This window comes from Streptopelia decaocto (genome assembly GCF_964273445.1).
Source record: "Streptopelia decaocto genome assembly, chromosome: 1".
Taxonomy (NCBI): domain Eukaryota; kingdom Metazoa; phylum Chordata; class Aves; order Columbiformes; family Columbidae; genus Streptopelia; species Streptopelia decaocto.
Window position 1 is genome coordinate 72,942,632 of NC_138663.1, and position 119,135 is coordinate 73,061,766.

General features: G+C 37.6%; 3 protein-coding genes across 7 annotated transcripts; 1 reads left to right on the forward strand and 2 right to left on the reverse strand.

Moving 5' to 3' along the window:
• Nucleotides 1–35,586: 35,586 nt before the first annotated feature.
• Nucleotides 35,587–54,053, reverse strand: RIBC2 (RIB43A domain with coiled-coils 2). The gene is made up of 7 exons (XM_082061395.1): nucleotides 53,855–54,053; nucleotides 50,207–50,288; nucleotides 48,302–48,646; nucleotides 47,004–47,122; nucleotides 40,895–41,122; nucleotides 39,157–39,323; nucleotides 35,587–38,186 (listed from the first exon to the last, which is right to left on the reverse strand). The coding sequence occupies exons 1-7, from the start codon at nucleotides 53,969–53,971 to the stop codon at nucleotides 38,105–38,107; spliced, it is 1,140 nt and encodes a 379-aa protein (XP_081917521.1). The 5' UTR covers nucleotides 53,972–54,053; the 3' UTR covers nucleotides 35,587–38,104.
• Nucleotides 54,054–54,364: 311 nt separating this feature from the next.
• On the forward strand, nucleotides 54,365–91,176 carry SMC1B (structural maintenance of chromosomes 1B; the record flags this gene model as incomplete). The annotated part of the gene is made up of 25 exons (XM_082076254.1): nucleotides 54,365–54,473; nucleotides 56,208–56,396; nucleotides 56,945–57,057; nucleotides 58,174–58,377; nucleotides 58,759–58,997; nucleotides 59,472–59,730; nucleotides 60,675–60,815; nucleotides 63,001–63,083; nucleotides 64,054–64,261; nucleotides 67,125–67,310; nucleotides 69,655–69,834; nucleotides 70,762–70,908; nucleotides 71,521–71,658; nucleotides 72,161–72,277; nucleotides 73,969–74,075; nucleotides 75,713–75,854; nucleotides 77,292–77,437; nucleotides 78,374–78,527; nucleotides 79,984–80,082; nucleotides 80,993–81,149; nucleotides 81,889–82,043; nucleotides 85,383–85,534; nucleotides 85,781–85,850; nucleotides 89,359–89,469; nucleotides 89,739–91,176. The coding sequence occupies 25 exons, from the start codon at nucleotides 54,365–54,367 to the stop codon at nucleotides 89,847–89,849; spliced, it is 3,717 nt and encodes a 1,238-aa protein (XP_081932380.1). The 3' UTR covers nucleotides 89,850–91,176.
• Nucleotides 91,177–91,265: 89 nt separating this feature from the next.
• On the reverse strand, nucleotides 91,266–105,383 carry FAM118A (family with sequence similarity 118 member A). 5 transcript variants are annotated; one of them, XM_082076255.1, is made up of 9 exons: nucleotides 105,298–105,376; nucleotides 102,239–102,302; nucleotides 101,341–101,396; nucleotides 99,907–100,159; nucleotides 98,450–98,671; nucleotides 97,703–97,831; nucleotides 96,700–96,985; nucleotides 95,326–95,358; nucleotides 91,266–93,940 (listed from the first exon to the last, which is right to left on the reverse strand). In XM_082076255.1, the coding sequence occupies exons 2-9, from the start codon at nucleotides 102,248–102,250 to the stop codon at nucleotides 93,840–93,842; spliced, it is 1,092 nt and encodes a 363-aa protein (XP_081932381.1). In that variant the 5' UTR covers nucleotides 102,251–102,302; nucleotides 105,298–105,376; the 3' UTR covers nucleotides 91,266–93,839. The 5 variants fall into 5 exon arrangements, with proteins under 5 accessions (XP_081932381.1, XP_081932382.1, XP_081932385.1 ...); XM_082076256.1 differs by lacking the exon at nucleotides 105,298–105,376 and adding an exon at nucleotides 104,937–105,291; XM_082076259.1 differs by lacking the exons at nucleotides 102,239–102,302; nucleotides 105,298–105,376 and adding exons at nucleotides 104,513–104,610; nucleotides 104,937–105,291.
• Between the last annotated feature and the right edge of the window lie 13,752 nt (nucleotides 105,384–119,135).

Here is a 119,135-nt window from a genome sequence, read left to right on the forward strand (position 1 = left end):
ATGCTTTGATGATCCATGTAATTTCCCTTGTGGCATTGCTTGTAGAATTCAGGAATAACTCAATCTGACATTCATGGGGTATTTCCTGTCTCTCCTTCTAGAGACGCATCCTCCCAGTCTCTCAGATCTGCCTCTTCCCATAAATTTCCTTTCCCCTTCTAGACTCCCTCATGTCACTGCAGGCAGAGCTGGTCTTATGTGTGAATTGGCAAGGCATTTTCTAGGACCTGAGGCCTAGAAAGGCCAGGCTCAGTTAGGATAAGCTGGAGATAGCCATGTGAGTCATGCACACGTGGGCTGGAGGGGACAATGGCATCAGCTTTAGACTGCTTGGGGCCTCCACAAATCTAACAACAGCAGGGATCAGTCATTATTTTAGCTGCTTTCTCTCAGAGGGAGACTCTTAAATTTGTCAATCAGCATCTGTGCTGATGGTTATTTTCACTGTTCAAACAAAAATAAAATCTCATTATAAAGGGGGCGGAAAAGCCATCAATAAAGTAAACGGCTATTCTGGCAGAAGGCCATTTCCCATCCTGACATCCCTGATAAATATGAGCTCTGTCCCTGTCAAACAAAAACAATATCCAAACATGTGACCAAATGATCTTTGGCAAAGAGAAAATATGCAAATGAATATAAGATATTTCAGGTGTGCATAAATAAAATTTCAGATTCTGTTATATCTAATAGCTTAAAATCAGGAGCACACAGCTTTCTGTGTTTCCTCATGGTCATTTAAAATCTGCTTCATTCAGTGCTATTTCACTATTGGTTTACGATTTGCTGTATTATTTACAAATGTTTTTGTGTAAGTCTAGTAAAGAAAGAAGCCATCCTATCCATTAGCAAACAGTCCCAGCCTGCCAGAAAACTTCTATCTTACCAGTAGAAACTGCGATTTAAACTCAGTATAATGTAAGCAGACAGACAGTGGAAAGAGTATGAACACTGATAAAGCTCTACAACAAATTCACGTATACTAAGCTTCCTCCTTTTCCCTCAGCCTCATAGACAGCCTCTGTTTCTTCTCCTCAGTTTCTTTAACAGAGTTTCCCAAACTTTATTTACTCATGTACCACATCTTTTAGACTTTACAGCCTTGGGCTGTAATATCTTTCTCCCAGGAACTCAAGATCATCCTTGGTGGCCTGATTCTACAAACACATGTTAATAATATTATACACAGGGAGTGGGACTTGCATTTACGCAATGCTTACACAATTCTGAGCAGTGGCTTTGGGAGGGCATCTTAATACAAACTAATGTAAAACTTACTGTAGTGTAGCAAACTGTTCGGAAGAAAAATATTATTAACTTAACCATACTTTCTGACATGATTCTACAGAAATTGGCTGACATCTGGTGCACGCAAAGTTGGTGGATACTGGCTCTTAATTGGAAGGGTGGATGGATCAGAGTATCTTTGGACAGCTGCAAAAGGAAAAATAAAATGATTAGCCGTATTTAATGAATCTAATAGGTTAAGCTGATCCATGCTGTGTGTACCCAGTGGCTCCCAGGTCTCAGGGCAGATATTTTTGCTTGTATATATGATGTCGTTTGCCACAGCCCACGCAGATGAGGAGATTGGCTCAGAGTCTCTGGAGAAGAGCTGTAGTATAATTTAAGTTTTGCATTAAAATTGAGTTTTCTGTCTGTCAGGGACTACTCTGACACTCCTTTCTTATCTCCTGGTTGAGCTCTGGAAGCAGAGCTAGCAACAGAATTTAGGTTCCATCTGAGAAAATTCAAACCAACCAACCCTGTCTTACCCATTTTAATCCAGAAAACCCTTTCCTCCCACTCTTATTTCTTTGAACTGTGATCTCACAACTGTTCTTAGATCTAGTCATAGAGTTTGGGACTGAGTCCATGAGATATTCCTATGGGAGCGAAGACCAGTCACCAGTGCAATGTATGAAAAAGAGGACGTGACATACAGACAGCAGCAACTTACACCAAAGGGAGGTAGAAAACACATGCCCAGCTACCTTCCAAAAATCACCCCCTAGCCCCTGCAAGTTCTATCTATTTAGGAATTATTTATCTGGGAGAAATATGGCCTGCTAAACAGCCAGTTTGAGCAGACTTTAACAGAGGTTCTGTTTCCAGCTCTCCCTCTGGCTTATGAGATGTCTTTTGGCAAAATATTTTACCTCTCTGTGCCTGATTTTATCTATAAGAATAACCCCATTTGTAAAATGTTTTGACCTTATTACATTGAACAAGCTGCATGAGAGTTAGCTGTTATAAATGAGCAACCTGGAGCCATTAACTTCCCATGCATGCGGTATGAAGTAATTTAGGCCAATTTTAGCTTAACTTCTATTTCCTGTGTTTAAAAGCAGCAACCTGTATAGTTGTCCATATTAGAATAATGCTAATGTTCAGAGTAGCTCTCATATTCTTTTCTCTAAACTTAGTAATGTACAGACAGCCACATTTCCAGCTGAAGAGCAGATATGTACATTTGCTTTGGTAGTTATTCTGTAATTTGTACTTCACTTCTGAAATGTTCCACAAACATACAGGCCAGTCATTAGAAGGATCTAACTTGTGCATGCAAGCAATAGCTTCATTGCAAGTCAGAAAACAGGATTCTTTAAAGATTTTAGATCTCCCATTAAATAGGTATCTTTGGGAGTAATATAAATTGCGTCTTAAGTCTTATAAAGCAGATGGCTAGTGAGAAAAGCATTTACAGAATCATTAACGTGGATCCAGAAAAAGAAGTTTCTTTATTTGTAGCTTTCGCTTTTTCCCTCAGTTTACTTAATATACCGTGTTTAGTAGCTCTGCTAAAGACGAGTGAAATCTTGGCTCTATGGAAATCATTGGCAAAATTCCCACTGACTTGAGTGGGGCCAATACTGCTGTTAACTCTTCCCTACAAGGAAAACTCAGATTGCCCAAGAAACTGACCTCCCTCTGTTAAGACTGGGATGCAGACTGCTTACAAGTTGAACTGACCTTGTACCATTACTAAAGCTGTTATTCTTGAGAATTCGCCAAATCCTCAAAACAAAACTAGCATCATAAATTATCCCCAAACTTTTACCCTGAAGTAAAACAAACCCTCTCACTTCATAAGTGAAAGCGTCTATGCATACTTGTATCTTCCAATGGTGTCACTGACAGTTTTGCTTTCAGAGAAATTTTAAAAATCATTCTCAGTTTCAGAAAGAAACTCATATTTCTTAAATGAACACTGATGAAATGTTTTGCCCTCAGGTGCAACATTTCACTATAAATACATTAAAATACACAAAATTTGGTTAAATATTAGTATATTGGTTTCTATCTCCTGAAGCTATCAGAATTAAGGATTATTTAAATATATGTTTACAACAGACCTTTCATTACTATGCTTGGTGTGTTTCAGCTTGTGTGTTCCCATCAAAATGTAAAGATGATTTTGTGAATACAAAAAAAATGCACTTAAAGGATATACATGTACAAAGTATGGAGACACAAATAACACTTCCACACCTTCCATCAAACACTCTGCAATCTACTTCAGTAATCTACTGAAATTTCTACACTTATTTAGGTACAGTATGCCTTGCTCCTCAGATCTGTTCCACCTGCAGCAGCAATACCAAAAGCCAACCAACACTGTTTTGTTTGCTTCATTTGCTGAAGCCAGGAAATTAGTATCAACCATAACTTGACTTATACTGCATATTCTGCTACTTAGCTATATATTACATAAATGATTGGTTTGGCAGCATCATCTTTTTGTTATGATGCATTGTGTACAACAATTCTGCCCATTCCCTGACCACTACAAAAGGATTGAAAGCCACGTCCTGAGCTGTCACCAGATTACAAGAAATTGCATTCAACATGCAACAGAAAATGTATCAACACTGTCATAAAGCAACAAAATTCCTAAAAAACCAACCATGGAGAGTTCTCTATAATGATATATTGAAGATCTTCCATAATTAAAGTACTTTGCTAAACATACTGAATGAAGATACATATTAGTGGTCATTGAATGAATCTCTGTGTCCCCTTGATAAGTCTTTCTAGACACTTAGATGCATTTTTCTTTTGAACTCTGGGAAGTTTTGCAATAGATGTTAAAGTACTGTTGTTCTGTTCCTAGGTAAAAAAAAAAAAAAAAAAAAATGACTGCTTGCTCTGAACCAGCAAAGCTAAGAATAGCTTTAATTTTGCAAGTAACTGCCACTGAAGCAAATGGTAATATTTCTATTGGAGTGCTGTAAGACTTGTTCCCATGAGACGGTATGTAGTCTGATTTCAATATAGCAAAACATTTCATCATTTTTTAATAGTCTTAATAACTTCAGTGGGATTACTCACACACCTTAATTTATATATGTCCTTAAATTCTTTACTGAATTGGGTTCTATAAAGTGTCCTAAACAGAAAGGCTTACTCATGCTTTTCATTTTCCAAAGTACATGTTGGGAACTGTAGTCTTTCACTACTATTTATCAAGTGCTATTTAAAAGCCAGCATTTGCCAGACTCCATCATGGGTCAAAAGAATCTTTTTCACGTACACACTACTCATGTCTCCTATATTTTCTGACAGCTCACACAATTTGGGGTCATTTTGACTTCATTTGTTGTTACAGTGATCTATTTCCTTTTTTAGGAAAGCCAGCCTTACAAGAAATGTCTGTAAATTCTTTCCTGTTTTGCTATTTTGTTCCTAGTAACAAAATCTATGCTGGAGCTCCTGAAGTATTAACTGCTAGATTTCTACTGAACTCAGTGTTGGGGAAGAGGACATGAATAATAATGCCAGCATTGCTTTTATATGTCTAAAACTGACCTTAGATTTAAAAGTGGAACAGCCTGTTTCTGATAGTCTGAGTTTATTTCTTCTGTGAAGGAGGCAATGACCTCCTTTTTAAAGAGCTAGCTAGCTTGTCAAAGAACTTTACCTTCTTTATATCTCACAAAAGTGTATCCCATATTCACTTTAATCAGGAGTGAAGACACAATCATAGGGACTTTCAGTAGACTACAGGCAAATATACTGTCACATCACTGTGACTATTTTTCATTGCATTAGCTAAATGTAACCCATTTCAGGCACGGTTATATGTGGCAGAATCACTTCTTCATTTGATTACACAGACATTACCTGTGTACTGCTAGAGTATCTGGAACTGTGGCACCCCATTTGCAAGACAGACCCCTACATATTGCCTTGATATAAACAGTAATTAATAATAGTAATAACGGTATATGTACTTTCAATAAAAAAGGGGAAACCCTTTTTGATTATAGGCTAAAGAATTCCTTTCATCTGCTCTCTCTTCCTACATTCCGTGGCTCCTCCTTATACAATATGCTTAATATTTGCCTCAGACACCAGTCAGAATACTTGAGCCCTAAACCAACAAAGTTGCTAACAGCTTCTCATCAGATTGAGGGCTTTTGAGATGGAGGATTAACTAGAGATCTTTCCTGCTGGAAGGACAAATCTGCTCTTAAGAGCACAGCCAGGATGGACACAAGATTTAATTGCGTATGTGACTGTATACAGTCCTCACTGTTATGCCAGCAGGATAGCAAGATCAAAGAAGTACTTATAAGAAAGACTTTACAGTATGTTCACAGTATGTTTGGGATTGGAAGGGACCTCAAAAGATCATCTAGTCCAATCCCCCTGCTGGAGCAGGAACGCCTAGGTGAGGTCGCACAGGAACATGTCCAGGCGGGTTTTGAATGTCTCCAGAGAAGGAGACTCCACAACCTCCCTGGGCAGCCTGTTCCAGTGCTCTGTCACCCTCTCTGAGAAGAAGTTTCTTCTCAAATTTAAGTGGAACCTCTTGTGTTCCAGCTTGATCCCATTACCCCTTGTCCTATCATTGTTTGCCACTGAGAAGAGCCTGGCTCCATCCTCATGGCACTCACCCTTTATGTATTTGTAAACATTAATAAGGTCCCCCCTTAGTCACCTCTTCTCCAAACTAAAGAGACCCAGCTCCCTCAGCCTTTCTTCATAAGGGAGATGCTCCACTCCCTTAATCATCTTCGTTGCCCTACGCTGGACCCTCTCCAGCAGTTCCCTGTCCTTCTTGAACTGAGGGGCCCAGAACTGGACACAATATTCCAGATGTGGTCTCACCAGGGCGGAGTAGAGGGGAAGGAGGACCTCTCTCGATCTACTAACCACCCCCCTTCTAATACACCCCAGGATGCCACTGGCCTTCCTGGCCACAAGGGCACAGTGCTGGCTCAGGGTCATCCTGCTGTCCACCAGGACCCCCAGGTCCCTTTCCCCTACACTGCTCTCTAATATGTAATTTCCCAACCTATACTGGAACCTGGGGTTGTTCCTGCCCAGATGCAGGACTCTACACTTGCCCTTGTTAAATTTCATTAGGTTATTCCCTGCCCAACTCTCCAGCCTGTCCAGGTCACTCTCCAGCCTGTCCAGCCCTTATATTGCATTCAGCATGGGTTCTTTCATGCTTATTGTGAGTATTCACAGTATTTTCTAGATGTTTCCCTATGGTCTTATATGACACTTACATCCAGAAATATGATGAAAAGGGAACCTCAAAATACCTCTTCCTTAAACTTTTTTTTTAAAACTAATACAGGTCCTAGAGAAATCTTCTGTCATATCTATGAACAATCATCTATAAAGCTTTCATGCAGGAATATAGCCAAAGAATGACAAGTCATTTCTACTTTTCCTCCATCTCAGGCTGTTGTTTTAATTATTCTATAGTTAGTATTCTTTGTGGGGTTTTGTTGTTGTTGTTGCTGTTTGTGTGTTTGCCTTTTTCTTTTTCCTACTTTTTTTTTTCTTTCTTTACAGTCATTTTGATGATTGCTTTGGCTGTCATGGAACCACTGTATGCCATGGTTACTCTGCTCTTGTGATACGGTGATTAATAAAGTCACTTTAAAGTTCCTTTGTTCTGTTCAGAGCAATGCAGAAGGGGTTTGTTTACAAACTCTTTCTTATTAACACACACAGTTGAGCAATATATACAGCACCCTGCAGGAATTTTAAGTCAGACATTGTGACTGCAAAGGCCTTATATCGCTTGAGAACCAGAATATACACAGTGACTTCTGTCTGTGTCTGTCCCATGTGACACTGTTCAAGATTTATACTATTTTTTTTTTTTTAGAATATGAGAAAATGCTCAGCTAAAGTGAGTTTCTCTAGCTCAGACTTTTCTGTTTGGACTATTTTCGGCTTTGGCATTCCCATTTACCACCCAGGTTGTGTTTTATTTGGAGGCATTTTTGTGATGCTCCTCTCTTCAGATGATTCACATAAAAGTAAAAGGAATAGCTGTTTTCCATTGTACACAGGGCAGGGGAATGACATTTCCTTTGAAATGTGGGACTGGAGCTGTCACTATAGCACTCATAGTTACATTTATACAATGAATTGTTTAAGCACTTGTAGTTATCACAAGAACAGGATATGCATTTTCTGGGACACACACACAAAATTACTTAAATTTGCTTAAATCACCACCTTCTCTTTTGACACTAATACGTATGAAAAGCACCCATACTTATTTGTGAAACACCACAAAAGTGCTAAGTTTGAGCATGTATTTGTTTGTTTGTTTGTGTATTTATGTATATGTGCATGCATATTTATGCTGGCCTGGGTTTTGGATCAACACATCCCCAGTTCCAGCTGAAATGCATGAGAGGTTAATGTTCAGTGTCTCTCAAAATGAAAAATTCTTGTTTAAAAGACCATTTATACACTCCATCAAGTTAGATGTGTTTGCCTCAGGACTCCTGCACTACAGCAATAATTTCAGAGAAAGACTGAACAGATGATACATGGTCTACAAACTCATCCATAGCATGAAGAAAAACAGAAGTTATATAATAACCAAAAACACGAAGTATGAAAAAAAGAGATATATACATACATATATATATGTCATGATTCTCAACTGTGTAAATCCTCATGGCTCCATTCATTTCAACAAAACTGTGCCAATTTACAACAGAAGAGGATTTCCCAATCTTGGGGAAAAAAAGGAAGTGTAGTATCCTACATGTAGGATAGGAAGTTTACTAGTGTTTCTTCAGAGATATTCTAGTTCATCTCTTTATTCAAAGCAAACAAAAAAAAAGAGCCTTTTAAGAAATCCTAGCCAAAGTTTTGAAACTTCAGCTTGGAAAAATACCAACCACAGTAGAATCAGACCTTTAACACATCATGGTATAAAGCACTGCACTTAGCAGTAATACTTAAAAATATTCTGACACTGCTCATAAAATCATATATAGGACTTGGATTTAAAGTTCTTTCTGTTACTACATTTCCCATTTCCTTTTTTTGTTTTTGTTGTTGTTGGTTTTCTGTTCTGTTTTTTATTCCCCAGAGTCAAAACTTCTTAAAGCCTTTGCTTCAAATGAAAGAAAATCTGCTCCCAGATGTCACTAACTGGTAACAGGTTAGCAGAGGTTTAACAGAGATGCCTGAAGTTACAATTCATCATGTGGGATCTGACAACGGCCTGTTTCACTGGGCTCTTTCATTTAGTTTGTATGATAATAAGTTTTAACTAGTACCACGCAAAACACAGAAGATATATTTAAGTAGGAAAGTTGCATTAATACTGGTCTTTCTAAATGTTATTAGTGTTTACAATATACTATATGCCATGTAAACATCTCCTTTCTATCCATAGGTTTTGCATATGCAAAAATAAATCCATTAATCAAAGTATTTTGTTTCTCATACCAAGCAACCTGTTTCTTAACTTCTGACATTTAAAAAGTAAATTTAAACTGAAAGAGCCCAATGTCTTTTAGTAGATCATTAGTTAAAGAACATTTTACAATTAATTTTCTGTAATAAACAAGATACTTGTCGAGGGAAGGAGGAGTAGAGGGAATTGTGGTTAGTTATGATGTAGACTTGGTTTTGCTGCCGGAATCAACAAGAATTTTGCCTTTAATTTCAAGGGTAGAAGGATCAAGATAACTATGTTACAGTTGCACTAAACAAATCCACAGAAATACTTACTGCCCACAGAGTTAAAATAGGCCATACTTAATTTCAAATCTAGTCTTTAAAAAATAAAAATAATCAAGACAGTTTTGTACATTTACAGGCAAGCTTGGTCCAAAGACCACTGAAATCAACTAACAATTCATAGCACATTTGAACTAGTTGAAATTGCCTGATGCAGCTTACTATCTGCTAATTAATTAATTGAGCAAGATACTTACACTTCTGCTGAATTAAAAATCTTGGCCTAGTGTTTACAAGGCTTTTTTCCTACAATAAATTGTAACTGTAATTGAACATATAAGTTCTGGCCTGCTCCAAATTACAGTACTTTGTGAGCCTTATTATCCATTGTCTCATGTGTCATGTTATTCATTAATGTTGGTGCTAATTGTAACTAAGACAGAATAACAGTGGGGTTTTTCTCTTATTTTCTTTGCTTTGTCTCAAATGACTACATAAGCATCCAGGCAAGAGTTAGGTCCATTGAAGTCTATGGCAAAATTCTCCTTGACTTCATAGGAAATAGGATCCAATCTAAGTTAAGTGAAACATTTTATGTTGTAGAGATGACTTTAGCCATGCTCTCTCCTTCAAAGAAAATTAAAACTGGCAGGCAGTTGGTATGTACACATATACTAATCAGCCTTATATTTATTATTCTAGGGTTTCATTTATTAATGTGTAAATTCCTTTTACTCTTAATTTCTAAACTTGTGAATATTAAGATCTACATTTGAATACTGCAGTTGAGATACTCTGGTTCTAAAAAGAAAGGGTTAAGTAGTGAGAACTCATTTTCTTTTTCAAGAACACTTTTTTGTTGCTGGATCCACAGCTCATTATAATTATTCTGATACTCAGTGCTAAAGAGTCTGACTCCCTGTCCTGTTACACCAGTCTTTTCTCTGGCTAAACATACTGTGATGTATTTGTGAGAGACACTGGACACTGAGGTAGGTCCAAACCCCTTGGAAGCTTTGGCTCAGGGGAGGGGGAGATGGAACTTAAATGTAAATTTCAACAAAAATTGAGTTTTTCACTTGAAAGAAAATTGATGCAAATTTTTCACTTAGTGCAACTGGCAGCTGCACCTGAATTCTAACATGGAGCTGTCTTCCTGTTGATTTGAAAAGATTCTGTAGTTCTTCTGTTTTCTTTAGTGGGTTCATATAAAGTCTTCAAACAGAGGAGCTCAGAAAGCTTAACAATGTAAGTGAAATGGAGAAAAGCAAACTGCCACCTTCTTGCAACTATTGTGTGAAACAGGTAAGTAAGGCCACAAGTAAGTTTTCACCAATTTGTCTTACAGGGCATTTCAAGATCTTGAAGAAACTGTCCAAAACAATCTTTCTAGCTCAGAATGTCTTATCTTCAACATTTAGTGAGGCAACAAAATGGTATTCACCGCAAATAACGGCAGGAGGCGCAGTTTTGTCTTGTGGAAGGAAGAAAAGGAAGATGACAGGGATCACCGTATCTGCCTTACATTGCGTTACATGTCCATTCACCTCAATGGCAGACTGGAACAGAAGACTGAGACATTTTCAGTGCATGCAACAAGCTCACACGGAGACTTTAAGTGGATCCTCATGACACAAAGTGCTGAGGCAGGAACATCACTACAGAGTGATGGGGTTTTTTTCCTGTGAACTGGAGCTGGCAATCACTGACACATGCTACTCAGCTCCCATCAAATTGGAAATATATACAAGCAATGTGACTAAACACTGGAAAATACATGAAGTACAGCTGTTTGAAGAGAGAGCCAGGCATAACCAGAGGCTGATGTCTTCTAACTAGTAATGCAGGTATCCCAAGGGATAGCAGCAACTCATTGAAGTCCTTGCTCTGCTGCACTGGAATCTGGGGCCTTCCCTTCCAGCTCTGAGAGTCTATCAAGTCTGTAAGGGTCTAACAGGTCCACACTTGAGGCACTAGCAGACGTGGAACGTAATTTTATCATGGACCTTGGAGGGGTCAAAGTGAAAAATGGTAGTTGGAGGCAAAAGGTACAAATGCTGTTTCTGGTTTTATGACATCCATGGCATGCTCAAAGCATTCCTGGTGTTTATGAGTTGTACATTAAATTCATTATGGAAATTAAATACAAACACTGATATTACTAGGAGAATGAAACCAACAGCCTGACAGTGTTCAAGAAGAGACTGGACAAGGCCCTCAGACACATGGTGTGAACTGTGGGCTTGTCCTGTGCAGGGACAGGAGTTGGACTCAATGATCCTTGTGGGTCCCTTCCAACTTGGGCCATGATTCTATGATTATAGCATTTTTACAATTCGCCCAGTCTTCCAGAACTACTAAGAGAAGAAGAGACTGTAATACCTCGAAATAATTTAGAAGTAATTATTTTGTTTGTACCTACTGTGTCTCCTTTCTAAAGCTAGTTTAGCTTCTCAGTAAGGAACAGGAAAAATATATTTACTATGCTGATCAGAAGTATAATTTTCAAAGGACATTCATTTCATGTTAAAAGATGTCCACACAGGCACAGTCTCAAGTCTGTCCTGCGGGGCTAGAGAAAACAAGGCAATGCAACTTCTGCTGTAGACTAAAATTTTCATTGCTCCTAAACTAGACATTTGCAATCGCCTTAGAATCCAAATTTCAAACAGATTTGCCTACACTGGACCCCCTGATGTACTAATGACAATTTTTTAACAATCCAAGAGACAATATAGTGGAGTCTTTTTGGCAATTTGCCTGAATGTAAACACATATCATCTGTTGGCAACATAGAAATTGCTTGGTTATGATGTCAGAAGTGGCATAGATTCCTTTAAGAAACAAATCTCCTATGCAGCAAGGAATTTAAACAGAAATGTAACTTTATTTACCTGAACAATGCTCTTAATCAAACAAGAAGACTCCTGTTTAAGGTGACAAACTACATTAAGCATCTTCCCAAATGAAGCCTCAATACACAGGAACTGATGCACTGTCTTACAATTTAAGTAATATGTGAAAATATTAAAAATTCTAAATGCCATCAAGCAAACTGGCTAAGAGCATTGTTTAATAGAGCTAGACGAGAAGAGAAAAAATAAAATAACAAAATTGTGATCTACACTGTGTGTATTTTTAGACAAGTCTTGGATGCGCTGATGTTGGTAACAAAATTCTTAGTGAGTGTCCCCTCCTTCATTCAAAACTTTAAAAATACTCTTATTCCAAACAAAAAATTTTGAATTTTTGCACTTTGTTATTTACTAGAGATGCAGACCAAGGAACAGTCTGTTGTCTACTACCGATATCAGTTTATTGCACATTAATCTGACATTAAGAACTAAAGTGATATGCTAACCTTACAGAAGATTATGATTATTAAGGGCTAATGTACACTGCAAGCAACAACTAATACAAGCAAAAGCCTTAATGTAGTAAGAAAATTCCTAATTTTATCAGAAAACTTGTACTAGATTGCTAGTTATACTCCCTCTATATATATAAATGAATACCTTAATGTTCTAAGAAGTCAGTAGTCATTTACTTTAGGTATAATTTAAAGTCCCAGTGTGCTACTAAAGACCTACTTAGCTGTGAACTGAGTAGGCATGTTAATGATGGACAGTGTGGTAGCATCTGGATAGACAGTGAATTTTCACTGGATAGACAGTGAATAAATAGTGATTTCACTATTTATCCCTTCATTAGTAGTTTTATACCAATATAACGATATTATTTTCAAAATCCTAAACTTGCATAAATCTCATGAAGCTGAACAAAAAAGAGGATTAATTGCTCTAATAGCAATAAGCTGAAGTTAATAAAGTAAAATATACTCTTCTGACATCCCTGGAATTAATTAAAGAAAATGTTATGCATTTTAGCTGTGGTGGACTGAATGTTAATCTAATGCATATGCCTTGGGAATGTCCATTCATATATAAACTCTCAGATGAAACATTTGAAAGCATTAATATAATCTTGGACAGCAACATTCTTCTAGATCTTAAACTGTTTAGTTTGAGGCTTTAAGAAATATATGCACTGAGGAACCACACAAATTTTTGTTGACTCTTGGGTGAACAAAAAAACCCCCAGCTGATTCTTCAGGAAAAATATGTTCTAAAGGGTTACACATTCTCGAGTGTTACAGGAGCCTCAGTGAATCAGCAAATGCAGAGAGCACTATTCTGCTTGAATGAACAACAGAATACAGTTATAGAACAGTCATGTTTCCTGGAAAATCATTATATTTGGGGTTTTTTTTCCTCTGTTTAGGCTCTGTGGATGAATATTTAAAACAGAAACACGAGTTTCAACTCACCCTGTATTGAACGGACGTATGGCAACTTAATAGTCATAAAGAATAAGAGATGAACCCCTAATTAAAGTGCAAAAATCCACATAATTGTAACTGGAATCATAACTCTCTAATATTGCCTGTGTCATTTTTACGCCCCAGTTTTCAAGGACAACAAATACAATTAAATATCTAAGCCTGACTGCGATTCACTCAGATTTGGAAACCAGGCTCCCTTAAAGTTAAAATATCAGGTCTAAATTCTTCCCTAGGTATCTAAATAGCCTGATAACACAGAACACTGCATGCCCCAAAATGTCTGACTGAGTGACTTCGATCTTAATTATTTTTAAAAAAGAAACACATTATTTGCACTTCTTATATTCCAAGCATGAGTGCTCAGCGTCTGGATCTGAGGCTCATATAAGATCAGAAATGCGTCTATGGATTCAAACCAGGGGTCCGCTTAGCCTAGCATCTTTGTTCTAGCAATCATCATAAGTGGATGCTCGGCAAAGAGCAACAGAGCAAACAGGCCTGACTTTCCCTTCAATAATCTCTCCATCTCCAGTTATATTCAGGTCACGCAATTTCCTGAGTTTAATGGAGTTTTTCTGTTTCGTAATCTTCAGTGGATTTCTCTTCTAAGTGGTTGTCCACTGTCCCTAAAATACACATAAATTTGAGCATCTACAATGCCTTTTGGCAAGCAGTTTCGTGGGTCTACTACCCTTTGCACGAAGAACTACCATATTATATTTGTTTTGAAGTTGGCTCAGCCAGATTTGATGGTCCTTAATTTATGTATGAGACACTGAACAGCTGATCCACATCAACTCTCCCCATGAAAGCCAGGATTCTGTGGATCTGTCATCAGCCCTCTAAATCACCCTTTTCTGAGTTAAAAATGCTTAGCCTGCTAATCCCTCCCTTCTACAGAAACTCCATACCTTTATCACCTTTTCTGCGTTCTCTGAATGTTTTCCAGTTTTAATATACTCCTTTCTGAGACGAAGGGATCAGAACTTGCACAGCATTCAAGCCATGGTTGAACTATAAATGCACATGGTGGCATAATCACGTGGCACAATGGGGTTCTGTTTTGTTTTCAATCCTGAGAATGCCTAACAGTTGATTTTTTGACTGTCATTGAGCAACGAGTCAACATTTTATGAAAGTAAAGATCATAACCTCAGAATCTTGCCCTTGAGTGGTAACAGCTGGTTCAATTTTACGTGTGACTCAAGAGCAGTTTTTACCATGTGTATCACTTCGCGTCTGTCTATACTGGATTTCAACTGCCATTTTATTGCCCAGTCAGTTCTATAAGTTCTTCTTCAGTGTTCTCCTTTCTACCCTGAATAACCTAGTATCTTCCACAAACTTTAAATCTAAATGTTCACCTTGGCTTCCACGTTATTTACGAGTACATTGAATAGAGTAGATCCTAGCACGAACTGCTGCTGAATTTTGCAAATGACCAGTCCATTGTAAAACTGCCTTTTACACTTATCCTCCTAAGCTGATATTTTAGTCAACTGCTTAGATATGCAACGACCTTTTTGTTTTATGGCTGATGAATTTTCTTAAAAGCTTTCAGTTAGGGACTTAATTAAATGCATTACATATCTACACAGACTATATTGCCTGAAACAACGATGTCCACAAATGCGTTGAGCCTCTGAAAGATCACCCAGATGTCTGTAAGGCAGAACTTACCTTTATAGAAGCCATATTGAGTCTCTGATGTAGATAATATTTAGTTAGGTTTCCACTCATTTTAATCTTTATGATGAATTTATAACAGAATTCCACATGGAACAGATGACTGCACATTCTAAACACTAACAAATCAGTATTTCCAAACCCAAACAGGTAATGTTTTTACAAATATGGGGGCAATAAGGTAAAGAAAGACAGGCAGTGACTTAGGAGAGTCAGCCAACACATCCTTGCCATATTAGCACCTAAATATATTTAAAACCCCACCATGTAGGATAAAATGGGAAACAGAATTCTTTTTAGAGGCCAAACAAGAGCATGCACGTGCCAAAATGTTCCTTATTAAAATTTAGGACAGAAATCTACAGTGAGACGTGAACACACAAATGAAAGAGAGGCTAATAAAAAGAAGGCATTGTTCACATAAATTAGTTGTCTCGTTTGTCATAATAGCTGAGCTGCTAAGCACCCTCTTAGTGTTCTCAGCTTTTTTTCTATTATCATAAATCATTTAACTGTAAAGTAAATTCAAGAAGCGTACAAGGACAAACAGTGCAAGTAGAGCAGCCACAGATTAGTGTCCTGGGTACAGGCAAGCAGCTTTACTTATATAGAACAATTGATTTCACTTTCTCCTGTTTTAATGAAGACTAGTTTATTACTGATCTTTTGCAAGGATGAACCAATGCAAGATGCAAGGTGTAAAGAATGTGAACTTCTGAAGATGTGTTGTTCATGTCTGTTGGTAATAGCCAGAGTCTGGTCAGCACTGAAGCATGGAAACCATATGGTAAGCTTCATAAACACTTCAACAGTACTGCCGTGGAAACTACTTGAGACAGCAAAGAGCATGCTACAACTACAGCATTCTTAGTGTAAGCTCCATCAGCATGGATGAAAGAGGCAGCTATAGCAACAAGTTGAAAATCAGAATATGTTAGGGACAGTTGCTGGGTCTTTGGCAACAAAAGCTGTGCACGAGTGAAGAACTTTTTGGCCTTTAGTAGTTAAAACAGGAACAGTTACAATTAAACACTATTGTATAGAAAAAAGTATGGGGTTTTGTTGGTTAGTTGGTTTGGTTTGTTTGTTTGTTTTTTAACTTACAATGTACTGTAATCATTTGAGACCGTATTGAGTTTCAGGTTTGACTTGTTTGCAGGACATCTCAAACAAAACCCATCTTTAGCACTAATACATTTTTTTGTCTAAAATAGTAGCAAAGTCCAACATTCACTCAACTTCTTTCAAATAATTCAAATAGCCAGGCCAATGTCTGTTCCCCACCCAATCTGCTGTAGAGTAAGCAGACATTCAGCACTCCGTAACTCTTTTATACCTAGATTTAAGAACCATGTGGTAGAAAGGAAATCCTTTGCTTTTAACACCCCTATGAGCACAAAGTCTAAGCTACAATCCTGCACCTATAGTTAGGCTTCTAGCTAAACTGATCTGTTGGGAATACTTAGCTGTCCCTGATAAGGGAGGCTTATCTCCAATGCAAGTTTGAAATTCAGTTTACCTGTCTCTTCAGTGCACCACATAATGAGGGAATTTTTAGAGAAGAATCTTCTTACAAAGAAACTTCTTAAAAGTGAAGGCTCCCATTAGCAATCCCTCCTTTCTCTATCCAAACAGTGTAACTTGAAGTACAAATACTGCACCTCAGCATGAGATAAAGACTATTCTCTACACAATAGAAAACCCATAGGTGAAGGATCATGACTTGCCTTATCAACAAATGGCAAATACTTCCCATTGTGAACTGCTGCCTCCCTGGGTACACTGAGGTTGTGTTGCATCTTAGGGAGCTAATGTGAAGGGACAATGTGTCAGACCAGTCTGTATGAGGCAAAAAAAGGAGCTTAGATTGTCTAAAATATTTCTTTAAAAATAAATTCCTTTTTTGTTTCCCAGTGCATTCACGCTTCTGTCTCTTGGATGTCATTTTCACAGCCTGGGCCAAATTCAATAGACACATAAATGTGCAAAAGATTACTAGCTTCCATGAAAGGCTTGTGACAACAGGTACTTGGATAAAGAATGACCTTATCCGATCTCAGGTCACTACTTAATTAGATGCCAGAAAATTATTACATGAAAGCAGGTGAGAGAAAGAATGTACAAATTTCTCAACCTTGGGCAAAGCTAAATCAGCAGATAAAACTTCTTAGACTCTGAATTTGAAACACAAATATATATAAAGCAAGCATCATTAGTTGTTATTTTGCACATAAATTTACAAAAAATATTCGCGATAGATCAGTAACTGGCATAAGAAACTGCAAAATTATCATACACGCTTGTGTCAGAGATTCTCAGGAACAAGATACAATCCACAGAGATTGCTTAATTTCAGTTTTATATGAGGAAGATTGCATTACAGATGCTAAATAAATTTTTGCTGTAAATAAATCATGCTGTAGGAAAGTTTATCAATTCCTAAGCACTGGGAGTGGGTCTGTGAACTAGAATGTGACATCATTGGCAAATATACATTTTTGTATGCAATAGACCTACTACAGCAACTAAAAATAAGGAATCAGATCTTAGATTCTGTCATTATGTAAGAAAAATCATGTCATTTGAAAAGATGTAAGAAAGATGGATTTTTTTTTCCCCTCACAATTTTAAATGGCGAGCTGTGCGGCATCTACACAACTCAATGGCTGTCTCAAATTGTAAGTGAATTGGTTTCCATACTCTCGAGAAGGCAAGAATCCACTCAGTTGTAGATTTGCTCTTCATATTCCAAACTAAGCTGCAATATTCTGCCTCAAAGGGGAGAGGGCAATGCCTCATAGCAGCAGAGGACAAAGAACTATTCTCTTGTGTCTCCCAAAAAATGGTGCCTTTCCTTACCTGTCCCGTAGGACTGCTTTAATTGCAGTCAATTGGTACTAGTTATGCAGCTTGGAGTGCTTTTTCCTATTTAAATGATAGAAAAATATCGGTTCTGCTTCCCTGTAACTACCAAGAATGTATAAGTTCCAAGTCTTTAGAAAACCTGCGCTTCATATATGTGTATGGGTGGATTTATTATGAAGGTAGAATGATCAGCTCTGTCCACAAAACCACTACCAAATAATTTTTAAAAAGACTACTAAGTTTTGGAACCATGAATTCTTCCTAGAAGGCATTAAAAAGTTCCTGGTTTTGCATGGAAGAATTTTACTCCATCAGAGTTTTTTGTTCTCAATGGATAGCTGTTACTTTTATTACAATACTCATTTACTCATCCCCCCCACCTTTGCTTTTCTCTTTCTTTTTACCTATTATTTTCCTCCTTTTTTGTTATTTTATGTTTTTCCTTTCTCTTTCCTCTGTCCAAGACCTTTTGAGACTAATTTAATAACATGGAAGAACAAATGAAAGCAATGAGAAACCAGCCTATGGAAATTAACTGTTTTGCTTGTATATTATCTTAGAAACGGCTCATAGCGTCTTACTTGCCTTGATAATTATACAGTTATCCAAACGGTCTGGATGTTGTGCTTTACTACAGTATGGTATGTAACTGAGATAGAGATGTTCTCTCTTTGTTCCACTGAAAGTCACAGTGATACTGCGATGAAAAGATGTTTAGATAACATAGATGAACATTTTCAATGAAAAATAATCTACTTCATATAGCTGCCATTTCTTTTCTTTTGTCCTTCAGCCTTCCACCTCTTGGTTTTTTTTCCTCATCATTTTTCCTGGACACTAGGTAAATATTAAGACAAGTCACACTGAAATATCAATACTAACACTTGGTTCCTGACTTCTTTTTTTCTGTCATTATTTGAAGCAGATGTTTAAAAAGACACAAACTCCAGCTGAAGTGTTTCCTGTGGCTGAAGAAATCAAGATTTTTTTTTTCTCCCATGTAGTTTTTTTGTCAATGAATATAGATGTAGGCTTTTCTTAAACTAGACCTTTAATGAATCCTTCTCTGTTACCTATATTCAGACTTGTGAGAACTTCTCACTGAGACACTTCTCATTCAGTTAAGTGTGATTGAAATTGGCTAAAGGAGTGCCAGCTTATTAGGGGAGCCATCCAGACAAAATGACACACAGAATAGTCATATACTCTTTTCCCCAAAAGGATACCTGTAAATTATTTTAGGTATTCTGTTTATTTTCACTTGCTGAGCCTTTGCCTGGCTAGAATATTGTACTGTCTATTTGGTTGCGCTTGCCAATTTGGAGGAGTAATGCTGCCCCTCTGTTCTTTTTCTCAGTCCTTATCAGGTCCCAACTAGAGACACATTGAAGGCAGCAAAGTTATTTGCCTCCTTTCCCCCTGACAACTAAAAGGTAGTGAAAAACTGAAGGAACATTAAGAAAATTGAGAAGCATGTTAACTTTTCTGCATTGGAAACTTTAGAAGTTTTTCACTCTTTGCTGAGTATCTTCACAAAGATAGCTCTGAATGCTAATATAAACAGTAATCTTCGTCTAAACACCAGCACATGTATTCCCTTCTTTTTTTAGATGCAAGAAATGAAATCACAGAATCACAGAATGGTTACGGTTGGAAGGCACCTCTGGAGACCATCTGGAGACTCCCTGACCAAAGCAGGGTCACCTAGAGCTGGTTGCCCAGGAGCATGTCCAGATTGCTTTTGAATATCTCCAAAGATGGAGACTCCACAACTGCTCTGGGCAGTTCTGTTCCAGTGGTCGGTCATCCCCAAGGGAATTACTTCCATGCCATGCAAAAATTGCATTATACACTGTTTTATAATGCAATGTAAATGTTTAGGTAAAAACAGAAAAGCTAAAACTGGAGATTCATGTTGGCAGTCAAATAAATCATCACAAGAATATGCTGCTCATTTTACTTCATTTCTATATGTATATTTTTATCTACTATTAGGGATACAATTCTCATCTGAAAAGTTTTGGTCCTTGTTTAGTCTCTGTAAAACGAATTTGGTGATAACTCTACATATTTGCACCGAATACCATTGTATCCTTTGACGAGATTATAAGAATTTATCAGAAAACAGAGGACATCAAAAGCACTGAGATCCCACTATTGACTTTAATGATTTGGGATGTGAACATAAACCACGTTGAACCAAAACTCTCTTCAGTGTACATCTCCCTCAAGATTCCAGAAAAGAAAGATATCAGCTTAATCAGATCAGTAAACCTGTATATTGATGAAGCATAATGACTGTTATACCTATTATACATATATTTTCTTTAGATGTTTAATAAAACAGAGCTAAAGCTTAGAAATGCAACTATACTTTCCATGGAAAGTAAGAATAAAAATTACTTCTATGGTGTGTAATTTGTGCATAACTTACTCAGGGCTTGAGGCTTTAGCATTCAAATATTTTCTTTCTCTTGCACATAGTTCTAATTCAGATCACATTATGACAGTGAAATTTAGTCAGATGATCAGAATTTGATTATTCTGTGCATCTAGGACCTCATAGTTTTAGCATATTAAAACTATTAACATGGCTCCATTCTAAAGACAAACAACAGTTTCTAGACACAACAACAGATTTTGTTTGCATAAATGCTTTTTACTGAATCTAGGCAGCATTTGAAAACCATATATTCTTTGTTTAATGTTACTTGCCAAGAATGAGAACACCATTTGGGCTACAAGCTTAGTGACATCATTGCTGAAGAATGAAACTATTTTCCCATCTACTTAAAAAAACCTGCATGCTATATAATGTTTAAAAAAGGTAATGTCCATTGTCTGTTCCTAGTATATAAATTTCTAATAATTTACATTTCCTAGTGGATACACCTGTTTTTAGAGAGATCAAACAGAACATGCAGAAGACAGGGCACAGCATTAAAAAATTTGCCAGTTAAAGGATAATATGAGAAGATACTAACTATTGGATCAGACCACTGGTCCATCTATTGTAATATCCTACCTTTGCCAATAACTTCTATTTATTTTAGGATAAAGCAAAGACATAATAGACACCTTCAAAAGAACCTGCCCATAGTTGTATTATCTTTCTAACAATGAACTCGTAACTCCTGAGCCACTAAAGCACTGAAGCGCAGCCTATCTTTAGGCATGAATAGTTCCATTACCTTGAATAAAACTTCGCATGTTCTTAACATATTTTAGTGATTTATCAAATGGTGGTCTTAATAACTGGCTTAAGCCCAGAAACATGACTGTTTACATAATAATTTTCACACCATGCCCGAAGTAGTCCAATAGATTCTCATTAGCCATATAAACAAATTATTTTAGAACTTATTAAACTGTCTCAAATATTCTATTTCCTTACATTGTGTTGCTTTCAAACATTTCCTTCTACAATTTTAAGCATATGGTCTTCCAGTCTCATTGTCTTCCATCTTATGTTACAGAAGAACAAGTAAGACAGCCCATTCACTTTGTTTGTGTTCTCAGCTGTATGATTTGTAGAAAGCTTGAGTGACAGGAGACACCTGAGCCAGCACAAAGCCAGACTGATTTAGATTGCAATTCTGTATGAGTACAACTGCTCTACTTTCAAGGTTGGCTGCATTTCAGCAGCAGCTGGTGTTATGTCACGGCATAGAAGGCGGGTAAATAAACCCCTGTAAACCTGAGAAGATGTCTGCAAGAACTACAGAACTAGGAAGTCCCAGTAGTGTGAGACCTGCAGTGACCCAATGTACGTGTGTGTTAGCTGAGATATTTGGGCCTACCAGTTGCCCACAACAACCTGAAGTCCTTTGTATCTATCAATTTATCTTCTGTATTTTTATACCTTTCTATGGTGACACAGAATCTTTAGTACATTCATCTTGCCCTAGTCAGTTCTTCCACTTCAGTTACCTTTATTATTTGATGCAATTATTTAATCTTACTATTTGACAGTAGCACTGTGAAACAGTCTCTTCAGATTTCAGGTTAGAAAGTGGGAGTAGATCTAATCTAAGTATTTGTTTATATTATTTTCTCCATTATTATTGTTGTTTTGCACACTGCAAATCGAAGTGGAGGAAGCTTTAAGAATGCTCTTGTGGTCAGGCATGAAATGTGTGGTAGACCAAGGATAAGCAATCATGGTCTCCACTATTCTAAACTAGTGCAGAAACTATTTTATTCTGAGGTTCAAACCTTTTTTTTTTCCTTTCTCAACTCCAAATTGCCCCTCTCTCCACCTTAGAATTTTTTTCTCAGAGGACAATCAGAGCTAAGCATAATGTATTTGATCATATGTTACTGAGTTACATAATTTCTTAATCTATTATTTGGCTTTGGGGGACAGGTCAAACTGGCCGTAAACTTTCCCCCATCTGTCTGTACCTGTCTCAGCTCTTTTTCTTCAGTTTCTACAATTTCTACTTGATAGGTGTCATTATTATTTATAGCATCCTTTACCCTTCACTAGGTTTAATGTTTTCTCAGTGCTGCTTACTGACTTTATCTGTGAAGTGTTCTATGTAGTTACTATGATACAGAAGTACTTCCTCATTTGTTTTATGGTTTCAGAGACCTGGGCTAGAGAAAATATTATATTTATATGATGTCTATAGATCAATGTGACTTGCTTTTTTCCTAAGGAAAAAAGACTTGCAGTGTCACTGTGCCCGTATTGCCCGTATCGTGCATTCCTGCTTTCTCCTCACAGCAACACATTGAATCTCTTGCCTGTTTCAACCAAAATAAAAGAAGATATAAATTCCCTTGAATTCCACAAGATGAGCTTGGAGAAGGTGCAAAGAACAAAGCTAATTGTCCTGTTTAGGGAAAGGATGCAGCAGGAACTCAGCACTTCTGTTCAACGTGGCTTTGTAGCTGGTTAGACATCACACTTACAGGTCTGAACAAACCACAGCGTTTGTGGTTACATGACACAGGAGGGAGATTGGGAATTTTATTGCAAAATTGCATCACTGTAGGGTAAGTTTAAATACTGTTATTTCACTTATCAATGAAGTATTTTCTCTACCTGTATCATAACATTAGAATACAGTAAGTCTCATATGCTGGAGAACTATTGTACAAACTGATTTTTAAGTGGAGATGCTAGCATTACTCAAATACTTTCTCTTGACATTTACCTTCAATAGAATATCAACAATCCAATATTTGATCCTAGAGTAGATAAACTATTAAATTTTCCAGAAAACTAAAACATATGAATTAGTACAAACAGTGCAACTGAACAAACATTTAAATTCATAGTAACGCAGGTAAATAAACTCTGGGACAAGATCATTATACAGATATCTCTAAGAGTCCACCTTACTAACAATACTAGAATAACTAGTTATTTGCTGTGCTGGCCAAACTTGCTACACTTTTATTGTTAATTAGCTTTTTCTAATAAGCTGATCTTTTGTACTAAAATACGACAATAAAACTGTTTTCTAGCACTTACCAAAGGACTGACGAAGGTGGTTGAGTAATTTCTTTTTCCCCAAACCTTTGGTACATTGAACTATAGATTAGTAACTTCAGGACATATGGGCTTTATCAGACAGAAATGCAAAATATATTTTCTTTAGCATAAATCACATTTCCAGAAGAGAAAAACATGCACTATTTATTTAAAACTTTTCAGCCTTACTTATGTCTAACAGAGGCTTTTTCTCTACTCCGCTCTGATGCATTTCCTCATAAACTGAATTATTTCACAGTTCTGTAGCTTATTTGTAGACAAGCTAAATTTAAAACCAATGCTGTTTTCCAGACTTAATATGACACAGGCTTTTGTCTTCAGTGAGGGTGCAAAAATCCTTTGCTTCCTCAAGGTATACAATTCAAAACATGAGTTTTATCAGGAAGACAGGAAAGAAAAATTGCAAGTTAGGACAACATTGCTGCAAGTCTCTTTTTCTATACTATTAACTTTTTGTGCTTATTTTATTCCAACATTGAATATAACTTGAAATACACGCCCATTTAGCAGCCTATGATTCTTCCATCTCTACACAACCTGGCTCTTGAATATAATCATGCAGGAAGAAACATGAAGATTTCTTTTTAATGTAATTTTAGGACTGTCTAAATATAACTACTCTTACATTTATACAATCCTAAAATTACACTCAGCCCTTTGAAGACAACAACGAGGCTGAGGTGGCCCCCACTGAAAAAGAGTTTGACACCCTGATCTAGATTGTAAGAGGAGGCAGTCTCTCAAGTATTCTTCTCTGTTAACTAAACCTGTGCAATTATGCAATAATGCAATTTCTTGTCCAATTGGCAGGTATAAACATCTACATCAGGATAAGCAAGGAAGAGATTATAACAAGTGTGAGCCACAAAGATGATTAAGGGAGTGGAGCATCTCCCTTATGAAGAAAGGCTGAGGGAGCTGGGTCTCTTTAGCCTGGAGAAGAGGAGGCTGAGGGGTGACCTTATTAATGGTTATAAATATGTAAAGGGTGAGTGTCAGCAGGATGCAGCCAGGCTCTTCTCGGTGACAACCAATGATAAGACAAGGGGCAGCGGGTACAAACTAGAACACAGGAGGTTCCACTTAAATATGAGAAGAAACTTCTTCTCAGTGAGGGTGCCAGAGCACTGGAACAGGCTGCCCAGGGAGGTTGTGGAGTCTCCTTCGCTGGAGACATTCAAAACCCACCTGGACACATTCCTGTGTAACCTCATCCAGGTGTTCCTGCTCCAGCAGGGGGATTGGACTAGATGATCTTTTGAGGTCCCTTCCAATCCCTGACATTCTGTGATTCTGTGATTCTCTGTGAAACCATGACATTTTTGTAGAACACTAATGAATCAACACACCTTGTAAACTACAGAATAACAGGGGCAGGCTTATGTCAGAATGAAAGACAAGTTATAGAAACTGTTGCCTTTCACTGTCTTGAGCTTGGTACATGCTGCTTCTCATGTTTTGGGAGAGTGGTCACATAGCTGTACACATTTTGACTTTCAAATCATGGCTGCAGGCAACAGTGTCCATGATCACGACCAGAATCTCAGTGACCTCTGCTCTATTTTGTTCATAAATTACCTCTCAAGAGACTCTAAAGTGCAAAAATTAGAAGTATCAATTATTACTTTCATAATTTACTCAGATTTTCATACAGTCATTCTTTGATGCTTCATTTTTTTCATCAGTTATTATTTACATCATTATTTTTCTAATTTTTTTTCCATTCTGTTTCTCGGATAGCTATCTGAAAACAGATGATTTAGTTGACTAAGACAAACCTTGTCACTAACCCTTGTATTAATGAAATTTTATCTCATCATCTTAGAGAAAATTGCAGTTATATTCTATATAAGATGCTAACAATTGCTTATCATCCTAGAACTGGGTGGCAAGTAGGAATGAAAATACCCTGCTGTTTTGTCACCTCGACATCATGTTGTAATATTTTTTTGGAAACAGAAGTCTGTTATCTATGTTTTTCATGTCCACACACATTTTTGCAAACTCAAAATATGCAGTAAGCAAACAATTTTTAAACGAGAACAAAGTGTTCTAGACCTTTTAAAATTAAAGTATACCTTTTGTAACAGAAACTTTTTACTATTAACAATATTAGCACTTATGCTAATTTGGTGGCTTTTCAAAAGCTTTAGCCATTTTTCATTTACTTTTCAAATCTGTTACAAAATATCCTTGTATTTTTACTGTACTGCCATTTGTCAGTTGTTTAGATCTGTTTCCTGTTCTTTCCAGATCTTAGAATGTCACATAGGTCTGGAAAGAAATGAGTTTACAATTTTTCTTTCTGTGCATGTCTTTAACTCTTTAGATTTTCTTCCATCATTTGATATGGATCAGATTCTAGTAATGTCATGTTCTCCTTTTTGTTTATATAAAATATACTTACTGACAGTCTTATGTAGAGCTTATTGGGGAAGGGGGTGGAATAAAATAAAAAACTGAGAGATACGGGATGAATATTCGGTTCCACTCAGGGGTTAGGTTTTCACATATTACTACATACCTTTTAAACATATAGTACAAACTGGAACACAAAAGGTTCCACTTAAATTTGAGGAGAAACGTCTTCTCAGTGAGGGTGCCAGAGCACTGGAACAGGCTGCCCAGGGAGGTTGTGGAGTCTCCTACTCTGGAGACATTCAAAACCCACCTGGACACCTTCCTGTGTAACCTCATCCAGGTGTTCCTGCTCCAGCAGGGGGATTGGACTAGATGATCTTTTGAGCTCCCTTCCAATCCCTAACACTCTGTGATTCTGTGATAAGTATACACTGGCAGAGCTCACTTGTTTGAACCATACAAGCCCAATGCTCTCAGTTTTGTAAGAACTGTTAGACAACCTTCTAAGGTCTCAAAACTAGAAAAGCTAAAAGCCTTTAGACCCTACCTTAATGCAGTTCATTGAAGAAATAAGCTGTTTCCCAGCTCTACATCAGCTGTGTAACACTTGGCTAGCCTTGGCAGAATCTCTCATTCTTCAGTCACTTAAGCTTCCAATGAAAAACATTGTAGACAAAAAGCTTATGATCTCTGTTGGAATGAACTCTATTGCTGGCCATCCTTCCAGAAGCCCAGTATTATATATATTTTTTTTTTTTTTTAACTCAGCAGGAGCTAAACAGATGGCTTTGAAAACTGCACTTTCATTTATGTATATGCATCTGCACTTATGAATTACATGCTCATATATACAGTGGTAGGCTAAAAAACTGACCCACTGCAATTTCAGTTATCCTGAGTCTAGACTTAGTATTCAGATCTCTGAGCTGGACTCAGATCAGATACAGGGAAACCTGAATCTCCCAAGAATTCACAACTCGGACTTTTCATTGCTTTGGGCTGACTATCATCCCAGAAGAAGCATGAATGTGGGAGTGACAGTGGATCCATCTGCCTCTGACAAGACAGCATTTTCCAGCTAGATGGCTTGCTGGAGACTGCAAAGTAGCAAATGGGTAAAATAATCAAACTCCAATTCCTATGTGTCTGTGCGGTTTCTTTTAACTGAGTTTTCTCATATACTACAGTTTTAAACTGTTCACCAGTTTTACTGTTTTCTCACGTTCTTTTCACCAATTTCCTCACTCATCCTGATCCCAGAGCAGTGTCATTGGTTTCAGGTATTGTAATCAATTTCCATGACATCTGTGTTTTAATAGCTCACCACTTAATTGCCACTGAGAGCATTAAAACAACAACTAATATTTTAATATTAACTGGTTTTTAAAACAAAATATTTCATTGGTAATATTTTTCTGTAGTTGGCTCTTCTTTTTTGTCATTTTGTCCTGTATATGCAGTATCTTCAAATCCTCACTTCCCTCTTAGCATTTTCAAACAAGGAAGTGGTATGAACTAACCCTTACATTGTATTGATGGAAAAAGATCACAGAAAATTTAATAAAGCTCAAAGCTAAATATTTTTCATTTTTATATGCTGTGTCATAGATAGCTAGTACTTACAGTACTCTTTCTTTTTTAACATATTTCAAACACCACCACCGTAATAGCCAATATTCTGCTAAGACAGCCAGAGCACATATGGGACTGCTGTTTTGTTTCAAGTCGGTGAGATGATGATGATGTATCCGGATCCTCAGTACTTCCACTCTCTTGTATTATTGCAAAATGGCATAATTACATTAGCTCACATATTATTACAAAAGAATTATCTACCTTTATCCATCTTTTCTAAGGATAGAAAGAAGGGGCCTTTTTTTTTTCCTGGAGCTTAACATGACTATTTTTTGCTATGTTAACTGCAATTGTGCAATTTCTACTATGACGTCTAGTGGCTGCTGTTTATTTTTTGCGGTTTCTTCTACAGACAAGATTTTTGTGGTTTATGCTGTGACGAATTATGATTGCTAATAAGAAGCCACAGGATTTAGACTTCTCAGGGTCAGAGTTCACTATAATTTTGCTGAGCAGCACTACATTTCTGAGTTAGAGCATCAACAAGAAAAAATCCAACAGTAACGTCCTCCTCGCCTGACGGCAAATACTCATGCAAGTATTTTATACATCACTGAAGTAATCAGTGGAATTTTCTCTAAACTTGGGACAAATCTATATTTATATGGCACTCACTTTTCACAACTAGTCTCCTCTATACATTTTGATCCATTCTCCTGGTTGATAGTTCAGTCAAGAAGAACTATGACTTTAAACTGCAGTAAGGAGTATCTTTCTGAAGGTTACTGCATAAAATGCAGGTAGTACATACAATCAGTAAGGTGTCTGGCTGTGCAGTGCTGTCCCATTCTTGTAATAAATCTAGAAATAAGAGGACACTTTATTTGGAAAAGCATTAAAGCAAACACAAATATGCTAAAGTCCTAAAGAAGTATTCAAAGATTCCTGCAAAAATAGGCACAGATATATAACTGTAACAAAAGAAACATACAGAACAGTAGCGGTCATCTATTTAATAAAGTTAATTAAAAAAAGCAATAAGCTAAACCAACCCTTAAATAAATTCACCTTTAGATAAAGCTCTGCTTCCAAAAAGCAGTATCTATCCTGATTAAATTATTGTCTGAAGTACTCCTCATACTCCCAGTACATCATCAGCCTTTAAGTAGAATGTCTGCTAGATATTCAGTTTTTCCTGGTTCCATGTGATGTCATCTGAAAAGCATTTCACTCTAGTAATAATCGCAATGTGATATGACAGAAATCACACATAAAATTTACTGGAACAGACTTACTATTAAATTTCTCCCTAATTCATACAGAGTATTTCCTTGCTTCAAGAATTTGAAGTACAGTTTTGAGGTATTACAGGGCTGGGAATGAACACAGTATCCTCAGGAAAGAAATGTGGAGGTATATGAGAAGCAAATACAGAAGAGTACAATTATAGTCTGAAAACCAGAACTGCCCCATCTTCATTAAATCCTTTTGTTTATTAGCATTACTAAAGTAACATTAGGTAAGAAGAAAATACTAATAACACTTCACTAAAAGATGCAAATAAAGCTTAACTTCACCCTTGCATCAGGAAAACCAGGAAACCTTAGTAAAATGTAGTTTATCTGTTCAGAAACTGATTATTTTTCCCATTCAGAAACTTTCTTCCAGTTTAAAATCTATATGGCCCTTTGTCTATGAACAGTTTGCCTTGTTTATTTGTACATTGAATTTATGATTATGTGACATATCTGCCTACATTGCCAAGTTTTGAGGTTAACATCCCTTGAATTGGATACTAAACGATATCTTCAGTAATTAAAAACTGGTTATGAGAAAGTTGTCTAAAAATAACTCATTTGAACAGAGAAATATCAAGATCCTCACAGAAATATGAAACAGAATAGAAAAAGAGAATTAATACTTTTTTATCATTCTATAATAAATTTTCAGTATTTGAAATAGCTATGTTTACAAGAGTAGAAATCTCTTTAATATTGCTATAACAACTTATGCAATTTGTCAAAGCAGCAGCAGCAATTTACTAAGTGAACTCCTTCTATTTGTATAGAATTTAATGACTCATAATAATATAAATCGAATGTTGTTCACCAAACCAAAATTCACTAATATAATAGGCTTAATTCTGATTAGTTCAATTCAGAGGTTAATTTTATTCATGCCAACAAATGAAAAAAATTAGTGAATGGTGAAAGCTGAGCCAGAAAAACACCAAGAAATTATTTTATAAGGTCTGTTCACTCCTTTTGGATTTATGATGTTCTGGGGTTTTGTTCGTTTGTTTTAGCTGAAAAATTGCTTTCTTTCTCAGTTTTTTATTATGAAGTTGGAGATACACTTTAAACATAATTCTTGTACCATGCAAACACCCTAAGTTTAAGAGAAGCATTACATTTTACTTCAAAGCTGTATTTCATTAGCTACTGTGATCCAAAGCTCACTAATATCTATACGACTCTTACTAGGCTTTTATAAGTTAGAGGAAGAAATGTAATTACGTTAGTAACTCAGCCATCTCTTCTTGTAAAATAGCAAATAAAACAGCAGACTTATTTTTCTTTAAACTTTTAATTAACTGATAAAACTAGAACATCCATATATTATTGGAAGAAAATAAACAGCCCACTGGCATGTGGGTAACAGGGATTTTTTTTGTTTGTGTAGTTTATTTTGTCTCTCTCACCTATGCAGTAAAATAAAACCGGTGGGAATATTTTTAAATTTCCTAGATGTTATGAAAATTCCTAATTAAGAAAATAACTACTAAAAAAATAAAAGTAAGCAAAATTAAACATTATCAAGTGCAGCACGGAGGAACAATGCACACTGGGATGCAGACAAAGATGCACACACAGGCAGAGATCTTGTTCAGGAAGGAGCACAGAGCCAGGCAGAGCAGAGACCTGAGCCAGGCTGAGACCCTCTTTATTAACCATTGACAATTTATAGGATTTACAGATACGGGTCTGGACTAAGAGGTTAAACAAGATGTTTTATCAGTAATTGTTATTAAAACCACACCACGGTCATGTTACGTTTGTTTCAGTTATGTTCCCACTCATTCACGGACCAGGCCCAAGGACATTCACACATCACATGTACTTGGGAGTGGTTATCCGGCCCGAGATACCATTCTCATGAGTCTGGGCTGTCACTCTTTGCAAGTATGAGAAATGTACTTCAGCACAACCTGTCCAAGGCCCTTTATATTTCGACCTGTTGCTATGATCTAACTATGCTAGTACTACTACTTCTTTGACTGTCTAGATGGTCATGTTAGTATTGATCTTCCCTTATCATCCAGGTGGCTGGAACCACACATCTTGCTTTCCCACATCTTTACTTTCCAACATCTCCCCCTTTTTTGTTTTGGAACATCAGGTTCACAATGAGCACAACAAGGACCCTGGCTTTATTCTTCTTTGCATTCTGTATCATTCTCCAGATGATTCGGAGGACTACAAGAAAAAACATTACACAAGCACAATCGATTCCCACAAAACCCCATATATGCAGACTGAGGCCTGAAAACCAAGTTTTTGGGTCTAATCACTTTATGCTATTAGATAATGTTAGCCATTATGTCTTACAGTGCTAATTCTTACAAATTATACAATTGTTTTGCAGGGCACTGGCTAAATCTTAAACCAGGCCTTGCACATTAGATGGGACTGCTCTCTGGAGGTGTTGTTTTACCTGATTTCACTCACAAACACTATAATTCAATTTCAATAGTATTACACATATTTAGCACTTTGACAACATAACATAAAATACAGGTTCAGGTATTAGTTGAGGAGATTATTTTAATACAATAACATAAGAATAATGAGGATCCACAACGTGCATGTAGTCACTCACAAGAAACAAAACTAGAGGCCTCTTACTTCAGGGTACTCACAAGAAATAATCACTCGCCTGGGTTAGGCGAGACTCATTCAAGGATACATCCAGTAAATAATCACTCACCCAAATGAAGAGGTGAGGTGTTCTCGATCCCAGGAAGTTTCCTTAGACTGTGTTCCTGTCTAAGGAGAGGGCTCCAGTTTACAGACCCGCAGCTCTGAGAAGACCACTCAAAGCGTGTCTTCAGCGGGAACCCCGTTTTATAGTCTGGTCAGATGTGGCTGTGGGCATTACAACATAGCCCAGAAGCTTTGCAGCTAGTCTGGGCACCTCCTTTGTTAAGAACCCTGTCAATTGACCAAGGGTCCCACCCCTCCTGCCCCATCAGTTGGTAGAGGTGAAGCTGACTGACAACATCTTGGTACCACTCTAGGTGTATATATGTGGGGACAGGCACAGTGGGGCACAAAAGGTGCTAAAGAGCCATCAACCTCTTCATTGAAGGCTCCAGATTTCAGGGGAATGTGCAACTGCCACACAATCCAACCTGTGACCACAGTCATCTGACAGGCTACTTTGGAGTGGTGCTGCAGTCACCTCTTGCCTCCAAAGTCAAAAGGGGGCATTCTGTTGGTCAGTTTGAATGCCCACTGTGGATCATCATACGTTATGTGTCATTTTCCTGTTATACGTTATCATTGCAAATCAACCTACAATAGAATAGAATAATACAAATTACAACAATTGTAGTTATTAATAAATATTGGAGAAGGCTGGTTAGTCATCCTAATAAGGAAAACAAATGGATTGAAAGATTTTTATATATTTTTTTACCAGTTAGTAATCTGTACAATTCTGATATACTAATGCCTCTAATTTACAAGGGGCCCAGTACAAACTCAAAATGTCTTATATACCTTACACATTAAGACCCTGAATGGAAACAAAAACCAAATTGCTCTGAGCCACATCTCCATCCCCCCATCACTGATAAAACAGACGAAACTTCTCTGACAAACAATTGTTAATAGGTTTCTTAGAAATACATGCAGGAGGGGTCTCAACAAAACACTGTTGTGTTTGGTTAAATTTAATCCAATCTTTGTTTTCCAGCAATTGACCTTCTGGTGGTATCCATGCACTGTCAAACATACCATCACTCAGAAACCAATCACAATTCTCTTTCACCCATACCAGGAGTGAAGTGACCTGCTTCTCAGAAATACGATACCCAGAAGAACGTAATATATGTAGCAAAACTTGTAAATACAATTTATGTTCCTGAGAAGCAGCTTGCCCCATACTAACGCAATCCCGCAGTTCTCTCCTTCAAAGAGGACAGCTTGTCCCTATTATACCCCAGGGATTAATGTGGCCACAAGTAAAATTTACTCACCCATCAGATTGCGTGGTCGCTGCCACACACACTGCTCAATGAAGAGCCTCAGAGGGGTCAAACACTCACACAGGGCAGCACTTGCGGCGATGAAGAACGATGGACACCAGGACGCAGACAAAGATGCACACACAGAGAGAGATATTGTTCAGGAAGGAGCACAGATCCGGGCAGAGCAGAGAGCTGAGCCAGACTGAGACCCTCTTTATTAACCATTGGCAATTTATAGGATTTACAGATATGGGCCTGGACTAAGAGGTTACACAAGATGTTTTTTCAATAATTGTTATTAAAAACATACCACATTCACATTACGTTTGTTTCAGGTATGTTCCCACTCATTCACAGACCAGGCCCAAGGACATTCACACATCACATGTACTTGGGGGAGGTTATCCGGCGCAAGATACCATTCTCACAAGTCTGGGCTATCACTCTTTACAATTATGAGAAATCTACTTCAGTGCAAGCTGTCCAAGGCCCTTTATATTTTAACTAGTTGCTATGATCTAATTAAGTAATAAAATTTATATTCATTTGTGAATACCTAAGTAGCAGGTAGTCTGAAAGAGAAGGCTGTAGGAGACAAAATTTATAGGAACAGCAGTCAGAAGAAATAAGGTTATTGCAAACAGATTTAACAAAATTTTTGTGTGAGTAGGGATGTTTCCAAACCAAAATCATTTATTATGTGGACATATTGGTAGATGTCTCAAGCCATTATGTGGACTACAGAGATTAGAGAACAGCATAACAAAATGGACGGTAATAAATTGTCAAGAATCAATGGTCTAGTTTGAAGAGAAACAACTAATCAAGTCCCACAAGCCTTTGTCCTGGTAAAATGGTATTCAACATAGTGAAAAAGGAGGTAAATATTGTGATCATATACTTTACTGCTCATATTAACCTACCAGTGTAGCAAAAAGATGGTGAAACTGCTGCATGGTAAGTTTGTGATACTGAGTGATGGGGAGATAAAATGGTAGGTGAAGTTTGATACAAAAAAAATCCCAAAAGTAATGCACAATAAAACCTCAAAAAAACACCCAAACTAAACCAAATCAAACAAAATGCCCACAACCTTAGGTTTATATATATTTGGTGGCCCTGAATGAGCTGATACCACTGAAGAAAAAGATCTCCGAGTTATGCATGAAAATGCATCTCACTGCTCAACAATGGCCAAGAAAACAAAACAGATGTTTGGATTATATGGAAATATACATATAAATACTATGGAAAATACAATAGAAAATACCATACTTACAAAATCTTCTGACTTAATCTCAAAAAGGTTATGTAGTAAAATTCTTAAAGTACAGAAATGGTTAGCAAGGACTGAGAAATATACATTACAGCTGTTTAATGAGGAATTACTGAACCAACTAAGGATTCTTTTCATCCTAGAAAAAGGGAAGATTAAATGGTGATGTGACAGAGGTCTAAAAAACTGTAAAGAAAACAGGGAATAGCTGTTCACCATTTTAAAATATTTACATAAAAAGATTAACAAGCACCAACCAAAACTGGAAGATGTCAGGTTCAAAAACAAACAAACAAAAGGTATGGAGTCTGCAAAAATAATTTTCTATCACAGTTCTTAAACTTAATAACAAGCACCTATAGCTCTGCAAGTCCCTAAGACAGCTTGATGGAAACTAATATTCCTTCATCAAAGAGAGGAAGATGATTTAGTTGGATACTTATTCTGTCACGTTTCTTAGTCCCTCTTTAGGGAAAGAAATGGAAGAAGGGTAACGATACACAGAATTTCAAACTCATTTGCTCACACCAATTACCATAATTTCAAAGACTTAACTATGCACTTTTCACTATGTAGTGAGATACACTGAAAAATAGATCTCATTTAGCTAGTTCACATTCCAGTGAAACACAGAAAGATTTATATCAATGCAATTTAAACATTACAGAACTACAAACATAACCAAACCAACTGATTGCCATGAGATTCTTTTCTATTAAGAATTTCCTTGGGTCAGAGCTTTGCTCCAGATTTAGGATGGAGAAATTCCCCACAGCAAGGAGCAAGGTCACTTAACATAAACTGATGGCTTCTACAACAGCCAGAGTAATTTTGTGTTTCCTTTTCCTGAAAGCAATCACCATTATCTTGCTCAACAGCATCATGGACATGCATTTTTCAAAGGTGCACGTATATTCTATCAACGCCACCTCTCAGTCTTCACTCCTTTACCTGCCTGTTTGTTCATCTGTAGATTCAATATTTTTTGATACATGAATCTTGCTTACAGCAAAACTAAAAGCAAATACAATTATATGAGTGAAATTATATTATGAAGTATAGACAGTGACCAGCTCATAAAAGTTAACAGTTGCCTTTTCGGTGGGGAAATTAAACATTGCATATTGATCATTGACAGTATTATGTGCAATATTATAGAAGTATAAACTTTGAAAACTAAAAGCAAGTAGATACTGTTAAAAGGATGTCCCAGATATAAATTGGGAAGTATACAGCAACAGATTAAAACAGATGAAAGAATGAATAGACCAGGCAGGGAATAATCGTTATCCTTGGAAGTATTAGCTAGCCAAATTTTGCTGTTGTTAACATCCATTAATTCAATAGTTTTAGAAGGCCTTCTTCTTTACATCTCCATAGAAAGATCAATTTCATGCTAGTCTCTCTTCAGAGAAGGAAATACAAGTTCATCTATCACATAATATACAATATTCAAAGAAGTGTAGCTTAATATGATACAAGATTACTTATATATCAAGTCCTCCTAGGAACAAGTGAAAAGGTTTTGTGCATACAGTGTATGGAATTATAAAAAATATGAGTGTAAAAAAAACCAGGAAAATGTAGAATACTGGACTCAGTTCAACCACTGTAACTTTTTTTTTTAAACTTTAAATACATACCTTTTCCCAGATTATTAACCCAAAGTACAACTGTTGTAAAGTCTGTAAAAACCTACTCACACAAGTTGGACAAATGACAACAACTTCATGAACTTTTCAACACTTTCTTTATTAATTTTTCTGTCCAATAACTAAAACTTTAGTTAAAAAAAAAAAAAAAGTCAGAGACTGAGATATTCACCATAGATCAAAATGAACCATTTGATGGCCTTTCTATTCTAGTATCTGCACTCCTGAGATCGTTAATTTAATACAGTATTTGGTAATACTACAAAGACATCCAGCCACGTGTGAATCGTAGTCTGACGAATAAATGAATCTCCAAATGCTACCACATTAGAATTTCTCGAATCCCATCCCTTCTTACTTCTTTGTAGTCCAGCTCAACATTAGTAGTGCATGTGTGATCTGTTCTCAGGTTTTATCTTCAAACTTTGCTGAAGAGCAGATTCTTCAGTTCCTGTTTTCCAGCAATAATGCATTTCTACCTGGTTTCTACCCATACTGCAATTAGTTCCACTTGTATTAATAAACTAAAACTGTGACATAGCTTTTTGGCTATGGGTTATACTGTCCCAAGACACGTTATTAGCCATTTTTATACTCTCTCCCTACTTGATTTGCTTACTCCTCTCCATCTAGAAGGATTAACATGATGGTCTTTTCCAGACTTCTGCTGTTATTACTTTGTTCAAAATGGTAATTAGTCATATCAGCCTGATCCCACAGGGACACTATTTCAGCTGAGCAAACAGACCTGTTTGAAAAGAATCCCCTTTCAAGGAATGCAGACAGACCCATTTGAATAGTGCCCTTTCAAGGAATGCTTCCTTCAAACACCTCAAAATCCTCCTAATAATATCTATCTTGAGAACCATGCATTCTCATTATTTTCACAAAGATGAGAATAACTCATTAGAGTTTACCTTGGCCTCAGTTTCTTAAACATCTTTCCTACCTAGCTTGGTGCGGACATCTTCAACCTGTTTCATCAGAACTCGAAGTTATTATTTATCCTGATACAAAGAACAATCAGAGGAATCTTTGCCAATATTATGAGGAAGTTTTAACCACAAGTTTACATCCCAGATTCTGGCAAGCTACAAATACATATTCAAGACGTATTCTCATAAACTGCCTCTCCTTTTATTCGGTGTTTACAATCTCTTAGAGGTCTTGGATGTTTAGCTGAATATCTGGTCATCTCTCTCTCATTCTTTCATCTGTTTTGTATCATTAAGTCTTCTAATCCTTCTTCCAGTCCTCTGTATGTCATCTCTTTGCCTTCTGGATATCTCCATCATCCATGTCTCTTGTGCAGTTAGTTTCTTCCATTGCTTCTTCATATTTTCTTCTCATGTGTATCACTTGCCAATTTTTCAAGGATCATTGACTGGCTCTTCCATTGCTAAGTTAATTTTGTAGCCATAAGGCCAGGAAGCAAACTGTTTCCCTGAATTGCCCCACTGAAACTGAGATTTTTCTCCTTGATTTTGTTTGGTACACACCTGCTTCGTGCTCCCTCTCCCATCACATCTGTAAAGCCTCCCTATACACTCTCTTTCAGAAGCACACTGCCCTTAAATTTTCTCCGTTATTTCTAATGAGTGACAGCATATGTAGGAATATTTTCGCCCCACGCTTTTCCCCACTTACTATAACACACATTCCATTTCTGTGTCATGCCTTACTGGTATAATCACTTCAGTAAATATCCACATCTTCACAGAAGCATAGAAGGGTTTTGGTCTGAAGGGATCGTAAAGATCATCTAGTCCAACCTCCTTGCAGTGGACAGGGTCACCTTCCACTAGACTAGGTTGCTGAAAGCTCTATCCAACCTGGCCTTGAACACCTCCAGGGATGGGGAATCCACAAATTCTCTGGGCACCCTGTTCCACTGCCTCACCACCCTCATGGTGAAGAATTTCTTCCTTTCATCTAATCTAAACCTACCCTCTTTTAGTTTACAGCCATTATCCCTTGTCCTGTCACTACATGCCCTTCTTCTCTTCTTATTCCCACTATCAGGCAATTAAAGTGACACTTCTGAACCAAGCTGTCCATTTCTTTCTGTTTGCTTGCTTTTATGTTCTGGCCTTTTTTGTCTTAAAAAACCAAACCAAACCAAAACAACAAAGACCAACAAAACAAAACCAAAACCAAACAGCAGCAACAAAACCAACCAAACACAACAAAAAAGAAAGCTCAAAATAAAAACCCCACAAAATTTTGTGCCTAGGTCATCTTTTCTCCCCTGCTAAGTGTAGATCACCTGTGATCTATGTTAAGCAGCAGTGCTCTCTGATACCAAGTTGCCTTAAGTAGCATTATATTTTACACTGATTCCTTTCCAGAAAATGATTTCTAAAGGCATGGAAAATGTACATATTCCATTATGCCTGAGACACAGTAGTCAAACAACCTACTACTGAATCTACTAATACTTTTTGGAAAAACAAAGTTCAAAAACTATTACAGTGTTCTCCTCCTCTTAGCACAGATGTGGCCTAGCAGACTTTTAGTTTGAGTGCACTGTTTGAACAGGGTAGGGAACAGATGAAAATAATAAAACACGGGATTTCTCAATTAAATTTTTAATATGTCTACATACTTCTGTATATTTCAGGTTGATGCATCCAGAATGTCATCGGCTGGTAGTATTAAACTGTGCATAGTACTGGTCTGTTGGAAAGTTTGAAAATTCTTCTTCTTTAAGATAAATATTCCTAGCAATAAATAAAAGAAATGCAGTTAGTAAATGTTTTCCCATTATAATATGGAAATAACCTGAGAAACCTAAAGAGGTAAGGCATAAGCAGTCATAAATGCTCATAAAATTCAGAAATATTTTAAATTGAATTAAATATAACTAGATTTTTTCCTCCTAAATGTATGCCATGTCTCAATGTAGCAAACTTCTTCACCCTAAAACAAGTTTCCAAAAAAATCACACAGTGAAGAACTAAATTAACACAATTCTGAATTTTTGCTTTCATAACAGAAAAACATCAGGTACTGGAAATTCTTTTGCAAAATGTATGTATGCACAATGAAGGAAAAAAAAAAGACCGGAAGACTAGAACACCAAATCTCTTTGGTTTATTTTTTTTCTTCACATAGTATCTTCCTCCTTTTCCCATTAGAGCAGACACAAGATCTGTCCACCGAGACACGTCCAGTGGTCAGCTAAAGAATCCTCTAGTTTTCTTACATATAATGGAAGAGATCTGTTTGTGCTGTTTGCTTAACCTTGAGCTATCAGAAACTGGCAGTTCTACTGAAGTCAGTGGATACCCATCCTCTTTTGTTTCAGAAAGCTAAAGTAAATTTAAGATATACATACTGTTTTACACCTGATAATGTAATTTTCTGCACAATTAATTGTATTTATTCTTGATTTTGCTATCTGTATAAACCGTCTGTTGTCAGTGGAAGACTTAAGACTTCCAGCTACTAATCCATACATGTAAGTCACTAATCACTAACAATCATAACCTACTCTTTGAATATTGTTTAAAATAGTACTGAAAAACACACTTAAAAATCAACAATTTAGCTTAAGTAAGTATAAACTTTTGACAAATGTATTTTAAAAGTAACAAACAATACAAGTGAAAAAGCTCGTTGAAAGCCAAGCTATTGTGTCAATGGTAAAGATTTTTATTTGAAAAAAAAGAAAATTCTTTTGTTACTTACTTTGATTTCTGCTCCCGAGATAGCTCTGCATTTACATTATCTAAAGCTCGGCGGTATTCCCGATTTTGTCGTTCTAGATGCCGCTCTAAAATCAACTGCGCTCTTGCAGCCTGTAGACGTTGCCTGTCCCATTCGGCATCTCTTCGGCGTTCTTCCTCATTTAGTCTCTATAGGAGTGCAAAAAAATTGCCTCTTTTTCTCTTTGTTCAAAGATGAAACAGTATATGTAAAGTCTGATTGGTAAATTCATCCAAACTTGCTTGCCTTTACTGAACACTAGGGGTAACATTTGAAACGGAGAAAACTCGGTAGGAGCCCATGCTTTAGGCAGAAGTAAGATACTGCAGATTAGAAAACTGTCCTTTTCCGGGGAGCAAGACAGACTCCTACTTCCGCACAAGGTAAGAAAATTTGGATCTGCTGCCTGGCAGAAGTTAATAAGTAGATTACTATTTCTTTCTGACATATTAGCTCTCTCTAAAAACCCAGAGCAGCAAAACAGGTTCGTTTTTTGTCTTTTGAGGTTTTTGTTTGTTGTTGTTTTTTTTTCAAGTTCTTGTTTGCAGGAGTTCTCATTTACTGAGGTTAGAAGTTAGTAGTCGTCAGTATGCCTTATAATATAGCTAATTCAGTGTAATAACTGAGCCACCAACACCAGATGCCTAGAGCAAAATTGGGTTTTTTGCCTCTGTTGTACTACCACTTCCTTACTTCTTGTCTGACATCACATTGAACTAATTCAAGAAACCAGGCCTGCAAAAAACTCACTTTTCTTGGTGGGGCTCATTTTCTGCCAGCTTAACTAGCTGACTAGGTTTACTTTAGTCATAGGAGAGCCATGACAATGACAATTCTATCTTCAGGTTTAATAATAGCAGTAGATAAGACATAGTGTAGCATATGGTACTATAGGGATTAAAAAATAAAACTGAACAGCTATTCATTAGCTGTTATGAATCCAGCCTCTGCACTGAATGAGGTAAGTAGCTTCTTACTTCACGATACCTAGGCCTGTACACTCATGACTGCCTAGGAAGGGTAGATTTCTTCATTTTGACTGCCTGCTTCTATCCACCTTAAGAGCAGCAATTATCGGCAATATTTTGTTTTTCTGTTGTAACTCTGTCACAGAGCATGGCTCATAGTTGTGTGGGATGGCAGGAAGAAAACTCTGTTGCGTTCATGAACTTGAAATATGACGATGAAATATGCATGAGCAGGAACACTAGACCTGTTCTATTTGTCTTGCTTGAGTACCCCTGAGCACAAGAACGATGCCCCAGCTGCCCTGCTCTCACCCTCAGCCCCTGGCTCTTCTTCCCGTATGGAGCAGCACACTCCTTCTCATCCCTTACAGGCAACTCATGCAGTTTTAAGTCCTAAACTGCACCATGAAGCCTGGCTCTCAGGCTGTGGCAGAGCTTTGCTCCTCAGCAGGACCACCACAGACTGTGACCCAAGAACCACCAGGCCACTTGGCCCTGGGCTCCACAGCAAACTTCCTCCCAGCCATACTCCAGGGCTCCAGCCCACTCCTGCTGCTCCATGACATTTTCCAGCTGCTTCAGAGACACTGTGTTCAGATTGATGGATTAAAGTTTGGGTAAAATTCAGATCAGTGAAAAACACAGTCTTATGATGGAACATGCAGGGCAAACAATAAATATTTTCTTCTACAAGCATCCTCTATAATATTATTACAACCAGGAATACAGAATATGCATGTAAGCTTAAATACCATTTTCTCCAGGACTTGTTCCTTTTGAGAGTAACGGATTGCCATCAGCTGATCCTTATTCATTCCCTTCCATCGATCTGTGATCACACGATGTCTACCAAATGAACTGACTGCTTGTTCAGGGTTTTCAGAAAGTAAGTCTCCTTGAAGGAGGCCGGAAATTTCATCCATGTCATCTTTCATTTTTTGGTGCTTTTCCAACTTCTTTCTCTCAGCTACTTCAGCAGCCTAAGTTAAGTGAAAGGAAAGAACTGATAGTTTTCCAAGAGAAAATATTAACTAAGGGGTGCAACAAAGTCAGCACATCATAAAAGATTTCTTTCCAACTTGCATACTGTTGTCAATTGCATCACATATAAATACTATGATTATGGTCCTATAGGCCAAGACGGAAAATCTAATGCTATACATTTCTTAAATGTTGTCGGATCACATACAGCAAGTAATTTGGGGAAAAATAATTTTGTTTTATAAGAAAAGCCAGAATTAAATAAAAAATAACTTCACATTAGTCCACAAGCAAACACCAGTTGAAATTTGGAAGGCAGACACAATATGGAAGAAATTTATGATAAACATTTACAACCTTGAACCTCTAGCCTTGATACATATTACATATACCTGGAGAGCATGGTTAGGCACTCAAAAGAAAGAGACAGCAGATGCCTTTGCTGATCCAAAATGCAAACTTGAATCATACTATAGGAATACATCAGTAGTATTGGAAAACATAATATGCATTTCCTATGGAAATTACTGTTTCTAATGTCCACTTGTGGTGGGTTAACCTTGGCTGGATGCCAGATGCCTACCAAGTTGCTCTATCACTTCCCTCCTCAGCAGGGCAGGACAGGGAGAAAATAAGTTGGAAAAACACTTGTGGGTTAAGATAAAAGCAGTTTCATGAAGTAAAGGCAAAGGTCACACATGGAAGTAAAAGAGAAGATTTATTATCTACTTCCCATAAGCAGGCGATGTCCAGCCACTTCCCATCAGTATGTGTAGCACTTAATCCAGAGGATAAAGGTAGTAATAACAAATTCCCCGCCCTCACCCCTCTTCTCTTAGCTTTTATTGCTGAGCAGACGTCAAACAGCAAGGAATATCCCTTTGGTCAGTTTGGGTAAGCTGCCCTGGCCATGTCCCCTCGCAAGATCTTTTCCAACCCCAGTGTACTGGGTGACGGGGAGGAATGTTGGAGAGATGGCCTTGAATCTGTGCGAGTACTGCACAGCAGTAGCCAAAACACTGGTGCATTATCAATACCTTTCTAGCTACCAATACAAAGCACAGCGCTATGAGGGCTGCTATAGGCAAAATTAACTCTGTCTCAGACAGACCCAATACACCGCTGTAAGATCATAGTCTCCTGTTCAGAGGAAATTTTCCCCTCATAAAATTCCAGAAAGCAAAAGGATTTTACTTGGAAGTAATTACCTTCCAAAGAAGAATTAGACCAAGCAAACATTCAAAGTAGAATGATAGTGCCATGCATCATTCATTTCTAATCCGTCTCATTCTTCTGTAATGTGTAAACTAAACCATCAGGAACAATGCTGATTGCCAGCTTCCACTTGGACAGAGTACAGACAATCTCCTTCTTGCTCAGGCACAAAGAGCACAGGTTACCAAACCTGCCTCTCACTTACATAGCTTTACACATATATCTTGTCCGCGACAGACCAGTGGACACCCATCTCTCCAGTTTGTTCAGGATTGTCTCATGCTCTGTTCAAAAATCAAAAAACTTCTAATAAAAAAGAAAACAAAAACAGCAAAGATTTTCAATCATCTGGTATTTTTGGGAGACTAAACCAGAGTGTCTGTGTATGTACTTTTAGCTCATAAGTACTATGAATAGAGCAATTATTTTTTAGTTCTGAAGATGCTCCAGAGTAAATCACATTTAACAGAAAGTCATTTTGAATGGGCCTCATATAATTACTGGCCTATGATGAAGAATTATTGAAGCTTAAAATGTGTAATTTTTGTTTAGATCACTCGATTAATATAATTCTACTGTGATCTAGCAATAGGTCCAAAAAAGGCACCAAGATCTTGCAACTCTAACCTTCTCAGTAAGAGGGAGAGCCTAAAATTTCTGAGCTGTCTGGGAGTCTTACTGGACAAAACTCCCAGCTCTGTGCATACGTATACATCTAGCACTACTATGCAATGATTAATGACACTGCAAACCAAAGATTTTAAATTCACAAAATGCATTAGATTTAACCTATCAAGCCAAATCCCTACTAAAACCTAATTCATTGGCATAACATAGAAAAAAAAAAATCAGATGCACAAATATATGCTCCTTTATTTATTTTGATTTGTGATCCAACATTATATATCTTCCCTACAACTAAATGCTTCCTTTCGATGTTGATTCAAGTCATAAAGCACAAGAAGAAATGCACATAGAAGCATTATGAGGCCAGGACTTCACATGCTTAGAATAACACCAAGTTTCGAGTGCATGAGGAACTAACTGCTGCCAATACAGGACTAAAGGAATGCGCAGCTCCTAAACTCCTTATCACTAAGTCACAAAGCTCACAGATGACCAGAGTGACCTATGCAGGGTCTTAGGAACTTGAGAAAGTATTCTTAGTCTGTATAGTAAATACATTTCCTTTGTCTGTATTGTACAGAGACTTCTCTCACAGTAGAGAATTGCATATCCAGCACATTCAAGCTAGGAACTTGTGCTTAGCAATGTCTGTTAAAAATCAGTACATGCACTATGCTTCCTTATGCCTGAAAAGATGGTAAAAATGTTGTTGATTCTAGACACTGAATATCAGGAATAGGATGTAAATGATAACAGGTATTTGCACAGTACACTTCAAACAATGATAAAACGTTACCATTCTTCTTCTACGTTTAGGCACTCAAGATATTTCATTTCAGGTGAAAAATGGCTCCACAGCGAATGCAAATACATCATTTACTCAAAGCCTGAAAAGCTATTTCTCTGAAGTGACTGCTGGCTCTGAATTTGTTAGTAATGACATAATGTTGAGTGAATAATGAAGCTGAATAATTAAAGCAGAATAATGCCATCAAATGTCCAAGATAACAATATTATCAGCAAAACTATAAAGCTGTTGTGGTATGCCCAGGAATAAATTCTAACTGCAGCTACATAAGATTTATAAGATTGTTAACAAATCTATAAATATGAGATCGTTAAATTAGAGATCCTTTGTAGTCACATCCTCTCATTTTCTTAGCATTATCTACAAAGTGTCTTGGAAAAGATTCAAGTTGTCTGCTACATAAAGCAAAAAGACCCTTTCTGATTTCAAGAGCACAATCAGTATATCTACCACTGTACTGCTAAACTGGGCATTCCCAAGTGTTAGTATCCTTAGTAAGGAAAATCTTTCTGCAACTGTAAGATTCTGCTATGGAATCACAATCACATCAAAAGAAGTGAAAAATATATACTCTAGTCAGGAGTCTGAGTAGCCTTCACTTCTGTTACCTGGCCTGCCAAATTAAAATGATTACTATGTATGTATGAATGATTCCAGAAGGAATAACTGACAGTTTGAGCTGGTAGTAAAAGTCTTCTCTTGCACCAAGGACAAAAGCAATGTTGGCATTTCTGGTTAACACATACTTAAGTGAAAGAAATCTGAGATGAAGCATAGCATGAATTTTCTGGATACTACACACACTTAAAATGTTTACAGTACAGGATCCTTCACTGCTGGGAAATACGATACCAAAGTTACCATCAGTTCATTGTCCTGCTAGTTAATTTCAGAAGAACAAAAAGAACCATTTGCAATTAGCTTGTCAAGAATAAAAGTCATTGGCAATGGTACTATGGTAAGTGGAGGAAGGTGAACCATTGTCACAGGGGGCAGCAACATCAAATCCTGTAATAAAGGCAGGCTGAGATGAACTAAGATACCCTACTTTCAGTCACCTGCTGGGATTCTTTACCAATTGACCAGCAGACTGAACAAAAAATTTTTCTTCTCAAGTACATGACTTAGCGGTTTTTATGGTTTGGTGTCTCTTTTTTTTTTTTTATAATTTATTTTTTACATCCCCTATGGTCAATCTCAAGGACTATAGATGATGGTCATGGAGATAATGACTGATCCAAAGCCAAATTCTAAAAAATTTCTTCTTTTCTGAAGATGCATTCCCATATTACACTTTATCCAAATTACAATAACTGTGGGTTGCCTTAGGAAGGGCAGGTTTGCTTTTTCCCTTTACCACCTGCGCACTCACTCCTCCCAGTCATATCTAGCAGTCACTCATTCTAGACCAGAGTTCACTTTCTTTTGGATTTGAGAAATGATTTAACACATCCTGAAGCTTTGTGATCATTAGATCCACTACAAGAGACAAAGTAGAAATAAATGAAGGAAGCTTAGGGAACAGGAGGAAGGAGTTCCTCTTTTGGTAGTCACTGACAGGTAGAGTAGTTGCGGGTAGAATAAAACATACTGTCAGACTGCACCCTCAAGAGGTTAAGGTCTTCAAACCAGCTGTTCAAAATGTTGAAACTGCTGGAAACTTCTGTTTGAGGTATATGAGGTCAGATACAGAGATTTCTTCTGTGAAGTTCATTCTCAGTCTAAATGTCCTAGTTTTCTCTCTTGGGAAAAAGATGTATAGTAAATCCCTCTGTAACGTAGCTTTCTCTTAAAGACAACGTCACTGAAAGGCCTGGCAACCTGAAACCTCTGGCTTGCATGTTTAATAAAGCAGCAACTGTGGCCAGCACATCGTTTCAGGGAAACAGAAGAGCTTTTCTCAATCATTGAGCAAAAAATTGAAATGCTGAAAACAGTATTGTGGTCTTAACTAACTAGCTCAGAAAGAAAGAAAAAGAGGTGCAAGCTATAAATCCAATCTATACAATAAAGCAAGGGACAGTAAGAACTAAAATGCCCCAACCTCTATTATCATATTATCTATTATATGATTAAAAAACCCAAAGAGCAAGTATTCTTTCTAATTTTTATAAATTTAATATGCACACAAGGCAAGGAGAATGTATATGCCCAAACATTAAAAACCACACCCAACACAAATGTCCCACCCCACTCCATCCCCAGATACTGTCACAAATTCAGGAAATTTATGTGGAATCAATTGGTATGACAATAATTATTTGGGATACTACTGCTACCCTATGTGTACCAGGCACCTAGTGTACTTCTGTGGCTATTCATAAAAAATACCGTTCAGTACACATGACTTCAGGCAGTAAAAGCCTTTTCAGTTACCTTGGGCTATCTATAAACAAAATTATATGCCCAATGTGCCTTGAAAGGCTCAAGCAACACTTACACAAAGATCTGTATGTTTTAGACTTAAACCAAAAGATAGCATACTTAAAGTAGGCAATTAAAATGTGATAATTTTGATGTGACTAAATAAATTCAAAGCTAATTCACACCCAATACAGTTTAATCAAACTAATGGCATCCATGTAGCCCTTTGAGCTGTACGTGTAAGCTGAATGGAAAACAAATCTGTGCAGTAAGGTAAAGAACCGAAGTGTGACAGATAATGGTACTAAGACAGACAGAGAAAGGTTCATGTCATGTTTGAACAGGTTCCAAACCATGCTTGGTAAAGAACTGAGAGACATGTATGCAAATACCAAGGAAGCAGCCAAAGCACCAAAAACAGTGGTTGTGAGGAATTAACGTAGGCAATAAAGACAAAAAGCTACTGGTAGTAATGTGCCCACACAAGCAAGAAGAAAAGTAGGCAGACTCAGCTAAGATTATTGAATAAGTGACATAAAACCAGAAGAAAGCATGGGTGGCATTTGCTGTATCCCCATTGACAGACTAAAAGTCCCTGAGAGACTGGGGTGTTGTTGCTGTCCTCTAGTGAGCAAGCTGAGAACAAGGAGGGAGAATTTTGACACAGGGTAACTAGACAGAGGATAGCTAGATCCTTGCAGAGTTCAAAGTGAATAAATCCTGTCTTCCAATTACTGAAACAACCTTGGAAGTTAGCTGCTAAAAACCCCTCTAAAGACATCATTACTTGCTGTAGTTTTGCACATCTTATTTTCCTTCTGTGTCTCCACTTCTTATAAAACAAACTAACCAACCCATTAATTTACCTGGGCTCTGTTGAAATCTTTAGTAGCTGCACAAACAGCACGCTTGTTTTCTTCTTCTTTTTGTTGTAACTCCATAGTCTTTTGGTCAAGTTCAATCCTATACTTATCATGAAGATCATCTAAATTAAATTAAAATGAAATGTAATCAATATTCATGGATATGATGTGCCATATGGTTAAGCCACAATAAGACAGATGGAGGAGCTACAAATACAGTAGGCTGAATTACATGACTATTTCCAGATCCTACCACTGAAGTGTTTCATCTTGGAATTTCAGGTGACTCATTAGATCAATTTATCATTGTCCCTGTTTCAGCTGGGATAGCATTCATTTTCTTCCCAATAGCTGGTATAGTGCTGTGTTTTGGATTTAGCATGAGAATAATGTTGATAATACACTGATGTTTTGGTTGTTGCTCAGTAGTCAAGGACTTATGAGCTTGTCAAGCACTGTCAGGTGCCTGAGAAGCTCAGAGGGGGCACAGCCAGAACAGCTGACCCAAAATGGCCAAAGGGATATTCCATACCATATAATGTCATGCTCAGTATGTATTTTGGAGGAAAAACAAAGGAAGAGGGGTCATTTGGAGGTATGGTGTCTGTCTCAAAAAGTAACTGTTATGTGTGACGGAGCCCTGCTTTCCTGAAGGTGGCTGAACACGTGCCTCCTAATAGGAAGTACTGAATAAATTCCTTGTTTCGCTTTGCTTGCATGCACAGCTTTTGTTTTACTTATTAAACTGCCTTTATCTCAACCCATGATTTTTCTTACTTTTACCCTTTCAATTCTCTTCCCCATCCAATCAGGGTGGGGAGTGAGCAACTGTGTGGTGCTTAGTCACCAGCTGGGGTTAAACCATGATGATTATGTAGCCCATGTTTTCTTAAGTCAGACAAAGCTAAAATGAAAAAAATGTTTCACGACAAGCTAGAAAAGAAAAATCAGTATTATTTTGTGTGCTCTAGAAGAGCAAAGATTGGATAATCTGGTCTGATGAAGTAAACGTTAGCATCTAGCATGCAAAATAGATGTTTTTTTCAGAATGCTCTGATACTTCATGAGGCATAAGACAGAAGTGAAATTATCATGTTATTAAGTACAGATTTCTTAAATGAAATACTGAATGCATTAGCGCTTGTCAAGTAAAAACTGCTGCAGTATTTCTAAAAGCTGAATACTGAATATACTAAAATACTGCTGTCAGACTCTAACACAATATGCTATCTCATAGTTTTGTCAGATATACCAGAATTTCAGAAAAAGCAGATTAAAACATTATTATCTTTTTTTGTTACCTGCAAATTTTTGATCAGCTAATGCATTCTTCAAGTCTTTCTGCTGCTGAAGAGACCACTCTCTTAACTGCTCCTTTTGAAATTTGATCCTTTGATCATAGTTCAAGTCTTCACCCATAAACTTCTGCAAGCCAGATATAGTACATCGAGGATCATCGTCTGAAAGTCGAGCAGGTCTATCCTTCTTTAGAGCTTGCGGATCAGACAGGTCAAATTCACGTCTTGTTTCTGGCTTCTGAAAGTTCTTCTGAAATTCATTGATAGCCTTATTTATGTTTCTGATGTCATTTTTCTGTCGTTCTTCTAGCATACACATGATCTTATCATTTTGCTTCATTTCATTAGCTAAAAAAAGTGAACACAGTGAAAATACAGTTCCTAGAACTGTGCATGTATCATTGAAGTGCACATCTAAGATGGAAAATAAAATTTTGAAGAGGAATAAATAGAATATAAGTCTTCAAACTTATATACCTTAGGAAAGAGTATTCAATCCAGGAGTACCAGCCCAGTGAACACCCTAATGTTAGTAGTATTTCCTAATAAAATATTTTCAGTTTTTTAGGAATCAATTCTCTTATTAATGTTACAATGAAATATATGCATGTGAAACAAAGACAATAATATACACTTCTAGAACAATGAGGTTTCATTTGATTAAAACTTACAGTAACACATGAAACAGAATGCATACTAATTCTTCCTATTTACTTTTAGTTTACAGTTACAACTGAAATACATTAAGTTGTTTCACAAGGAAAAAAGTAAAAAAAAAAAAATCAGGCTCCCAATGAAAGGAATATAGTTTTTTCATAGTTACAATGATTTTTACAACCACAGGACTAAAAGAATTGTCTGGAACTAATAGTTTTTGAAGAGCTTACTAGCTCTTGCCCATTTAATCAAAATGCTGTAATTGATATAGTTTTAAAGAAAACCAAGCAAACACCAATAAAACCCCATCCAAAACTACCCATACTAGCCATTTAAATATAATTCACAAGAAAAGATCATTTCCTCTGCTGCCAGACTACACATTGCTTCTGGCAGTTTCCTAGGAGCCAGAGTCTGACAGGTATTCTGCCAGGAAAATCACAAGCAGCCATAGAAGCACAGCATGGAAGTTGGCAGCTCCATTCCAGCTCTTCTTGAAACCCACAGAGAGCTCTGTCTGGGGGACCTTTTCACATGATACCACAGGAAAGCATTCCGAACACAGAGGGCCACAAAGGGTTTTGAGGTCAGGGGACATGGCTGAAATATTTGTGTCGTTATGTGCTCTGACTCAGCATTGACTCCTGCTTACAGCCCTGTTGTACATGACTCATGCTTCTAGCAACAATAATGTATAGACAATTCTATAAAAATCTCTATATCTGATTGAAGATGGCCAGACAGAACATGGGCTTACTCTACAAGAAAGCAATCAAACACATTTGCCAAAACTATTCTGAAAAGAACAGCATAAAGTAATAAAGGTTTTTTTATAAAATGTTCCCATATCTTCAGGTCTTTAAACAATGCTATTTGTCAACATTTATTGAAAGAAAACACAGAAAATTCTGGCCTCTTAGGAAATACATACCAGTTTAATCAATGTCAATATAAATCTCCAGATACTGAGGAAAACATACTGTACCAATCCAAATGTATGAACATAAATATGACTACACATTATAGCATTCAGTTCATATGTCTAAATTCAGAGAACAGCCTATAACTGCACTTACATATATATATCTTGATTGATATATTTATACAGATAGAGTAATACAGCAAGACTCAAGGAGATAGGTTCCATTAGAAATAAATACGGCAGTTTGAAATACTTGAAGGGAAAACAGGAAACAGATAGTAAATTACATTTAACTTGTCACAGAAATATCAGAGTATCTATAAATATACCAAATTCTTCGTTTCGTGCTCTTTCAGCTGCTTCTTGAATTTTCCTCTCCTTGACTTGGGTATCCAGTGCATCTTTATCAACCTATGAAAATTTTTAAAAAAGCAGCTCTTTAAGAGATACTATGTTTGAATGATTAAAAACAGTCATTGTCGAGCTACATGGATTCACAGTTGCACAAGACAGATACAAAACCACTACCAACAGGGTATATACACATCACTATTTAATGTAGGTAACATAAAACGAAAATCCAGAAACAGCAAAATTCTTGTTTGCTACATTTTAATAATGATAGGTGTAATCCTCCACCAACTCAGAACAAAACACCACATTTACATGATATATAGAGCTATAAATACAAACATTTTAAGCTGCATTAGATAGAATATGTTTTCCCCATTATAGATAGCATTTTTACTTAGTTTGTTCTTGCCTTCACTTAAAAAGCAGGTATTTTGACAGTCAAGATGACAGGAAGTTATAATGGTTCAGATTTGAAAAAAACATAGATCCTTCCCTATAAGTACATTGAGGAAATAATAGGGAATGCAAAGAAATTTTCCAGTCTTATCTGATAGTGGGACTCATTTAGTTGCCAAAATGCAATACTGGGTGCCATTTGAGATACATGCAGACATCTACAATGAGCAGACAGATACAATACATAATATTTGACATTCCTGAAGAGTGGTAGCTGAGCAAGGCATAATACTCTAAGGTATTTCATCAAATTGTAACAGCCACCTACATTTTAGGCAAAAGAATCGGGTTGACAGAAGGTGGCAAATTAATAGGCAGAAACCTAGATTTTTTTTTTTTCAACTGGTTGAGTCACTTAATGTCTTTAAAAGATTTAACAAAAAACAATGACAATTCTTCAAGAATCTGGTAAACTACTATGATAGCCTTTGCCTCAAAACTATTCAGATCAAGACAGAAAGACCTAAACAGATCATGGCTGAAAATACACAAGAATTACTAACTATACCAATCCGGAAATAGGTAAATCTGTAAGCAAGGGTGAAACCATAAAGAATTCTACAGGGTATCATTGTCGAAAAACAACGGTGTTGTGGACATTACATAAGAACTCATTTAGAGGTCTCATTTGGGAAATCAAACTTTCAGTCTGACTGTAGGAAACACTGTTAAGACAAATTCAATATGTCTCCATCAGTAGTTTCTGGCAATAATACAGGTAAGTAAATGTATTGACTTGTGTGTGCAAATTCAGTTACACTACCAGCTCTCTCCCATTAGAACTATTTTCACTTGAAAAGTATACATCCCTAAAAAAAACATTCCTTGTCACATAAAGCTACACATTCAACTTCTAAGCACTAAAATAAGAAATTCCTTACTATGAAACAATTTGAAGTCGCTAATTTCTAATCTACTTGTATTTATGCATAATAGTTCACCTATAAATGGAAAGATTTTTCATTTGGACTACTCATCTGAATGCTTTTGGGAAATCACTGATTTACTGAGGATAAATTCTTAAACCTGTAAGTGAGGAGACTGGTATCTTACTTTTTCATTACTCAGATGAGGAAACATACAGAAGTCCAAGTAATAATAAAATCAAGGAAAAAAATAATTTAAATCTAGGTTCCCATTCTGCTTTCCAGTCAGTATATTATCTCCATATTTTTAAACTACTCAATCCCTGCCTAAGGATTCGTGGTGTCTAAGTAAATATTGCCTTGATTTTTTTTAATTTTGTGAGAAACATCTGCTCTGCTAAACTGGTGACAGAGAGAAAGCAAAGAAACTAAAACCACATTAGGAATACTGATATAGTAGATCTCTGTATAGATTTGTTGACTCTTCATGCTTGGCCTAATTTCAAAGAACAAGAATAGCCCTTTTGTCAGCAGTCATTATTCAGTCAATGAATAAGGTACACTGAGTGACATTAATCAAAATATTTACAAAATCCTTCCAGTGGGCTCGCCTTCATTTTAGATGTTTGTCTCTTGCAAACTGATCTATCAAAACCTGTCTGATAGTTAGTTCTGCAAAAATATTTGAGAAAGACCTTCAGATGCCGTAATTCAATATTGCTCAATGAAGTACACAAAGACATGCTGATCTCCATTTTACATTTAATTCTTAAGGTTCTAGAAAAGACTTCTTGCAGGGAAATTCTGTGTTTCATGATGAAGAAAGTTGATCTCTATTACTATACCCGTCCTGCCTCTATTAAAAAAGGTTATTAGCTGAGTGGATTGTTGGCTACCATCTATGTCAGGATGTTGTATCATGCGGACAACCCGACCTGACAATTAAGTGGGAACCACTATTTAGCTGTGGAAAATGACTCTTGCATAAGAGTCACAAGAATAAATCCTGTCAGAAATAAGGTGAAGATACCCTTCCACTAACATGAGACATGTTTCAGGTACTTAAACATGATGGATCAAATTGGCATCTGTTGCATTTCTACCAGTCCAATGAAGTCAACAGACTGGACTTATTTTCACCAACTCTAAACGTGGTTCTTTGCTAGTTAATGCTATGGCATTTAGACACGACATATTTATCAGCATAAAGCACTCAAAATCCTTTACAAGCAAAATTTAAACTTATTTCGCCTCGCAGCACTCTCCCTCCACACACACATCTGGGGTCTTAACACGGACCTTTGGACACAGGAAAATTAAATGAACTATTGCATGCAAAAATTTAAATAGGTATAAAGTACAACGTCATTGACATTCAGGGTGCAAACTGTATAGATGACTCTAGACAAAACCCATCAGATGGAAGCTATCATCGCCACAGATCTTCACAGACTGAAGGGCATTCACATTCTGAATCTTAGAACCATAAAATCGTTTTGGTTGGAAGGGACCCTTAAGATCATCGAGTCCGACCACTACTTCAGCAAAAAAAGGACCTATCAGTTAATTCCAGACACATAAACATGGCCTGACAGGTCCGTTCTATTTTGCCTGATGCAAAATAGAGACCAACGGCAGGATCCCTATCAACAATAAATCTCTAACAGACTGTATCTTCTAGTCAGAATCAAGGACATAAGGGAAGTATCAGCAAAGCAGTTTACTAGTTTCCATCACATTGCATGAGCTGACTCTGCAGGCTTCTGGCTTACCCTAAAGCAAAGCATACTACATTAAGTTAACTCCTACACAGATATTGAAACACAGACTTCCATCTTTTTTCCCATCACGGAAAAATTACATGTTGCCCTCGAACCCTACAGCTGGGAGATACAAATCCCCCTCATGCTCCCTCAGAAACACTCGCCACCGAGAGCTGCCAGAAATAACGCTGCTGACGATACTTAGAGAACCTCAAATCGCTTTCACCAGGAAAATTTTCAAAAGCGCCTGAGCCCTGCAAAAGACGCAACAGGGTGTTTATCCCCCGTTTCCCGCCGCCTGCAACCACCCGCGCTCGCGCACACTTACGAGGCGCTGAGGGGGCGCGCGCTGCCCGCAGCCGTTGGGGCGGCCGCCACCCGCGCGCCCAGGCGGGTACAGCTCCCCCCCCCTCTAGCGTGCCCTAAGGGTCGCCCCCGCTTTCCAACACTCCTCGCAGGGCACATCGGGGCAGGGAGACGGCGCCATCCCTCCCCGCTGCGCCGCGGCCCGGGCTGGGGGCTTCGGTAGCGCCCTCACCCCTATGGTCCGGAGTCGCGCGTTGAAGATGCGGCTCTGCCGCTGCCGCTCCTGCTGCCGCCTCCGCTCCACGGCGGCGGCCTCCTGCAGGTCTCGCTCCGGCCCCAGACGGCTCATGGTGCCTAGGGATCAACCGGCCGCCGGGGCTGCGCCGGCGACGTGCCCGGACCGAAGCTACCGCTCCTGGGGCACAACACACGGGGTCGCCATGGGAGCAGGAGCCCCGCCCCTTTCCCGTTTGCCCCGCCCCCTCCGCACCCTCACGCCGCCGCCCAACGTGGTGACGCAGCGTGGCTGCAAGCACGAGGCCGAAGGCCGCTGAGGGCTGGGCGGTAGCGGCGCCGCCTGTGGCGGGGAGAGGCCTGGGGGCGGTTGGAGGCCGAGCGGAGGGGCCTCCCCTCCGCCGAAAGGCAAACTAGTGAAGCAGACTCGTTGATTATTTAAATTTTCGGGGGAGTGAGAAGTTACCGAGCTACCTGCCTCAGTTGTGCCTCTCTCAGTGCTGCAGGGATGGGTTACCTGAAGCTGCTGGTGGTGAAGGACTTCAAGTCATGGAGGGGGGAGCAGGTTATTGGCCCCTTCATGAGGTTCAACTGCATCATTGGGCCCAATGGATCAGGTAGCAGGCTGGGGGGAGGTCAGTGGGCAGCTGGTCACCCTGGTTCTCCACTGTAGCTATCAAGATTGAAGTTTGTTTTGGGGTCTTTGACAGGTCTTTTTTTGTGTGTGCTACGGGCTTGATGGGGAGGAAATCATAGCAGTGCAGGTGCAAGCCCAGGAATAAGGCCAACATGGCTGCACTGGGTGAGCTTGGTGATAGCTTTTCTATTCAGCAGAGTTGTAGGGCTATGTGGGGGGGAAGTAAGGACTCTCATGGGCCTGCTTAAAGCATCTTCACCTGAGTGGGTAGCAACACAAATTATGGAGGCTCCTGATCTGCCATTATTTCTTTAACTGAAAGCAGACTTCTTTTTTCTAGCATGGAAGGACAGGGGTGGGGTGGTTGAAGGCATTTCCATTACTAGTGTCTTCTTTTTCTGGCCCTTTTAGAATGAGTGGTTTGCAAACCGCACACCTTGCCTTTGCCATTCTAGTTTGTAGTTCAGCTTACCAAGGTCATGTAAAGATCGTTTAATACTCTGGATTGTAAACTGTAGCAGTGGAAAGCTGCGTCTTGATTTGAGTCTGCAGTCCTTGCCATACAAATAAATGCCTCTGGGAAAGAGAATAGCTTTGCAGGACAGTAGCTGCTTTGTAGTTTAGCCCACAAGAGCCTCGGTTTGTAGATGTGACTCCACATTGTTAGCTTGTGGGTGCTGGAACTTTTAAAAATACGATTCCCTTCTTCTGAAAGCTTCGTTTAGAAAATGGGATTTTACCTTCTATTTGCCAGAGAATACAATAGGAGGTGAGAGTTGTCCTAACAAAGAAGGGCTTTGCATTTGGTCTTAGTTTCCCCGGTCTGTTAATGATTTAGTTTATGATTTAGATTTTTAGATCCTGTTTCTTCATGTATCTAATTGAAATCAATGAGTGTAAGTAACTATATTTAGCATTACTATCACATTCTTTGTCATACTATCCCCACTGTTCCCTATGGGTAAGTCTCAAAATTATGGATAATTTTTCCAGTTACTTCTCCAGCTAAATCTGAATATATTTTCTAAAATAACTGGGGGAGAAAAATTGTGAATATTGTGTAATCTCTGTTTTCTCACGAGTATTCTTCCTTTTATGGTATTTTGGAGAATAAGTCAAAATACTGCCAAGGTGGCAAGGTTGAAGGCAGATAATAGTTGTTGTCAACAGAAATGCTTAAGACTGAAGGAGAAAAAAATAGGGTTCAATTAAGGGAATATTTGTCTAAGATGTATGATCAGACAACTTTGTGGTGAATGGGTCTGGGAAAGTACTTGCTTTCTTTAGAACACTGGAGTCCTAGTAGAGAAGTCCTAGTTGTGGTACAGAGTGCTTTTGCAGCAAACTGCAGTAACTACATTATATAAAGGAAACTACCAAGTAATAATTATGATGTTGCTTGCTCAGTTTAAGTAATGACCTCTAGAGATTCCTGTGTAAGAAAAATCTGTTCAACAAGGCTGAACAAATAACAAATCATTTTTGTGATGATTTTTGTTACAGACAGACTTCTTATCTGCTACCAGTGTGTTACATCTCAGAAATTTATTTCTTTACTATATGCAATATTTTTTCCTGGATGAAAAAATGAAATATAGAATTAGAAATAAAATTAAGAAAGACTTTTCCACTTATGTGTATGCTTTTTATTTGATTGTTTATCAAATGCCTCCTCTACTTTCTGCCATGTCAAAGGATTTTTTTTTTTTTTAAGGAAAATCTAACATAATGGATGCTGTTAGTTTTGTGATGTGTGAAAAGATATCTAATTTGCGAGTTAAAAGTGTTCGAGAACTTATTCATGGAGCACATGTTGGAAAACCAGTTTCTTCTACAGCTAGTGTGAAGATAGTATACTGTGAAGAAGATGGAGAAGAAAAAACATTTTCAAGAGTTATCCGAGGTAGGCAGTAGATTCGGTTGCACATACTTTCTGTTGCCCAATGTATAAAAATGGAGACCAAGAATATTCAATTTTAAATTTCAAATACCTAATATTCTTTCATATTCGAGTGGACTAAGCTCATGAGTCTTGCAATACTTCTTATAGTCCTTCTGTAGCATTTTGATAGCCAAGTGTTACAACTGGAAAAACATACTGAGGCAAAGTTAAAAAGTTAAACAAGTCATTAATATATTTTCTTTGCACTGTGCTTTGATCCATAGATATTCACTTGGAATATGTAGATGGTATAGGCTCTATAAAATGGAGTCTGACACCTTGCTGCAGGCATGAGCACATAAGCATTTGTCAATACCTTTTGGAAGTATGCAAACAGAATTTTCATATGGAAAAGAGAAATTATTTAAATTACTGAGGGAGTAACTGAGATCTGCTTTCTTCTTTGAGGAAATTGCTTAGTTAAATTGTTCCAGAACTTTGGGGGTTTTTTCTATTAATTTTTTGTTTTAGCTATTTTATAGTAATATTTTTTTTATTTCCTCCTTTAGGTAGTTGTTCTGAATATTTTTTCAATGATAAATCTGTCAGCCGATCTGCTTACATATCTGAGCTTGAAAAAGTAGGCATACTTGTCAAAGCAAGGAATTTTCTTATTTTTCAGGTGAGCATTTAAGGTACTTTTGTAAAGAACCTAAAAGTTTCTGAGATTATTTCACAGCAATACACAGTTATCTATTAGATAGAAAAGAGGGCACCATTAGCTAATTTCAAGCCAATACACTTTTACCTGACCTCAGCCAAGAATTATGAGACTGCAAAATGGAAATTATGGGGTTTGTGTGTACATGAGTGCACTATTAAGAAAGCAGCCAATGTGGAAGGAATTGAGTACTTGCGATATTCAGAGTGTATAAGAAAATGTGTGTCTCTTATTTACAAATGTTTAGTGTATTAAATTCTAGAAGTGTTATAAATAGGGAAAGATAATTTCATCTTGAAATACTCCTATTTGTCAAGATGCATGAAAATTTACAGGATTTTTTGTTAAGATTGAAGGATTAAAAATCTAACTGGATTATTAGTTCACAGGTATTAAATGGTATAGGTTAGAAATGCCATATGATTACGATTAATGTATTGCAGTCCTTACAATTGCTGAGGAAAATTCCCAAGAACTGATTTTTCCCTTTTGTAGAAACCCTAAATGTAGCTTCTTATTGTGATAATAATGTCTATGATTTGCCTGCTATACAACTAGAATAAAACCCACAAGACTCTGCTGAAAATAGTAATTCCTTCAAATCAGTGAAGATTTGAGCAGTTAACACATGGACAAAACCTCTGTGCCCGTTAACTCTGGGAGCTGTGTAATCGTCTAGTGTATTGACTTCAACTGTTTTGCTTTTGAAATACTGTTATGGCTGGGGTTCATTTCTTTTTCTTTGAAAATGAGTTTCAGTTCCTCTAAAGAAGCTAAGATTTAATTTCTTCATTCTGATACTGCTCACTGATTTGTGCAGGTTGATTTAGTTTGAAGGCGTTTTTTATAGATCATGTCTGACATTCTAAAACTTTTAGCGATGTCATTTGATTGAGGTGGCTAGGTGATACTCCTCTTGCTACTAAACTTTTTCTTGATTTGAATCTGAAAGTATTTTCATGCAGTTCTGTTAACCATAAATATATCTGGTGATTAATCTGTAGTATATGCTCTTAAAGAAATTCAATACATGACATAATGATCTGCAGTGCTGCTTTTTGTTTTGTTTTGTTTTAGGGAACAGTAGAATCAATTGCAATGAAGAAGCCAAAGGAGAGAACTCAACTTTTTGAGCAAATCAGTAATTCATGGGAATATGCTGAAGACTATGAACAAAAAAAGAAAAAAATGCAGGAAGCAGAACAGGATGCACAGTTTAATTATAATAAGAAAAAAAGTGTTGCAGCAGAACGCAAGCAAGCAAAGATGGAGAAAGAGGAGGTACCAGTGTGTTTAACTTTTTTGCATGTTGAGATGTCGGATTTTTCATCTTTTTTTTGAGCTTAAATACAGGTTTTCTGAAAAAAAAGCCACAAACTTCTGTTCTTTTTCATCTAGAGTTTTTTCAGTATGGTATACTATATACTAATTTATTGTGATGTAAAAGGGTAGAGGAATCATTATAATAAAGAAATTGAACTGTAAGTTTGCCAGTATAATTAACTTAAGTGTTGACTTATATGTTTGAGTTTTATGATTAGCGTGCATTACTGGCATTATAGCTGCTGATGTATAATCTTATATCACTTTGGACTTGAAATTAGACTGCTAGTGATTAAAATTTTATTTAATGTTTCTAAAAAGGATTTTTAATGTTCATAGGCAGAGCATTACCAGATGCTTCTCAAGGAACTGGATGAAGAAAGGATACAGCGGCAGCTTTTCCGGCTTTATCACAATGAAAAACACATTGACTTTCAGAAAAAAAAATTGGATGAAAAGAATATGGAGGCTAGTATCAAGAAAGAGTCTCTTTCTGCAGCAGAAGATGCATTTAGAGCCAAGAAAAAAGTACTTGGTGTACTAAACAGAGACCAACAGAACATGGAAAAAGAAATGAAGTAGGTTTTCCAGTCAGATTCTCTGATAGTTGAGTTAAAGCATAGTCTGCACTGGGAATTGCTTGGCAGGCATGCATGACCTGTTAAAGCAGTTGGGTGATAGCCCAACACAATGGAAGTCAGCTTGTAGCAGTTTGCTGAAGTCGTATCTAGACATTTATTTCACCTACAGCACCATGCTCAGGTTGTCGGCCATTTGATTATATAAATACTCGTTTGCTGTTAAATTTTTTAGAAGGTTATGCTTCACTTGTTGAATTTCAATTTTCAGTGGATATTAAAAAAAAAAAATTACCTCTGGATATGTAACCTTGCAGTTGACAAATGGTTATTTGTTTGCATGTGTAGTTGGGAGGGTGTTGTTTTTTTTCCTTGTGGTGTGGTTTTCTTGTTTTGGATGCATTTTGTGGTTGTTGGTTGGTTGGGTTTTTTTTCTTTGTTTAGAGTTGGTATGTTCATTTTGGTTTTTTTTAGGACTCTAGAAGCATCACTGATTCAGCAGAGACCCCTCTATATAAAAGCAAAGGAAAACACTTCTTACCAAATCAAGAAAGTAGAAATGTCTAAAAAATCTCTAAGGGACAAGGAGAAATCATGTGATAAAGAAAAACAGAACATAAAAGAACTAGAGACAGAATTGGATGATATTGAGAAGGCGTGGAGAGCATTTGAAAAGAAAACTGAAGAGGAGATACTGAAGAGAGCAGCACGTGTTGAGCTGGGAGACAATCAGGTGAATTGGGAGGCCAGAAAGTACTATTTACTAGTGAAGTCCAAAAATCCCTACTGATGAAACCATTGTTTCACCAATAACCTGTAATTTCTAATGATAATTTTGTTCTTGTTTGAGCTTAACACCAAAATTATAACTCTTATTTAGAGACTGTTTCATGTGGTAAAGAGAAATAATGATACATCCTCTTGAGGGAGTGGGCTGTCTTCTTTCTTGGAGGTGCATAAATATGTCTTCAACTAAAAAAGCAAGACAACAAAAATGAAGACAAGACTGTGGGTCAGAATCCAAACAGAGGTAGCTCACTAGTTTTAGAAGGAAAGGACTGCATCGCTTTACTGTAAATTCACATTCGAAGAAGGTATCTTTGCAACCATGTAGCCAGAAACACATAAAACTAAGTGCTAGCTTCTTTTTTCCTCTATCTGTTCCTTAAAGTAGCTTCTGATCAACTAATGGAGAACCTGCAGGGTTGTTCTTTTTGTCTGTGAATCTTCTTACTCTGCACTTTAGAGTCATAATTTTGCAGGATTGTTTAATATGTTGTTTTATAAGTTCACCTTAAAAATATGCATATAATATAAAGAGTACTGTAATTATAAATACCAAAACTTGCACTAATTTTGGCTGTGCAGAAACTTCGTGTTGACCATAAGATTAACTGAGACGTACTTTGAACTTTATAAACTTCCCTAAAATATAACAGGCATTTGAAGTCTAAAACAAGACTGTAGGAAAGAACGTTAAAGTGTAAGCTTTGAGTTGAATCTTTCTCTAATAAAATATAAGTTTTGATAACGCAATCAGTAGCTAGAAGGGTCTTCTGGAGAATTGGGTGGTTTTCATAAACTTCATTATGATAAAGTAGCAAATACTAATCGAGGCTATAACAACATGAGTCTGAACACTTTCAGTGAGTGAATTTTTTTATGTTATTTGTCTAGTTGGAGCGCTATAAGGAACTAAAGGAAATAGCAAGAAAGAAAGTAGCTACACTAACCCAGCAGCTAGAAAAACATCGTTGGGAGGATAAAGCAGATCACGAAAGGCTGAAACTTAATCAGCGGAAGAAACAAGAAGTTCAGGTATGTGTATTAAGCTACCGTTACGTTTTCAGGAGGAAAATGTTTCCTCCTTTTATAAATGTCTGTATAAATGTGTTAAATGCTTTGACGTAAACAAATCCTCAGCAAAGGAGATACACTGCAAGTGTCCATTCAGTTTTCGTATTGCAACAGGTTTATCAAAATGGCTTCTAAATGTATTCAGGGAATGGTTGTGTGGGTCCATCCTGAGGACTTGGTTTTGAAAGCTTTGGCTCTAATATTTGACAGTTACTGAGAACATATGCTTAACTATAATCAGTTCCTGTTTCTGTAAGTGTAGTTTTTCTTTCTGAGATGTCCTGCTGCTCTTGTATATCTGTATGTTACTCAGACCCTTTAAAGGTTCATTTTGATCGCAGCTGCCTTGTTGCTGAGAGGTTTTTAAGGTCAATGATGTGTATTAGTGTGTTGTAGTTGGAAAAACCTCCTTGGTGTCCACTTTTCTTTTGCCCTTCAGAGGCAGGATGTTTAGTGTGAATACAGTTCACTGCCGTCATATTGTTTCTGATTTCTTTTATCATTGCAGATCCCAATATGTAGTAATAATATGCTGATATTTTTCACTATGACTTAGTCACCATGCCTGATGTTCTCTTTTAGAAAAAATAGTTCCCAGCTGATTGTTCAACTTCACATGATGCACATGATGGTTCTGATAGAAGTAGAAGGGACAGAAGCTCAGCTGACAAAGTCTTTTGCCAGAAACCTTGCACTTTTATGTGTTTTGGCTTTTTTACTTTTTTTTTTTTTTTTGAAACCATGCTAACTTGCAGGTTTGCGACCTACTAAGAAGTTATATAAGGCAACATGCATGCATTTCCTCACCATTTAGTTACGGAGTCAAGGTTTGGAGGGGACTGTGTTTGGAAAACATAAAAATCCATCAGATGAGACTTTACCACTTCTAGAGTTCCTAACACCTCATTCTTGCACATATAAACTTGCTTGCATGGAAAAGCCTGTATTGTACTGTTTAGCTATGAGGATGTGAGGTCATCCTTGCCATGATATCTAAGTTAATACTTGTACATCCATTTGCTCTTGAAACAATACTACTGCTTCTTTTGAAGTACCAGGTACCAGGAAAACCTAGTTAATATCTAGAAGCAAAATAAACTCTGAAAGTCCTATTGTACTGTTGAGAAAAAAATAAGGGATAGTTGAGATTTCATAAAATGTCTGACCATTCAGAGTTGGCATTACTTATCTGTACTACTGAAATTTGATGATCACGCCTCACAATTCACTACATCCAGCATGCTCTGACGAGTTCTGGGCTTCCCAGTATAAGAAAGGTACTGGCACAGAGCCACCAAGCTGGCTGGAGCTGGAGCACCTGGCTTATGAGGAGAGGCTGAGACAACTGGATCTGTTCAGCCTGGAGAAGGAGAGGTTAAGGGGAGACCTTATTGCTGTCTGTAGTTACCTCATGGGAGCGTGTGAAGAAGAAAAAGCCACATGCTTTCTAGAGGTGCACAGTGATAGGATGGGAGACAACAGGCTCAGCCTAAAGTGCATAAAATTCTGAATAGCTGTTAGATAAACTATTTCATCTCACGGGCAGTCAAACGTTGAAGCAGGTGCGCAGAGAGATTGTGTACTCTTCGTCCCTAGAACTATTCAAAAGGTGACAGTATTTCAGAAGTTAAATTAAGGCTTAATAAAATGTGTAGGTAACACTAATTTTTTTTTCTTTCATTTCCCTTAGTTCATTTATTTTTTATTCAGTCTGAGTAATTGAAAGTACTTGTTTCACTGTTGGTTTGGTTTTTAGTACAATGCTTTTTTGTCAGGTTGGGAAAGCTGATATCAGTCTTGGGCCAAGAAAAGCACCTTTTTTAACACCTATAACTTATTAATACTATGTTTAAAGTTGTTTTATTTCATGGTGTCATGATTCTTTAAGCTCCAGAGGCTTTTTCTGAACTGTAACTGAACATTAAAAATCCACTAATGGCCTTGATAAAGTAATTTCCATTATTATTCATAGTGCAATTTGGCATTTACTATTGAAAAAGAGATCCAACTACTTCAGCGGTTAATACCAACAAGGCAGGAAAGATCTGTCTCAGTACTTGTTCTGAATTAGGAACTTCATATGTTGCTATAAAACTGTCATTTTTCTCTGTTTCATTTTTAAAGCATTGTATTTGTGATTGCATAGGAAAACATAAAACGGACTATGGAACAGATAGAAGAGCATAAAAAACGAATAGAGAAGTTGGAAGAATATGCCAAGATGTGCACGTATGTTTAAAATATTAAAAGCTACTTGGATTTCTTATGTATTATGTTTTCAAGTTAACATAACAGGTTTCTAATTATTTCTAATTCTTCATTAAATCTTTATAAGAATTAGGAATCTTACTAATTCTAATTAATATTTCAGTTACTTTAGCTGTCAAAATAAAGTAGGAAGTATGATGACTCATCTGTATTTTGTTTGAAACCAGTTTTATAATTGCTTCTAACTTCTCATAGGTTTGCAAATTATGTTAGTACAGGTAGGGTATGGGTCTATTAGTGTACAAATTCTGGGCGAGACAACAGGGCAGTTCTGTAGTTGTGCAAGTTAAAATTTACATTGGGTATAAGGACCACAGTTCAGTTCCTGCTTCCTGGGCCTTGTCTTCTACCTTATTTTTACTCTTTATGAAATAAAGTGTGAAAGCCCTTCACTGAGCAACCTGAACGAACTTTGACATCAGCCTGTGTTTTTTGCAGGAGCTCAGAGCAGGTGATCTCCAGAGATTTTTTTTTTTTTCCAACATATCCTTTCTTATGCATCTGTAATGTGTGCTTTGGCTTAGTGCTGTGTATTGAACAAAGTTCTCCCGTTGTGATTGGTGTGATGCTAAATTATTTTAATTAAGTAGCTGTGGTAGAGCCTTAGTGACTTTGGTGGGTAAAGTGAGTCATAATTTTGCATGAGAATTCTCAGTCTTTCTTAGTTTTAAAATATCAGCCCTTTCCTTGATGGACAATAAAACAGTATGGTTGCATGTTACACAGGCAAAAACTCTCTTGAACTCAATTTAGAAACCTTAAAAATAGCTTATGGTATAGAATACAGGTTGTATAAGAAGTAGCTTCTTATAGATACTTAATCTTTAATGATTTTCAGAGTCTGCAACCATAGAATGACTTTAATTTTATAAGCTAAATCTTGTATAAACGAAATAGTAAATTGCTTTCCTATTTTTGCTTGCACTTAAAGTGAGTCATTAGCAGAGAAAAAACAGCAAGAGGAAGTGCTAACTAAGGAAGTTGAAAATGCAACAAAACGAATGGCTGAAGTGAATGAAGAATTGAATAAAATAGTTGGTGAACTGCAGAATGCCAAAATTGATTACCATGAAGGAAGGCGTCAGCAAATGAAAGCAGAGATCCTGGAAAGTCTGAAAAGACTATATCCGGATTCTGTGGTAACTGAATGGCCTCATTTAAATGCCTTATTTTAGGATTAAGGGTTAAGAGCTATGCCTGAGACTGAGTAAGCAGCTAGAGTAATTTGAACTGTCTTGAATATTATTTTAAACTTTATGCTTTTTTGAGTGTACTTGGTGCAGTAGTATTACCGTAAGAATAGTAGCATATACTGTCATTATTTTTCACAGTTTCCAGAAATAGATTGCTACTTAGATCAAGGAATATTTTTTTATCTCTTGTGTGATTTTTGCGGTGTTTGATTTATTTACTTTTTGTTTTCTCCTGTCCTCAGAAAGGACTTATTTTGAACAACTGAATGGGAAGTTTAGCTGTGAGACCATTTATTCCAGAAAGAATGCTTCTTCCAAAGGACAGTTTTTATATGTGCATGAGATTTTTTTCTGTTAGGAGATGGTCTGTCTTTGCTAATCAGTTACCATATTTTACTTAAATTACTCTTCAGTAATGTCATTAAGTGTTCTATGTATTGATCTGGAATTGTCAGCAGACACTGATTGTTTTATGAGGCATATTTTCACCTTTTTATTGACACTTAAAAATATTTACTTGAACGTTGGAAACCATTCCAAATAAAACTTTTTAACAAATCTTATCAATTGAATAGTTGATCTCTGAGTATGTCTCAGTATGATCAGTCTGTTTTGAATGTATGTAATCAGTTGAGATGTACATGCTGGGAATCTTTTTTTTTAATGTTTAGGAGGTGGCATATTTCTGATTCTGAGTGCTGCCATATGAACATAAAAATAAAATGTTTTCTGTTGTTCTTGGTTTCTTCATCTTTTGCAGAACATCCTCAGAATCTGGCAAGTGTCTGATCCTGTTGTTTTCTGGAGAAACATTAAAATTAATTATTAAAAACTAAGAAATTTGCTTTTGAGCTTTTTCTTCAGAATTTTTTCATCCACGTTAACAAGGTGTTAAAAAAAAATCAAAAATATGATTGGTATATCTTTCTTTGCTCACTCTTTGTAAAAGAATCCCTAGTTGAAAAGAAGTGGATCAGACTGGTGATAGCTTGTTGGCTTAGGGGCGCGCTGGTGTTCAGGATGTTCTGTTGTTTGCCTTCAGGAGCTGCAAACATACAAGTGTGATGTCTTCTAACAAATGAAAACTAGATAAGTCAAATCAGTTAAATAAATTATCCCATTACAGAAAGTCTTAATGCTGTCTGCTTCAACTACCCTTGTTCCTGCAATATTTTTTCTGACATCAGCATATGAGGTAACGAAGTTGCTTCTGAGCTGCTCCTTATACTCTAGTGTACCAGTTCCAGATTACTGAACACAATCCAAGCTAAAGTCTTGGGATGGAAGGGTTGTGACACATTTCATCTTCTGGTAGTCCACTAAGTACTCAGTCAGAACTGAAGGAAATCTTGGTATTGGTCTTCTGGATTTCATGGGCATAAAATGGCATACTGCTTCTAAATGTTTAATTCTTACATCCATTTTAAAGCTTTTGTTCTTCTGTTCTTCTTGTAATGGTTGGTGAGCATTCCAGGTACTGGAATAGCCATGCAGCAATATGATGGCCACTGTATGAGTGACGTGTGCATTTTCGTGGATATGTCTGATTGAAGTTAATTTTGCAGCTGATTACAGTTTTTACAGTTTAATTTTCAAAACGGCATTCTTACTTTGGCAGTTCTAATTGGCAAGATTGCTATTTTTACCGATTCAGTTGGGCTGTCAATATTTGTTTTCACAGAAATCTGGCATTCCATCTGGACTTAAGTGCCTGTGTCTGTATATGGTATATAGATCCTCTGTATGGTTTTGCATGTCTGAAACATTGTGTGTCTGAGCTGTAGACAGAAACATCCAAGTAGATGACTTGTGTGAGAAAACCAGAAAACTAAATAAAGACCTTTGTGATCTTGGGTGTTTTCCTTACTTCTACTGTTTTTCAGAAAAGGGAGAGCATTTGTCAAGAGAAGGGTAGGAAAGTAGATCATAGTGGGCCATGATTTGATCTGCTGGCAACTATCTCAAATACATAATTCATGAGATAATACTGTGGGTGACCTGTCACATACAGCTCTTACCAGTTGTCTTCCTGTTCTCATTTGTTTAAATTTGATAAAGTTAAACCTGTAGATATGCAATAGGAGACCAGTAGCTGTATGTCAACAAGCAGGAAAATTGTTCTTGCATAAATTTACAGGTTATAATGTTCAGAATGTACATCACTAGCTTTAATAATTTAAGGAAAGGTCATCTGTACCTACAATTACAAAAATGGAACAAAAGGCCTTGAGGGAGTGTGTACAGCAAAGAATAGTTAGTTTTATCTGTGGAGGTATTATTTCAATATATGGCAAAACAGACTTGATTATTTGGACTGTGTAGTACAAGAAAAGTGGTTTTTATTCTTTTCATGCTACTGAAGCAAGCAGATACTTCTTTTTTGGGTTAAAGCTGGAATACTGCTTTTCTTCCTACCATTTTCCAGTTAACAGTTCTATTTATTCAGGACCTTACTGTCATTCAAAGACCTTACTGTGTGTTAAATACTTTCTTTTTATTAGCTAATTAGCTAATTTTGCTGTTGTCAAACTGTCATACTTCTAGAAGTTGATGCTATACATTGTGAGTAAACATAAATATGTAACTGCAACCTCAGGGAAAAAATAGCTTCAGATTTTGGAGGTGTACTTTGCTGTTTGGATTGATGACTGCTACAATTTCTGTTTTTTCTGATGTATAGCCATTGTAAGAGAGTGTAGCTGGTAGATATGTGACACATTTTCCTCTTACTACTTCAGTGTCTTCTATGCAGAAATATTATTTTGTATCTAAAGTAACATATTGCTATATTCTCTATTTTTATATTCAGTTTGGAAGACTGCTTGACCTGTGTCATCCTATTCATAAAAAGTACCAGCTTGCTGTTACGAAGGTATTCAGCAAATACATGACTGCTATTGTTGTTGCCACTGAAAAAACAGCAAAAGATTGCATTCGATTCCTAAAACAAGAACGAGCTGAACCTGAAACTTTTCTTGCTTTGGATTACCTTGATGTAAGTACATTTTTCTTTATCCTGTCACCAGCAAGTTAATACACTTGTAAATCTTGATATTGGCTCATTGAAGCTTAACTAAAATAGGCTTAAGTGTTAAGTCAAAGCACTTATGAGGTGAACTTCATGAGGTTGGCCCCTTTCTCTCCAGCCTGCTGAGGTCCCTCTGGAAGGCAGCATGACTATGTGGCGTACAAACAATTGCTCCCAGTTTTGTGTCATTGCTAAAGCTTGCCGAGGGTACACTCTGCTGCGTCATCCAGATAATTAATGAAGATGTTAAACAGGATTGGTCCCAGTACTGACATGGCTAGTTACTGGCCTCCAACTGGACTTCGTGCCAGCAGTTGCCACTCTGTGGGTCTGTCTGTTCAGCCAGTTTACAGTCTACCTCACTGTTCATTTCACCTGTATTTCATCAGCTTCTCTATGAAGATCTCATGGGAGACAGTGTTGAAAAACTTACTGAAGTCTAGGTAGACAGTATACACTGCTCTCATCTACCAGGCCAGTCATTTCGTTGTAGAAGGCTATCACTTTGCTCAGATATGGCTGACTTGGTGAATATATGCTGACTGCTCCTTCAAGACTTTTGTGTCGTTAGTGTGCCTAGAAATGGTTTCCATCACTTTCTCAGGGATCAAGGTGAGGCTGACTATCCTGTAGTTCCCTGGGTCCCCTTTCTTGCCCCATTTTGAACACAGGAGTGCCACTTGTTTTTCTCCAGTCCTTAGGCACCTCTTTTAGTTGCCGTGATTATTCAAAGATTATTGAGAGTGGCCTTGCAATTACATCAGCCAGCTCCCTCACCACTGGTGGCTGCATCACATCAGAGCCCATGCGTTTATGTGTGTCCAGTTCACTTAGGCATTCCCTGACCTGATCCCCTTCCATCAAGGGTATGTTGTCTTTGTTCCAGACTTTCCCCCAGTCTTTGGAACCTGGCACTCCTGGAGGCCAATCTCTCTAGTAAAGACTGAGGTGAAGAAAGAATTCAGTACCTCAGTCTCTGCTATATCCTGTGTCACCAGGTTCCCTTCCTCATTCAGCAGCAGGCCCACATTTCTCCTAGTCTTCCTTTTATCGCCTATGTAGTTACAGAAGCCATTTCTTTGACATCACTTGCCAGATTCAATGCCAGTTTGGCTTTCACTTTCCTAACCCCATATCTGCATGCTTGAACAGTGCCTCTATATTTCTCCAAGGTTACCTGTCCCTACTTCAGCCTTCTGTATACTTCCTTTTTTGTGTTTGAATTTTGCCAGGAGCTCCTTGTTTACCCATGTAGGCCTCCTGGTATTTTTGCCTGCCTTCCTGCTCATTGGTATGATAACTCTTAAGGCTAGAGGAGGTGGTCGTTGAATATTAATCAGCATTCTTAAGCCCCTCTTCACTCTGGGACCTTATCCCATGGGACTCTACCAAGCAGATGTTTGAAGAGGCCAGAGTCTGTTCTCATGAAGTCCAGGGTTGTGAGCTTGCCTTTTGTCCTGCTCCCTCCTCTCAGGACCCTGAAATCTCCTATCTCATGCTGATTGCAGCCAGGGCTGCATTTGACCCTCCCATCTGCAGCAAGCCTCTCGTTGCTGGTGAGTATGAGGTCCAGCAGAGGCCCTCTCCTCATTGGCTTCTCTGTCACTTGATTGAGGAAGTTGTCATGAATGCCTTCTAGGAACCACTTGGATTTCTTATGCCATGCTGTGTTGCCCGTGTAGCAAATATCAGGGTGGTTCAAGTCCCTTGTGAGGACCAGGGTTTCCGAATGTGATACTGCTTGTAGTTGTCTGTACAAGGCCTCATCTACTTGTTCTTCCCAGTCAGCCTGTAGCATACACCCACTAAAATGTTAAATTTATGTGTTCTTTCTTCAGTCCTTTCCCATGAACTCCAAGTTGGTTCATCATCCTTCCCCAAGCAGGACTCCATGCATTCCAGCTGTTCCCTCAGGTACAGGGCAACTCCACCTCCTCATCTTCCCAACCTGTCATTCCTAAAGAGCCCTTACCCCTCCACTGCAGCACTCGAATTGTAGGAACCATCCCGCTGTGTCTCCATGATCCCAAGAAGATTGCAGCCCTACAACTGCACACAGATCTTTAACTCATTTTGTTTATTCCCCATGCTACATGCACTAGTGTACTTGTATTTCATACACAGTGAAATAGGTTATAAAGATTTAAGGACTATAATATATGCAGAATATGAAAACAAGATTTGTTCCTAGTCTTGTGGCGACTGAGACCCCCATTCCATTGATTTGTATGTCCTGTCCCCAGACTACCCATATTTGTACATGCATTGTTATTACAACATGGATTCTAAACATCATTTGTTTGCTTTACAGGTTAGACCTATCAACGAAAAGTTGAGAGAGATAAAAGGAGCTAAAATGTTGGTGGATGTTGTACAAACTCCATTTGCTCCACTGAAAAAAGTGATTCAGTTTGTGAGTGGGAATGGCCTGGTCTGTGAAACAGTTAAAGAAGCAAAACAAATAGCATTTGATGGACCAGTGAGGTTGAAAGTAAGCTGAATTTTGTTGCATATGTTTTTTGTTGCACTTATGTATTTCACGCCATTTAAATAAATCTTCTATAAACATCCCATGAAGTATTGCAGATGAATGCAGTGGTATTACACTGTCTAGTCTATTCCCACATAAATAAACCCCCAGATATTTCACGTGGTCATACTTTGCTCTGTATGGTAGGATGTATAAGTGGTTTCCTGGGAAACAGTCTGGTTTAAAAATATCTTTCTAGCTTTTCTATGAAGAAATGCTTTCAAAAATTATTTAAAATATCTGACAGAACCACTTCAGTTGTAGATGTAGACTATGGTGAGGACTGGAAGCTTCTCTCTGTCTCTTCCTGCAGTTCTTTTCCCTTATCCATATCTCTATTGTTGTCAATAGTCCACAGAGTCTTTTTATGCACTTAGTAAACTTCTAAAAATCTTGATTAAAACAGCTTCATGTTGAAGGTGAGTATGAAACTGTGTTTATTTGGAACCCAGTTTATTTGGAACCCACTTTCTTTAATAAATTTACACTTTTTTTATAAATGAGCTGTTTTCCTTCACTTCATTCTCCCATTGCTTGGTTCATGCTACAGAGCTAGTTGCCTTCTCAGTTGCCAGTGTATTCACAAATGTCTCATAGTATTTCCTAAATACAAGGAAATTATATAGTTCCACTTCCTTTTCTGATCAGTTGCAATAATACCAAAATGTGACTAGTGCCAAGAAACAAAAGATGGTTTTTGTGGCTTTGTGTATCTTATTTTAGCAGGTTTGGAACAGGAAAAAAAAAAAAAACCCACAACCTGGAGTCCAATTAAAATGTGGTTGTTTCTTGTTTAACTACCATATCTTGGTGCACTAGTTCATGGGATATTTTGGCTGCTTTGTGTTCAGATTTATTTAGCTTTAAGGTTTTTTTTTTTTCTTCCAGACAGTGGCTCTTGATGGAACATTATTTTTGAAATCTGGAGTGATTTCTGGAGGATCCAGTGATTTAAGAGTTAAAGCTAGATGTTGGGATGAGAAAGAGATGAATAAAATGAAAGAAAGAAGAGATAGTTTGATTAATGAGTTAAAGGTACGTCTCTTAAAAAGCACTTAACTGCGAAAGGCATAAAGGGTTGAATGTCAGATCTAATTTAATTCAGTTATGGGAAGATGATTTTCTAAAAAGGTGATTTTCAAAACATTTAGAAGATGCAGATAGGACATAACAGCTGTTTATCCTCTTCCAGTTAATAATAATCAACTGTGGGTCTCTGTCCTTAGCTGATGGGTTGGTTCACTTATCACAGAAGCAAAGAGCCAGGACAATGCTGTTGATACAAGTGCCTTCAAGGAAATTGAGCTGTTTTTTCAAGTACATGAAGACTTTTGGTGGAAACGACGATACATTCCGTTAACATTAAAATATTTGTACAGACCAAAACATGTCAGTGTAAAATTATTTGTCATACCTCTAGTTATTTTGGAGGAGGGATATGGTAGGAATTTAGGAATTTGCAAGCATGTGTTTTCTTTTAATAAATCTGTTATGCTGAATACGACCAATGCTATCAGCATTTACCTTGAATGGAGCCTATTCAATGAAGCTAGCTTTATGTAGTGCATGAAACTGAAAAATTAGTCATTTCCCAATAAGTTATCTTTTACTTTATATGCTTTTTCTCCCATTGTGATATTTTTCTAGGACTTAATGAAGATCAAACGAAAGGAGACTGACTTGAAGCAGTTGTATGCTCAGTGCCATGGAATTCAGATGCGCCTTAAATATTCACAGACTGAATTAGATCTTATTAAAAAGAAACATCTCGCTAATCTCTACACGGTATAGTACTAAGCCTTTATAATTTTCATGTTTAATAATTGTATTTTTTTACCTAGGCTGTAATTACTGGTGAAGTAAATACTACTTCCTTACGTAGTTTTTTTTAATTCAGTTTAAGTTTTAACTAGCAGCAATTATGACTGACGAATTAGTAAAATATATTAAAAAAAAAAGGTTACGAAGTAATGTACATGAGGCTTTTTCTATTTTAGGTTTTAAATTTAATTTCTGGTAGGCTTGGTTTGTCATTTAGTAACCTTCAGAAGTCCATAACTCAGAATGCACTGTAAATGATACTTATGTAATTTGCTTTTCTACTCATTACAACTCTAATCATTGCATGCATCTTTGCAATTCTAGTGGGTAAGTGGCATTTGAGAACATAATATTTAATGTTTTTAATCAGAAAAATACAGTTAATCTGGAACAGAACTGTCTCTCAATTTCTAGAAAGTTGACTGTCCTTTTAAGAAAAATTACCATCTTTTTACTTTCTATGTAGGAAAAATCAAAACTGGAAAGTGAACTGGTAAATATTGAGTCTCAGCATGATATGCTGAATGAAGGAGTAGCACAAAGAAAAGAAAAAATTGAAGAATTTCAGAAAAAAATTAATGAGGTAATGCCTTCTGTCCTGGTCATATGTAACAGCTTATGCTGTTGAACTGCAGAAACTTCTTTCTGTTCCTGCTGACTTTTAGAACTTGGACAACATCTAACTTTGAACTACTTTGTTAACAAGGGTTGTAAGTTAACTCCAGCAATCTTCCCACATTCTTTACTTTCCTTACCAAGGTAACTGAACAGAAATGCACTTGAATGCTAATATATATGTGTCACAGCTTTGCAAATCAGTTTCCTTAAAATCAAAATTCTATTACTTCTATGTGCCAAACAGAAACTGAACCAATTAAATCCATCTACTTCTTGAATATTAGATGAAGCTTTGCTTAATACATACACTGTAAGGTCGTTTGTTGTAGGAGAAAATTTTTGAGTTTGAAGAAGATGGGTTGGTTTTCCTCCGCTCTGCTAATAAGTACTATGTACTCTTTGTAGTATTAAGCAGGGACAGTCCCTCGAAGTGCACAGCTTTGGAGCTCTCAGTGTGGACTTCTACTCTATATCAAATCACAGAAAAATACTACGCTCGGCCTGAGAGTAGGATTTGATAAGTCTCAGCTTATTCTTTCTCAGATTCTAACATGCAGTTTACTTGTAAGAAACTGCAGTTACAAGATCGTCTCTGTTTGTGGAGAGATAATTATGCAGTGTGACTGCATGGCTAGACTATAAATTTCTTTCTGGACGTCTGCATCTTTGTGCAACCAAAACTGCTGCATGTTCTCTGTCTTGTGTGTGGTACAGGCATGAGGAAGTGCAGAAGTCATCTGCAAGTACTGAGAAGAAAATAATTGATGTTAGGCTGTAAGAATTCCGAATACAGGGAACTTTTCTTTTGTTTGTTCTACAAAAAAAAAAGCAAAAAAAGGAGGCTGGTCATCAGTTTCCAAAGAATACTGTTACTTGAATAATGATTTGATGTTGTATTTGACATCTGGTTAAACAAGCCTGCATACCGAAAAAATATAAACAATACTGGGCTTTGACCTGTAAAGTTCACTTAAAAGTTTGTTCAATCCATTGAGTTTTGTTTTAAATGCTTTAGGCTGGTGCTATTTCTTTGGTCAGTCATGCCATAGATACTATGCCTACTATTTGCTTAAATTTTTCGTTAAGATTTTAGGACTGGTTTTGGCTGAAGCTTTTGTTCATATGTATGTATAATTAGGAAATGAGATACGAAGATTTTGTTAGTATATACTTGTAATTAGGAAATGAGAGATTCTGTGCTGTGGCTTTGCTATGAATTGAACATGGTCATCATAATCTTTCCAAGTAACACATAAATATTAATGAAGAACTGAATGACACCCAAGAAACCTGTTGTATCTGATTAGTGTCCTGCGTACTATTCAGCTTTGTCTTCTTCAGCTGACTGGGAACCACAGATGAAACCAGGGGTCTTGGTGACATTGTCATGACTTTGATTGTCTTTGGAATGAACAGGTGCTGTCAAGAAGAGCTTAGAGTTACCTTTTGCACATCATATGCCTTGTATCTGACATTCGTATTGAAGGCGTTATTTGAAAATGTCAAATACCAATTATTCCTCAGTAGTTCAGTTTGCTGTTTCTTAAAGTACCTTGAAAATCCAGCCCATAGCATTAAGTTATTGTCTAAATGTTTTACTTCTGTAAGTGCCAAAAGAGTATAAACATTTTTTGCTCTATTTCTCTTTATTCAAAGGCTGAAGATGCTGTTTTCCGGGAATTCTGTGAAGAAATTGGTATAGAAAATATTCGTGTGTATGAACAAGAACATGTCAGACAACAAGAGGAGATTGATAAGAGAAGGTGGTATTTGTAATTGAAATGTAAAAAAAGTGGTTTGTATTAGATTGGGCACACTTGTAAATTAGTAACTTCATCACAGGAAAGACCACAAAAACCTAGAGCACTGTAAAAGGTTATAATATCACTGCAAAGATTAGTTAGCAGTTGCACTGCTATGGTTTGGGTTTATTGGAAAGTTATTGACATTTTGCTAGAAACTTGACAGGTAAAATTTAGTATTTTAGTAGCACTAGTGTAGAAGAATAAAGAATAGTTTTCTAAAATCTGCATTGAAAAATGGCTCTATCACAAATTGAGGATGATGTGAAGGCTCTGTGTGTACGATGCATTGATTTGGTATAGGAACATGCTGTTAAGGAAAACAGGATATTAACTTTCTCACGGGCAACCTCAACTGGTATTCCCTTCAAACAGTCCCATGTCACAGGACCACAAATTTATATCTTCAAGAACAAGAATATTAAAATGTTTCCTTGTACTACAGGCATTTTCAGGCAGATGATAGTTTGTGCATTTGCTGACCTTATTTATAGATAATACACCTTTTCTACAACACTAGTGTAATGGCTAGCACTGAACTCCATTTTCTTTTCAGCTGTCTTCAGCTGCTAAGAGATCCTCTGACTGGTTTTCAGAAACTCGTCCAGATGTATGTTTTTGGCTAGCACTGCAGTGAGGTAGTAGTGCAGTGCATTCAGTTGCAGTTAAAGCACCTGTTGACTGAAGTGATATGATCATTTATTTGTGTTCGCAAGATCTGAAGTGTAAGAAGTTAATAACAGGACAATGAAAAGAGGATGTTTTTGCATGGCCTTATGCTACACTGCATGTACAGCCTTGGCCTTGCTTGTTCCCTAACTTGCCACCATTAGTCCTGTAACCCTGGGCTATGGTGCCTTCTTGCCCTGGTCTAAAGAGCCTGGAGCTGGTGGTGTGCCAATCGTTTTGGTGGGACAACGGATGCAGCACTAGTAGTAAATAATTTGGGAACCTCAGAGGCAGACAGTAACAGCTGAGAGGAGTCCATCCTGTAAATAGCTGCTTAGTTTTACTTCAGTCCTTTCTCACAGCAGCATGTGAAAAAGTTTCTGCCATTGTACCCCTATAAACAAATAACAGGTCTCAGTTGAGAGATGGTAAGCAAGGCTGAATATGACTTTAAAAGTTCTGGTCTCATGCTTCTTATTTGTCATCTCCCAACTGAGATAGGTTCCTTATTCAGATAAACATACACGCCAGCTGACTTAGGCTTAGAGAGGCTGAGCAGGGAGCGCTGGTGTTGGATAACTACACAGCATCAATGTAGCTTTTGCCCGGCTCATATCTACGTCATTTACAGGTATATCATTCAAACTGAGATACTTGAACTTTTAGTGTTACCTTCTGTATTGAATATGGCCATATTATATATTGTATTTTTTGAACTATTATCGCTGTATTTTTGTAACTTCCAACATATTCACAGGATGTGGTGTAGTGGAATTGATGATCCAAATGTATGCAAATTTTTGTGTTCAAGTAGAAGATATAAAAATGCTATCTGAATAGTCAAAATGAAAATGTATCTTGTAATAACTTAAATTATAGTTATTAGCCTGCTTTGTAAGTATTGGTTTGAAATGCTGTACTTTGCCTAGACTGGAGTTTGAAAATCAGAAGACACGACTAAACTTTCAGCTGGAATATAATCGTGATCATCTACAAAAATTAACAAATGCAGTTAGCAAGCTCAGGGAGACCATTCGTAAAGATGAAGCTGAGATTATTGGGCTACAGAAGGTAACTAAAATATATTTTTATATATATATATATATATATTTGGGGCTGAGAAGAAAGAAAGGATTGAATTACAATTCTGAATAAATGTAGTTGACTATGAGTAGTAATTCTAGGGCTTAATTCAATGTTGATTTTGTAAATGTTAAATCAGTGTAGTTGCATATTGTTATTTTAACCTTGGAATAACCTATCATATTATGGTACTTATTAATTATTAAAAATAAGCTTACTAAAGATAAAATTTGGGATTACCGTATGTACAATGTTACACTGTGTTTAGTTTATATGAAGAGGCAGCATATGAATACAGATAAAACTAGTAGCTTGTGGCTGAGATGCTTAGCATTTTTAAGGTGCTTCACAGACACTAATAGGCTTAAAATAATCGTATGAAAACTAATTTAGATTTTTACTTAAAGTAATACTTATGGGTTCCTCCTTAATAGTGTTGTTTATAAACAAAGTATTTTTTGTGTGTGTGTTAATGTTGCATGTTAAATAAACTGTGCTTGTGCACTGGAAAGTGAAGGAGAAAAGATGTAATAGTGCTGTGAACAAAAAACAAAAGTGAAATATAAAACTGTCCCAAAGTGGGCAAAAAAACCCACATGCATTATTTGAAGTCTGTATTTTAGCATTAGAAGACACATATTTCTGATGCTGAGGAAAAACAATAGACCCTTTCTCAGTCATGCACAAAACCATGTCTGACTTCATGTCAGTGTGCATAATTCTTCTGAAATACGACTTTGAGTAAATTCAGATATTTTTGTCCTGGAGAAGAATTGTGTGTATTAAGTTCAGAAGGTACTTTGTTCTGATACTGAAACAGCAGTAAGTCTTGATTAAGTTGCTGTAATTTTAGTCTCTTAAGGACCGTGTCTTCATGCATATAGCATCAAGTTTACTATATTCTAGCACCTCATTTCTAGCAATTTAGCATGGGTGTGGGTTATATAGGAAAGACTCTTGTAGAATACCTCCACAGATTGCTTGTTCTCTGTGGATTGCTTCAGGATTTATTTTTAATGAACTGTAGTTTTAAAGGATTTTGGGTTATGTTAGCTGTTGCTAATTATGATTTACAGCAGATGGGATCTTTTTGACCAGAGTTAAGGGACTAATTGAGGGGAAGGGAGTAACCTACAGATTGTGGATGTCCTGGGGTCCCTGCCTTTTTGATGGCTTTTTATAGTTTAGTCTGGTACAGTCACAAATCTTGATTTTTGTCAAGATTTTGTCAAGTTGGCTGTATCTGTGTATATGAAACAACTGGATCTTCATATGTGTCAGGCTGTTTTCCCAGTGCCTTTCAGATTTTGTGGTGTAACCCATTTGAACATACTGTAACCAATTTAAACTCTTTCTGTCTGCGTAATAAAGGTTCCATATCAAGCTTTTTGGTGAAAGGTTAAAAATGTAAATATTTCTATGCAGGATGAGGAGAAGTTTTTAAAGAAAGTGAATGAACTTGCGAAGGAGCAGGAACATCTTAAAGATAGATTAAATGTTCATAAATCTGAGGTTATAAAAACCCAGAAGGAAGTTGAAGAGTTACGAAAGACAATGTTGGCCCTTAACAGGTAATCACTAATTGTACTTCTGGGAAAATTTATGTGATAATATTTAAAATAGTAATCAGATGTCTGAACTTCTTTTGTTCTGTTTTCTGTTCGCTTGCTAGTAGTTCCGTATTTTTGCTTGAGTTGTATGGTTAATGAGATTTTTTTTTTTTTCTGATTCCAGTGTTCTCATTTTCTCCAGGCTTTTCAAGTGTTGGATATTAATTTCAGGTCACTATTTTGTCCTTACTGTCTTTTTAAATCACTTGCTTTGGGGACCGTTTAGACTTAAGTTTTCTTATGCTTGTTTATTATTGATGTATTTAATATCTCTTAATCAAGAGTCATCTTTGTGTTTGTAAAAAACCCAACATACTGGCACAGTGGAATTGTGGAATTGTGTATAAACTCATACATGGTATACCTAGTAACTGATTTTGTAGTGTGTAATTTTAACAATATAAGACTGTTACATCTCTGCCTTACTTAGCAACTTGACGCTATCAAAGGAATTTGTTGCAAAGAATCAAGGCATATTTGTTTAAATTTTAAAAGGATTGAATCTCCATAACATGTTCAGCAGAGCTGAGCTGAGCAGAGTTTAGTTGTAGTTAGGAAACATGGATATTTGAACATGCTGTAGTGTGAACTCACAATGTATTGAAACTATGTCCATGCTACTGTAATTTACCTTGTGATAGAGTTAAGAGTTACTACAGAATAGCAGTGTTAGCTTGTGTGCTAGAATAGTGTGTGGTTCCCAGCTCCCTCCTGAGTAATTCAGGAGAATGAAGGGGATGGAAGAAGTTAAGTACCATTTTCCTTTATGTTTGATGAGGTTTACAGAGCAAAAAGCCCTCTTTGTGATTGCTAATGTCGATCATGCTATGTCACTGCAGATATTATTGGCAGTGCTGCTGCTGTTCTTTGATAGTTTTGTGCCTTTTGTATATGTAGGGAAGCTACGAAATTACAAAAGGAAGCTACAGCTATAGAAACCTCTCTAGAAGAGAAAAGATTAAGAAGACACAATATGCTTCTTGAATGCAAGGTGCAGGACTTGAAAATAAAGCTCCTGTTTGGATCACTGGATGACATCAGTGAAGTAGAGGTACTTAAAATGTTTACAGAAGATAAATATCACGGACGAGCAATTATTCAATCTTGAATTTAAAGATTTTTCTTTTTCCATACAAGACTGTTTTTCTCGCATAATAGCGTTAAAATAAATACGCTGTTTTCATATGAACAGGCCTCATCCACTCAAGAGAAGGATTTTTGTTTGTAGGCAGAACTGTTGTTGCAAGTATTTTTGCTTGTGCTTGAAATGTATTCCTGTGAAATATGTAAAATCACTAAAATCACTGTAGTACAAGAAAATTGGTAATAAGGAGTATTCTAGATATATATATGTAAGAGGATATATGGGGTCAATTCAGAACTGTAAATAAATATGGAGTGTACATAGGTTGAGGTAGTATTTGGTTAATCATCCATTATATAAATGCTGTTTCAAATCAGCCTTTTGTCTTCAGTAGATATAGATATTCACAGAAATTGGGGATAGGCTAAAATAAAAATACTCTCGCTATTAGAGGATTGACCCTAATTATTTTTCCTCAGTGTTCCCTCTTTTTCCAGCATATCTTTTGTGAAGAGAAATCAAACTTTCTCCACTGTTATGAAAGAAAAGAGCTATGGGTTTTGAAGGACTTGTAACAAGTTGTGAATCTGGAAGGAGTCCTATTGAATCCATTCCTTGGAAAAGTACTTTGATTGGAGGGATAGGTGTGAATGGGTGCATGAGAAGACAAAACAAAGGCAGGGAGGTAGGCAAGTCTTTATGGGAAAGGATGGGAACTGCTAGTCATCAGAGTATGGAGGCAGCTCGGCTCTCGCCGTTTATGAATAAAGAAGAGTGAAACCAAGGAGGTTGGCAGTATGAACAACAGCTTTGATTCATAATTAATGTCACTGAGAAGTCCAGTAAGATTTGGTTCTGTGAAAGAATCTTGGCAGGAAAGGGACTAATAATGGCATGCAGCACGCACTTCATGTAAGGTCAGGTAGCTGTTTGAAATCAGGCTTATAATGTCAAGAAGATAGTTGCTTCATTTCTGTACAACACAAGCACCATCGTTTCTTTTGAGGCCAACTGAGTGGAAGAAACAGCTTGACCTACACACTTCAGAGCCTTTCCTTGAGAGGGGAATGAATTATCATGGGAACGTAAATCCTTTCCAACCAGGAGATTTACAGAATGCACATTGTTCTAAATAAATCACAAAAAGAAACAAAACAAAACAAAAAATTACTGCTGCTTTTGTAGCTTCAAACTGAAATGAGCAGATGTTTTCATCTTGATATAATACCTGCATTTTTAAGTAGACTCACAGCATCTTAACTAACCGTTAACTCCATTTTGGCTAGGGGAGGAGCAATGGAATAAGTTTACTACATACTGTGTTACCACTGTCTCTCATTTCATATCATTTTAGTGTATTGTTTTAACAGTTTGAAGTTAACTGTGTCATATTTTTGAACTGGAATGTCCTTCACATTTATAGCTAGGCACTGAAACAGAAGGCACTGAGACTACATCAAGTATCTATGAGAGGGAAGAGGCAATTCAGATAGACTACAGCAGCCTAGCAGAAGACCTGAAGGTAGTAATTTTCCTTTAAATTATTAGAGATCACTGTTTTTTATTTTAATTTATTTTTATTTAACATATTTTATTGAAATTATTTATTCTTTGCTAGTCTTTAAATGAAACTTAATAAAACCACTGTTTAAGCGTGTGTGTGTGTTTTGGTTTTGCAGTCATATACATAGCACTAATGTATGGGATTTCTGGATAGGTCGGTTTCCCATATAACTAAATTTAATTTAAAGTTTACCTGAACTATAAAAATAGAATGGAGAAATATTAAATAGAACTCTGATTTTTTTTTTTCCTTCCTCCTTCACTTTCTGCATTTAATTTCCAACACTGTAGATTATGACTCAGAACTCTAGAAACCAATGATTGGCTGCTAGGGGGGTTGTACCACCCTCCCTCTGTAGTATTTTCAGAGACTGAGACTTACCAAACTTCCTTCTGTAACACTCCATTAGGTCACGTTTTCTTAGCAGATTTTTGTAATTTTATTTTTTTGCTTTTTAATCATAAAGGAAATAATTAAATGTTAGAGGCTAGGTACAGAGCAAAGGACGTGTCTGTCATCAGTGGAACTTGTCTCAAAGAACTCGTCAAGAACCTGTCTTCAAAGGTTTTCTTAAGAAATCGTGAAGTCAGCTAATCCTCCTCCTGTGTTCCATTTTAACCCCGACTTCTAGGCTGAAGGGAATTTGTGGTTTCTTTTTAAAGGTCTTATGGAACAGTGCTTAGGACCTAGTAAACTTATTCCGAGAACTGAGACTCTGGGTGGAGTTTTTTGTTTTGTTGTTTTCAGTCAAAGCTATTAGGTGAGTGGGATACTTCTTCCAGAAATCATGAGTGCTTGCTGTATATGTTGATATATCTTGGCCTGAAAGCCAATTTTATTGCTCTACTATTTTTATTTTTTTCTTTAGGAGCTAGAGTCTCAGAAAGAGATAGAGGATCATCTGAACCAGATACAGCAGGAAATAAAAGCTAAAGAAAATACTTTAATGAAGACAGCTGCTCCAAACCTGAGAGCAGGAGAGAAATTACAGATAGCTCGGGACAAGTTCCAAGAATCAATAGATGGTAACATTGAGTCTTTCATAATTATCTCTTTTGTGACTGTGAGAGTTTTCACCCTAATTGAAGTTCTTCTTTCTGGGGTTGGTCTTGCTGGCTTTGCTTCTTTTAGATTTAAGATACTTCAAAAAATATTATTGTCTTTTTAATTATATGTAAACCATTTATTAACATATACTTTGCAGTAGTTTATTGAAATACAGTGTGAATCATTGGAAAGATACTTTGTTGGCCCAGTGACATCATAAAGTATTTTTACTTATTTGCTAAAAATTACTGACTTTAAGAAAAATTAAAGTAATTTTACTATTAAATAATTTAATGAACATATATATGTTGTCCAGAACCCAGACATGAGCATTACAGGAAAATTATTGGTATCCTTAAAGAGCATTACAAACATTAATATATTAAGAAAGCCAAGGTGCTCTGAAGCTGTAACAGGTAAGTGCTGGTGCTGCTTAGGGCTACCCAGCTTACAGAAGGAATTAGCAGAAGAATTTGTTCATTGCTCCAGATGAATGTAGCATAGAGCAGGTTGAAACATCCCAGCTGTTCAGTTTTTGGCACCTCCATTTGAAATCTGGAAGGAAACTCATAATATTGGTATGATCCTTGTATGTGCATTAGAATCTTTTTTCTGCAATACGTTTTCCTTTGTTTGTTATGGTACCCAATATATATTTGTTCTGTGTATTTGCTTAGAGGCTTATTATGGAGTAATTTCACAAATTTCTTTTCATAGCTTTTGAGATCAGCAGAAAGGAGGCCCGAACGTGCAAGCAAGAATTTGAACAGGTGAAAAAAAGAAGATATGAGCTTTTTAGCCGGTGCTTTGAGCACGCCTCCGTAGCTATTGATCAGATCTACAAGAAACTGTGCAGAAACAGTAGCGCTCAGGTGTGTCATGTTCTTAGGTGCTTGGCTTAAAAGGCCCACTTGATGCTTTGCTATCTAGAATAAATGATTCAGAATTTTTGGGTCAGAGGAGGAATAAGTAATATGCCCAAGCGTGCTTGACATTAGGCAGAGAAATGTGATCTAAAGGGAAGTACTCAGTTTGGGTTCATTTTACTCTTTGTGTTTGGCAGACTTGTAGATTATCATGACTCAAATGTGAAATGTATTTGAGTAATTAATTTTCAAAAACATTGTTTTACAGAACTAATGATACCAATAATAATAAAAACCACTTAATCACTAGTGTAGATTAATCTAAAAATCATACATCACTATTTCAGTGCTAAGTATATTGTATGAGGTATTGAAGCTCCTTATACATAACCCTGCTTAAATATTTTTAAAACGTAGACTTAATATCACAGAATCACAGAATGTTAGGGATTGGAAGGGACCTCAAGAGATCACCTAGTCCAGTCCCCCTGCCGGAGCAGGAACACTTAGATGAGGTCACACAGGAATGTATTGAGGTGGGTTTTGAATGTCTTCAGAGTAGGAGGCTCCACAACCCCCCTGGGCAGCCTATTCCAGTGTTCAGGTACCCTCACTGAGAAGAAGTTTCTTCTCAAATTTAAGTGGAACCTCTTGTGTTCCAGTTTGAACCCATTACCCCTTGTCCTACCGTTGGTTGTCACCGAGAAGAGCCTGGCTCCATCCTCGTAACACTCACCCTTTATACATTTATAAACATTAATGAGGTCACCCCTCAGTCTCCTCTTCTCCAAGCTAAAGAGACCCAGCTCCCTCAGCCTTTCCTCATAAGGGAGGTGCCCCACTCCCTTCATCATCTTTGTTGCCCTGTGCTGGACTCTCTCCAGCAGTTCCCTGTCCTTCTTGAACTGAGGGGCCCAGAACTGGACACAGTATTCCAAGTGTGGTCTCACCAGGGCAGAGTAGAGGGGGAGGAGAACCTCTCTCCACCTACTAACCACCCCCCTTCTAATACACCCCAGGATGCCATTGGCCTTCCTGGCCACAAGGGCACAGTGCTGGCTCATGGTCATCCTGCTGTCCACCAGGAACCCCAAGGTCCCTTTCCCCTACACCGCTTTCTAATAGGTCATTCCCCAGCCTATACTGGAACCTGGGGTTGTTCCTGACCAGATACAAGACTCTATGCTTGCCCTTGTTATATTTCATTAAATTTTTCCCCGCCGAACCCTCCAGCCTGTCCAGATCCCACTGGATGGCAGCACAGCCTTCTGGCGTATCAGCCACTCTGCCCAGCTTGGTGTCATCGGCAAACTTGCTGATAGTACACTCTTCTAAGAAACCTGTAGAAAAATTGTGTCACAGCTGTATTAATCTTTGCTAGTGTTCTAGTATTTATGCTGAAAGAGGAGATTCCCGAAGGCTGTGTTTACATCGAATTCTGTAGATAGTTGAATGTTTAAAAGGCTGAGGCTTGACCTTTTTGTCTGTCTTAAACTTCAGGTTTTGTGTTTTCCCTCAGAGTCGAATATTCAGTGAACACCTTAAATATCTTTAAATATATCCTTTCTGCTTGTAGGTTGCACAGGATAATAAAGCATTTCTTTCTTCATGATTAGGAGGCACATACCTTCTTCCCTAGAATAAATGTTGGACCTATCTTAACTTTGCATCACTCTGACACAACCAATGTTTTCCAGATGCATTGCCAAAAATAAGTAGTTGGGTGCTTGCTTTCTGAGGTCTGTGATGCTGCACCTTGATTCGAGCTGTAGCGGTAACCTGGCCAACAGATTATCCTGTGATTAGCTGGGAAGCTAAAACTACCCACTAGATACTAACATAGTAGCTGAAGGAACCTGGTCTCATTGCGCTGGAAGAGAAATGGTGGTTCTGTGTGTGGCAGTTTGCTCTGGTTAGCTAAGGAAAGGGTTAGCTCTGAATTTTGCTATCAGAGGAGGTGGCCTGGGTTGCAGCTTGAACAGATACTTTTTAAGCAGCCTTATCAACTTTTAATATGAACATTTCTTAATATTAAAATTGGTATTTGTTAACATTTATTAGTAATGCTTTCCTATCTAGTCCAAAAAAAGAGCAGCTTTCATAGACTGAGTTAATTTAACTTGCAAAGATTCTGGACTCAGTACATTTGTGCCCTGAATGTAATGATTAGTAAAATTTACTTCACCAGCACATTTTTAGAAGTATTTTAAAAGAAACGGCTGCCTAAGAAATCTTACATACACAGATTCACTGCTGGGTTTGCCACCAGTTCTTTTCCATTCTTCTTCTGTGGAGAGAGAAGTGTCATTGATGAGCAAGGAACGTATGTTATCCCAGTAAGCTACAAAATGATTTTTGCTAACAGTGCCCATACATATGAGAACTTCATCTTGCATAGATACATGCAATGGCATAGAACTGGGGGTTGCACTGCAAGATATTTGACATGTTTACAGCCTGCAGGACATTATAGTAACAATGCCAAGCATTCTCTCAACAGAGAAAAAGTAAAATATGCATGCCTCCAACAAAACGAAGATATTGCAAGCACTATATCTTACTTCTAGGACTATTTGCCACAGGAATTATTTTAAATAGAAAAACATGTAGTAGTTTGTTTTGTTTTTCTTTTCACTGTAATCTATGATCTGAGAGGAGCCATTTGAAATGACAGTCAACTATGGAAATTTTTCTTTTATCTGTATCCAGTTTTGCAGAGGAGAAGAGACTGTATTATTTTATTGTCTCTTCTATTTAATGAGAAAAATAAACCACGTAGCAATTATTTTATCCACTGTATTTTTTTTACTGGTTTGGAAAATGGCTATTCCTTTTAAATAATGCTTTTAATTTTTGGACCTGGGAGCCAGGATACAAAGTATAGAGAAAGAGTGTCTATATTAAAGTCTTTCTCCAGCTCAAAGCTAGGTTTTGTAAAACCAGCCTATCACAAAAAGTGTCATTTTTGATGTATATTAACTTCCAAACGAGAGAGAACTGCTTTTGAAGTCTAAAATTTTAATTATTATTAAAAAGAGGCAATTACATAAAAGGTGATAAAATCAAGTTTATTTAGAATTTGGAAGTTTGTAAATAACGAGTATATGGAGCCATTTCCAAAATGGTTTTGTTAATTAGTCTCCTAGCTTGTGGTTCATTAACAAAGGTATATTCACTGGGAAATTTTAGAATGCTGCTCTTCAGCGTAGATTGGCAGGTGGTACCTACAAATGAAGCTAACCTACCAGTTTCAAGACTAGCTCAGTCAGTATTAAGCCTAAAAAAACATCCATCTTAATAATTTTATAAATGTCACTAGTAACAATGAAATGTATGTGTTTCCAGGCATTCCTTAGTCCTGAAAATCCTGAGGAGCCTTATCTGGAAGGCATTGGCTTTAACTGTGTGGCTCCAGGAAAGCGCTTCATGCCAATGGACTGTTTATCAGGAGGTGAAAAATCTGTGGCAGCTCTGGCTCTTGTGTTTGCTATACACAGGTAAAAGAAATAATTATGGTATTACCCAAGTACATGGTTAAGTGGCAGGAAGATAGACAGTATTAGACTTACTGCATTAAAAAAATCTGCTAATAAGTGTATCCAAACACTTACTAAAGTCCTTTATTCTTTACCTGCCATTACTTTTTATCCAAGTTTTCTGATAGAGAGAATCTCAAAAGTAATTAGAAAGTGATTTAATGTTTTTGCATCAAAATGCAAAATACGGTGTATTTTCTTCTACAGTTTTCGGCCAGCGCCTTTTTTCGTTTTAGACGAGATAGATGCTGCCCTGGATAACACAAACATTGATAAAGTAAGTTGGTCCCTTCCGCTTTACCATTTTATCAACAGGATGATATCTTCTGTAGAAAGGTGGCTTCTTTTTATTACAGGTTGTTGGGATAAAGAAATTGATTACGCTGTGCTAACCTGTTTTCAACTACATTGGGTTTAGGACTGAAATAATGGTTTTATGAGATGTTAGACTAGGGCTAGGTTTAAATTCCTAAGTCTAAGTGTGTTTTAACCAGTCCCCAAACTGTGAAGTTGGGAGGATAGGTCAGGAGTGTGAACGTATGCTGCATGACCGTGTGTGGTACAGTTGGATGCAAAGGTCACTTGTGAATTGTGTGGTTGGAATTTTTAACGCATTTGAGTTCCCTTACCTCTAAGAAGCAGAAGGGAGTGTATCTGTATGTTGAAAATCAAGTCATTCTATCATTGGAGTATTTATTTTATATAACGGGCCCACTAAATATTTTTACGTTAACACAAATTAAGAGCTATCACTCCCATCGTTTTAGTCACCTCAGTTTTTTGCTTGATGAAAATACCTTCTTGTCTCAGTTTCTCATTCCTATTTTTCTAATAAGTATTCACTACAGCAAAAACTTATGATAGAATACAAATAGTAAATTGCCAACTGTAGATGTCAGTCTCTGAGAGGAGGAGACTCGATACAAGGAGATTGTATGTAGGAGAGGAATCAAAAAGATTTCCACATGTGCCTGGATTTTCTTCTGTGGAAACATTCTGTTCCACATAAACTAAGACCAAGCTATATTTCTACTTAAAATTAATAGTGGTGCCAGTATTAGTAGCATCTAACAAGCAAAAGCAGTTTTATAAACACTAAACTTTTTTTTCTTTTTTTTTTTTTTCTTTTAATTTCCTAATGGAGTTAACAATGATGTGTCAAGTACCCCAGAGTATGCTTGGAGGGTACTTCTATAGTAGACAGCTGGGGAAGCCCCACTACTTGTGCCTGCCAGATAGAATTCCTTCTCAGAGATTACTGATCCCACATAGTATTGTGAGAAGCGTTTTCCTGAACCCAAGTTCCTTAAACATTCCTTGGGATACAAGTCCATGAGGGATATCCATCATTGACTACTGCAAGCACAAAAAGTTGCCCTGAACTTGTTTTAACTCAATCCAGTGTGTTTCAGCAACACCAGATCAGATGTAAAGGGACTGTAGGGAAAATAGTTAAGCAAGTTTTGAGTTTTGGCTCTCTATGTAGTGATTAGAAACAAGATTACACATCAAGGGATCACAAAACACCTCTGTGATACAAACTTTTTAATGGGATACTAGTTACTGGTCTTTTCCTTAAGACCACTATGACTTAAAAGTTGAAGATGGCGTATTCTGGTTAAATAACCAGTTTTGTGTTTTCTGACTGTTGTTCTTAATTTTGAAGTCAAATGTATCATGGCTGATGTCTTAAGAGTTGCCCAGGCTGCCTCCAAGTTCTCCTTTACAGTCTTTCTTGTCTGCTATTATACTATTTAATGCTAAATTCAACATTTTTGCCTTGCATCAAAGCTGCAGTGTATTAGGTGATTAGCATTTCCCATCTCTGCAGACTTCTGAGGTGGTCTTTTGGATACAAATGTAAAATTCTCCATAATTCTATCTGGAGCTGGGCAGGGGTCCCAGGTCATGCCTGACAAAATTGCTGGTTGTTACCTGGATGAGTTTAAGTTTACCCACGTAAGTTCCTGTTGCAGTTGTTACAGATGCACCTGTTGTCAATTGCATACGCTTCCATGAAGTTCATGATTTCTGGTATGTTATCAACTTTCCTTAGAGACTACAAAGGGTGCATTAGCCCAGCTGCCAAGAGGCACAGTCATGAGGCGCTTTGTTGCAGTTTGCCTTTCTGAGTAGGTCCATTCGGACACATCTGGCAGAAGAGATACCTGCTTTATACCTAAAAATATGCTTCAGAACACAGTAAACAAAGAATAGCTGATTTGTTTGGGGTTTTTTTTAATGCAGCTGGGTTTCTCAATTCAAACATATTTCAAATCTGACTGGTTTTCTTCTCTTCAGGTAAAAATCACATTCATAGCCCATTAAGGCCAAATTGTTCCTAGGCTTGTAACCTTTGCCATTGGTAGTATTTTGATGGTTTGAAAGTATCATATTTCATCTAACACATCAGCAACAATAATGTATGTTTTAAATACATGTATTCAAGAAAATAAAGAACACGAATGCAGAGAGTTTTAAGTGCTGCAAGTTCTGGTCTAATGTATATTTATAAAAATAACATCCATAAATACCACTTTACGACCAAAGAGCAATTACATTTGGATCATATTACACTTTAGGGTTAATCCTGAAATTGCCTGTAGTTTAAAGGAAGCCTTTAGTTCAGTCCTTGGAGCCCATCTAATCTGCCTGGGAAGTTCTGCTGAGTTTCCTGCTTTGAAGTTGAATTGAGGTTCTACGCGTTTCGTAACCCTCAGAGCTAGAGACGCCCATCTCTCCTAAGGCTGGTGTGGGCTGGCTGTGCAGCCCCTGGTCAGAACCTCCCCTTCGGCTTACTGCCCTTCTGCAGTCCTTTTTCCACAGAATGGAAGGGCTTGGGGCCTGTGTCTTAAATTGCAGAATGAGAAGAAGCAAAATTGTGCTGATCTGCTAGTATAATGAACTTAACCTTTCTCTGCTCCCAAGGTCTTTCATATCTCTTTCCTTATCTGTAAGATGCAGTTGTTACTGGAAAGCACCAAAACCTTCAGAGGAATGAAATACCACAAGTGAGCAAAAATAATACATGGAACATTGTATGTTGCTAGTACTCATTGGTATCCAAGTTTTATGCTTAGAACTAAATATCTTCCTATTTTTTCAGTTCAAGGATTTACTAAAGCAGATCTCCAATAATTTACTTGTAATTATTCCATGAAATGAATGTGAATTATATAAGTCACTAAAGGCACTTCCTCTATTAAAAAAAATTACTTTTATCACATGTAGATTTAACTATGCAGACAAAAGTCAAACTAAAAATGTACTGGTTTTCCTTTATTCAGCATTTAGTTTATATTGTGGGATACTGCCTTATTAAGTCACCAGTTTATAACTTAATATTTGTACCTTTATTTTGCAGATCATTGAAAAAATGTTGCTGTCTGCAGTGAACTAATACATATTTAAGATCTAGTGTACAGCCAGTAACAACATTTTCACACTTTTTATTCTTTATTCAGGAATTTCCACCTCCTTCCTTTGACGTTATATTAAGAAATACACTTTTAATTGGCACTGGCCTTTTTCTGTAACTTTCTTCATTGGAGAGAGTGATTATTTTCTTACACACTTTCAAAAAGCAGCAAATCTGAGAGGTAGTCTTAAGAACACGCAAAGTATTTGCCTTAAGACTGTTTTCTCATTTTACTTACTTATTTCATAATTGAGTGACTGAATTTTGCAGCCAACGTAGTTCAGTTCTTACATCATCATTCCCTAATTATAACATGGTTTAAGTCTGCCAGAACTAACATGTTGAAATGTTTGGCTTCTTTCCAAAGGTATCAAGTTTCATTAGAGAACAGGCACACGAACGGTTTCAAATGATAGTTATTTCTCTAAAGGAAGAGTTTTACTCCAAAGCAGACGCATTGATTGGAGTGTGTCCGGAGGTAACAATTATTACCAAATTTTGTTAAATAATACATGCTGGTTTTTGCTGAAGTACTGATTTACACCTTAAGTGTTACTGCAGTGAATCATGTACATCATTGTGTTGCTCGATTTTAACTACTTTGTGTTCAGAAATATGTGCAGGTACTGGCTCGATGAAAAGATCATTTTGGTAACTCAAGTTCATTATTGTATCTCGTAGTCATTTAGAAATGCTTATTTCAAATGACAGAAATGTTTTAAATTGCATGATACTTCCTCTCCTCAGCGTGATGACATTATGTTCAGTCAAGTACTGACTTTGGATCTTACCCAGTATCCAGACACTGATGACCAGGAAAGAAATGAGAAGCACAAGCGCAGTTCTGTTTCAGAATAAAGCATGGATGACTTCTGGCCCAGGTGACAAGAAGTGTGTTTAAAGCTGACTGTTAGAAATCTGAGTTTGAATGTTAGAGGTTGATAGAGAAATGTTTACCTTTCAAACCAATAAGTTTTCTTAAATATTGAAGTAACTGTTGTTCATCAATACAGTTTTGTTAACAAGTAAGAGATAGCCAGAGGTGGCTGTGGAAGTATGTACACTGAAAGCATTCTCTTCAAATGTTTTGGGGCTTTTTTTGCCTTAAGCTGGATGATTACTGGTTCACATAAGCACAGAAGAATAAAGCTCTTGCTTTTCTTAAGAAAAGTAACATGCTTAGCCATGGCTCCAGTGCACTGCTTAGGTGTGTGCTACCACTTTACAGTCTCTCTGTTTTGTGTTGCTGCTGCATCTATTTCCCTTCAGATGGGATCATTTCCTGTTTTTCTTAAAAGAACAAGATACCGGAATCTGCCTATAACCTTTATCTTTTGTGACGTCCAGCAAGACTTGAGTCTTTCATTGCGACCTTATGAAAATATTAGTTAACTTTACAGAAGCTCATGATGTATCTCTATAGGTATAATGTAACCTGGAAAACTTCCATCTTTGAGGTATTCTACCCCCCACAAAAGTGGAAAGCATAAAACAACTGTGAGTCAGATGCTATAGAGGTGCCAGCCTTAGAAGAAAGTACATTGGTTTGCAATTGAGATTGTTACTATGTAGCTGTCCCAGTAAAGTTTATTTTGATGGCTGTGCTTTATCTAGGAGAAGTTACTGAACTTGGTTACAGAACACTTAGAGAGCTTAAATCACTTTGGCTTCTATTCCACCTTGGTGTATGCTGAAGAGCTTTATTTGGTTTATGGTTGTTCATAATAGTTACATCTTGTGTTCCTGTACTAGATTCCTTTTGTTTATTATGTTGCTTATACACATCTACCTTGTAATGTGTTGCTAATACTGTGCTAGTTGCACACAACTGAGGGTGTCTGGACATGTGGGGTTACTGCATACGGAAGGAATTACATGTGAGCACAGTAGATTGTGTTCCTATGGGAACATTTCAACAACATAAATGTGTCCACTTGGGCTGTAGGCAGATGTTTATCAAATATTTATGTTGCTGCCACATGTTATTAAATAAAATTGTTTACTCTGCATTAACATCAGTCCCTTAATTCAGAATCCCTTGACAGATGTGGAGATACTTGGAGTAGTGTGAAGTACAAATAGAAGAGCAGCCTCTAGTGATTTTCAAAGATCTCTGACCTGCATCAGTCTTTGTATTGCAAACACAGATGATGTGGTTTTGTGGTTTTTTGAACCATTTGCTAGGAATAGTTGAAATACAAAAATACGGTAAAGAACTGATCAGTCTGAAGAATGGCGAAAGCTACACCTTTTAGCTAACATACAAGAATGGTCTATTTGGCTTTAAGTATTTTATTAAAAGAGTGTATGCCATCATAAGAGATGTCCTATCAAATTCATTATACAGTTTGAGCAAAACAGAATAATAAATGGTCAACAACTTCGTTTTCAGTAACTATTTTACTCTTACTAAAAAAAAAAAAAATAGAAAAGGAGCCATCTATGGTAGAATCAGCAAACATCATTTAACATGCCAGTTTGTATTGTTAGTTCTTTCACAGTGCTCAGGTAGTAATTTGAAGAGGGCTTTAAACAAGTTAATCTTTCACTGAACAGATAAATGGAACAGAGAAGTTCTAGGTTCTGTCCCTTTTGACTGTATTTTAAACCCTGAGGTAGCTGCAAGGCAATCCCATTCCTAAGATGACTACAAATATTCTGACGGGGGGGGTGGGGCATGAAACAAAACCAAAACTAGGCACTTCTACCTTCTTATCGTGTATGTATGTTAGAAATTAAAATAACCCCTTCCTTACTCATCTGCTTTTCAGGATACAAATAAATGGCACTTGAGTCAGGGGAGGCTGTTTTACAAGCTGCAGTTCAGTAGTGTCTACAAAACAGAAGAATCATCAGTGCTAGGTGTAAGCTGGTCCTCACTGAAGGGAGGGGATGTGATTTCCTAATGTAGCTCTGACTTCAGGCACAAAATAAGATGCTACATGACTTTAGGGTTGGGCTTAAATAATTGCAGTAATCAGGGTCATATATAGCTCATCTGATTAATTCTGCTGCAGCTTGAAGCAATGGTTTAAGTGTTCTAAGCTGATACATCAGCATCCAAAATAGCATGACTGATCACTTTTTAAAACAGCCACTTCATGCTGACTAGAGAAGCAAATTTTAGAGGTTACAGTCCTACAGATAATGCTATACATGATGCTAAAAGACACAATTTTCAGAATTGATGTATGCATAAATACAGTCTCTCAAAGGGAGAGGATGAATATGGTCTATATTCAGGCTGTTTTTGCTTTTGATATTTACCCTTTAAAAGACACAGCTGAAACTTTTGAGAACTGATACTTGAGGTCATTAGCAATTATACCACATACTAAAATGCAAGTATGCCTTCCAGGCTGTCAATCATTCTGTGAAAGACAAGTAGGTGTTTTCTTCTGGGGTAGAAGAGGCAAGAGTCAGCGTGCACGCATTATGTAAGATTGCTTTTCTAGGCAAAATGTACTCACATCTTTACCTACTTCTGAACGGGGACACACTTCTACACCACAAAAACTCTACCCCTCTCAGTAGTTACGGACCTAGAAAGAAGCATGCACCTCACTTTTAAGCTTTTCATTGTGCACACATGCATACTAGAGAACAAGCAGAAACTGTTCTTGTGATGATGTGAGAGTAGAGCTGACATACTCCAACTGAGACAAAAAGGTCATCTGACAGACCCATCACTTCCACTTCCTGTAAAGCCTTATTATAGTGTGATGGGATTTCAGAAGGCACAACAGATCAAATCCACAAGGAACATGAGCAGAGAAACCTGACTGAAGCAACCCTCCATGGCTGCCAGATACAAATGTGCGAGTATCAGAACAAAGAGTAGTCCTGAAAATGCTCTCCCGCAGACAGGAGAAGGTGAGAGGCAGCTGACTAGAAAATTTCAGAAGATTATCAGTGTTAGCAACTGGATGGGTAATTATGTCAGTGCAGTAGTGAGACAGTTCAGTGGTAGGTGAAGTAACAGCATCTCAGAAAAAGACAGTTAATGCAGCGTCTAACTGTAATCATTTGAGTAGTTCAACTGAAGTAAAACTTGCACACTAGAAATTGTCTACAGATAGATACTGACTGGTTTTAATTCTGCTGCATTAAGACTATCCATTATCTGCTTGCTGAGATAACTAGCAGCATACTCTATGATTTAAACAACTGCTAAAATATTTCCATAGAAATACACTGCAAATAGGTCTGTAAGCCCCCATGTATATATGGTATTTCCTTGCTCATACATTACTACAATGCTTTCCTCCCCATGTGATCTCATGCCTTAACAGACTGACAAATAATAATGAACATTCATGCTAAGAGGGTAAAATACATAGGTTATCATGATGCAGTTTCCATAAACATGAAACATTTCCTGTTCCTCACAGTGTAGAGTTCTGAATCTGAAGCTTGCAAGCAGCCTTGTGCTGACAGACCCCTGAAAACTTCAGGCTCCAGCAGCCTACCCAGTTGAGCTGATGAGAAAATGAAAACCCCTTCATATTAAAGGCAACTAACAGTCACAGCTATACCAAAAGTCATTTCTGACAGATTAAAACATGACCTTTGTTGTGGCTCCACCTTGGTAGGAGCTGGGTCCAACTGGCTTGAAGCACAGGAGAGAAAACTTGCACCTGCTTGTGAATGACCCTGCAGATACAGTGTTAATTGTATAGAAGTCCCTGGAGAGTGACTGGTATGACTCTCAAGCTAAGACACACAATTTCTATTCCGCTTAAAGCCGTGGAAATACTTAGCTCAAAACTTTCTGTGCAGCAGATGTAACACACCTACTGGTAAAAAGCTTCTGGGTTGGGTTTTGCACCTTCTTTTTTTTTTTTTTCATTAAATAGTGGGTATACCATTATCTGATTGCTTGATTTTCTTAAGCGAGTCAGTGCCATTTTCTCCTAACTTCCTTTTAGCACAGTCCACACATGACGTTCCTGTGGAGGGAGAAGGAAAAATTAAATTTAAAAAAAAATAAAGTTGCTACATATTTGTACTTTGTACACTTTTTGTTACAAGCACCAAATATTAAGATAAACACAATACTGTTCCACTGAGGTTCTTGCATTTGGATTCTGACCTGTAACACTAACCCTGCTGAAAGTCTGCACCAGTTCAGTGATCTCGAGCTCTTCCCCAAGTAAAACGGGAAGTAGAGAATTATACAGCTGCCTCTTAAAAAAATAATTCTTGATTTTGTGTGATGATAATGCCTGTGGAGTTTACAGGTGAGAAGCTTATTTTAAAAGTTTGGAAAAATCCTGGTATGAGCTACTGTTGAAAGTATACAGAGAATCACTGGACAACAAAAATGAACTGAAGGGAAATTCCTTGAAAATGAGGATATCCATTACTTAAAAGTCTAGATACTTTTTTTTTAGGGTATTACAAATCTGTGTTAAGTAACAGGGTTTTTTTTTTTCTTGGTATGTATTCCAAAATGCAAGTAAATGGCTGCTAAAATTACTTGAGGGTGCTAATAAGTTATTGAAGGAGCTTTATTTTAAGTAGAACTAGAATAAATTCTACTCAAGTTTTTTGTTTCTTCTCCGCTGATGCCTGATTTTACTTTACTTTAAAAAAAAAGGAAAAATTATGACTCATCTGAAAGACACATAAGCTTAAAGTCGAATTGGAATTACAAAACTAATCTCTGACTTTACATCTGCCCGCAACTCTCTTGGACCTTGTCTACTATTTGATGGTGAAAAAGTGGGGTTTTTTTAATCTAGCTCCTGCAAGGCCAAAGACCCTTATTTGCAACAGTGAAATTATACTTTTATACGTTTTGATATTATTTGCAGCAGCAGCACAGGTATCTTAGAAGTACAATCTAAGTTGCAGTCTTGTTTCAAAGAGAAATTGTGCTATTTTATACCATAAATTTGAATGTATTAGTGCTCTGCTTATTCACAGCAGTATCACAAAGATGTCTGAACAACACTTAGCCAAAAAGGAGTCTTCAGTACTACACACGCTTGAGATTCACGCTTCTAACCTTTGTAAGGATGTAATTTAAAAAAGCCAAAACATCATGAATGTCAATATTATCTTAGAACACTCTGATCAGCATTAATAATTTTTATATTTTCCAGAGGTTTTCCATTCTATCATTTGTCATTTTTTTGACAGCTGAAAGTCAGCAGTTATCTGCTAACAGGTAAAAAAAAAAAAAGGGTAGAAAGAGAATCTGTTAAGCAGACTTTCAGAGCTAAATCAAAGCACTGCACAATAATCATTTAATTACTTTGTAAATAAGAGACTTCGTTTTATCTCTCTAATAGATTATGGAACTTCCTGTGAAAATAAGAACTTTAATTACCCAGCAACGTTGTGCTGTCCACTCGATCAGCATCTGGAGAAGTATAAGAGAAGCAACAGTACAAATTAGCATCCAATAAGGTCTTATACTTTTATGCAACATCCCAAAACAGCAAGGTTGTATTCAGAATCACAGGATGGTTTGGGTTAGAAGTGACCTTAAAGATCATCTAGTCCAACCCCCCTGCCATAGGCAGGGACACCTTCCACTACACCAGGTTGCTCCAAGCCCCATCCAACCCAGCCTTGAACATTCCAGGGATAGGGCATCCACAGCAGCTCTGAGCGGCCTGTTCCAGTGTCCCACCATTCTCCTAGTTAAGAATTGCTTCCTTGTATCTAATCTAAATCTCCTCTCTTTTAGTTTAAAACCATTGGACCTTGTCCTATGGCTACAGGCCCTACTAAAACTTTGTCCCCATCTTTCTTATAAGCCACCTTTACTACTGAAAGGTCACAATAAGGTCTCTCCAGAGTTTTCTCCAAGCTGAACAACCCCAACTCTCTCAGCCTGTCTTCATAGAAGAGGTTCTCCAGCCCTTTGATCATCTTCGTGGCCCTCCTCTGGTCTTGCTCCAACAGGTCCCTGGCCACCTTATGTTGAGGGTCCCAGAGCTGGACACAGTACTCCAGGTGGGGTCTCACAAGAGCAGAGTAGGGAGGAGAATCACGTCCCTTGACCTGCTGGTCATGCTTTTTTTGATGCAGACCAGGACACTGTTGGCCTTCTGGGCTGCAAGAACACATTGTCAGGTCATGTTCAACCAGCACCCACAAGTCCTTTTCCTTAGAGTTCTTTCCCATTTTAGCATTAAACACCCTCTACAGAATGTCATTCAGTGTCACAAATGTAGTATTATTCCATAGCCTCTTCTATCTGATTGTCATAAAACATCATCCTCATGCTCAGGTTTTCTCCCCATTCACTCTGTGTTAAGCCAAACACTATTGGGTGTAGTGATTTAATTTCCCATTCTGTGCTTAATCAGATACTGTGGCTTAACAGCTTATCCCACCAGTTAATTCCTTCAACTCTTTCAGTATCTTTTACTGACATGTCATATTTCATATAATGTACTGCAGTAGTTCAAGCCGAAAGAATACACAAAGTAAACATCTTAACCAAATGCAAACAAAAAGAAAAATTCAGAATTAAAGATTAAATTTGCAAGAATCCACAGAGCTTACTGAAAGAAGTTTGGGTTCAATTTTGTCACATGTTCCAACTCCACATGCCATTCATAAGGAAAGATGTGGCACGGGCCTACCACTAGCTACACACGAGGTCAACACCTCAGACCAACTGCTGACTGTCCAGACATGGCATCCCGCTACATACCTACTCAAAATTTCCTTACTGAAGAGGATACATTACCTGGACTTCTCTGCTTGCAGATTTGAGCAGTCAGATCTTGTACATACTCTGGGAATTGTTTAAAGCAGTCCCCATAAGACACTACTTTTATTCCGTGCAGCAGCATATCTGCCTGGAGCTTAAAAAAGTGGTCTTCGTTTTCTTTCAGCACCAACATATAATGTTCTAAATCCACTTTATTCTTTACAGTATATAGAAAAAGAGCTTGGAATATCTGATCACGCAGAGTCTCTCCACAGCCCAAAAACAAAAAAGACTTGGTTCGATACAAATTTTGAAGAACCTCCTGTTAAGAAATATAAACACACAAGAGCTATATTTACTTAAGTAGTTAAAAGCCCCAGGTAAAAACTTTTAAAATATGTCAGACTTTAAAGGAGAAGCAGAGCAGACATTAAAATGGAACTGAATTAAGCATATGTTTTAGGATTGGGGTAAACTGACATTTCATTAGCACTGTTTCTACAAAAAAAAAATTACATTCAAAAATCAAAGTTACCATACAAAGTTAAGTACACATGTAAATATTGCCAGTAATGGAATTTTAAATTGAAATAATTACGATGACAGAATATTAGGCTTCCATTAGCTCAATCTATAAATAAGGAAAATTAACTTGAACAAAATACCTAAGATATCACATTAAGTCCAGGATCCAGAACTGGTAACAGCTTAAGCCCCTAAAAATGAATCCAGGTAATCAGATGCTGATGAATCCTTGTATTGGTGTCTAATATTCTGGTGCTAATGTTCTTTCATGAGATAAATACAAATAACTCCAAAATTACCATATACAGCTGATGGTTTAGACTGTGATTTAAACAGAAGCAGTATACAAGAACACACATTGCCCTAATTAGTTTTCTGAATAATACTGCCACTTTTCTGGATCCAAATCATTTAATCTATATGATTTGACAAAACCCTAGCCGTAATGTGTATGCAGTGATTACAATAAAATAGTTTCGCAAAACATAGTAAAAATTTTGAAGACCACACAAACCATAACTTCAGGATCTTGAGTAACATCTTTATATCCCGAGGGATCCAGCACCATTCCACAGGGGTCTGTATATAAGCCATGAATATGAAGAACTCCGTATTTTATATGCCCTCTCGCCCACTGAAGAACCTGAAGCAAATCATGCAAGTTACGTTCTTTTGTTACACTATCATAAGCTATAACTAAGATTTTGCAAAAATATAGAGCTCCCCTAACTTATAAAACTACTTTAAGCAGAAATAACATATTTTGCACTTCTCTACAGCAAAATATTTTTTAATTACTAATTACACAGCATGCTTAAAATTGCAACAAAGAAACGATTGCTGATACCGAAGATATCTCTGGCTTTTTGGTCTAAACAAGCATTCATCGAGAAGCAAGTTCCAGCAACGCTGACAGAAAAGATATGAACGACAAATTAACTACCAGCTTGGTGAAATCATATTTGTGATTGTAACAGTTACTTCATGTAAGTTAAAGTTTGTGGTTTTTTTCCAGGGAGTAAGGGGGAATTGGCTAATAAATTTGTCATTGAAATCTTGCTTGGTAACCATTACCAGATTATTCAGAACAAAAAGATACAGAAAATAAATGTCTGCGCATCTGCTGTTAGCTTACAGACATGCTTTACCAATTAGGAAGTTTTAGCCTTGACTGTCTTTGAACAGGAAAACATCTTTCAATCAAGCTTACAAGCTGTCTTCTCTTACAATAAATCTAAAACTTTTACTGCTCTCATCGTACCTTATCCTTATCTTTCAAGTCTAGAGATTCCATAGGTTTACCCTGTTGCTGACCAAAAATTTCAAGTAAATTATCATAGTTTGTAGTCAGAACCATTGTGCCTCTCTCCATGAGTCTCAGGATTGATTGCAGAACAACAGGATTCTGAATGTGTTGCTCTAAGTTATCAAACACCTCCATTAAGCAGTCCTGGAAGAAGTTGGGCTTCGTATCCCCAGTACGCTGAAGGGAGAAAAAGATAAACACTTCATAAGGACCATGTGTATGTACCATTATAAATGCCTCCAACAGAAAACCCATGTCGTTTCTCTACTTAATGCCAAAGCACTTCTTTAAAAGAGGGCTTGCTTAGTGTCCCAAGTATAAAGGTACAAAAGGTACAAAACCATTAAAAAAAAATCTCAAATTATTCTGATGCTCTTGCCTCCACTCAGAATAATAGTCTGGTTTGCTCAAGGAAGCTTGTAATAAAGGCACAACAAAACTATTTTGCTACAGTTAAATGCTCACTCATCACTTCTAAACAAACATCAAGGTAGTCCTTCCTAAAAAAGCAGACTGTGTTTGCCCTGAGCATCTGTTGAGACAGACAGGAACATGCAACAATTGTAAAAAATACACAGGCTTCCTATTCATTAAATTGTATTACACACAGAACAAATGTCTGTTAATAAGCCAAATGTAGTTACTGGCCTAACTACGTGGAAACCGCACCTTTCTCAGAATGCTTTTACTGTTTTGAAGATCAGTTAGTACACTAAAATTAGCATTCCCTGGATTCAGAGTCTGGGATATACCATTAGAGGGCATTTTTTTTTCCTACCTGGTTGAGAAAAATGTACTCATCATTAAATCTGCTGCAAAGCCTAACCATACATGCAGACTCCTCCCAAAAGAGATAGGTTGTTATTACTACAGTTTGCCTGTAGAAAAGCTCACTCACCACGTGTTTGAAAATACTCAGCACATCCTACAACTGAGCAGTATATATGTCACCCTAATTTTTTCAACTAGAAGATTTGGCAAACCTAAAACCACAATCTGAAAATCTCTGGAACCTAAAAATGAATGGCTGAGGAACAGGGTATGTATTAAGTGTCTTCAATGAAGTGTGAACTGCAGCAGTGATTATATTTGTGTGATCTAAGGCTATCAGTAGGGTCAAGGTCTACCTGTATTTTCAGGGTATCTAGTTTTAGCCAGCAGAGCTATAAATTCCTCTTTCCATTTCAAGAAACATTATGGAGAATATTGAATGGTCAGGACTCTTGCTTGCATTAGTTAAGACAAAAACTAACTTACATTAAAAACCAAGGATTTATTAGCCTCTTCAAAAGATACAGTGTACTACATGATTACCGTGAAAAATTTCATTTTTACCCAAAAAATTTCAACTTCTTGATGACAAAATAAAAGTATGTAATAATTTTAGAAATTGATATTATAAACATACTCACTGGTGACATTTTCCTGATGAGATCATGTGCAACCACAAGCAGGTCTCTATCTTTGATTACTTTTTTACGAAATTCAGCAACATCTCCCGGATGAAGCACCTCCAGCTGTTCAGCTGCTTCAATTACAGCCTCGATGCAGCCCCTCCAGGAGCACAGCGCTGGGATTCCTGGTGCTACTGCAGCACTTACTCCCGTTCCAATTACAAGAAGGAGGTCCCGAGGCTGCTTTCTTATTAGACTTTTTAAGAATTTTCTTTCAAAAAACAAAACAAAAATTTTCATATTTTAACTGTGCATTTTCTAACTTGTCTGAAGATCTCATGACTGACTCAAGAAGTCCGTAAGAACAAACAGAGTTCTCCATTTCTATGCAGAAGAATGGCATTGGCAGCGTTCACAGACTTTCCCAAACAGACAATTTACTTTAAGACTTTTTACACAAGTAAGCTCGCATAATTAATTTAAGCCAAAAAATGGCAACAACTTCAAATCACTAATGTCTTTAAGATCTAAATTGACAATTACCGATTTTCAGTCCACTGAGCTAACCAAACACCATTTCAAACGAAATCTTGGAAAGGTGATCAAAGGGCTATCCAATTATTTACTTAACACGTCTGATAGAAAGTAGGTAGACCTATTTCAAAGGGACGAGTCACAATATTTCAAAGAAACAAATCTCTGGGTTTTTTTCTGGGAAAAAAAGCAGTATCTTTTCTCCTCACTTTAGGATACATGAACATAAGAACACTAATGCTTGTTCAGATCAAGGGTTCATCTAGCCCACTGTTCAGATGTTACTAACCACAGATGACTCTCAAAGGCATATTTGGTTCTATGTCAGTATTCACTACGCAAGCCAGCACAAGACATTGTCAAGAAAGTCTGGCTTTCACAATTACTTTGCAAAGAAGTGAAAATGCATTTAAACCATGTGGTGAAATCACTGTATACAAACAAGGATTTCACTAATACAGAACCTTAGAATTCTCTGCACTTTCAAATCTACCTTCACAGATTTCTTATTCCTGTTAATCTGGCAATGTGGACATTTAACACCTCTTATTTCACAATCTTCTGAAACTATCTAGCTAAAGCTACAACGTTTAACTTGAAATGGCCTCAGACAAAGCAATTAATAAACACATAGATAAGGTTGCTAGCTAATGCCCACAAAGAATATGTTGCTGACAATCTCCATGCCTTCCTGCTACATTCAGCACAAACTGTTTCCTCTCAACATGCATATATTACTTACTCCTTACGAACAGCTTCACCAAGTTTGAAGCACACAGTGGAAAAACAAGTTTCTGTGATAATTTCAAGTTTTCTAGCATAATGTTGTTCCCGTATCCAATTTTCAGCAATGTATTTCCACTGTGTTTTCAGATTTTCATTAAGAGACAGTTTTGTATAAACTTTGCAACAAGCTACCTGGATTTCTGCTCACTTCTAGTTGTTGACTGTTCTGATGAATCCATCTCTGAGCCCTAAGTAAAACAAAAAGTAAAATAATTCTTAATGCTTCTATCTTTAAAAAAGCCAAAATTAAAACCAGAAGTATTACTATTAGCATTTTCTATTTATTCTTAACAGGTGTTTTAAAATCAAGACTCTGTCACATCCCAGGTAAGCAACGCACTGACAGAAACAAAGCTGGCAAAGTATGAGTGTGAAAACCTGCTACAACTCCATTTAAACTCTGTCAACTGATATTGGGAAGCTAACAGAGATAAGGCTATTCATGCAGCTGAAAAATACTTGTGTCTAAATTTAAGATAAAATTTAGCATACCCACTAAAATGTTAAATCAAGTAAATGAATGCATTTCTTGAATTTTTTTTTTCATAATCATCAGTTGATTCAAACAAGTTTGTGGAAACTGGACTTCTGCAACACATAATGATCATGAGAGGCCCTCCACCAGCCACGTGACTACCAGACCATATAACATTCAGTATTTTTTTCTCAGCAAGTATTTAAAATATGAATTTATTTCTGTATCATCTATATTATCACTTGAACTGACATCCTGCTCAGTTGAGGTCACTGTCCTAGAATTGTCAGACAACTTGTCTGAATTTGTCTTTTTTTTTTTTTTTTGTCTCTTCCTTCCAACACTTTTGCATCATTACTGTTTGCCAACAGTTGGCCATACATATTTCCAAAATTTGAATAAAGGACTACCAGGAATTCATTTTTTGTACAATTTCATCAGATTCTGACATGTAAGGCAGAAAGCTGCACTTTTTAGACAATATAAACCAAGGGAAAAAAAACAAAACCACACAACCTAAAAGGATTATACTTTAAAAAATCATACAAATCTTACCTTATAGAGCATCACAGGATCCCTCTGTACTGGTAAGTCTATGTCTACAGCTATTTCCTACATACTAATAAAGAGATTAAAAAGATTTACATTCTTGACAGAAAAATATTTTTTCCCCAAACCAAGCTAATATACAAAATAAAACATTAAATTTAACATGACATTAAAAAAAAATCCCTTTACAAAACCAATTTTGCACAGGAATCTGAAAGAAATGCACTTTGAGCTCTCGGACACCTCTGGTATGGTGTATGGCGTATCCAATCTCATATGGTAGCTACATACAGACGTCTTAGAGCACTGTGTGTTCTTAAGAGCTCAGTTCAGCCTAAAACAAGTACTTCATTTTTATTATCATAAACTAAATTACACATTCCTAAGGCTCGAACATTGTAGACATGACACAAATAGAAAGAATACACATTACCAAAAGACAAGTTCATAATTTACCAGGAGACTAATTAAAAGCGTAAAGCCAATTAGCAACTCCTATTTCTATTGTACGGCTAGCTTAAGCAAGGTATCTAAGAAAAGTATAAAGATGGAAGCTAAAATCCTCACTGCAAAACCCTGTCAGTTGTCATCTTGTGTGCCCTGTTCATGCTAACAGACCCAGGAGAAACAGAATTAGGAGCGAGGATCTGAACAACTACTTCTCTTTAAACCACAGACTAATACTGTAATTCTAACATTTAGTTAATTGAAATTCTACATTTAGAAGGCAGAACAAATTTGAACTATTCACTCAGTTAAAATGTGTGGTTAAAATAAAGAAAAATTCAGCTCCCAACTGTAAACCTAGAATCAAGACACTGGAGTTATTCTAGGTTTTTACTGTTATCAACATTACATTTGTCTCTAGTACTCTGAAGTCCGTGAAACCACAAACATTTGCCATGGGGTCCATGATGTAAACATGATATATCAAATATATAAAACCAGAAAAAAACAGTACCTATATAATGAATAATCCTGGCTCTCTCCCCATACTGAAATTCATATTATATAGACATCTATTGGCTTTATTTTGTCCCCATCATCTCTACACTGGATTTGTCATCTGCTATAAAACTCCTCCTCCTTGCAAGGAGCTCCTTCATCAAGGGTAATATCCAAATTATCATCCTTCTATAACAATCTCAAAGTACAGAAAATCTTTTAGTCTCTCCCTCCAACAAGTTTCTCAAGCCAACTTAAATCTAAAGCATAAAAACAACTGCATCTTGGAAACAGAATTTGGCTACAGTATCATCACTTAGAAATCCCCAAGTTTCATTACATTAATTCTTGGTTTTGTTTTTATAAGGATGTATGGAGTTTTTTGGCTTTGAAACACATCTTAGTTTGTGGCTGGGGAGACTGCAGACCTGAATCCCCCAAATAAGCATTCTGCCAGACTCCATGGCTCATAAGGCTACTTGCCAGCTCTCAGGCTCATATGCTGAAAGCTAATTTCAAGTAAGAGGCCCAAGTCTGGACATCATCTGACAAGAGAAAAACACCCTACAACAGAGAGACATCAGAATTGCTGAGGAAAGCACACAGATCTCTTCTGCAAATGCACCCAAGGTGTCTTTTCAAGTGGAAAAATCTTGTGGTATTTATTTTCTCCATGCTCCCTTCCTCCACCGACAGCATCATACAAAGATGCTATACTACCATCTAAAGAATGTTAGCACATTCAAGATTCATAACAATAACTTACCTAGAGCAAAACACTTTATATATGGAAAAAATATTGAGTTCACAATGCACAAACCACATTCAAAAAAGCACAACTTCTTTATTCTGGAAAATATAGTAGTATTTTATAACCCCATCCAGTGAAGTATTGGGGAAAGAATCCCCAAGAAAGCTTTAATAGTTAAATTAGTAACATACCGAAATTACAAAATAAGTACCTCATCACAGGATGCTGTCAATACCAACATTTTAGACCCCATTGTTTCCTTTTATCCCTTAAAGTTTCTTTCTGGAAGCAAAAGTTGTGGCAGCAATTATCACCAACAGGTAGTAGCTAAATGGCTGCAAATGAAAAAGGTCAAATTGCTCCCCTCTTTCAAGTACTGAGTAATTGTGGATAGTCTTGAATATTATCTTATTAGATGTAATGAACACTTCTTCAATGAGCATACCTATAAAAACAGAAGACGTAGGCACTGTCATTCAACACTGAGTTAGTTTTAAAAAGACACGTTAGTGTGCACAGTTGCTTTTCAACAACCTTTCCTCACAGAAGCCTGGACATCAGACCCGGCTATAACCCAAACACACCTGAAAACGCTAAATGGGAGCTGGGTCTTCACCCCAAACATTGGGCCTAATTCTAATTTCATGTTTTCTTCCTGTTCAACTTAGTTTTATTTAAGGACCTACAATGAAATAAAGAGCTCTATTCACTGACTGAAACTTCAAGTCAACCAAAGGATTTTTCCAGGCAGTTTAATATAGGAAAACAGCCTCTAAGTTGTCCAACACACAGGAACACCCGACAAAGAACAGCCTTTTTCCCCCAAGGGCCCGCTGACTCGCGAATGAAAATAAGCAGCAGGGCTGGGCAGCGCAGCAGGTCTTGCTCAATTAAATTCCCTGTCTCCCGCCGGTAACGGAACCGGCGTTACCCAGCGCAGCAAGCAAATATGGCGAGATCCTGCCGGCGGACACCGGCCCCGGGCCGGTGCCGCTGATCCTCCCTCACCTGCGAGTCAAGAGGAGCCACTCTCCCAGCAACACTGCCGGCACCGGCGGGGCTATGCCGCTTGACCCGCCCGGGCACCGCGGCCCCTCAGGGCAGCCCAGCGGCCGTTACGTCGCGACCGTTACCTCACGCAGCCGGAGCGGCGGTTCGCCTTGGCAGCACGCGCCGCCCCGGCTACCCGCCGCGCAGAGCCCTGCGGCCGCCACCCCCCGCCCCGCCGCGCCCGGCCTTGTGGCCCCAGAGGGGATGGCTCTGGACGAGGCGGGGGGAGGATGGCGGCGGAGAAAGCAGGCGCGGAGCCGAGCGGTGACACCGGTGTACCGCCCCGCCGGCACAGGGCCAGCCGCCCCCACCCCGTTACCTCATGGGAGCGGCCTCGCTCTGCCGCACCCCGCCGCGCTCCGCCAGGGCGGGGGCACCGGCACGACGCTCCCCCCGCGGCCCCGTCGGCGTCCTCGCCTCAAAGCGTTCCCCGCCGGCCCGGAAACAGCCGCCCCAGGAGCAACATTCCGCTCGAGGCCGGTTCCGGGCCTGGCCGCACGGCAGCAGCCGCCGCTCTGAAACCTGCGGGAGGAACGGGAAGCGCTCGCTCCCAGATGTGCAAGGGTGAAGAGATCCGCACCTCCCCGGCAAGGCTGGGCGAGCCGGTGCGTGCTCCTCCGCCTGCTTTCCTCCTGAGGTGGAGATGGACGCCGCTCACACACCCCTGAATGCTTGATACTGCTTACAGGCAGAAATACAAATTAGCAGTCTGTGGATCTGTGTGAAGTAGAAGAATCAATTATCAGTTACAGGAGAAGGGGAACAGGTAAACTTGAAGGTCAATGTGTTTAGTGCGATGAAAACACAGATGATCATAAAATCATAGAATAGTTTGTGTTGGAAGGGACTTTCAAAGGTCATCTCCTCCAACCCCCCTGCAATGAGCAGGGACATCTTCAACTAGATCAGGTTGCTCAAAGACCCATCCAGCCTGGCCTGGAATGTCTCCAGGGATGGTGCATCTACCACACCTCTGGACGACAGAAGTATTAAAGACTAAAAGGTTTAGGGTGAGGAGAAAGCAACACAAACCAGCAAAAAGAGAGTGTAGAGTTACCTTTAGTGGTTTTGCTGAAGACTGGACTGGACTGCCAGTGCTGGCCGAGGCATCCCCAGGTGTGAGGCTGTAGGTGCTGACAGCTGGCAGCTGGGTGACCTAAAGGGTCACATACAGCTCCCCTACAGCTGGCTTGCCTCGGCTGTTCACAGCTGCAAGCCAACAGCCAAACCTCTCCTCTGCTTCAAATCAAATTGCTTTAATTGCTGGGTTTTGGTGTGTTGGGTTTTTTGTTGTTGTTTGTTTCGTTGGGTTTTTTTTTAAAGTTTTCAATCTTTTAAAGTCGAAACCTAAAAACTCAAGAGTTCCTTCACCATTACACTAAGGCAGTCGATTAAAAATATTTAGCTCGGTTCCACCACATTTTCTAACAGCAGTGCCCAGCTTTCTTTGCAGTGCTGTAGATTTAGAGAGCTGACCCCAGGAGAGGAGTCAGCTTCGCATGAAAACCAGGCAGTCAGATGTGAAAAGGCTGGTAATTGTGCCTAAGGATACTTAGTGCTGAATGGTACTTCCCAAATTCCCATTGCCAAACTGTGTTGAAAATGTGTCATTCCCTGATTTTAATTTCTTAACTAGAGTTTTCAAAACTACTCATGATACACTTTTCCAAACTTTTGAAGACTTGAAGTACTTACTGGCATAAGGTTCCCAAACATAGGTCTTAAAAGGTTTTCTTGGTTTCTCTAGTCAATCACTTCTATTGTTTTGGGGTAGAATGGGGATTCACAGGTTTTGCATGCCTATATGATGGATTTGAACGTTCTCTTTTGTTTGTTAAATGTAAGTGTTGTATTGATATTTTACTATAATTTAGGAAGAATTTTGGTAAGGATGGGCAGATTTGCAGATGAAACAGAAACTCGCTGTTTTTGCTCTATATCTGGTGTTAACGTTTGGCAAGAAGTGTTGACTGCACTGACTTCACTTTCAGTTTGCATAAGAACATTTTGTCTTTGTGAACTGTTCATGTAATAGTCCCTAGACATCACTTCTCACTTTGTAATTTTTTATTTTTTTTTTATTTTACTACATTGCAGTGTCCCTAGAAAGGCATAACAAATATTTGAAGAATCATATTCATACCGATAAGGAAGATGGAGGATGGGATAAGAGAGAACAGGAAGGGAGAAGAAAGAATGTAACAACAGTCTCACCCGAACACTGGAGTTCGATTGAATTAGAGAAGCTTTGCAATGCTTCTTGCTCTTTGCCTTTCACCTTCGCTGCTTCAGGCAGTCAGCAAGGCTCATCAGTAACATGCTGATTCAGTAACCTTGAAGGTCAAAGATCTTGTGTTTTAAAAGAACCAGGTGATATTCTGCTCCCTGAATCCCAGTAACTGTGTGGGAAATCCAGTTTGGAATGCTGTCTGACACTGCACTGTAATAACGTTGGAATGTGTTACTGAATAATTTGCTGGATATCTTAGAATATTTTGTCAGCTGTTGGGGATGGGAGTCACAAAGACTTACTAAATATTTTCCTGAGCCTGAGAATCGAGGTCAGACCCATTGTGTACATTTACAATACATGATATTCTTATTTGTTTTGCTTTAATTTAAAAATATAAAAGGAAATACTTGTGAAGAAAGGCCCTTATAAGCTTTTCCATTTTTCAGTCTGAATCAGTTAATTTGATAAATTCCTTTTCCTTTAAGTTTTGCTCCCTCTATATCCTTAGACTATCATAACTGTTATTTAAAAACCCCAACAGTACTCACAACAATAACAAATTATGTAAACTCCAGACTCCTTTGCAAGGGGTTAGGAAAGTCACTAAGTACAAAGAATATCAATACTTTTCAATTCAATATGGTCCAAAAGTAGCCATATAAAATACAGTCAAACAGAGGCTTAGTATAGTTTTTCACATCTATAACAAGAGCCAACAATGTATTCTTTCTTATTATATTTCCTTGTTATTATTCAAACTGTATATGAGAGAGATAAGCAAACACCATTACAAGAAAACTGGCATAAGATTCAGTAACAAAAGTCACAGAAAAGGATGATGAAGCGTGTTGAAAACTGTAAGCTTTGAAATAGGAAGGAGTTTCTTTGAAGAAACAACCAAGAAAGGCAAGTACAGTTGCTTGCAGTTGAGAAACTCTGAGAGGTAGAACACATATTTTAAATGAAATAACTCTAGAAGCTTACCATTTGATTCAGCCTAAGATTTATCCCTTGTATTCTAGTAAAATCATATGTTTATCTGAGTGTACTAAACAATACGTTAATTCAGGTGGTTATTTTGGGCTTTCTTGCAGACTTTGGAAACATTGCTCAAGGTGATGTAATCAGGATAAGAAATGTGGCTGAGTGAGGGAATGTGTCTGATTATTCAGCTGTGTTTTTATGCACTGAGATGTAATGTTGATTTATTTTTGACATCTTGCCGTTTAATAAGTTATGATAAAGTAAATCCTAGTTCACAATGTGCCAGAAGCTGCTGGTGTGAAAGAAAACATGTAAAACCTGTAATGACGGTTTATTGAGCTTGCTGAAAAGTATCTTTAAGGCACCAACTAACTTGTGTCTTCTTTTTTTTTTCATAGCAGGAGGCCAGTTTGCCCCTGTTGATTGAGATAGAATCGCTTCTATCAATGGAACAATGGAACTGTGAGTTACTCCCTACTAGGCAATTACTTTTTTCTACATTGAAGCTGACGGGATCTTACTAGGTTGTCATCTTTGTAAACAGAACAGTTTATAAAATGCTTTGAAGAAGAAAGATACTATCAGAAATTTAAAGTATGCTTTCAAAAGCCAGTGTCAGTTCACTTAGAGTTTAAATGTGATTGAATATAGAGATTAACTTTCAAAGACAAGCTTTTAATTTTTACTCCCAGCACTATATGTGTGTAAGCCTTTCACAGTGACATGATCTGTAAGATAATTCTGTATGTAACTGCAGGTGTACACTGTAGCTTATTTTTAAAGCTGCCAAGTGATAAGCACATCTTCAGTGACAGATAGCAACAAGGTCTCTCTACAGTCAATTTTAACTTAACAGAATGTAACTACATGCAAGTTCTGCATTACCTTGCACCCACTACTCACGCTGTCTGAATTGCAGTGGGTATTTCAATGTGTACAATTTGCTGCTGCTGTCCTGTTGAAGAGAAGCTGCCAAATTAATGTATACTGTGATTAAGTTATAAAAGACATACCCACTATTAACCAATTGACATGAGATAAATGCTTCCTGACCACCTGCAAAATGAGGGGTTATTTTTCAAGTTTTAGATCCTTCTGCATGACAAGAGGGAGACAGAAGATTAAGGAATACAATATTTAGAAGCAGAGTGCTTACTAAACAATTATAACTAATATCATCAATTATTTCTTAGCATAGCGGTATTATATGCCAAATATATTTCAAAAAATTGTAATGCAAAGGTAATAATGATGTGAATATAAGCAATGCAAGAGTATCCAGTCTTTGGAGCACCTATGGAGGATGATCCCCAGTGTTTTCCCAGTGCTGATAAAATAAAGAATACCACTTAACAGTATAATTGATTTTGCTGTTTATTTCTTCATTTCACTGTACTTCCAAGGAGACAGGGAAGACACAATAAGCTACAGCTTCTTGGGAAGTTTTTCTGAGATCTCTTTTGAATAGCTTTATAAGCTTTAATAGTAAAAGGCTTTAATAAAAGATTTGACTCTATACTGAATACATGCCAAAATGCCAGAATATAATTTTATAGTACGCTCCCTTTTAAGATTAAACACAACCTGTTCAATCCATTTACCATGGCTTTTTTCCCAATAATAAATTAATCCAATAATTACCCATTTTAAAATTAATAATTATTGGATTAATAATTAATAATGAATTCCTATAATTCAAATCAGTTTTATAGAGTCCAGTAACATTAGCATCAGTGAGAATGTAATCATTTTGGTATCATATGTGATGGGGAAATCGTCAGCTGCAGTCTTTCTGACCTTGAATTTAGTTTGAACTGAATATATGAGTTTGCTTGGAAAAACTAAGGAATGTAACCAAGTGGAATGTCTTTTGATTAGACAGGTTGTCTTTTGCACCTTTCTGACCAAAAAGAAAAAGAACAAAGCAGCTTGTCACAAGGCACTTATCTGCTGTTCTGAACAGCAACGATGTGTGAAGTATTGTGAAAGGGAGAAAAGCCATTTTGAAGGAGAGGCTGGACTGTAATGGGAAAAAAAAGAGCAAAAACAAACCTAAAGAGAAGACAGTACAAGGAAAAAAAAACATTATAGAGAAAAATAAAACATTATAGAGACTGGAAGGAATGGATTTAAATCAAGCAAGTTACTGTAGAGAGTGGGCAGAGAGAAAGCCAAACAGGAAGTTGCAAATACTCAAATTTTGCTTGAATAAGTTGCTGCTTGGTGAAAAAAACATAGGTCAGAGAATGAACCTTGTGAATATTATTTGAAGAACTTGTTGTTGAACAGGCACAAAGGTCTTTCTTAGGTATCAAATATCAGATGTTGAAAATGTTTGCCAAATATTTGCAGAAATAATATATATATATTAATATAATAGGGAAAAAAGGAGAGGTGTTACTCTGCTGTGTTAGAGCACATCAGATGCGGTACTAAGTAATAAGGGGTTTTTTCCTGCTTGGCTGGATTTTTGTGGTCCAGTGCCTACTTTCTCTATCTAGGCATATATTTAACAAGCTTAAAAATACAATCAACAGATCAGAAAGCAGTGAGCTATAAAGGCGACCAGTACATGGGTCCAGCATGCAGTACCGAAGTGCAGTAGAGAAACATTGGTTTGGATCTTGGACTTCTGTTGAACTGCAGCAAAAAGGAGCCCTGAGGACAGGAACACTGTGACCCTGCACAGTGGCAGCGGGTCAGACCGGCTGTCTGGTCCAGCCTACTGATCAGCTGAGGGATTGATTGCATAATAATGCTATTGACTGCACAGATCTCATGTACATTCTAGTGAACAATGCTTTGCTTTGAAGTGGTTGGTAATAAGATCTCTACCATAGCTTAAGTAGTTGTGCCTGGCTCCTCATTTGGGGGTGTAGTTGAGGTTATCTATAATTGTAATTCCTGCGAAGTCAGGACCAAGTCTACAGGAGAAACTGTGAATGTAGCACTTAAGTCCAGGGGTGTAAGTCGAATGAAATCTTATTTAAGAAGTAAAGTTTTTTTGTGTGCAGCCAGCTGTCATGCCTTACACCTTATAGTATGTCTAAAGAGAAATGAAATGTTATACCATGTTTATGTTACACTTGCTTGCATTGACATCACCAACAGATGAGAACCACATTACACATCAAACATGATTTTCAGTGTGAGATCGCAGTTACTAATCTCATTTAACACATGTTGTAACAAAGTGTTTTACTATAACCTGCGCTGTTATTCCAATAAAGATTACAGATCTCGGCCCAGGGATATTTGTACACTTACCTTCCATTCTTTCATTTGAGAATCTGGGCCTTCCTGCATTGCTGTTTGACTGATGGGAGAAAAAAATATGCATGTAGCAATTAAAATAATATTTATTAATTTGGTTGCCTATTTTTAGATTACTAGAATTGGTTTTGTTCTACTGCTTTATGTTTTATAGTACCTTGAATATTCAAAGCAGTTTCCATTGACCACAGCGGTAGCTGGGAGTGTTAAGTATTTATCCAAATCAGAACTGGATCCTCAACCTTTGTACCCAGATAACAAAGAACAAAATACTACTGATCATGCTAAAGAATTTTGTTGAGGTGCTTTTGTCCAGATTAGTACAAGAACTCTACGATAGTTGATGAGACTAACTCTACCTCCATAGAAGGGACGGACTACCTGAATTTTGAGTTTATAATTTTCTTTCCTTGTTTAATGCAAAGCAGGGGTGTTATCTGACATACAGACCTGATTCACACACAGAGACAGAAGTATGTGGAAGAAATAATCTGTGTATTTTGAGACAGTATAACAACACCTATAAGTAAGATGCTAAATTAATATTGCAGAAATGTCCTTAATACAGCTTTCCAGTCTTAACTAACTTGACTTTGCAGCCATAGTGTTCTTTTAACACTATTACGAGTGTAAGGTTAGTAGTGAAAAACAGACAAAATTCCCTCGTGTTTTTTAGGACTAGAGGCTTTAGAAGCAATTCAAGGACCTTTGTCACCTGGGTGAAGAAAGGAACTGATAACAGAAAAGTTAACATTCTCTAAATACACAGACACTTGTAATGGGTGGAGCTCTTTTTCTGTGTCTTTCACAGATATCAGGAACAGCAGAGGAATGGTGAGATTCAGGAACCCTGGGGTCCTGTTCAGGTTTGCAGAGAAGCATTTTATATTCTGTATTTCCAGTTTTATGCATGCAGCACCACCTCTGTGCTGTTCCTGACAGTCTGTTAGAGTCCTGCCTCTATCTCAAGTTGATCCTTTGTTCCTTGTTTGTTTCTCATTCTTTCTATTCCAATCTTGATACCTTTACCCAGCCTGCAATACTCTCATCTTGAGAAAGAGTCATTGATTCTCAGTACATTCAATATAGTTTCTTTGCCAGGTCATGTTTAGTGTCCTCTTTCCTTCTGCCTCAGCACTTACCTGCTCTTGTCCTTCCTTATCACAATGAGGTGCAGTACTACTTTGTCCCTTTTCTGGCTCTTTGTGCCAAACAACCCACTTTTCCTTGAGCATCTTGACTCCCTGTCAGACTTGTTTCTTCCACAGGGTTGATTTGGCATCTGCTTCCCTCACAGTCACAAAATCCCTCCTTCTGTTTGACATACAGATCTAAGCTATCCCCTATTCTTCTATTCCTCTGCTACCACACCAGTTCATGGTTTCTTCCCATCATAGTTACCCAACACAACACATTTCAGTCTCCTTTTCTTCCCATTGCCTAGTTCTGTTCTGTTTGCTCCATAAATCCAATTCACAATCACTCTTCTGTCCTTCTCTTCGCTATGGTTTTACCAATCAATCCCAATTTTACCAGGCTGTACTGCCCTTATCTGTTTCTTCCTCTCCCATTATGCACTTTTCCCCTTGATACATTGAAACCAAATTGTTTCCTTCTTCCTCTGCAGTCAGGTAGCTACTGAGACAAGATTGCCCCTAGGAAATCTTGTGAAATCTTAGCCCTTGAGCCCCCATTGCAGGGAAGGGCAGCCTCCCAGCCATACTCCCATAGCCAGGCATCCTCAATGCCTCACATAAAACCTATTCAGGGCAGGGAATGAGATGAGACCCACAGACACCTGCTGCAGATAGGACCCGGGCTTTCACAGCTGTAAAACATCTCCCAGTCTAATGGGACAGGGTGTACCACACCTGGGCCACCAAGGTCACCTCCACCACCCCTGCCATGGCCTCAGCCAGGCCCTATGGGAAACATCTCATGACCTATCCAAACCTTTCCACACAAACACCTACCAGCAAACCCTGGTGCAGAGCACAGGGAGTGACAGCAAACAAAAGCAGCTACTGCTGCAGCACACAGGGCCATGAAACACTAGGGAGAGGCTTTTCTATTCACCAGATGAAAATAAATTGCAATAAATTGCTTCTTAATCAGCAGAACTAACAAACCTACTCTCCTATGTTTTGGTGTCTTTCCAAAGGCTAGTTTTACTAGTTCAGCTGCTGATTTACAGCCAGATTTAATGCTGCTTCTGTTGCCAAGGGAGAGGCAAGAGTTTCTGAATGCCTCCCCTGGAGCAGGGCACTTACCTCCTCTGCCCAGCTGCTGCCATGGCCGCTAATTAAGTGGAATCGTAATTACCTTTGAGATCACCACACTTCACTCAAATTTGGCTGGTGGTGCCCAGCGGATTCCAGAGCTGCTGGAGGAGCTGGCATGGCAGTACGTACCCTGTTTCCTTGGGTGGTCAAGTTCAAAAATAAAGGTGCAGTTAAGCTCACAGCCCAGAGACCATTTGCCCGAGTGGGGCTCAGCTGTTCCCTGGTGTGTTTTCAGCTGTGGCAGCCACTGGCTCCTAGCATGGGCAGGGGTGGGCACAGCAGCCAGCTCCTCAGGGTTCAGCCACCTCAGTAAGCTAGAGAGCAGTAAGGGACTGTTTTTTCTTAATGAAGAGAACTGTGTTTTATGAGATTAGTCCCTTCACTGTTCCTGTACTGGTCTGCCTGACAAATGGCACCCACCCCCCCAGCCTGCTGCCAGGGTGGCAGCAGCCCCATGGAGCCACAGCAGTGCCATCTTGCCTGGCAACCAGCGTCCCTGCCAGCCCATCCTGTGGCTCCCAAGCTCATCTTCACCCTCAGGTCTCCAAGAGATAGCTGTATATTCAGCCCTATTTTGTCCCAAACACCAGAAAGAGAGCCCCCCCTCTCCCTCCCATTCCTGTCAAGTGGAAGCTGGGTATGTGGCATCCAGACATGGAGTCATAGAGCAAGGCAGTCTGGAGCTGCCTCGCCTTCAGCCTTAGGGCTGCTGGATTTGTTTGGCCCGGTGCTATAGGTGACAGCCATAGTGCTCCTGTCACCACTTGCCATCGCTGCCCCTCTGGTGTCTCCACCTAGCACGTCTTTCCCCGTTGTGGAGAGGGGGCACTTGGAAGGTGAGAGCAAGGTTGGAAAACGAAGGGGAGATTGCTAGGTCTTACTGGGGGCTTGCTTAGCATTCTTCATGTCAATGTTATTTAAATGTGCTTTAGCTTGTTGTAGTTTACTTTTATGAGAAGAAGGTGAGGCAATTTCTACTCTGCACATATACTGCACCGTTTCCTCCCCCTTTCTCTCGCACATGGAGTTCCAAGCTCCTGACAGAAAACACTGGAGCGCTGCCAGCACTCAAGGAAAAAATATATACATAGGGACAAACCAAATTATTTTCCTTAGCCCTGCTCTTAGAAAGTGTTGAATTTTTTAAGTCTATTTTCTGGACTATTTTTTAGCATATTGCAAGATGTCGGCCAGAATGGTTAGGTGTTGGGAAGATCACAGAGTAGCTAAAGACTGGGTCCTTTGTAATGGAAAGTGGTGGGAAAACTTGACTGTATATGTCATTATCAGTGCTATTATAAAAAAAGATAGCCCTCAGAATAGAGACATGGTAGAAATTTCAGATTACTTGTGAAGAAACTTGTGCTAGAATGTGAGATACTTCACCTGGTGCCTATTTTCAGATGATCACTAATAATATACAGTATTTACTGAAAATAAGTGTGCTTCTGCTGTACGTGGGCAAGCTTGGTATAGGTAAAGCATGAAGCTGATGGAGGATATAACTTGCCAAATCAAACAAGAACACTACTAGTAAAAAAAAATTTAAATGTCTCCTGGAGTTTTTTCTTGTTAACTAAATAAATTTTAAAATCTTACTTGGTTGTCTGTTCTCCAACAGTTCAAAAGTGGTTTTTAAATTCTCCCAGAACCAACTGCTTCTCTAGGCACAAATCCAGGATTTGTGGGAAGTGCCCAAGGGACATTGCAACTGAAACAACATACACTGGTTCAGCTACAGATGATGCAGTTCTGAGTGTAGATAAGTCTTTGGAAATAATGACGTTGATATTCTGTTTCTTAGAAAGTGGTGCATAACATTGGTAACATTCCAGGCATATGTAATGCCCCAGGTTTCAAACACAGTGGAGGGATAAAAAAAGGAATCTATGGGCCTGAAGTAATAAAATGTATGATATAAATATTTACCTTCAAGCAAGTAACTTTTTCATCCTGGGGTGAAGTATTTTGAATAATTTAAGGAGAAACCTGCATTCTATTTATGTTAGTTATTTCCATAGTAATAACCTGATGTATGAAAGTCTGCAAAAATTAGTTGATTGTAAAAATCAGTCTTTTCTAGGTATGAGATCTGTAGCTTTTCTCAGCTGTATGGAACAGTTTCTGTGGCACCAAACAAAGGAGCACTGGGCCATCCTACAGTCTGAGCCAGGTTTGCTCTCTATTTGCAGAACAGATAGCACAGTGAGCTCTTGTTTTCACTAGAGGTGATCTCTTAAATGTTGCACAATGCAAATAAGGGCATCAGTATATATACAAGTAGTTCAACTCTCAATGTCTTGCATTTCTTAACAGTTCCTAGGAACCATAAATGTTTACTCAAGCAGAAATAACTGCTTTTAGAGATGAACTCTGTGCAAAGTGGTTTATGGCTTCTAGGACATTTTAAGCATTGCTTGGCATAATGCTCTGCAGCTGAGGCATCTGTCAGATGGTCTTCAGAGCAAAGTATTATAAAACCTATCATGTGTTGTGATAATAATAGTTCAGAGGATGCATTTTGTAGTATAGTTTATATATGTGTGTAACTTTATTTATATGTAGGTGTAACTCTCAAGTATTAAACAGGTCTAGCTGAATTTGGAAAGTGTATAGAAAGTACTAAGTATTTCTTATTAAATATTTTATGATGTGGTTTTGGCTTCTTTAATAATTCACCTTTACAAGCAAATAACTAGATTTTTTTTAAAAATTAAATAATAGTCTTCCTTTCAACCAAGATTCAGTGTTACTGCAATTTGAACTAGGACATATTTGTGGTTATCTTTAGCTTATGAACATCACTCATGTTTATTTGACACTCGAAGTAATGGCCAGAGTACCAAAAAAAAAACCTGGAGTGGGAAAGGTAGGGAAAGAATTCATATTTGTTGAAAGCCCAAACATCATAATTTATCAAGACCATAAAAAGCAGATTATTCTGCATTTTTAAGCTAAAAATGTGAATGCCTAGTGAGAATCTGAGTAGTGAAATAGTAAATTGTAAATAATGATATCAGTAGATACAAGACAACTTTGCTAACAGATAATTGTTAATATGTTTCACCTGAATTTCACATTGGATTTATTGCTTTTGAATCGGCACATTCCATGGAGTGCTGCAGAGCTCTTTTTCCTTGGTATAGACTGGAAGGGTACCCTTTCCCTCATTATGGGTTATCTTAGAACTACAGCTACATTTCTGCTATCATAATTCTGTTTCATTTCTTATTGTGTGTTGTCATGCACTTTGAAGATCAGGACAATTTCTATAATTTCTACTATTTTATTTACTCAAGCATCACCATAACAACTTTAAACATTGCTTTCTTTTGCAAAAAATATTTAACATCTTTCCTGCTTGAGATCACGGCAGAAAGTTTTTAGATACGACTGCAACTGTTCTAAAATTAAAATAAATTCTAATCACCAAGATCAGTTCTACAACCAGCAAAAACTATTTCAGGTGAAAACTAATCAGTTACATGAGAAGTCGAAGTAGCCTTACCCAAAATATTTCAAGTGGTAATTGGCACAGAGTATTTAGGAGATTAAATGATACTGTAATTTGCACAAGAAGCAGGCAACTCCTCAGGTCATCTCCACCATAGCTTTAAGTCTGGATCTGAAGATGGGCTGAGGCCTCCAGCTCTCAAGTGTTAGTGAGGAGCCTGCAGAGCTGAGTCAGCAGAATAACTGTTGTTCAGCTGCTCTGAAGACTGGACACCACTACAGTGTGTTGTAAATTGTCCTACTGATATGAATTATCAGCCTTGAATCTAGGAGGCAGATGACCTCGAACTCAAGGCTGTACATAGAATGTCAAAAGATACGTACCCAAGATCGTATGTCCATAGTTGGCTAATACATATCATACATGTATACGTTGAGAGGCAAAGTCCAGTCTGTCAGAAATACTACTTGTAAAAAAATTACAATTTGTGCCTTTTCCCATATTAATATCTCAATTAACAGTGACTTTTCTGTTGTGTGCCAGAGGACATTAAATGTTCATAGTAATCATCGCTATTCATCTTGGGCTTAGAGATTTGTTTTGGCTCATCTGTTTCATGAGGAATCAAGGTAAACACTGTCACTGTGGACACTTCATAAATTGCACATCTTCACTAACCAGTTTGCATCACTTCTAGTTCTTTATGCTACCTGCATGATACACTGCTCTTTATATTATTTTCAAAATCAGTTCTTCCATATTTGCAGTTTGCCTGCTTTATGTTCTTTTGTTTGTTTTTTTACTTTCATGAAATGCTGCAACAATTAAGCTGAAAAGCAGGAAGCATCTTACAACAAAAGGCAGAACAGCACTCACTGATGTTCTTGCCACATGCCCTTCAAAAGACCCATCTTATGTGAAACTTACCACTAAAAGGCAAAAAAAATCCCCAAACCGTAAAACTACAAGACATTAAAGAAGGTTCAGCAGAATTTCAAAGCTGCTTTTTTGTTTTTCTTTTATATCTCAGCATAAGAATATAAACTATTTACAACCTAAATAGAAAATTTTATATGCATTTAAATACTCACACATTCAGGCTCATTGCAGTTTAACTGAAGGTAGGTCTTCGGATATAGTATATCAGCTACAGAAATCAAGTTTAGTAAGACTGAACTCAGTCAATGCAACAGGGACTCTGTTATTTTCGCAAATTAGATGTAAATTGATCTAAGACTACTTTCATTAAGATATTACAGTGGATTGACTAAGTCAGTTTTAAAGTCTGTATAATTAAGCCAATGTCATATATTGCCTTCAGGCTTTTAGATGTCTGGGGGAAAATATTAGATTGATAAAGTATTGAAGCAAAACTGATTTTTATTGTCTCTAAGACAATTACAGTACAGAGTGCTCAGGGAAATCTACTGTGATATAGAAGTTTGTCACATATATATGTATATGTGTTTGTGTGTCTCACAAGCTCAGTCTCTTCATATAAACCCTTTAGAACAACCTTGCCCAGATGCAGAAGCCATTCATAACTTCTGTATAGTTTCGTCAGTGCTCACCCTGCAGTCCTGCTCTTCACTGTCTTGGCTCTGCAGCTTCCCTGGGCACAGGACAACTCTGGAGCCTGTGAAATTCCACAGCTCTTACCTTCCTTCTGTGTTGTTCCACAGCTTTTCTCTCTCTGGCTGCATTTGCACCATGAATCACATGTTTTCCAGGACACACTCGTGGTTTTTCCTCCCACAGACTAGAGAAATGGCAAGGCACACTGCAGCCCTCTGATAAGGTTAGTTTTTTTCCTCTGTAGAGATGAAAGACAGGCAGAATGGATGGGTATTCATTTCACCTCAACACAGAGCAGGAGGTAGCTGGAACTTACAATTTGGATATAGAGACTATTGCCTATGAACAAAGGCACC

Excerpts from the sequence above, each read along its gene's own strand:
- FAM118A (XM_082076255.1), bottom strand. Across the intron at positions 100,160-101,340 it reads AGAAGTGAGCAGAAATCCAG|AAAATTCTTAAAAAGTCTAA; the intron begins GTAGCTTGTTGC and ends GTTTTTTGAAAG. Across the intron at positions 97,832-98,449 it reads ACTTGAAAGATAAGGATAAG|GTTCTTCAGTGGGCGAGAGG; the intron begins GTACGATGAGAG and ends GATTTGCTTCAG.
- RIBC2 (XM_082061395.1), bottom strand. The coding sequence starts at position 53,971 with ATGAGCCGTCTGGGGCCGGAGCGAGACCTGCAGGAGGCCGCCGCCGTG. Across the intron at positions 48,647-50,206 it reads AGCACGAAACGAAGAATTTG|CTAATGAAATGAAGCAAAAT; the intron begins GTATATTTATAG and ends CACTTTTTTTAG. Across the intron at positions 38,187-39,156 it reads TCTCGGGAGCAGAAATCAAA|GAATATTTATCTTAAAGAAG; the intron begins GTAAGTAACAAA and ends ATTTATTGCTAG.